This window comes from Brassica napus, chromosome C4 (assembly GCF_020379485.1).
Source record: "Brassica napus cultivar Da-Ae chromosome C4, Da-Ae, whole genome shotgun sequence".
Taxonomy (NCBI): Eukaryota; Viridiplantae; Streptophyta; class Magnoliopsida; order Brassicales; family Brassicaceae; genus Brassica; species Brassica napus.
The window spans coordinates 5803214-5929217 of NC_063447.1; the positions used below are offsets into that span (position 1 = coordinate 5803214).

The 126004-nt window shown below is 34.9% G+C and overlaps 13 protein-coding genes and 3 long non-coding RNA genes across 33 annotated transcripts; 10 read left to right on the top strand and 6 right to left on the bottom strand.

The window, feature by feature from the left end:
* Positions 1–17443: 17443 nt before the first annotated feature.
* LOC125585064 lies at positions 17444–19564 on the bottom strand. Its single transcript, XR_007321936.1, has 3 exons — positions 18521–19564; positions 18347–18429; positions 17444–18040 (listed from the first exon to the last, which is right to left on the bottom strand). It is a non-coding gene; the product is annotated as an uncharacterized LOC125585064 (long non-coding RNA).
* Positions 19565–34556: 14992 nt separating this feature from the next.
* On the top strand, positions 34557–39169 carry LOC106395965 (delta-1-pyrroline-5-carboxylate synthase A). Of its 2 annotated transcripts, XM_013836269.3 has the most exons (18): positions 34557–34775; positions 35093–35164; positions 35300–35403; positions 35530–35632; positions 35722–35883; positions 36239–36516; positions 36605–36755; positions 36858–37022; positions 37100–37177; positions 37270–37359; positions 37440–37613; positions 37687–37783; positions 37856–37959; positions 38041–38116; positions 38190–38340; positions 38431–38566; positions 38657–38727; positions 38814–39169. In XM_013836269.3, exons 1-18 carry the CDS (start codon positions 34716–34718, stop codon positions 38893–38895), a joined length of 2154 nt encoding a protein of 717 aa, XP_013691723.1. In that variant the 5' UTR covers positions 34557–34715; the 3' UTR covers positions 38896–39169. The 2 variants fall into 2 exon arrangements, with proteins under 2 accessions (XP_013691723.1, XP_048609381.1); XM_048753424.1 differs by lacking the exon at positions 35300–35403 and having other exon boundaries at positions 34605–34775.
* Positions 39170–39175: 6 nt separating this feature from the next.
* LOC106395968 (uncharacterized protein At2g39795, mitochondrial-like) lies at positions 39176–40958 on the bottom strand. The gene is made up of 3 exons (XM_048753425.1): positions 40616–40958; positions 39541–39878; positions 39176–39456 (listed from the first exon to the last, which is right to left on the bottom strand). Exons 1-3 carry the CDS (start codon positions 40859–40861, stop codon positions 39294–39296), a joined length of 747 nt encoding a protein of 248 aa, XP_048609382.1. The 5' UTR covers positions 40862–40958; the 3' UTR covers positions 39176–39293.
* A 2695-nt stretch (positions 40959–43653) lies between these two features.
* LOC106392587 (mannose-1-phosphate guanylyltransferase 1-like) lies at positions 43654–50545 on the bottom strand. Of its 2 annotated transcripts, none has more exons than XM_048753426.1 (5): positions 50286–50545; positions 50134–50196; positions 49809–50048; positions 48754–49412; positions 43654–43874 (listed from the first exon to the last, which is right to left on the bottom strand). In XM_048753426.1, the coding sequence occupies exons 1-5, from the start codon at positions 50394–50396 to the stop codon at positions 43862–43864; spliced, it is 1086 nt and encodes a 361-aa protein (XP_048609383.1). In that variant the 5' UTR covers positions 50397–50545; the 3' UTR covers positions 43654–43861. The 2 variants fall into 2 exon arrangements, with proteins under 2 accessions (XP_048609383.1, XP_048609384.1); XM_048753427.1 differs by having other exon boundaries at positions 50134–50199; positions 50284–50448.
* A 4456-nt stretch (positions 50546–55001) lies between these two features.
* On the bottom strand, positions 55002–56981 carry LOC125585065. 4 transcript variants are annotated; one of them, XR_007321939.1, is made up of 7 exons: positions 56828–56968; positions 56660–56742; positions 56467–56566; positions 56328–56388; positions 55958–56245; positions 55686–55872; positions 55002–55615 (listed from the first exon to the last, which is right to left on the bottom strand). It is a non-coding gene; the product is annotated as an uncharacterized LOC125585065 (long non-coding RNA). The 4 variants fall into 4 exon arrangements; XR_007321940.1 differs by having other exon boundaries at positions 56467–56563; positions 56828–56967; XR_007321937.1 differs by having other exon boundaries at positions 55686–56245; positions 56467–56563; positions 56828–56981.
* Positions 56982–59816: 2835 nt separating this feature from the next.
* LOC111212014 (putative B3 domain-containing protein At4g03170) lies at positions 59817–62162 on the top strand. The gene has a single exon (XM_022713380.2). It carries the CDS (start codon positions 59977–59979, stop codon positions 60877–60879), a length of 903 nt encoding a protein of 300 aa, XP_022569101.2. The 5' UTR covers positions 59817–59976; the 3' UTR covers positions 60880–62162.
* Positions 62163–63757: 1595 nt separating this feature from the next.
* LOC111212015 (putative B3 domain-containing protein At4g03170) lies at positions 63758–65453 on the top strand. Its single transcript, XM_022713381.2, has one exon. It carries the CDS (start codon positions 64259–64261, stop codon positions 65120–65122), a length of 864 nt encoding a protein of 287 aa, XP_022569102.2. The 5' UTR covers positions 63758–64258; the 3' UTR covers positions 65123–65453.
* Positions 65454–65803: 350 nt separating this feature from the next.
* On the top strand, positions 65804–67557 carry LOC111212013 (putative B3 domain-containing protein At4g03170). The gene has a single exon (XM_022713379.2). The coding sequence runs from the start codon at positions 66070–66072 to the stop codon at positions 66832–66834; it is 765 nt and encodes a 254-aa protein (XP_022569100.1). The 5' UTR covers positions 65804–66069; the 3' UTR covers positions 66835–67557.
* A 1481-nt stretch (positions 67558–69038) lies between these two features.
* On the top strand, positions 69039–72691 carry LOC111212016 (probable methyltransferase PMT11). Its single transcript, XM_022713382.2, has 9 exons — positions 69039–69872; positions 70062–70220; positions 70301–70571; positions 70709–70819; positions 71030–71189; positions 71458–71715; positions 71801–71923; positions 72042–72119; positions 72243–72691. Exons 1-9 carry the CDS (start codon positions 69171–69173, stop codon positions 72448–72450), a joined length of 2070 nt encoding a protein of 689 aa, XP_022569103.1. The 5' UTR covers positions 69039–69170; the 3' UTR covers positions 72451–72691.
* An 837-nt stretch (positions 72692–73528) lies between these two features.
* LOC111212017 (ribulose bisphosphate carboxylase/oxygenase activase, chloroplastic-like) lies at positions 73529–76391 on the top strand. Its single transcript, XM_022713383.2, has 7 exons — positions 73529–73780; positions 74042–74361; positions 74452–74557; positions 74786–74871; positions 74955–75427; positions 75678–75959; positions 76113–76391. Exons 1-7 carry the CDS (start codon positions 73757–73759, stop codon positions 76226–76228), a joined length of 1407 nt encoding a protein of 468 aa, XP_022569104.1. The 5' UTR covers positions 73529–73756; the 3' UTR covers positions 76229–76391.
* A 1533-nt stretch (positions 76392–77924) lies between these two features.
* Positions 77925–79212, top strand: LOC106390626 (probable E3 ubiquitin-protein ligase RHC2A). Its single transcript, XM_013831130.3, has one exon. It carries the CDS (start codon positions 78110–78112, stop codon positions 79112–79114), a length of 1005 nt encoding a protein of 334 aa, XP_013686584.1. The 5' UTR covers positions 77925–78109; the 3' UTR covers positions 79115–79212.
* Positions 79213–83189: 3977 nt separating this feature from the next.
* LOC106435578 (aspartic proteinase PCS1-like) lies at positions 83190–84816 on the top strand. Its single transcript, XM_013876485.3, has one exon. It carries the CDS (start codon positions 83332–83334, stop codon positions 84658–84660), a length of 1329 nt encoding a protein of 442 aa, XP_013731939.2. The 5' UTR covers positions 83190–83331; the 3' UTR covers positions 84661–84816.
* A 5696-nt stretch (positions 84817–90512) lies between these two features.
* On the bottom strand, positions 90513–91239 carry BNAUNNG03200D (small polypeptide DEVIL 11). Its single transcript, XM_013835102.3, has one exon. It carries the CDS (start codon positions 91024–91026, stop codon positions 90736–90738), a length of 291 nt encoding a protein of 96 aa, XP_013690556.1. The 5' UTR covers positions 91027–91239; the 3' UTR covers positions 90513–90735.
* An 11290-nt stretch (positions 91240–102529) lies between these two features.
* LOC106395391 lies at positions 102530–104620 on the top strand. Its single transcript, XR_001279241.3, has 3 exons — positions 102530–103068; positions 103244–103305; positions 103482–104620. It is a non-coding gene; the product is annotated as an uncharacterized LOC106395391 (long non-coding RNA).
* Positions 104621–110631: 6011 nt separating this feature from the next.
* On the bottom strand, positions 110632–113320 carry LOC106391232 (26S proteasome regulatory subunit 7 homolog A). The gene is made up of 9 exons (XM_013831840.3): positions 113114–113320; positions 112854–113027; positions 112704–112781; positions 112576–112637; positions 112348–112492; positions 111656–111874; positions 111380–111561; positions 111103–111278; positions 110632–111003 (listed from the first exon to the last, which is right to left on the bottom strand). The coding sequence occupies exons 1-9, from the start codon at positions 113198–113200 to the stop codon at positions 110846–110848; spliced, it is 1281 nt and encodes a 426-aa protein (XP_013687294.2). The 5' UTR covers positions 113201–113320; the 3' UTR covers positions 110632–110845.
* A 2300-nt stretch (positions 113321–115620) lies between these two features.
* Positions 115621–120204, top strand: LOC106396367 (golgin subfamily A member 6-like protein 22). 13 transcript variants are annotated; one of them, XM_048753435.1, is made up of 12 exons: positions 115621–116119; positions 116213–116624; positions 117597–117815; positions 117895–118278; positions 118361–118465; positions 118553–118681; positions 118769–118897; positions 118985–119113; positions 119199–119435; positions 119530–119577; positions 119659–119712; positions 119840–120204. In XM_048753435.1, exons 2-12 carry the CDS (start codon positions 116608–116610, stop codon positions 120033–120035), a joined length of 1647 nt encoding a protein of 548 aa, XP_048609392.1. In that variant the 5' UTR covers positions 115621–116119; positions 116213–116607; the 3' UTR covers positions 120036–120204. The 13 variants fall into 13 exon arrangements, 10 of the variants coding, with proteins under 10 accessions (XP_048609392.1, XP_048609386.1, XP_048609389.1 ...); XR_007321941.1 differs by lacking the exon at positions 116213–116624 and having other exon boundaries at positions 115631–116119; positions 117547–117815; positions 119659–119749; positions 119840–119874; positions 119912–120019; XM_048753430.1 differs by lacking the exon at positions 116213–116624 and having other exon boundaries at positions 115632–116119; positions 117547–117815; positions 119840–119874; positions 119912–120204.
* The last annotated feature ends 5800 nt before the right edge of the window (positions 120205–126004 follow it).

The window sequence follows — 126004 nt, forward strand, 5'->3', positions numbered from 1 at the left end:
GAACAGCCCTTCAATGTCTGATTTGATTCCCAATATTGTCATCGTCTCAGGACATGCTAGTTGTGTAGCCGGAACGGCTACCTTCTTCATGTTGTTGTAGTGGGTGGTATCAGACTTATCCCACTTCTTTGGCCTTTGCTTCTCTCGCTGAGACAAACCCTCTTCTTGTGTGTTCTTCTTTGCTGATGTTTTTGTGCGCTTCATTCTCTACAAAATAGAATCATGGCTCTCAACATGTTTAACTCAAATCAACATGAAAATGAAAGGCGAAATCGAGTTGTGATAAAAAAAAACCAAATTGAAAAAAATTCTCAATCCCTATATCATCTCAAATCCTGTTCCAAACTCGTTGATCACAGACAATTGTGTTCTATTCCATGTTTAAACATCTGTTTCATGCATATTTGATCAAGGAATCAACACGGAAATAAGAAATTCACAAAACCCAAAAAATTGCTCAAGAACACGATTTCAGAATGTGGAGATTCGCGGAGTATGCCTGTCTTAGGCTGAAAACGAGTGTAGGAATCAGGTAGAGCTCGAAAAATCAAGGGGAATAGAGCCCAAAATTGTTCATATCGGATGATTATAGAGAGAGAAAAGGGGGGGGGGTCGAATTATAGGGAAATCGGAGGGGATAAGAGTTCTGAGGTTTTGATCCAAAAAGTTCGGGTTTTGCCTTATAATTCTGTTTCCCGCACACGCATCGATCGATGTGTTTTTGTACAAACACGGATCAATCGATCACATTGTTACGATTTGGTCCATCTTAGTGATCGATCGATGCGTTTTTGGATATATATACATCGATCGATCCGTTTATAAAAAAACATACGAGATTTTCCGAGGACATTCCGAGGAAAGTTTGAGATTCTCGATCGATCGATGGGATAGTCAAATCGATCGATCACATTGTTACGCTTTGGTCCATCTTAGTGATCGATCGATGCGTTTTTGGATATATATACATCGATCGATCCGTTTATAAAAAAACGTACGAGATTTTTCGAGGACATTCCGAGGAAAGTTTGAGATTCTCGATTGATCGATGGGATAGTCAAATCGATCGATCACATTGTTACGCTTTGGTCCATCTTAGTGATCGATCGATGCATTTTTGGATATATATACATCGATCGATCCGTTTATAAAAAAACGTACAAGATTTTCCGAGGACATTCCGGGGAATGCTTGAGATTCTTGATTGATCGATGGGATAATCTAATCGATCGATCACATTGTTACGCTTTGGTCCATCTTAGTGATCGATCGATGTGTTTTTGGATATATATACATCGATCGATCCGTTTATAAAAAAAATTGACGTATTGAAACCCCAAACACTAGTTCCTCGGAATTTCCTCGGAATATTCCGACGGAATTCCGAGGAAGAAGAGGGTTTCCTCGGAATTCCCTCGGAATAATCCGAGGAAATTCCGAGGAAATAGGGTTTTTAAACCGAAAACAACGTTTTGCGGTTTGAATAACACCTATATAACCCTTATTAAGTGTCTTACGTTCATTATGAAGTCAAAAATTTGTTCCTTACCGTATAATTAACACTTTTCCGATTGTATGAACGAAATCCCACAACATAAGAGAAACACTTATACCTTTTAATGAACGGTAAAGGGAATACTTTCAATTAGTTTTGAAATTTGTTATTTCATGGTTTATGCTCATCTATACAAAGAATCCTCAATGGTATGCATTACAATTGTATAAGAAATGAAATACGGCAAAAAAATTGATGTTTTGAAACCCCAAACACTAGTTCCTCGGTATTTCCTCGGAATATTCCGAGGAAATTCCGACGGATATTTTACTATCCGTCGGAATTTCCTCGGAATATTTTCATTTTACCGGGCAAATATTTCGCGAAAATTGAAATTAGAATTCCGACGGATAATGTCCGTCGGACCCTAGGTTTTATAACCACGAGCCCCTTCTTCTTCCCCATTTCTCTCTTCTTCCTCTGCGCGACTCCTCTCTTCTCTCCGGCGATTTCCCCCTGAAATCCGACGATATCTCCGGCGATCTCCCCCTTCTCTTACACAAATCATGTAAGGACCCTATCCCACTCTCTTAGGTTCTATTTGTTAGGTTTTTGTGTAGTTTTGATAGATTTTTGTTAGGGTGATTGGTTAGGATTGTGATTTGGTTGTATAATAGGTTTAGAATTGTGATTTGGTTGAATAATTTGTTTTGTTGAATTGATTTAGAATTTTTTTATAATTTTTTTTTTGTATTTATAAAATCGATTTTTGTATATAAAATCGATTTTTGTATTTTACAAAACGATTTTTCTATATAAATTCGATTTTTTGGATTTTACAAAATGTTTTTTGTATATAAATTCGATTTTTTGGACTTTACAAAACATTTTTAATATTTATAAAACTTTTTTTGTGATTAAAAACTATTATTTGGGATTTAAAAATATTTTTAATATATATATATATTATTAAAACTATTTTTTGTAATTATTAAACTATTTTTTATTTATTAAAACTATTTTTTGTTAATTAGAACTATTTTTATATATTTATTAAATATTTTTAATATCTATAAATCTTTTTTTGTGATTAAATTATTTGAGATTTTTTTTAAAAAAAAATAATTTATATATTTCTGTGTTTATTAAATATATTTTTTATACTTTTTTAATTTACATGTCTCATGATGATCAGACCCGGCCTCGACAGCGTCGTGGTCGTGGTGGTACGGGGAGCCAGTCTCGGGATTCCATCCATTTTCAGGATTCCCCTTCGCCCCACAGCTCCAACCATACATCTCCCTCTGCTGCACCCGCTCCTGCTCCTCTCGCTCCCGCTGCTGCATCCGCTCCTGCTCCTCCGAGTCCTCCGGGAGTGATGAGTGTTGCGGAGTTGGTTCAACAGCCCGGTCGTGACCATCTTCCGTATCTCACTCCGTATCCACATGGACGGGGTCAAACATGGTAATTAAACATTTTTTTTCTTTAAATTTGGATTCATTATTAACCGTTTGTTCTTTTTATTAGGTTCAACCGATCCGGGAACGGGATCAGCGCATGGATCAACCGTATGATGTACTCGGCCCTCGACAGGGGACATCCGACTTTCACTCACTTCCCTACCGACAAGCAGGTTCTGTGGTTTCGTCAGTTTGCGGTAAGTATTCTAATTTTTACTTATATTTTAAATCTTTAATATAATTTTTCTACTAAATGTGTTTTTTTTCAGCAAGAGTTCAACTGGAATTCCGATGAGACGCTCTTTATCTATCACCACTTCGTCCATAAAGTTATGGACAACTATGGGAAGCAGATCCACGAGTGGAAGAAGAAGTGGGAAATCAATAAGGTTCGATTTAATATATTAAACAATTTTTTAATTTATTAAACAATTTTTTTTTTTTATTAAAAGGTCCCAAAGTCGATGAACGACACGGTCTGGAAGGAGTTGTGTGCGCATTGGGATAAGGAAGAGACGAAAGAAACTTCTTCCACCAACTCCACCAACCGCAGGAGCGACCGTAAAGGGAAGGGCATCTACAAGCATAACTTGGGTGCTCAACCTATTGCCACTCTGGGAGATCGCATGGTAAGTTCAACCGCTTTTTCTTCAATTATTTGAGTTTCAGAATTTTAATTTATTGTGCATTTCTTCTAATTTCTAATGTTTTTTTAATTTATGTTTTTTTCAAGGCGGAAGAAAATGATGCGAGCCGGTTGATGATCTCGCCCTAATGAGGAGGGCGTATACCAACAAGAAGACCGGCCAGATTGATGACGGTCTTGTGAGGGACGTGGTCGACCTGGTCCAAACTCAGGTGGTAGACGAAGTGTCTCAGCTTCAAACCGAGGATGACGCTTCGACGGCTTCGACCAACTTGTCCCGGTTTCGAATCAACGAAATCGTTGAATCCGTAAGTTTTTTTTTTTAAAAAGTTCAATTCATTTATTTCTTGGTTTAAATTTGTAAATTTGGCTATTTTCTATTCAGTCGGTTCCAAAGAAGAAGGGACGTTTGGTCGGTTTGGGTCGTCGCACCCGGTCGGTTCCTCCTTCTTCTGCACCACCGCCCTTTGTTGATCCAGAAGTACTTACGGCTCAGTTGAAGGACAAGGATGATCACATATCTTTGTTGGAGACCCAGATGGCGGCTCAACAGGCGGGCTATGAGGCACAGAGGAGGCTGAACCAGCAAATGATGGAGATGATGCAGAGGATGTACCCGAACGAGGTGTTCCCGGACGTGCCAGACCCGTAGTTTTTTTTTTCCAAAAATTCGGAATGTTTTATTTTTATTTGTGAAACTTTGAATATTAATTAATATGATTTCAATTTTAATTTTAATTTTATATTTTCGAATTTAAATTTCAAAAATTTTATTTTTTTAAAAAAATTAATATTTTTTACATTCCGAGGAAATTAATTATATTTTTTACTCGATCGATCGATGCGTTATTGGACATAAATCCATCGATCGATCTATTTATAAAAAAACGTTCGGAATATACCGAGGGACATCTTCCTCGGAATATACCGAGGGACATGTTCCTCGGAATATTCCGAGGAAGATTTCCCTTGGTATATTCCGATCGATCGATGGATATGTGTCCAAAAAAGCATCGACCGATGAGCTTCCGAGGAAATATCCCGACGAAGTTCTCCCTCTGTATATTCCGAGGAGATTTCCGACAAATTAGTGATCCTCGGAATTTCCTCGGAAATTTGTTTCCTCGGAATTCCGTCGGAAAATTCCGAGGGATTTCCGAGGAAAGAATAAATTCCGAGGAATTATTTCCGAGGATTTGTTTCGTCGGTATGTCGTCGGAATAACGTTATTCCGACGAAATTCCGACGATTTTTTCCCTCAGTATTCTTGCTGTTTTCTTGTAGCTTAGAGGATACATTTGAGATAAGTATTATTTGTTTTTTGGGAAATAGTCTCTTTGAACGTGACTGCACTAAACTTTTTTGGACGCTCGTGACTCGTGACGGGTTTACATTGGCTGTGAAATATAATGATTAATGCTGCTACTGTGATACACCAATGGAGTTTGTCCAAGCGTAGCATGTTCTGTAAGAGGTTTATATACTCCATCACCTTATCTCATTCTTCTCTTCTTTTTTTTGTTGTTGGTCGAATGAAATATCTTATCTATCTAAGATGAGTAATGTTTATAAATCCCAGCGAAAATGTGTTTTAATATGGCCAGTCGATGCCCATAAAACATAGTATTAAAAATAAATTTTGAAAGTAATCATTTTGAGTATTTAAATAGCATGTCTTTTGTAACAGTTAAAGTAAGGGTTACATCTCTCTGGTACCTTAAGAGCCAAATTAACTAAAATATTTTTCTAAGTAATAAAACTGACATTTTGGGGTTGGTCTAGCTAGTTAACTGTATAGATGTATTGATTTGTAATCATATTTTTCGTGCTTGGTTAGGATTCTCGTGTCCACAAATTTTAATTTCATCAGCATGTGAGTTTTGACGGTTCTTCCTTTATTATCAACTTATTTCATGGAGTCAGCGCCGGCCCTCCACCATGCTAGCTAAAACATTCGCAACAGGCCCCTAAATATTTTGAAAAAGATTACATATAAATAGGATCCTAAAAAAAAAAGTTTAGGTCTCCAAATTTATTAAAAAAAAAAATTTACATAGACACAGCAACAGAACTCCAAAATTTTGAGTACCGTCCCTGCATGGAGTATATGTTTTATTTTGGTATTGTTACGAAAGACAAAAGATAAGATGAGCCGTTTTCGTTGAATATATATAAAGATGTGGGGCCCGCTGCACTATTTGCACAGTGAATCCTACTTTTTCATGTCTATATAAACGAACGTTTGTGTTCGACGAAAGACACCATCTCTTCTCCTTCTTAATAACAAATTCTCTATTGTTATCAGTGTTATCTCCTATCTACGGGTATAAAATTTTCCCTTATTTAAATTCCTGCGATATAATAAAATTTCAGTTCTTTTTATAACACGTTATCAGCACGATCACTCTGCGATTCGGTAAAATTTATTTGTATCATTTATACCCTGTTATAATGGTCGGTATACCGCCTCTACTATTTTTTTATATATCATGTTATAATGGCCGGAATACCGCCTATATTATTTACTAGTAATTTAATTTATTTATTGGTCGGCAGAGCCGCCTCATATTCTGTTTATTATTTATTGGTCGGCCGAGCCGCCTCATATTCTGTTTATTATTTATTGGTCGGCTGAGCCGCCTTATATTCTGTTTATTATTAATTGGTCGGCCGAGCCGCCGTATAATTTATTTATTACTCTGCATTGATCGGCTGAGCCGTCGCATGATTTGTTGTCATAACATAAATATTTTATTGTCATATTTTTTTACTTTTATGAAATTTTATAGATTTGATTGACCGTTTAATACGATATTTTCAGACTAATTTTTGGTGCACTCGATTTAACCCCAACGGTCACAAAGAAATTTTTTCAAAAATTTTCCCTTTCTCCAACGGTTATGAACAGTGTTTTTCACCTATAAATACAACTCATTTTCACTCCATTTCATCATCCAAAACATTTCATCTTCTCTCAAAAATTTCAAATCGCTCTCCTCCGATTTTCCATTTCAAGAAAGATGATTCGCGCACTTTTGTTTTTATGTGCCATTTTTATTTGTGTTTCTATTTATGGTTTATTCGTTGGAGAATTTACTCCGAGTGAATTTAAGATGAATATCGGTTTAATTTTCTTTACATCGCTTCTCCTTGTAATTGCTTGTATGATTAATGTAAACGGTTTTTAAATTATGAAGTTCTAATAAAATTATTATTTTGTGTTTTAGAAATACAAATGGCAAACATCGAGAAACTCCAGTTCCCGGCTCTGAAAGTAACCGGCGAAAATTATGTCAGATGGGTCACAAATGTGAAACCTTATCTTGTAATAAAAAAGATAACCGAAGCGATAGAAGTCGGTAACAAATCGCCACCCGAGCATATAGCCGAAGCGATTATCTTCCTGAAGAAGCATTTAGATGAGAATCTAACTCACGACTATGGAGACGTTGAGGACCCAGCCGTACTATGGCAAGCCTTGAAAGATAGGTTCGATAATCAAAAGGAAATCAATCTCCCTCACGCTCTTGAAGAGTGGAAAACCCTGAGGTTTCAGGATTTCCAAAGGGTTAGAGATTACAATTCCACTATCTTGAGGATAGTTGCACAATTAAAATATTGTGGTAACCCTGTCACCGAAGCAGAAATGCTTGACAAGACATATAATACTTTCCACAAAGAACACAACGTCTTATCCCGAATTTACAGAAAATGTGGGTACACCAAATTTTCTGAATTGATGGTAACACTCATGTTGGCTGAAAAGAACGATGAGTTACTAATCAAAAACCATAATTCCCGACCTACGGGAGCCAAGGCATTTCCCGAAGTGAATGCTACGGCGGTAGAATATTCGGGAAGGAGAAACCAGACCAACCGAGGTCGTGGTCGGCGTTTCAACAACAAACGTGGAAAGCCTTACTATCCTAAAAGTATTAGATCTAACAAATGGGTTAGATCTGAACAACCTCCTAAAGGCAAAGAAACCGAAGAGGATACCACAAAGAAAAGTGAGACTGTATGTTACAGATGTGGATGTAAGGGACATTGGTCCCGTACCTGTCGTACTCCCCCACATTTGTGCAAGTTATATCAAGAGTCCATAAAAGGAAAGGCTAAAGAGGTGAACCTCACAGAAAATGTTGAAGGGACTTCATACCTTGAATCCTCCGACTTCGCTAATGAGCTGGACTAGATTACTCCTGAAGAGAATCGAAATGCCTATGATAAGAGTATTGAATAGTTTTCAGTATTACCATGTATAATTATTACATTTCTTGTTTTAAACAAATAATGATGTTTTAACATCACCTTAATGTATAATTATTGTGTTTTTCCTTATATGAATGAATTTTATGTTTCCTTTTATATTTATGACAATTTCAGAAATGGATCAGAATGGTAATGAAGCAAAATCCAAGAAACGGATTCGTGAAATATGCATACCAGATAGTGGAACAACGCACACTATTCTGAGACAAAAGAGATATTTCTCTGATATAAAACCAACAAGAATTGTCGTCAATACAATATCAGGTCCTGCAGACGTGATTGAAGGAACTGGTAAAGCAAACTTTACTTTACCGAATGGAACAAAATTTTCCATAAATAATGCTCTATATTCTCCAAGTTCTAAAAGGAATTTGTTGAGTTTTAAAGACATATATCTTCACGGATATGATACTCAGTCTGCAACTGAGGATGGAAAGAAATACATGTATGTAACTTCTGAGAAATGTGGCAGAAAACACATATTGGAAAAGTTTCCAGAGCTTCCTTCGGGGTTACATCATACTTATATCGATGAGATCGAATCAAATCTTGTAGTAGAACGGAACCCAGAAGAGTTCACGTTATGGCATGATCGCCTTGGCCACCCAGGAACTACAATGATGCGTAAAATCATAGAAAGTTCACATGGTCATCCACTGAAAATCCAGGAGATTTCTCAAGGGAATAAAATGACATGTGTTGCATGTTCTCTAGGAAAATTGATCGTAAGGCCATCGCCAACCAAAATCGATAAAGAATCACCAAAGTTCCTTGAAAGAATTCAAGGCGATATATGTGGACCTATACACCCACCTTGTGGACCATTCCACTATTTTATGGTATTAATTGACGCATCCAGTAGATGGTCACACGTTTGTCTATTATCATCTCGAAATGTGGCATTTGCGAGATTTCTAACTCAGATAATCAAACTGCGAGCACAGTTTCCTGATTATACTATTAAAAGAGTTAGACTAGACAACGCTGGTGAATTCACATCCCAAGCATTCAATGACTATTGTATGGTAATGGGAATTGAAGTTGAACATTCGGTTGCTCATGTTCATACGCAAAATGGTTTGGCTGAATCTTTAATTAAGCGTCTGCAATTGATTGCAAGACCATTGATCATGAGATCAAAACTTCCAACCTCTGTATGGGGACATGCCATTTTGCATGCAGAAGCACTCATTCGGATCAGACCGAGTGCATACCATAAGTATTCCCCACTACAGTTAGCGTTTGGTCGAGAACCAAACATTTCCCACTTTAGAATCTTTGGTTGTGCGGTATATGTGCCTGTAGCACCACCACAACGTACAAAGATGGGACCACAAAGAAGATTGGGAATATATGTTGGTTTTGATTCCCCATCAATTATAAGATACCTAGAACCACAGACTGGTGACGTCTTTACAGCACGTTTTGCTGATTGTCATTTTGACGAAAATGTATTCCCAGTTCTAGGGGGAGAAAACAAAAATGTTGGAAGTGATATAAAATGGAGTGTACCATCATTGTTATATCTTGATCCTCCTACTAAAGAGTCAGAACTAGAAGTTCGACGAATTATGCATTTACAGAGTATAGCTAACCAGCTACCTGATGCATTTGTAGATACCAAGACGGTAACTAAATCTCATATACCAGCTGCAAATGCTCCTGCTCGTATCAAAATGCCAAATGAACAAGAAAAGGAGGATGACACACGAGAGCCAAAAACACGCCTGAAGCGTGGTAGACCTGTTGGTTCTAAGGATAAGAATCCTAGGAAACAGAAGAAAGCTGAAATATATGATGCACCCAAAATAGCAGAAAATATTTTGGAAGAAATAAATGATAAGGATTCTGATGAATCAGAGCATCATGAATCAGAGCATCATGAATCGAAAGATAATCATGAGATTTCTATTAATTACATCCATAATAAAAGGATATGGAATAGAAATAAACAAAATGACCTTGATGATGCTTTCTCATATATTGTGTCAAGTGAAATAAATGAAGAAATCGATGATCCAGAACCAAAATCTGTCTATGAATGTCAAAAGAGACATGATTGGGAACAATGGAAAAATGCAATACAAGCTGAACTTGATTCGCTTAATAAACGAAAAGTATTTGGATCTATTGTGCTCACACCTGCAGATGTGAGACCAGTTGGGTACAAATGGGTTTTCGTTCGAAAGCGAAATGAGAAAAATGAGATTACGAGATACAAAGCTCGTCTAGTGGCTCAAGGTTTTTCTCAAAGACCTGGAATCGATTATGAAGAAACGTATTCTCCAGTTATGGATGCCATTACATTTAGATTCTTGATGAGTCTAGCAGCTGATAAAAATCTAGAGATGCGTCTCATGGATGTTGTTACAGCTTATCTATATGGATCATTAGATACTGATATCTACATGAAAGTTCCTGATGGATTTAAAATGCCAGAAGCATTAAGTTCCAAACCTAAAGATGTATGTGCAATAAAATTGCAAAGATCATTATATGGGTTAAAGCAATCTGGACGTATGTGGTATAATCGTCTCAGTGATCATTTAACAAAAGAAGGATATGTGAATGATCCTATATGCCCATGTGTTTTCATCAAGAAAACAATATCCGGATTTGTAATAATCGCGGTATATGTTGATGATCTTAACATCATCGGAACTCAAAAGGAAATACAAAAGGCATCAGACTATCTCAAAGGAGAATTTGAGATGAAAGATCTTGGACAGACACAGTATTGTCTTGGCCTACAAATAGAACATTCACAAAATGGTATATTTGTGCATCAATCCACATACACTAAAAGAGTGTTGAAACGATTTAACATGGATAAATCAACTCCTCTTAGCACCCCGATGGTCGTTAGGTCACTTAATATTGAAAGTGATCCATTTAGACCACCTGAGGAGAAAGAAGAGATACTTGGTCCAGAAGTACCATATCTAAGTGCAATTGGAGCGCTGATGTACCTTGCAAATTGTACACGGCCTGATATATCATTTGCTGTGAATCTTTTGGCAAGATTCAGCTCATCTCCAACTCGAAGACATTGGAATGGGATTAAACATGTTTTTCGTTACCTCCAAGGGACCATTGATTTGGGCTTATTTTATCCTAAAAGTTCAAAAGGTCAAATGGTTGGTTTTGCAGATGCAGGATATCTTTCAGATCCACACAAAGCCCGATCGCAAACAGGATACGTTTTTACGATCGGAGGCACTGCTATATCTTGGCGTTCCCAGAAACAAACGCTCGTGGCTACTTCTTCAAATCATGCTGAGATAATTGCACTCCATGAAGCAAGTAGAGAATGTGTATGGCTGAGATCAATGAGCCGACACATCTGTTCAAGCAGCGGGATTGGCGAAAATACGGAGCCAACTATTCTATATGAAGATAACGCGGCATGTGTTGCTCAAACGAAGGAAGGATATATCAAAAGCGATAGAACGAAGCATATTCATCCGAAGTTCTTCTCATACACTCAAGAGCTCGTGAAAGGAAAGAGATTGAAGTAAGATATGTCCAATCATGCGACAATGAAGCTGACCTCTTCACAAAATCACTCCCTACCTCGGTATTCAGAAAACACATCCATAACATTGGGATGCGCCATCAGAAGGATCTATGACTGTTCATTCGAGGGGGAGCTTACGTAGTTGTACTCTTTTTACCTTACTATGGTTTTTCCCATTGGGTTTTCCTGGAAAGGTTTTTAACGAGGCAACAAAGACGTTAAGCGAGAGCGGATAGTGACACCGGCCCCCAAGGGGGAGTGTTACGAAAGACAAAAGATAAGATGAGCCGTTTTCGTTGAATATATATAAAGATGTGGGGCCCGCTGCACTATTTGCACAGTGAATCCTACTTTTTCATGTCTATATAAACGAACGTTTGTGTTCGACGAAAGACACCATCTCTTCTCCTTCTTAATAACAAATTCTCTATTGTTATCAGTGTTATCTCCTATCTACGGGTATAAAATTTTCCCTTATTTAAATTCCTGCGATATAATAAAATTTCAGTTCTTTTTATAACAGGTATATCCACATATTATATATATGTATGCGACAACTGGTGTAGAGAAACCGTTGGTTTCAAGAGTTATATGATCATACGCTAAAAGCTGGGAGATATATGTGACGAAACTTGGAAGAATATATGAATAATTGACAAGTGGTTGGACCCATTTTGAAAGACTTTTTTGTTATATAAATCATAATTTTGGCTCTTATTTCGCTATAAGAGATGATGTAAGACAAAATTGACCAGCTGCTTGTAATAACTGGAAGTGTAATTATATATGAAATGATTCGATTTACACATAATATTCCTACTATAAATCGAGGACGCATACCACCATTTTTTTTGTGTTTGGGTTATTATTATCACAGTATATATCATATATAATCGTTAAACTTCAGTTTTAACCATAACTAGATTTTGATCCGTGAATCCGCACGGATGTATTTTTTAAAAAAATATGATGCTATTTGTTTATTATGTCACTATTTAGAGTTGGACAAAAAATTTGAATTCGAAGAACCGAACCGATCCCAATCCGAATAAGTAGTACCAAATCCGAACCGAAATTGATTAAATATCATATCCGAACTGAAATATTTTGGGTATCTAAAATATATTTATATACTTATATATTAATTATTTTTAGATTTAATATATATATAAACATCCAGAATATATATGATACATTTAAGTTCTTTTAAATACTTGAAAATATATACAAATAATCAAACGTAAATATCTAAAATAGTTAAAATATACTCAAAACTCCAAAAATACTTAAATAATTATCAATTCTCTATCCAAATATTTAAATCAAACCAATTTATATGTTAGGTTAGGTACTCTGACATATGTTATTCAAATTTATATGTAATATATTATATTGTTTATAGATTTTTTAAAAATTAAAGCATATAATAAATTTTAAAATAATTTAAATTGGTTATCTAAATCCGAACGGAATCCTCAAAGATCTGAACCGAATACGAAATCCCAAACAGGCCCGAAAACGAACTCGAACGCCCACCCCTAATCACTATTATATATCATATATGTGTCATCATAGGTTACAAAAATATGTGTTATCATATAATTAATCGTATTTTATATGTTCCATCAAATAAGTAATCTTATAATTAATAATATTTTATACGTACAGTCATATAAATAATCACATATATTATATTTTTAAATTTTAAGAAATATAAAAACCATAATTTAAGTTGGTGTTTGAAATTGGGCTTTGTATTGTATTTTTCTTATATATATTGAAAACATTTTTATAATGGTTATTGGAAAATATGTTAGTAAAAATCAAATTTCGAATATATGTATATTTTTGAATGAATTTTTGATATAAATCAATTTTAAATTATTACTAGATTTTGATCCACGCGCCAGCGCGGTTGTATTTTTTAAAAAATATGCTGCTATTTGTTTTGTATGTCACTATTTAGGGTTAGGCAAAAAACTCGAATTCGAAGAACCAAGCCGATCCCAATCCGAATAAATAGTACCAATTCCGAACTGAAATTGATTAATATCCGAATTATTCAAAATTTTGGTATTTGAAGAACTGAAACCTAATCCGATCCGAACCGAAGTATTTTGGGTATCCAAAATAGATTTATATACTTATATATATTAATTATTTTTAGATTTAATATATATATATAAAAACATCCAGAATATATATGATACTTTTAAGTTCGTTTGAATAAAACGTAAATATCTAAAATAGTTAAAATATACGCAAAACTCCAAAAATACTTAAATAATTATTAATTCTCTATCCAAATATTTAAACCAAACCAATTTATATGTTAAGTTAGGTACTCTAACATATGTTATTCAAATTTATATGTAATATATTCTATTGTTTATAGATTTTTTAAAAATTAAAGAATATAATAAATTTTAAATTTTTAAAAATAATTTAGATTGGTTATCCAAATCCGAACCGAATCTTCAAAGATATGAACCGAACACAAAATCCCTAACAGACCCGAAAACGAACCTGAACGCCCACACCCCTAATCACTATTATATATATTCTATATGTGTCATCATAGGTTACAAAAATATGTGTTATTTTATAATTAATCGTATTTTATACGTACCATCAAATAAGTAATCTTATAATCCCTGTTCGGAAACTCGCTAGGCGTTATACGCACGCTCGGGTCGGGCCTAGTGCTTAATGAATAAAACGGAGATTAATCGCAGATTAATCGGCGCCTAGTTTTATATATTAATGGTAGTTTGCATAGGAATACAAGCGAGTTAGTGTGGTCCTGTGGCTGAATACATCTGTTGTGCCTATCCCATCTCAAGTTTGATTAGCATAAGATTCAATTTTGCTCTTTATTTTTTGGCGAGTGGCATAATGGTAATTTAATCTTCTTCTTCATCTGAATCTCTTTAAGGGTTTAGCGATTACTGCAATTTTTTTCAGCGGCAGCCACTAATATCTTTCACATAATAATTCAATATCTTATGTTAAAGAGTTATTTACACCTCAAACATGTAGATCTGACATATACCAATGGATTTTGACCTCCAAAAGAACAAAAAGCTAAGTTTTTTAAACGGCTCCGTGGATTTAAGCGATTTTAGCATAATCGCAACAGTGAGAGAACGTAGAGCGTTTAACCGCCGCAAACGCGGCTGCGTCACCCGCGTTTTAGAACATGGCTTATAATCAATAATATTTTATATGTACAATCATATAAATAATCACATATATTATATTTTTAAATTTCAATGTGAAATATAAAAACCGTAATTTAAGTTGGTGTTTGAAATTGGGCTTTGTATTGTATTTTTCTTATATATATTGAAAATATTTTTATAATGGTTATTGGAAAATATGTTTGTAAAAATCAAATTTTGAATATACGTATATTTTTCAATGAATTTTTGATATAAATCAATTTTAAATTATTATTTTGATTTGAATATGTATATCAAGTAACATAAACCCATTACTTTTTAATATAATGTAATGGACTTCCAATTTTTTTAATAACATAAGCTCATTACTTTTTATTCTAACTAACTGTTATCCATGTTTCCAAACAACAATAATTTTATTTTAACTGTTATCTATGTTGCCAAACAAAAGGTTAAAGTACTTCTACTTTAATAAGATATATTTTGATTTGAATATGTATATCAAGTAAAATAAGTCAATTACTTTTTAATATAATGTAATGGACTTCTAATTTTTTTAATAGCATAAGCCCATTACTTTTTTTCCCCTAACTTACTGCTATCCATGTTTCCAAACAGCATAGTTTTTTTTAACTACTATATATGTTGTCAAACAAAAGCTTAAAATACTTCTATTTTAATAAGATAGATTAATTGACGTAAACTCATTCTCTAACGAAGAGTTGTATTTGATCATTCTATCACAAATATGTTTGTTTGTTTGTTTGCTAAGTTCTATCTACCAAAAAAAAAAGTTATATCTACAGCAAACTTTTCATTGCTACGTTATCTTTGTTTTTTTTGGGGGGTAGTAGCGTGAGCCTCTAGCTCTAATTACTACGTAGAGCCGTGAAGTTTGTTTTTGGGTAAATACCGAGTCTTCAAGTTTGGAACCTGTCTATCTATAGCTCCATGTTCGACTCTCTACATGTGCCCTAACTAGATACGTGTCCTAGTTTTACAAGTGTGTTTACTTTCTCTCTCGTGAATTAAATCCATAGAGGTCAATTGAAATTGGATTGTACCCATAAAAAGATTGTAGCCATATATTCTTGTCATGACAATGTCCTTCTCCTTTTAGTGGTTATCCTAATAACTTAAAAGAATATGCGCTTTCTCAACCGACTATTTTGGACGAGCTTCATTTGAACATCACCCGTGATAATATTTTTAAAATTGAACAGAACCCATAAGATTTTTGAGGCGATATTACGTCGTGTTCGAATATATGACTACGTTCAATTTATGTATGTGTTGTATATATAATCAAAGGTTGATATGGGTCATACGTAAAGATAAAGGTCCATTGCAATATTTGTGCTTCTTTTGTATTGACGCCATATATCATTTCATAGGTCTGCATTTCAATCTCATTCTACTATATATTGGAAAACACATACGTGGATTAATCTCATGCAATAAAGAAAAAAATGTACTAGTTATTAGACATTAATAAGTGATGGACTTAACTCACACCCAAAAGCTAGCACAAGAGTGGAGATTGTCACATCAGATATATATTGCCTAAGGAACCTCATCACCACCGATGTGGGATGTTAATAGCCCCTCTCGAGATGTGGGTGGGAAACGGTCCAATGGAAACAACCCAAGCCCAAGCCAAACATCTCGGACATACCACAGCAATATGGACCACTTGTACAGGCTATATAGGTAAGAAACTTTTTATGTGGGAAATCATATGTTGGGCTTTCATCATGAACTCTGATACCATATTAGTGATGGACCTAACTCACACATAAAAGCTAGCTCAAAAGTGGAAGATTGTCACATCATATATATATTGCTCAAGGAACCGCAACACCACCGATTTGGGATGTTAGTATCACTTCTTATCATTTACCCGAAATGCTAAGAAATAAAAGTTCCATTTCCGACCATTTTGAAGTTTATTTGTTCACGTAATTATTAAAAAAAACTACCAAAGGCTTTTCTATCTTTCACCACACACTTATGGGTTTATTAAAAGGGTCATTTTGCTGAATATTCATAGGAAGCCCATTAATGAAGAATATAGCCATGTAATAGTATCGTTGGTGGAATGGGACAATTACGCACACGTTTTCCCGTTTCGCTCCCTGGTCGCGCGTGAAGCGTGAGATTGGAGGAGGAACTATAAACCCATGTGTTTTATTTTTTTTGTACCAAACCTATGCCATAGACTTAGCCTGTCTAATCTCTAACATAACACTAAACACAAATAATTAGAAATTAAGCCTTTTCCACCCGGTGCTATACTACGGAGCATTTATAGTATGGGTATTAATATTACTTGTGCTATTCTTCTCTAATAAAAATAGAGAGAAACTATCAGAGGGTGTGTGCAATTGGTGTAGTATAATTTGAAAGTCAATAATATTTTACGCTTTCGGTTCAGGGTGTGTGTAATTGGTGTAGTGGATATGAAACATATCGGTTGCATCGTTGTTTCTCGAATGTGGCTTACACTTTGGTGTGAATCATGTCCTATAAGAAACTGAAAAGCTTGATGATGCAACACCATTTATTGTCGGCCTACTTGGTGCCCAAATGGGTAAAGTTTGGGATCCAGCATGAGAACGATGTAAGAGGGGGATAAAGTTCGAACTATGGAAGGTGGGTGTTGGAGGGTAGAGATGTGAGGAATGCCACTTACTTGACATTTCCATACTATATGCGGCGTAGTATAGAATCATACTGTTAACTTAGGAGGCATCCGTTGCATTGGTCTTTAACTATTAACACATTACGGTCTACACGGAAAGCTCTTAATTCCTCGAGGATCTGATTATAGCACCATTCGCCGATGGGACAGACAGCCCCTTAATGCAAGCATTAGACCATAAAAATGAAAGATCCAAATGAAAGAAGGTAAGATGATTCAGTTGAAAAACATAGACGCTGCGTGGGAACCCCGAAACTTAGGGAGCCCAAAGTAACAATTTTGGTGCCGCAAATTATATAAGTAAAACAACAGACGAAAGTAACTAATACATAGACCCAATAATTTTAGAATTACGCTAGTTTGTCTGGGTTAAAAGCTATGAATGCAGCAACTGCATATGACTTCGGCGCAACCGCTAATGAATCATCCGTCAAGTTCCGCAGTTAAGCCCAGTCACTACAGCGAAGTCCCCTATTGCATACCTTATTGGCTTTCCCGCAAACCGACACCATAGTTCATACTTCTTCCGGGTAACCAACTGACGGAAAAACAACTGGTGTGCAAACATAACTGAAAAGGTATATCCCCCCCCCCATTAGCATTATCAGCCGGAATTGCGATTCTGCTAACATCTCCTGCTGTGCATCAGATAGTGCTTCTTTGATAACGTCTATCTACCTTAAACTGAAGTAATTATTAATTCTTTTACGTCTGCTTGGTTGTACCCTGTCTGATACAACTGTTCCGGCAAACCAAATTCTTCCATCCTACAAAAAAAAAATACAGTTCTCAGTTCTGCAACATTGCTATAGACTAAATATGTCCAAACCCACACTACGAAACCTACATTATATAATACAACAGCAACAACCATCAGCGTCTTCAAACATCCTCTTCATACTATACTAGATTTCTATATGGTATATTTTATCCGACTTCACCATTTCAATCTCTTAAAACTATACCACTACAACTATTGTATCCATTTCAAGGTAACACTAATCCAACACATACTATACAATTTTCGAGTATAGAATAGTATAGTACTCACTGAAAACAGGTCCCATACATACCTTTCTTCTTCGCAAATTCCCTCTTGCGCCGGCGTCCGGTACGCCCCGTCGAACTGATTCTACAGCTTACTCTGCAATATCATCTGGTTTCCCAAATATTTTGGACAACAAAAGATTTCGTGTTACTCAGCCCTCAAAAACCCGGTTCATATTTGTTATTGAAATCGGATTTACCTTTCCTCGCCGCTTTTGTCTCCACGCCGTCTTCTCCGTGGAAACCCTAACACTTGAAATCCATATGTCGGCGCCTCCGCTTCTCCTTTCAACCACCGTTTCCTGTTTTTGTAGCCGTCAGAATTGAGGTATACTTCCGAAAATCCCTAAATAATATTTTGCCTCTCTCATGAGAAAACCTATTCTTAACAAAATGATTGCGACCTCTCGTTTTTCCTGAATATAAAAAAATATTGTTCTCACCCTTCTACGCGCATGTAAGGGTATTTTGTCCACATTTGCTATAATATGTAACATATCATATCATGCTTTTACCTTTGGTTAGTGTCTCAATATAAATCGTACTATGTATATGCGTCCAAATTTCCCTTATTAAAACAAGCAATATCACATAACCTACCAGTTATAATTTCTAATCAAAGAACATGAGTTTACCAATCATGCTTCTCCAATATAAATGTATTTCTCACTTATTACTCCATCGTCATTTTGTATACCTAAAAATCAAAATCGCATCTTTCGTTTACAATGTTATATGCTTATATACACATGTGCTGCTGTTGCTGTGTATGCATACTTGAGTCTAAATGTAAATGTCTATATAATTATCCCTGAAAATGATATGTCGTTGGTTACAAATGAGATTATAATTCAAATTACATACTAAAATTTAAACACAGAAAAATACAAAATGAAATCTTATAATTTGAATAAAATATTGGAGTTGGTGGACCTAGATGCTAAGAAGAGTGCACATGCACATATGACCAATGATTCCCCACAAATAATCAGACATCTGAGACCCTAATAGCATCAAACCACGTGCCTTCCTTCCGTTGCATTTGTTTTATTTGTTTCATATTCTTCATTAACGAGAAACCTAACGATCGAATATGAAAATAATTAGAAATTGAAAGAAATTAGTAAATCTGAGAGGGAAATTCAATTTTCCTTAAGATAAGTGTTGGGACTTGGAACAATGGCTTTGAGCCTTTGACCAAACCTCATGCACTATTCATTGTGTTAAATAAGTTTTTTTGTAGGGAAAACAAAAATAAATTCATACTCTACTCTCCTCTCTCTCTGTTCATAAAAGATCTATATTCTATATTTTTCACACATTTTAATAAAATACATTAAATTTGCATAATTTTTTGTGTTTATTTTTTTCCAATAACTTTAAGCTAATAAAAAATCAATTAGTGTAGTTAAGTTTTTTGAAGTTTGCAATTAGTTAATAAAACATGCATTGAAAAAAATAAAAAAATGATTTTTTTAAACAAATTTTTTCTCTAGAATATATAACTTTAAGTAACGGAAGGAGTATTATCTTAGAAAATGTGAGATTTTTTATTTGTACATATTTTTTTAAAGCTCGATCACCAATGAAATATTTCAGTCTCCTGTGCATGCTTTCTAATTAATTATTGGATTTCTCATGTATTTTTAGCCCATCAAATGGGATTGTTTTAATCACAAATGTAATTTACATCGTACTGTTTTTTCTGAATGAGTTATATTGAAATCAACCGGTGTACTACATGGGAAGAATATTGTTTTATTTCGAGTCATAACATTAAAAATGTCAAATTTGATCCATCTGAATCCATCAATAATGATCATTGGCTTCTTAAAAGGCCAATGAAATGTTTGATGTTTAAATATACTTGGCAGTGGGCACGTTAATTATCTGGAGAATCTCGATAAGGGCACACATATTCATTAGCATATCAGTCTAAAGAAATCGAACTGGCCATAATCAATATAATTTTATCATGTTAGATTATTAATCTATGGCAATTGGATTGGCCATATAGTCTATTTTTTATACAGTAGATACATTATCATGTTAGATCTATAGACTGGAACGTAGCTAATACATTGAGTTTTTCACATCTTTACACTTTATTTAAAGAAAACCATATCTAACATTCAACAATGCGACTGCCTCCAGTTAATAATTAGTTAATTACTTTATATTTTTAACCGGCAAACATAAATAATCAATAACTTATACTACATTTTGTAATAAATACTAACTAGATTTTGACCCGCGATTTCTAATCGCGGGATTATTTTCTAAAAAAACTTTAATTTTTGATATTTTATTTTTTGTTGTGTTAATATTTTTATTTTTGGCACATATATACTATAAATTATATTAAATTTTAACCCATTCTAAAGATATACTATGTAAAAAATATATTAATTATTCTCATATTTTTTTAATTTTGGTATATATATGTTTTCGATGCCATGAATATTATAATAATTTATTTTATATAATATTATGTAATTTATATAATGAAAATAAATTTTTCTAACCCAATAAATTTTCATGTTTATCAATTATTCCAATTACTTCATTTTTATCGAACTGTATTTCAAAATACTAAACAACCGATTTTTTTGAAATATCAATACTATGAAAATAGTAATCATTTTATTTATATAAAATTTATATGGTTTAATTTCCAACTGATTTTATATTATAACCTGAAAAGAAAAATTCATGCTGTAAAATGAGATATGTTAGTGTAAATAAATCCATAAATGATTTAATGTTAAAAACACCTACCTAATAGCAATAATTATTTGCTTATTTATAAACGAACTAAACACTTATTATTTACAAATAATCTAAACAAACTTGTATATTATGTAAACAAAATTATTTTCAAAAGATTTATTTCCTTATTAAATGAGTGAAATTAATTGAAAAGATCTTTAAAATAAGCAATGGCATGACAATGTAAATAAATTGAAAACTAATGGCAGAATCCTATTAGGGATTTTGCTTTAATAGTATAGATCAGCCCTTTTGTTCATAAGTCGATTTCAAATGGATGAGAACATCAAACTTTTGATATTTCACGAAAGAATAAGTTAATCATTTTGACTCAAAGCTACAACGATTGTAGTGTAGCATAAAATAACTGAATGAACCGGTCGTACACTCAATGACAAACAACATATACAACTAATTATCACGCCATATATATTAAAACATATTTATGTTATTGTACTTAGAAGTATATGCGAATTTCAACTAAAGAATGAGAATACGTGGATTAGTCAGAGATTTAAAAGTCAAGAACGATCCATTATACAATCTTTACAATGACATGCATCAATATACATATTACATGTAAACATTTTTAGAGTTACACATACAGAGCGCATCCACGAAAACCTATAACCTTTCACATAGACAAAAAGTTGTACGTTTTCAGAGACAGTGGTTAGGAGATACACTTACCTTTGCATCTGAACAAAGTTTTCAGAGATAGTGGTCAGAAGATACACTTAACTTTGCATCTGAACAAAGCTTCGACTACTATGTCTTTTCAAATGAAAGGCACACTACAAGAAAACATCGGTATTCTGACGGACATTCCGACGGAAAATGAAATCTTCGGAATTTCCTCGGAATATACCGACGGAATTCCGAGGAAACATCAATCCGTCGGAATATTACGAGGAAATTCCGACGAACTAGTGATCGATCGATGCGTTTTTGGACATATACCCATCGATCGATCACATTGTTACGCTTTGGTCCATCATAGTGATCGATCGATGCGTTTTTGGACATAAATACATCGATCGATCCGTTTATAAAAAAACATTCGAGATTTTGAAACCCCAAACACTAGTTCCTCAGAATTTCCTCGGAATATTCCGAGGAAATTCCGAGGAACACTTGATATCCTTGATCGATCGATGGGATAATCTCATCGATCGATCACATTGTTACGCTTTGGTCCATCATAGTGATCGATCGATGCATTTTTGGACATAAATACATCGATCGATCCGTTTATAAAAAAACATTCAAGATTTTGAAACCCCAAACACTAGTTCCTCAGAATTTCCTCGGAATATTCCGAGGAAATTCTGATGAACACTTGATATCCTTGATCGATCGATGGGATAATCTCATCGATCGATCACATTGTTACGCTTTGGTCCATCTTAGTGATCGATCGATGCGTTTTTGGACATAAATACATCGATCGATCCGTTTATAAAAAAACATTCGAGATTTTGAAACCCCAAACACTAGTTCCTCAGAATTTCCTCGGAATATTCCGAGGAAATTCTGAGGAAGAAAAGGGTTTCCTCGGAATTCCCTCGGAATATTCCGAGGAAATAGGTTTTTAAACCGAAAACAACGTTTTGCGGTTTGAATAACACCTATATAACCCTTATTAAGTGTCTTACGTTCATTATGAAGTCAAAAATTTGTTCATTACCCTATAATAAACACTTTTCCGATTGTATGAACGAAATCCCCACAACATAAGAGAAACACTTATACACTTTAATGAACGGTATAGGGAATACTTACAATTCGTTTTGAAATTTGTTATTTCATGGTTTATGCTCATCTATACAAAGAATCTTCAATGGTATGCATTACAATTGTATAAGAAATGAAATACGACAAAAAAAAATTGATGTTTTGAAACCCCAAACACTAGTTCCTCGGTATTTCCTCGGAATATTCCGAGGAAATTCTGAGGAACAATATAAATTAATAGAAATACATGCACAGGATATTCTTTTTCCTCGAATTAATGAAAATATTCCGAGGAAATTCCGACGGATATTTAAGTGGCCGTCGGAATTTTCTCGGAATATTTTCATTTAACCGGGCAAACAAGCCGCCAAATATTTTGCGAAAATTGAAATTGAAAATACTGAGGGAATTCCGACGGAAAATATCCGTCAGACCCAAGGTTTTATAAACTCGAACCGCATCTTCTTCCCTATTTCTCTCTTCTTCCCCATTTCTCTCTTCTTCCTCTCCGGCGATCTCTCTCTCCTTCCGGCGTTCTCCACCTTCTCTCGCGACGATCTCTCCGGCGAATCCTTTCCATTCCTTTACAAATCATGTAAGGACCTTATCCCACTCTCTTAGGTCCTATTTGTTAGGTTTTTAAGTAGATTTGATGATTTTAGAAGTTTTTTGATAGATTTTTGTTAGGGTGATTGGGTAGAATTGTGATTTGTTGTGTAATAGGTTTAGAATTGTGATTTGGTTGTGTTGAATTGATTTAGAATTTTTTTTTATAAATTGTTTATTATTTTGTATTTACAAAACATTTATATAAATTCGATTTTACAAAACGTTTTTGTATATAAATTCGATTTTTGGATTTATAAAAGATGATTTCATATTTATAAAAATATTTATATTTATTAAAACTAATTTTGTATTTATAAAACATTTTTTTGATTTATAAACACTATTTTTTTTATTTTTGTATTTATAAAAACTATTTTTAAATATACAAAACGTTCTTTGTATATAAATTCGTTTTTTGGATTTATAAAAGATGATTTCATATTTTAAAATTAATTTTGTATTTATAAAACATTTTTTGATTTATAAACACTATTTTATTATTTTTTGTATTTATAAATACTATTTTGTATTTATAAAAAGATGATTTCATATCTATAAAAATATTTATATTTATTAAAACTAATTATGTATTTATAAAACATTTTTTATTTATAAACACTATTTTATTATTTTTTGTATTTATAAAAACTATTTTGTATTTATAAAAAGATGATTTCATATTTATAAAAATATTTATATTTATTAAAACTAATTTTGTATTTATAAAACATTTTTTTATTTATAAAAACTATTTTTTTATTTTTTGTATTTTAAATATGTTTTCTATTTCAATTTTAATTTTATATTTTTGAATTTCAATTTAAAAAAATAAATTTATAATTTTTTTTTGAATTTTGGAAATATTCCGAGGAAGTGTATCCCTCGGAATATTCCGACGACATATTCCTCGGAATATTCCGAGGAATTTCCGACGAAAAAAGTCCTCGGAATATTCCGAGGAAATTCATTTCCTCGGAATTCCGTCGGAAATTTCCGAGGGATTTCCGAGGAAAGATGAATTTCCGAGGAGTTATTTCCGAGGACTTTTTTCGTCGGTATGTCGTCGGAATAGCGTTATTCCGACAACATACCGACGATTTTTTCCCTCAGTATGCCGCTGTTTTCTTGTAGTGGCACATAAATCAACATTTAACTAGCGCTCAGAGACCTCGACATTACGTTAACTTTTGACACTGAAAAATCGTGTATTTTTTCCGTTTTACGTATTAGAACTTGTAATTAAGTTTATTTGTTGCGAGTTTTTTGATTAGTAGAGGAAGAATACAAAGTTTAATGTATATGCATGGTCAAAGAACATCCATTAGTTTCCTTTTAATTGGAGAGCATCATACTATATTGCGATAGTGATTTTAAATAACTGACATTTTAAAGCTTGAATGCAGTTAATTAGTTATTATATTAGTCAACACAGAATTTAATTACTCTGAAGTTAACTTCATAATTTTCAAAAATTTATTGAAATACATTTTTTTTAAATGGTTTACCACAGTATTTCAGGTGGTATTTACTAAGGTGTGTATTAAATATCAAAATGAAAGCAAATATGAACGAATGTTATCATATTGAATAACCAAAAATTAGCTTTTATGTTATTTATGTATTAATTTATTTTTTTTACAGGTTTGCAGGACACCATCTCACAAGTCATTACTGATAATTAAAATACAACTTTACGTACTGAACGTAAAATGTTTTCATCCTAATTTGCTAAGGATTATATATGAATATCATGAGATTCATGAACATATAGGAATAATATAATGGAAAATAACAAAAATCTTGTAGTCAAGAGAAATATCTTCAAAGCTACTTTATTCTACAGGAATTAATAGATAGTTTCTATGTGAATTTGAAAGATTTACATTCTATTTAATTTCATTGATTTTTTCTTAACAAGACTATAAATATATTTTCTAAATAGGTTGAGAGAAAGAAAAGTTCCGAATCAAAAAAATATATTTATATTTGTATTTTCCAATTTAAAATGGCTGATAAATATTTAACTGGAAAATAATTTTGTATTATTTTACATCCCTGTAGTTAATCATTTCCCTCTAATGTGGACCATAATACAAAATCTCTTATATATAAAAGGAGAAGCATTGTATTAAATGCATTCACATTAAAATGGACACGTGACAGTCTCACAATGATTTGATAATAAATATGCTAACGCGTTCACACTATATTCATAAATGTGTTCACACTATATATTTTGCGCATCTTTTAATATAAAACTCACATGCATGGTTTTAATAAAACTCTGAATTTTTTTGATTCGAATCAAAAATTCGATCCATTATCCATTTTGATTCGATTCATTACCCGTTTTGATTTGAATAAAAAAATCTTAATATTCGTAACTCTACGAAACAAATCAAATATTAAAATACAATATCCAAAAACAAGCAAATCACAAATACCAATATTTTTAAGAATGAATATATAATTCGATCTGTTATATGCATATATATATATATATATGTAAAGAATTATACATATACATTATATATATATTATAGTTTATATAAGTCTTACAACATTTTTATGAACTAAATTTATTATATTAGGCACTATATATATATTTATGTCAATATCACTAACGTTTAATTATATACCATATAAAATAAATAAAATGATTATTTTGATTTATGTACTAAAAACATGATTGTAAATTAACAAAAGGTATTGGTTTTGATCCTGGCAATCTCAAAATACACTTTTTAAATAATTTAGTTTTAATATTTATTTCAAAAAATCTTTTAATGAAATATCATGAAAATATTTCAATCACCTTCTTTTGAGTTTGTTCGAAGAGTGAGAGATTTGATCATTTGTCTAATATTTGTTTCTTCATAACCCAATACAGCTATTATAATTTTTCCGAACAGAACTTATGATCTTAGTACGTTGGGGTTTGATTATCATATGAACCCAACTATGATTCAATGATATCCAAAATTAGTGTAATATGTTAATGTTTCACTACAAGAAAACATATTTTTTACTAGGACAGTATTCGTTGTAAATTCGTCGTAAACGGGGTGTTACGACGAATTAACGTCGAAAAACGTTTCGTTGTTAAACGTCCGTCGTAACGGAGGTTTCGTCGTAAATGACTCGTTTCGTTTACGACGAAATATATTCCTCGTAAAGCGCAGGGAAAGGATTCGTCGTAAACGACACGTAATTATTTCGATGTAAAGCACACGTAAATACTTTCGTTGTAAATCACTCGTAAACATTTCGATGTAAAACCCTCGTAAATATTTCGATGTTAATCACTCGTAAACATTCGATGTAAACTCCATGTAATGTTTACGAGGAGTTTACATCGTTTCTTATTATATTATTATTAATTAGTATATAATAGATTTTAATTTATATTTAATATTCAGAATTTAAAATAATTTAAATTTTAAAACGAAATATGAAATTGGAAAACATATTTTAAAAAGTCATACAATAATATTTAAATTCATAATACAAACAGAAAAATAAAAAAAACTACATATTCTCGAAGTAGTTGGTGGGGTTGCTCGGCTGTTGACGGGTTGGATCGGACTCTTGGGGATCTCGTGGTGGCATTCCAAGAGCGGCTCGTCTCTCACTCAACATTCTCTGCATAACCGGGTTTCCCACGGCCATCACGTCTAGCAAATCCTCAAGAGAGTCTAAACGAACCTGCTGGCTATCCATTCGAGCCTTCATCTGAGCAGTCTCTTCATCCCGTCTCGAAGTGTATGACGAAGTTGCCCTTGCAACTTCGTTAACAGAGCCTATACCGACTATCCGTCCCTTTTTTTAGGAGCCACCTATAAAATCAAAACATATATTAATATAGTTAATTATGTTAAAATATTTAAAATAATGTAAACAAAAAATTTAAGTTGTACCTCTTCGAAGATTCTGTCAACTTCTTCGGTGGACAATGTGACTGGTAATCCATCGGGCGACTCCTGGATTAGTTGCGTCTCATGTTCTTCAATCCGACCAGCCACTGTTTGGAAGAGTTTCTCAGATGCAGGATCCACAAAAACTCCGTCGGATGTGGCGTGAGTCATCTTGAATAGGTCAGACAGAGAAGGTAAGACTCCCGTCTTCTCGAACTACAAAAAAAAAAAATATATTATAAATTATATAAATTGAATATTTTAAAATATATATTTAAAACAAAACTTATAGCTTCTAGACGGACTCCTGCATGAGGTTTTTGTCCGGTTCTGTGAAGCATGGGCAAATGACCATCTTTATCCTTCGTCCTTCGAGAAGCCGAGCACGAATTGGCCTTTTTGATCGAAGAGGAGTGCTCCCAATAGGCGATGAGGCCATCACACACATCCGTCGTGAGCTCAGTGGGCTTTCCCTCATACCCGTAGATCTCCCACTTGTCCTTCCAATCAGAGACTGTGTTGCAGAGGCGTATCTTTGCCTTTGCAACGAATTCCGCCTTCACTCTTTCGGTGATTCCCAAAGACCAATGCCACTTTTGCTGAAACATAAAATTTTGAAAAAATTACAATTAATAATAAATATTAAAAAATATATATATATATAATAAATATATATATATATATATATATATATATATATATTTAAAGTGAAAATTTAATTAAATTTAAAAATCTTACCGCAAAACATTTAAACCACGTGATCTTAACGTGATTTGGTGTCTTGCTCCAGTTCGGGTATGCCCCGTCGTAGTAACCCTTAATCGTCGCCGAAACGCTCCGGCTAACACGGTTGTTAGCCCCAAACCTGAAAAAAAAACAATTTAACCGTTAGAAAATAAAAATTAATTAAATTTTAATGTAATAAAAATTAATAACTTACCAATAAGTTCCTCGGGGTCTATCGGGGTCTAGAACATCCAAACCCTCCCGTCCAGGCTGGGCAAGCAAATCCTCCACCGTATATCTCGCGAAGGGAGCATATGAAGGCACACGCAAATCCGGATGAACTGCACCTTCTGGGACAGGCTCAGGTGTAGCCGCCGGAGGAGGAGGTGGAGGCATCTGCGGTGGAAGAGGAGGACTCGAAAAAACTCTCTGAGAAGTCTGAGAGTCTGGAACTGCATCGGAAGACGATGGACCGGAAGAAGATGTACCGGAACCATAGCCAAACAACTGGGCATAAGTAGGTGCTGCTGGTTTCCTTATAGGAGCCATCTAAAAAAAATTAAAATAAATTTAATCAATTATGACGACATAATTAAAAAATTATTCTGTTACCTAACTAATCACCTAAACAATAGTATTCCGTCATCTAACTAATCACATAAACTAATTATCTAACTAATCACCTAAACTAATTACCTAACTAATTAATAACCTAAACTAACTTTAAAAAAAAAAGGAGGAAAGAGAATGTACCTTAGAGGGAGAGGAGAGGAGTTTGGGAGGAATGAACGAGGCAGCCTCGTCTCGGCGTCTCAATATATAGAAAAGGATTCGTCGTAAACGCGACGTAATATTACGACGAAGTTACCATGCCCGTTTTTTCATTTACGACGAAGTTACCAGGCCCGCGTTTTTCGATTTACGACGAAATTACGTCGAAACATCGGTTTATGACGAATTTACCAGGCCCGCGTTTACGACGAATTTACCAGGCCCGCGTTTTTTCATTTACGACGAAGCTACCAGGCCCGCGTTTTTCGATTTACGACGAAATTACGTCGAAACGTCGGTTTACGACGAATTTACCAGGCCCGCGTTTACGACGAAGTTACCAGGCCCGCGTTTTTCAATTTACGACGAAATTACGTGGAATAGATAACCATTTACGACGATTTTACAACGCTTAACCCTAAACACCGAGAATGAAATCCCTAAACCCCAAAGTCACATATCATCTAACATCATATCTCTTCTCTACTACTTTGTGCTCTTTCTCCAACTTAAACTCTAAAACCCTAAAACTCCAAATAATTTTTTAAAAACTAAACAAATACATATTATATAAAACAACATTTGTTACACATACATTAGGATGATAAAAAAACAATATTTCTTTAAACATACGTTACAATAGAGAAATACAACATTTGTTACATATATTACATCACTCTAAATCGTTTTCGTTCTCATCAATATTACATCACTCTAAATCGTTTTCGTTCTCATCACTATCATTACAATCATCATCGTCGCTTCTCTCGAACTCGTCTTCACGTGCTTCATCTGTCGCATCTTCGGGAATATCTTCATATTGAAAGTTTTGCGGGTCGATCAAAAGGATTTCATCAGTTGGTTGTTCTGGTACCTCAACTTCATTGATAGCGTCTTCTTCTTGCAAGGGCGGTTCTTCTCCAGCGACAATGCGTCCACGAGGTGTAATTTTGATAGCAGCTAACCAGTTTATCCCGGAAGTTCGAAGCCGAGGATAAGGAAGGAAGCTAACTTGCTCGGCTTGTGAAGCTAAAATGAAAGGCTCAAATTTGTTGTATCTTCTCCCAAAATTGACATCCACAACACCAAATTTGTTATACCGAATCCCTCGGTTCACAACAGGATCGAACCATTCACATTTGAAGAGGACGCATTTTAGCTTCAATAACCCCGAAAATTCCACTTCAATAATCTCCTGCAAGATCCCGTAAAAGTCCGTTTCACCTTTCACACATATTCCGTAGTTACTCGTTGCCCGATGTCTCCCATACTCGTATGTGTGAAAGGTAAATCCTCGTGTGAAATACATAGGTGATGTGGTGACCTTTGCAACTGGACCTTGAACCAATTCGTGAAACCATACGGGATAATAAGGATCGTCATAATCAACCTGCAAAAAGCAGTTATTCTTAATTAATATTGAAGTATCAAAACACTTACTTAATTAATCAATGTATGAGATATATTACGTACCTGTGATTTTAACCACTTGACAAAGTGCTTATCTTTACGTGTGTCCACATCAGTTGCAGATATTCCTGGTATTGCTTCTTCAACTTGAGATACAAACATGCTGCAAATTAAACAAATAATCAAGTCATACATAATTAACTTCAATTCATATAATTAACATTCACAAAAATATTTACCTTTCAAAGTAACGGGTCACTGCATCCTCGCAGTTGAGCAGAATATAAGTGTGGGCACTATGTTTATCCTCTTCACATGACCACCATACTTCTTTCGTTTTACCACCAAACCGTGCAATTTCGCAGAAAATGTCAGGAACACCATCAATTGGATATGATGTCGGTACTCCACCATCATCATATCTTCTAGGAACTCTTTTCCTCGTACGAACAGTTGGAGCAAAGTAGTATGATGTGAAGTTAGATGTTTCGGCTGTCAAACTCCCCGCAACTATTGAACCTTCCACCTTTGCAAGATTTCTTGCTTTCCCCTTCAAATGTTTCATCTGTCGCTCATACGGATACATCCATCCGTTGTGAACAGGTCCACGAAGCAATGCTTCATACGGTAGGTGGACAACTAGATGCTCCATGACGTCAAAAAATGAAGGAGGAAATATCTTCTCCAGGTTGCACAATATGATCGGAATGTTATGATGAAGTTGTTCGATGACTTCTTCCTTGAACGTACGTGTGCTAAGATCTCTGAAAAAAGCGCTGATGGCTGTATATTGCAAAAGTAATCAAATTAATAACATTTCATAACATATGTATATATATTATAAATTTATAATTACCTGCAAGTGCTTCATGGACATTTGCTGGAAGGAGCTCGGCAAAAGCAAATGGAAGTAGTCGTTGCATAAACACATGACAATCATGACTCTTCATTCCGGAGAACTTTTGACCTCGTTCAACACATCTTGACAGATTTGAAACATAACCATCAGGAAACTTAACTTCTGATGCAACCCAGTCAAACAAGGTTGTTTTGGCTTCTGATGACAACCGGAAGATGGGAACAGGAACGTTTCCATTGCTCTTGATATGTAACTCACTTCTTGAGCAAATATCAGGTAAGTCCATCCTTGACTTTTTGTTATCTTTTGTCTTCCCAGGGACGTTAAGTAATGTATTCATGATGTTCTCAAAAAAGTTCTTCTCAATATGCATGACATCCAGATTGTGGCGTAAGAGAAGATCCTTCCAATAGGGTAGCTCCCAAAATATACTCTTCTTATGCCAATTGTGAGACACACCATACCCATCAGGCATATTTCCAGGAACATGCCAATTTCCTCCAACTTTAACTGTTTCCTGAGCTCCGTAATAATCAATGTCTGCTTCGATCTGCTGGCCGGTGAGATATGGAGGAGGACCGTCTCTGACAATTTTTTTGTGCCGAAACAATGTCTTATTTCTTCTGTACGGATGGGCAAGTGGAAGAAAGCGACGATGACAATCAAACCAACAACTCTTCCTACCATTCTTCAGTTGAAAAGCATCCGTCGATCCAAGACAATATGGACAAGATAATCTTCCATGTGTTGTCCAGCCAGACAACATCCCATAAGCAGGGAAATCACTTATCGTCCACAGCAGAACTGCTCGCATCGTAAAATTGTTTTTCAAGGAACAATCGTACGTCCTCACCCTTTCTGACCACAATTGCTTTAGCTCTTCTATCAACGGTTGAAGAAAAACATCAAGAGACCGTTTTGGATGCTTCGGCCCAGGGATTAATATGGTCAAAAATAGAAATTCTTGTTCCATGCACATATCCGGCGGTAAATTGTACGGCGTAAGAATGACTGGCCACAAAGAATATTGTCTACCAGACATTCCAAATGGACTAAATCCATCGGTGCATAACCCAAGATAGACATTCCGAATATTTGTAGCAAAATCTGCGTGTACCTTGTTGAAATGTTTCCACGCTCTTGCGTCTGATGGATGTGCAACCTCCCCATCTCTCTGGACATGTTCCGCATGCCACCTCATCGACGCAGCAGTCCTCTCAGATTGATATAATCTAATCTGTCTGTAATTAGTAGGTACCACATCCTTTGGTACGGTACCCTATTCCTCCCACGGCCTTGCGGTTTGAATCGTGGTTTTTTGCAGAATCGACACTCTTCTAACTTGTCATCTTCTTTCGAGTAAATCATGCAGTTGTCGATGCAAACATCAATCATCTCCGAAGGCAACCCAAGACTATAAACCAATTTCTGAATCTCATAATAAGATTCAGCAGACACGTTGTCTTCTGGCAAATACTCTTTAAACAACTCCGCCCATGCATCCATGCAATTCTCAGGTAAATTATGATCCGTTTTAATATTCATCATCCTAGCTGCTAGAGACAATTTAGAGAGACCTTCTCTACAACCAGTGTAGATTGGTTGATTTGCAGCATCTAGCATTTCATAAAACCTTTTTGCATCCAAATTAGGTTTTTCTACATTTCCAGTTCCATCAGCTATTGTTGTAGTTGTTTCTAAAAATGCATCACTAATCATATCTTGAACCCTATCATGATCTACCATCTGCTCATGATCTTGATGATAATTATATTCATTATGCAAATGATTCGGTTCTTCACTATGATGACCACCCTCAAAATTATTATTACTACTACTAGCTTCATTTTCCCCATAACCCTCTCCATGTTTATACCAAATGTAGTACTGTGGTGTAAATCCTCTGTTTACTAAATGCTTCCATACAGTTTCACTACGTGCAAATTTTGAATTCTTGCATTTCCGACAGGGGCAGAACATCTTACCGCTTTCCTGTGTGATCGGTGTACAGCCCGCCTGGTGCATGAATGTCTCTAGCCCGCTCAGAAATGCGTTCGTCACCCTCCCGTCGGAATCTTTGTGCAAATACATCCAACTCCGTAACTCGTAAATACTACCGCCACCGGCCATTTTTTTCTTAGATTTTTTTTTGAAATTTTTTTTTTTGATTTTTTCGGATTTTTTTTCTCCCGTTTGTGTGTTGCGAGGAAGAGAGTTGTGGGAAATGACATATATATAGAGAAATTTTTGAGTTGGATAGTTGAAATATAACAACGATTTTACAAGGAATATTTTACATGGATTTTACATGGTTTTAACATAATATTTACAACGACTTTACGACGAAATTAGGTAAGTTAAAGCACATTGAATACACGTTTTCACCTAAATATAACGGTAACATGTTTCGTTGTAGTGTCGATGTAATGATTACGACGTATTTCTCATTCCACGTACATTCGTCGTAAACTTACATGGAGTTTACGACGAAAACTATTCGTCGTAAATTTACATGGCGTTTACGACGAAAGTTGGATTCCTCGTAACTGCGTTGTAAACACCATGTAAATTTACGACGAAATATTTTCGTCGTAAATGTTCGTTGTTATGGGCACGTTTTCTTGTAGTGTTTTTATATGTCAAAGTAATTTAGATATTTTATATTATTTAAATATTTTTGTAGTTTGTTTTATTTATTTTTTAAATATCTTTTAGTTAATTTATATATTTTTGTAGTTTGTTTTAATTAGATTTATGAATAATTTAAATATTTTAACATTTTTGTCAATTTTTGAGGTTTAAAAAATATATTTTGGGACAATTTCGGATATTGGTTGTAATTCGATCTAGACCGAATCCGGAAGAAACTGAACCAAATCTGATAATTAGTAAAATCCAAACTTAAGAGCATAATACCAAAAATTTAAAAATTCAAACCAATTGAACCAAAATCAACGGACCTCGTAACTCTTAGGTATATGATTTATTTAAGAGACCAATATTTGTTTTCATCATTTTATATTGATAAAAATTGTAGTGATACAAAATATTAAAACCAAACAAATATTAGTATAAAAACTCACTTCGCGCATATGCGCGGATTATCGTCTAGTTACTCTAAATATAATAAATGATAAAAAACTGTTGTGGCGCCGCATATAAAAAAGAAGATTACGATGTTATTTCTTTTTATCACTAGACGTCATCTAAAATTGCATTGCTGTCCGCTTTTCACTTGTCCTCTTCTGATCTCCGCTTGCGTTTGCTCACGGCGCTTCCTCAGCCGCCGATTTTTTAATTACCGAAAATACCCACAAACCCGAGTGAAATATCCCCTACAACGCACCCTAGGCTGCACCACCCAATCAACACACGCCACTTCATCAACCAACAACGATATTCCAATTATACCCTTATACTCACACGTGGCGCGTCGTGGTTTGGTAACAGGATCTGTAGTTGTGTTTATAAACCCCTTCATCTCTTCCTTGGTCATCTCCACACTTCCCTCACCAGATATTATTTGGTTCTCTCTCTAAACTCGGTCACTGACGAACCACTGAGTTAAACTCGTTCGCTGGGAGGTTTTGGTAGGCGGGGACAATGGAGGAGCTAGATCGTTCACGCGCTTTCGCTAAAGACGTCAAGCGTATCGTCGTTAAGGTATCGTCTCTCTCTCTTTCTATCTATGCATTCTCAGATTTAGCAACCGTGTTTCTCGGCGTTCGTTTGATCAGAGAAGTGTTCGTCGTCGTGGACATGTGTTTAGTTCTGTCTTAATCTCATTTTAAAGTTTCTTTTTTTTTGAATAAAAATGAATTTATAAACTGAGAATATTTCTTGAATCTGAATAAATATCAAACCTCTGGTAATTAGGTTTATGAATCTGAATCTTAATCTGCATGTCATTAGATACGTGTTAAGAATATTTATTTATTTTTTCTGGTAATTAATATTTATTTTGTGGTAAATATATAAAGGTTGGAACCGCTGTTGTAACTGGGAAAGGTGGAAGATTGGCTCTTGGTCGCTTAGGAGCTCTGTGTGAACAGGTATAACTTCTTAAATAATAATAAATCAGTTTTTTTTTTTTTTTTTGCTTTTATTCACAAATTATGAAAAAGGTTTCATGAAAGACATGTGAAAAAAATATATGTAATTTGTAAAAAAAAAAAAATTAATGTCAGCTTGCGGAATTAAACTCGGATGGATTTGAGGTGATCTTGGTGTCATCAGGTGCGGTTGGCCTTGGCCGCCAAAGGCTTCGCTACAGACAGTTAGTCAATAGCAGGTTACTAAAAATAGCTTAGACCATTTGCCTTATGGTTTGGGAAAATAACATTGAAATATGTTTTTTTTGTGTTTATGTTTTTAATTTTTTGTTGGGGGTTGAAGTTTGTTTCTTTATGTATTGTAGCTTTGCGGATCTCCAGAAGCCTCAGCATGAACTTGATGGGAAGGCTTGTGCTGGTGTTGGACAAAGCAGTCTCATGGCTTATTATGAGACTATGTTTGACCAGGTTGATTCTTTACTGCAAAAAAAAACTATGGTCTTGTTCTCTGGATTGTTATGTAAAGTTCCAAATATTGATGCTTTTTTTTTGGGTAGCTGGATGTGACGGCGGCTCAGCTACTGGTGAATGACAGTAGTTTCAGAGACAAGGAGTTCAGGAAGCAACTTAATGAAACTGTGAAGTCTATGCTTGATTTGAGGGTTATTCCAATTTTCAATGAGAATGATGCTATTAGCACCAGAAGAGCTCCTTACCAGGTTTGTTGACTTGTCCTTTGTCCCTATGAGATGTTCAATACTCTCTGTTTTGAAAAGATCCAAGTTTTAGAAAAAAAAAATTGTTTCAAAAATACACATTTTTTTACACTTTCAATGCATTAGTTATCTGTAAATTGTAATAATAATTGTGTTTATTAAATTTCTATTTGTTAAAAGTTGTTGAAAATAGTTAATTTACAAAAAAAACAATGAATTAATAATCAAAATTTAATATGTTTTCTTAATGTGTAAAAATGCTAAAACATGTCATTTTGAAACGGAAGAAGTGTGGAACAGAGAGTTTAGTTGAATCTTGCAGTCTAATGTTCAGCTTCATTGCATTCACTATATGCAGGATTCGTCTGGCATCTTCTGGGATAACGACAGCTTAGCTGCTCTATTGGCGTTGGAACTGAAAGCTGATCTTCTTATTCTTCTGAGTGATGTTGAAGGTCTTTACACTGGCCCTCCTAGTGATCCAAACTCAAAGCTGATCCACACGTTCATCAAGGAGAAACATCAAGATGAGATTACATTTGGTGACAAGTCAAGACTAGGAAGAGGAGGCATGACTGCTAAAGTGAAGGCTGCAGTGAATGCTGCTTATGCTGGGATCCCTGTCATCATAACCAGGTGTGGACCATGATCATGCATAATTAGACTTTAATATGCTTGTTTCTGAGAAATAATCTCAACATATTACTGTTTCTTGTTTTTGCAGTGGGTATGCAGCTGAGAACATAGATAAAGTTCTCAGAGGACTGCGTGTTGGAACCTTATTCCATCAAGATGCTCGTTTATGGGCTCCTATCACAGATTCTACTGCTCGTGACATGGCAGTAGCTGCAAGGGAAAGTTCCAGGAAGCTTCAGGTACTACTGCTAGGGCGGCGCTCTCTTTCATTTACATCTTCATGTCTGAAATTGTTTCTCGCTGGGTAGAGATGTACCTAAACTGTTTGTGATTTGCTACAGGCCTTATCTTCGGAGGATAGGAAACAAATACTGTATAGTATCGCCGATGCACTTGAAGCAAATGAGAAAACAATCAGAGCTGAGAATGAGTTAGATGTGGCTACAGCACAGGAAGCTGGACTTGAAGAGTCATTGGTGGCTCGTTTGGTTATGACACCTGCAAAGGTAAGCCTGTATTCATGGTCACCTCTCTTTATGACCTCTTTGTGCTTTCTAATGCTTCATTGTTTTGTTCTTGATAGATCTCGAGCCTTGCAGCTTCAGTTCGTAAGCTAGCTGATATGGAAGATCCAATTGGCCGTGTTCTAAAGAAAACTGAGGTGATTAGAGGACACATGTTAATACAGATCCTCCTTGTTGACATGTAATGGTTGTTTATGCTATTTGTTCTTTGTGAACATTGATTTTACAGGTGGCAGATGGTCTTGTTTTGGAGAAGACCTCATCCCCATTAGGAGTACTCCTGATTGTTTTTGAGTCTCGACCTGATGCACTTGTACAGGTAAGTTAAAGAGTTAATGTCCTTTCTCTACTTAGTATGTTGAATTTGCTGAAGCTTTGATTTACTCACAAACCAAACAGATTGCTTCACTTGCTATCCGGAGTGGAAATGGTCTTCTACTGAAGGGTGGAAAGGAGGCCAGGAGATCAAATGCTATCTTACACAAGGTGATCACTGATGCAATTCCAGAGACTGTGGGTGGTAAACTCATTGGACTTGTGACTTCAAGGGAAGAGATTCCTGACTTGCTCAAGGTAAAACGGATCATTTACAAACTTGGAGCTGTATATCTTTTGTTAAACTAACCATTTGCATTTGTGCTTACAGCTTGATGACGTTATTGATCTTGTGATCCCAAGAGGCAGCAACAAGCTTGTTTCCCAGATAAAAAACACTACAAAAATCCCTGTTCTTGGTCATGCAGGTAAGGTTTCAACTTTGTTTTTTTCATAGAAACATTTAGTGAAATGATGATGATTTAATTGTGTATTTTCAGATGGAATCTGTCATGTATATGTGGACAAGGCTTGTAATGTGGATATGGCTAAACGCATAGTTTCTGATGCAAAGTTGGATTATCCAGCAGCTTGTAATGCCATGGTAAAAGAAAACTTCTACCTTTCCTCTAGATTTCAGTTATGTAATCAGTTTTTTTTTTAATTTCGTCTTCTCTCTATTCAGGAAACTCTTCTTGTGCATAAGGATCTGGAGCAGAACGCTGTGCTCAATGAGCTTATATTTGCTCTGCAGAGCAATGGTAAAGTCATAACACTATCGAGATGTCTCATACCTTTAGAATAGATGGACTCATGAGGTATATGAAACTGCAGGAGTCACTTTGTATGGTGGACCAAAGGCAAGCAAAATACTTAACCTACCAGAAGCACGGTCGTTCAATCACGAGTACTGTTCCAAGGCGTGCACCGTTGAAGTTGTGGAAGACGTTTATGGTGCTATAGATCATATTCACCAACATGGGAGGTAAAAACTCAACACTAACGGCTGTAATCTGTTGCATTTTGTGCTGGAAATGTTCACTCTCTATCTTGTCTTGTATGTTGTTGTGAGCAGTGCACACACCGACTGTATTGTGACAGAGGATCCCGAAGTTGCAGAGCTATTCCTTCGCCAAGTGGACAGCGCTGCTGTGTTCCACAACGCAAGCACAAGGTTTTCTGATGGTTTTCGATTTGGACTTGGTGCTGAGGTAAGCGAGAGATATACAAATTAATCTTATAACTTAAACGGTGAAAAGGGAAAAGAGTGTGATGAAGCAAGTTTTGGTTATGGTAAATAGGTGGGGATAAGCACAGGCAGGATCCATGCCCGTGGTCCAGTGGGAGTGGAGGGACTACTTACAACCAGATGGTACAGTTTTGGTTTCATACCTTTTCTTTATTTATTTTTTTGGTTTGTGAAATGGTTTTGTAAGGAAGAGTGGTTTGTGGTTGCAGGATAATGAGAGGAAAAGGTCAAGTTGTGGATGGAGACAATGGGATTACTTACACCCATCAAGACATTCCCATCCAAGCTTAGAAGACTCTGTGTGAAGTCTCTTTGTGGTGAGAGACTTGAGGAGAGGATGGGCTTTTTGTTTCCTCTCTGCTTAATATCATATCCTACTATTATTATTGTTGTTGAAACCCTCTCTTATGAAGTGAAGTGGTTTTGATTTAGAGTTTAGGGATTGCACCAAAAATAAGTTCCTTTGTTCTGTTTTTACCACTTTGGTCTTTGCTCATAAGTAAGATTGAAGAACTCTTGTAAGCTACACCTTTCTTATTTATCAATTTATCTTTATTTCGTTGAATTTGCATTGTGAATCAGATCTTTTTTTTATGAACTTAAAAGTCATTACCATAAATTCTCAAAGATTCTGCAAATGGGGAAACACATGAGTGCAACATAAACTCGTTCATACATTCCGATCTTACTTATGACTCTTCCATAAACTTCTTAACATTCTTCAACCACAGCAAGTACTCTCTCTTCACTTTTCTCATCATGTACTGATGCAAGAAGTTTGTAGTGCTTGCTTTCACTCCTCTGATCTCCAGATACTTGTAGAATGTCTTCTTCAGATTCTCGTCCAAGCATCTGCAAAAAGAAACGGAAAGCAACAGAACCTTATATACTGCCAGTTATTACAATAGTTTTTCATTTAAGTTCACAAAAGCTTACTCGAAATCAGGCCCTTCATTAGCCAATTTATCCTCCAAAGTACTCCCCTGATTGCTCACAGATAAAGCATCAATGGCAATCTCATCCGGAAAAGCCATACAGCTAAACTCAAGGCTGAGCCCGCTCTTCTTGGTAACAGTCACAACTAGTGGAATACTTGATCCGTTGCTGTGACCATCCTCATCGTCCTCGTCATCCTTCTCATCACTGTCAAAACTAGGCATGCTCACTACAACTTTAATATGCTCCCCTTTGTACTCTCTAGTCAATGTTACAGTCTGATGCCCAGGATTGTCTTCAATTTTGAAAGGGAAGCTTCCCGGAGCCGTCTCTTCATCCTGCTCCCAACAAAACCCCAACAGAATGTAAGGGGAAAAGTCTCAAAATGGTTTATAACAGAGACAAATCCATTGTACTAAAGGTAAGAACATTATCAGCAACTTAGCAATTCTCACTAACATACAGTCTCTTCTACTTGCTTAAGCATAGCTCTGGAAACCAATGAGTGAGGATTCACAGCAATATGATTACAAGTTTCATAAAGTGAAGAAGTTTTTAATACACTTCAGAAGGCAAATGCATTGTAAAGCATTAACTAAAGCACAGTGCATAAGCTAACACATATATATTGTACTAAAGGTAAGAATATCATCAGCAGCTTAGATATTCTGAGTCAAATACAATCTCTGCCACTTGCTTACAAAAATCTAAGTAACACTTGCCTAAGCATAGCTCTGTAAGCAATCAGTGAGGCACAACAGCAATAAGATTGAAATTTTCATAAAGTGATTTAACTTTTCAATAAGCTTGAAAGGGAAATGCATTGTTAAAGAGCCATTCAGTAAAGCGCAGTGCATATGCTAACACATCTATCTCTCCTACATGCTTACAGAGATCTAGCACTTGCTTAAGAATAGCTCCGGAAAGCAATACGATTAAAGTTTCATAAAGTCAAGAACTTTTCAAAAGGAGCAATTCACTCAAGCACAGTTCATATGCTAACACGCACCAAGTATAAAGCAGCAAACTTTCGAATACCCTTTATAACAAATCAAGCGAAATGAGTAAACTTTACCAAATCGGGATCATCGATTTGGAGAGCGGTGTTGATCTCGGAGTCAATCACGCGGAGAAGCGATTGCTCGGAGCTCATGCGATCAATAGCCGTCGAGTAAAGGGCAAAAGGACGAGACGGAGATGGGGTGGGAGCTAGAGACGGACGGCTAGCAACGGCGGAGATGGATCGGACTCGAACCATCCGGGTACTACACAGGGAAGCTAACCTAGATGCTGACCTCCGTACGCACCAAGTGAAAGCCATTAGCACCGGTTTAGTGTTCTTCTTTGATTCTGTGAAGCAACGATGAGTTCTTCTTCAGGGTTTAAGGTTTTCAACGTTTTGGTTAGCTACGGCTTTTAATCACATTAGTCCGGTTTGGTCTAATTATAAACCGGGTCCAAACCATAAGCTGGCGGAAATCCCCTATATATTAATTGAGAAGCATTTGAAAAATAAGAACCTTAATTTTGTATTAATTAAAAAAAACCTCAAATCCTACGTGGCACTCTAAATGCCTTCTAAATTTCATTTCAAAGAATTCTAGAGCATCTAATATAAAGTATAGTTTAATCTAATGGTGTCACATTATTCCATAATTATATAACACTAGAGAACATTATATTAACCTAAAATATATGAAGTGTGTATTCTTTTCTTAAATAAAAGCTACAGAATTACCTAATATGATTTACATATATACGAGAATTAATGATTATGAATAATAAAGATTTAATAACAATTTTTGCATCCTTCTTCATTTTTGTTTAAATTTATATTATTAAAAAAACTTAAACAATCACATTAACCATATAATAAAAAAATTAGTTTTTTTCTTATATGTTATATTTTGAATTTTTTTAAAATGACTTTAAATTACAAAAATGATGAAACCTTTATATGTTATTTTTTTTTAAACGACTTTAAAATACAAAAATGAGGACACCATATATGTTATATTTTTCTTATATGTTAGAATTTTCTTATATGTTATATTTTGATTTTTTTTAAAAAGACTTTAAATTACAAAAATGTAAGTTTTCCTTAAGTATACGACTAAAAACATTAAAATGACATGTATCAATTCGATGGTTGATTTGAAAGCTTTCAAAACCATATGGAAGATAAAAGTCAAAATAATTCAACTGTAAAAACAATACTGTTCACTTTGTTCAAGAATGTATTCGCTGGAAAAAATAAGGTTTTTATGTCATATTTGGTTTAATGTCCACTAGAGAACATTATATTAACCTAAAATATAAGAAGTGTGTATTCTTTCCTTAAATAAAAGCTACAAAATTACCTAATAAGATTTACATATATATGACAATTAATGATTATGAATAATAAAGATTTGATAACAATTTTTGCATCCTTCTTTATTTTTGTTTAATTTTATATTATTAAAAAAATAAACAATCACATTAACCATATAATAAAAAATTAGATTTTTTCTTATATGTTATATTTTGAATTTTTTAAAATGACTTTAAATTACAAAAATGAAGAAACCTTATATGTTATTTTTTTTAAAAACGACTTTAAAATACAAAAATGAGGACACCTTATATGTTAGATTTTTTCTTATATGTTATATTTTGAATTTTTTAAAACAACTTTAAATTACAAAAATGTAAGTTTTCCTTAAGTATACGACTAAAAACATTAAAATGACATGTATCATTTCGATGGTTGATTTGAAAGCTTTCAAAACCATATGTAAGTTAAAAGTCAAAATAATTCAACTGTGAAAACAATAATATTCACTTTTTCAAAATTGTGTTCGAGGAAAAAAATAAGGTTTTTATGTCATAATTTGTTTAATGTCCACTAGAGACCATTATATTATTCTTAAATATAAGAAGTGTGTATTCGTTCCCTAAATAAAAGCTATGAGATTACCTAATATGATTTACATATATATGGCAATTAATGATTATGAATAATAAAAATTTGATAACAATTTTTGCATCCTCCTTCATTTTGTTTAATTTTATATTATAAAAAAAATAAACAATCACATTAACCATATAATAAAAAATTAGATTTTTTCTTATATGTAATATTTTGAATTTTTTAAAATGAATTTAAATTACGAATATGAGGAAACCTTATATGTTATTTTTTTTTAAAACGACTTTAAAATACAAAAATGAGGACACCTTATATGTTAGATTTTTCTTATATGTTAGATTTTTTCTTAGATGTTATATTTTGAATTTTTTAAAACGACTTTAAATTACAAAAATGTAAGTTTTCCTTAAGTATACGACTAAAAACATTAAAATGACATGTATCAATTCGATGGTTGATTTGAAAGCTTTCAAAACCATATGGAAGATAAAAGTCAAAATTATTCAACTGTGAAAACAATACTGTTCACTTTTTTCAAGAATGTGTTCGATGGAAAAAATAAGATTTTTATGTTATAATTTGTTTAATGTCCAATCCGATCAACTCATGATGTATTAATTATAGTTTTGTTCCATTATTTTTAATAAAAATTGATCCGATCCATCGGAAAAAATTATATAATAACAACAAAAAATATTTTATATATATAAATAAAATGATCACATATATATAAAAAACTATCGATAATATATATAAATAAACTCGCGCATGTCTTATCCTAGTTATATCAATTCTGTAGGTTAATAGAACAAATTTTTTTTTTTGAGCAAAACAATTCGATGTTAGTAAAATAGATTCTAAATTAACAGCTAAATTTATGAGCTTTTTAATGTTTTTGGTAAATAATTCTCCTAATTTTTAACCTAACTTTTGAATATTTCTTTAAGACTGAAAACAACAGGGCGATGATCTAGTGGTAGGCGGACTTTAGGTTCTTAAACAATCCGGGTTCAAAGGCACTCCACTACGCTTCACTTTGTGGCCACGCGGATACGAGTCTATCTTACAGTCCATTTGAATATCCACAGTAAAAGTTCATTCGTGGACCGCACCATCCATTTAGAAATTAGTCCGAGTCTCTCCCTCCCTGAATCCAGGATATTCCTAAGATTAAAAAAGAGAGCATCATGTGACAGGTTGACTGAGAAAACTCATAATAAATACTGAAAAGATAATTGATACAGTTGTTTTTGATAAGTTACAGAACACCAAATGACTTTAACACTAAACAAGATTTACAGCATTTTGTTTTTACTTCTATTCAAGCTAGTAATAATATACCGAAAGCACAAAGATGAAAAAAAAATGACATAAAAAAAAAATTCCAACATGGACATATATCACATTTTGTCACATCACTATCCTAAAGGTAGAAACAAAAACAGAGATAAAGACTGAATTTTTTTACGTTTTATTTCTGATAAAACATCACTCATTACAAGACTTGATATTTATACACTCTAGCAGAAGGATCTAGACTGACGCCAGCTGTGACTTCATTAGCCTGCTGTAGATAAGATAGCGTAACGGTTAGCTAGCTGGATACTTTCCTTTCTCGTACCCTGAGAACAGCTCTTTTGCATGAGCAAGTCTAATGCTCTTTTGTCTTCTTGTCTCAGAGCAGTAGCATGCTTTGTATTGTTGTTGGGCTTCACTTGATACTGGACCTGGGTCATGTTAATACCCCCTCGCAAACTCGTGGTGGGTGGTTCAACCACACCGATTTTGTTCCTGAGCGCATAGTATGCAGCCTGAAGTAAAGACTTGGTAAAAATGTCTGCTAGTTGAGCTGAAGCTGGAACATGCTGCACTATCAAAGAGCCTTTTTCAACCTGTTCCCGAGCATAGTGATAATGAGTAGCAAAGTGCTTGGACTTCTTGTGCAATACCGGATTGGCTGTAAGATGTACAGCAGATAGGTTATCACAGTACACAGTAGCAGGCTTTGTATTGTTGCTGCCAAGTTCACTCAGAACATCTGTTATCCATGATATCTCAGCTGCCGTATCAGAGAGAGACCTGTACTCAGCCTCTGTTGATGATCTTGAGACAGATTCTTGTCTCTTGGCTGACCAGGAAATGAGATTAGAGCCCAACATTGTCAGAAAACCACCTGTAGATCTTCTTGTTTCATGACAACCTGCCCAGTCACTATCACAGAATGCTTTCAAAGAGGAATCAGATGCAGATTTAAAATAAAGTCCCATGGCAATTGTTCCCTTTGTGTACCTCAAAACCCTTTTCAACAGATGAAAGTCTGCCATTGTTGGCTGGTGCATCTTTTGACACACAAGATTGACCGCAAATTGCAGGTCTGGTCTTGTTAATGTAAGGTATTGGAGCTTTCCCGCAAGACTCCTAAAATATGTTGGATCACTGAATAACTCATCTTGATGAGGCACACGATCAAGTTGTAATGGCAAAGGTGTTGGCATAGGAGCACAATCAATCATCCCTGCTGCTTGTAGTAAATCAGACGCATACTTCTCTTGATTTAGAAAGATGCCTGTTGTTGTATACTTGACTTGAACACCAAGAAAATAACTCAGAGATCCCATGTCTTTCATTCTGAACTCTGAACTGAGATATTCCAGTAACTTCTTCATCGCAGCTGAATCATTTCCAGTTAAAATCATGTCATCTACATATAAGAAGAGAAAGATTGTTGCTTCTCCATGACGGTAGATGAACAAGGAGGGATCTTTCACACTGCAGACAAACCCATAGGCCAAGAGAAAAGAACTGAATTTATCAAACCATGCTCTGGGAGCCTGTTTTAAACCATAGATTGCCTTATGAAGAAGACACACATGATCTGGAAACTTCGAGTTTACAAACCCTGGTGGCTGTCTCATGTATATTGTCTCTGTTAAGTCTCCATGCAAGAAGGCATTCTTGACATCTAACTGCTTTATATCCCACTTGTTAACTGTTGTTGTATGCAGAACCATCCTTACTGTCGCTGTTCTCACCACGGGACTATAAGTCTCAAGAAAATCAACTCCTTCTTCTTGTTCATTGCCTTTTACAACCAAGCGTGATCTTAACTTCAGCACACTTCCATCTGCATTCAGCTTCACTTTGTGCACCCATCTGCAGCCTAAGACATGTGTATTGTCTGGACGCGGGACTAAGCTCCAAGTCCTTGTCTCCTCACACGTATCTATTTCTTCTCCCATCGAATCTTTCCAGCCTGAATGGTTGAGTGCCTCTGCGATACTCTTAGGTTCTGATGGTATGCCTTTAACAGTGTGCAAGACATATCTTGGATTTGGTTTTCTAATACCATCTTTAGCTCTTGTTACCATCTGATGAGCATTATCTTCTTGGGGTTGTTGTTGCACAGGAACAACAGGCACTGGTTGAACAGCAACGTTTTGTGCAGGTGGAGGGACTAACACAGGAGCTTCTGCTAGCAGTGGAGGGAAGTCAGCTTCAACATACTCAAAAAGAGGTGTTGGTGCAGTATGGTTCTGTTTTCTCATTCCTGAGACTACTTGTTCTTCAGGTGTTGACTGATCCTTGTCTTCTTGAGTCGACATAGGCACCAGAAGACCTTTGTACCATGCTGATAGTAGAGGTGTATCAGCTTGAGGTAAGAGATTTTGATAGTCAGTAGCATAGGGGTATCTTGCTTCATCAAACAGAACATGACGACTGATGAACACACGGCCCGTAGGTGGATGAAGACATCGGTATCCTTTATGTTTCTCTGTATATCCCATAAAGACACACAGCAAACTTTTGGGGTCGAATTTATTGTGTGCATAAGGACGGAGGTATGGATAACAAGCGCAGCCAAACACTCTCAAAGCTGTGTATACTGGAGCAACCCCATTGATCTTCTCAAACGGACTTAAGCTCTTATCATGAACTGATGTAGGTAAGAGATTTGAGAGAAAGTTCGCAGTGAACACAGCTTCAACCCATAGATTCTGTGGTAGACGAGCTTCAAAGATCATCGACATACCAAGATCAAGAAGATGTCTATGCTTTCGTTCTGCCAAACCATTTTGCTCAGGGGTGTGTGGACATGACAAGTAGTGCTTGATACCGCAGCTTGCAAGGTGAGTCATGAGCTGTGTATTGACGAATTCTCCACCACCATCACTCTGAAAAATGCTTATCTTTCTGCCAAATTGATTCTCTACCAGGCTTTGAAACGTTTTGAAGACAGCATATACCTCAGACTTGAGTTTGATAGGATAGAGCCATGAAAATCTTGAAAAATTATCAATAAAGATCACATAATATCTGAATCCTTGAACTGAAGTAACAGGTGCTGGACCCCATACATCACAGTGAATCCTCTCTAAGGGATTTTGAGACTGATATACTGAATTAAAGAAAAGAAGCTTTGAAGTCTTTCCTAAATGACATGACTCACACATAGTCTTATAGACTTTATTAACTGAAATAGACTTGATTGCTGATAGATGTTGAAGAATCTGATGATGAGGATCCCCCAATCTCTTGTGCCAAATCACATCACTCGTGCTCTGCTGCCTTGATGAGTAAAATGCCAGAAACTGAGGGTTCTCCAATCTATACAGACCTTCATGTTTACTTCCCCGACTGAGAAGCTTGTGTGATGCTTTTTCCTTTACAAGAACAGTTCGTGAGTCAAACGTGATTTCACATGGGTAGTCATCAGTTAATTTGGAGACAGACAATAGAGACTTGGTTATACCAGGACATACAAGAACGTTATTAAGAGGAAGCGTACCTGACATCGCTGGTAAAGCAATAGAGCCCACATGCGTGATCGGCAAGAAATCCCCATTACCAACCAAAACTGAGTCGGAACCCGAGTAAGGCTGAGCAGACTGAAGATTCTGTGATGAGCTCGTGACATGATGAGTAGCCCCAGAGTCTGGATACCAGTCGTTGCTCTCATACTCATGACCATCTGATCCTCTTATAGCAGCCAGTGCTTGCGGAACTTCAGCTTGATAATGCTGATCAAAGCGCTTGTAGCATGAGACCGCAGAGTGACCATATTTTCCACAGATCTGACATGTTGGACGAGAACCTCCTCCTCCTGAGTTCTGTTGCGTTCCTCGTCCACCAGTCTGACCAAACTGTTGATAAAAACCCCGGCCTTGAGTTGAATAGCCACGACCTCTTGAGCCTCCTCTGTACTGTCCTCTTCCTCTACCAGAGTAACCTCCTCTCTGTGTATAAAATGCCTGGTGAGGTGTAACTTCAAAAGAAACAGCATAACTCTGAAGCTTTTCATCGAAAGCTGTCAGCTTGGACATTACGTCATCGAGAGTCGGAGCCAGAACAAGGTCCATCGAGTTCTCAATGACCGCACATATAGACTCATAATCTTTTCCCAAACCGTTGAGAACACCAAAGATCTTTTCACTGTCAGGAATAGGTGCTCCAATGGAATCAAGCTGGTCACACAACGTCTTGATTTCAGACAGATACACCGTCATCGTCTTGTTGGCCTTTGTAGTGTTCTGAATACGTCTCTGAAGAGCTAGCTTCCTGGAGGCAGAGACATGGTTGTACTTCTGCCCTAGAGCGACCCACACCTCCTGTGAAGAATGAAGTCCATACACTGAGCGAAGAGCATTCTCAGTAAGAGTACCATAGATCCAGGCCATGATTTGCTGGTCTTTTTGTACCCACTTGACAAACTCCGGGTTAGCTGCTTCAGTAACTTGGTCTCCTTCGCGAGCAGTGATGGTTTGAGCTGGTCGAGGGTGCATGCCGTTAACGTAGCCGAGAAGCATCTGAGACGAAAGGAACTGCTCAAACTGCAGTTTCCAGAGCAAATAGTTGTCATCCTTCAACTTCAAGGTGACACACTGAGTAATCGTCAAGTTAGACGCAGACTGAGGATTGGGATTTCCGTCCATTACGAGCAAGAAAGCGAATCCAAGATCTACTTTCTGTGCTCTGATACCATAAAGGTAGAAACAAGAACAGAGATAAAGACTGAATTTTTTTACGTTTTATTTCTGATAAAACATCACTCATTATAAGACTTGATATTTATACACTCTAGCAGAAGGATCTAGACTGACGCCAGCTGTGACTTCATTAGCCTGCTGTAGATAAGATAGCGTAACGGTTAGCTAGCTGGATACTCTCCTTTCTCGTACCCTGAGAACAGCTCTTTTGCATGAGCAAGTCTAATGCTCTTTTGTCTTCTTGTCTCAGAGCAGTAGCAGGCTTTGTATTGTTGTTGGGCTTCACTTGATACTGGACCTGGGTCATGTTAATATATCCCTGGCATCAAGATGTTGGATTTAATCTCCTTGTGTGGCAAAACAACTCCTCCATTGCTATATATCTCATCTCTCACATGAACATCTTCCCCAAGGATCGTCATGTTCTCAATCCTAGCCCACTGTCCAACCGTTGAGTGCCACCCTATGATACTGCTCGAGATACATGCATGCTTCTTGATGCGTGCCCCACGCATTACCGTGCAACGTGAGAGCCTAACCCCTGACTCAACAATACACCCTGGACCAATGGCTACATCTGGTCCTATCAAACATCCTTCTCCAATCTTAGCTGTCTCATCCACTAGAACATTCCCAACAATGTCTGCACCGGTTGTTAACTTGGCAGGACATTTCTTTCTTAGGGAGTCTAAGTAGAGTCTCAGACCCGTTATGTAGTCACGTGGTTGCCCAATGTCCATCCAAAAACCTGGTAGTACCATTGCATAGAACCCTTGAGCTGCTGCAATCTTGGGGAATGTCTCTTTCTCGATTGAGGTTGGTCTTAGCTCAATCTTGTCAACAACCGACGGGTTCAGAAGATAAATCCCAGCGTTGATCTTGTTGCCTACATAGAGTTTTGGCTTTTCGACAAACTTCTCCACTTTTCCTGTAGTTTCTTCCATGACCACAACTCCATATTTCGACGGTTCATCAACCTGTAACCAAATATCTACATTAGAGGAACAATCATTATGTTCATTCTCGAATTGACTTAAATTTGGTGCATTAGTAAAATACCATATCCAGTATATTTTTCCAGATCAGAAAAACGGCTTTTAATAGATAAAGAAAATGAATATTAGTTTTTTTAATAAGAATATACATGTTTAACGGGTTTTTTTTTTGCTAAAACATGTGTTTAACGGTTATAAATTATTCATTCATGTTTGACCCAAAAAAAGTTATTCATTCATGTAATCAATAAAAAATTAGAAAATGAGAACTTACCTAAATCAAGTTTACGCTCTATTACTTTTATTATTTCTTCTAATTTAGTTTGCGGATTTTCACAAAACATTAACGTAACTGGATATTAGATCAGACAATCTCACCTTTGTCACCATTATGGAGGCTTCCCCACCATGAGCTTTATGAAACTCAATCATTTCTTTGAATGGATACTCACTAATCACATCACTGCTAAGGACAAAGAAAGGTTCTCCAGATCCGTCAACCAGTTTGTCTCTCGCTAGTGCCAGAGGACCAGCCATACCTATAGACTCAGTCTCCCGTAAGCAAGTGATTTTGATTTTAAGATTTGCCTCAACGCCCTTCAAGAAGTTAAGCATCACCTGTCGACACAATAGTAAATTTCCAAACAATTAACCAGAATATAGCTTCCAAAACAAAACAAAAACTGGGAGATAGGTCTTTCACCTCTGCTTGGTAATTGACTGTCAAAACCACTTCATCAACTCCAACAGCCTTAAGAGCCTCTATCTATAAAAAGTACATGATGAAGTGGTTAAAACATTGACAGTAACTAGCAGAACCTAATTTGCAAGAGAAGAATATCATTATAGTACTACCTGATGGATGATTATGGGTTTATTAGCAAAATCAACAAGCGGCTTTGGTAAACTGAGAGTCAATGGTCTTAACCGAGTCCCGAACCCTCCAACAAGAATGAATGCCTTCATCGTGATGCAACTAAACTCCTTTTTTCTTGTAGATGCCAACGTCAGATTTTAACAATATGTGGTGGGTAGGCTAAATATCTGAGAATATTCAAGTCTTAACCACATTGTGGATCCATAAAATGGTGAGAACTGACTAAATAACAAGAAGGTGAACAATAATCAAGTCTAAACCCCATTTAATGCTATTTCCTTATTTGTTCTTTTCCTTATTGAAAGATTTTATTTTTGTTTGTTAGTTTTTTCATTCCACAAACTAACTTTTCAATATGCCTGTGGCGTGAGACGTTTCTTTATCAATCAATATGCATATTATGTCGTCATAATAACAGCTGGCCTTGAACATTTTGATCTCCCATGACATGCATATCAGTTTTTGGCCCATTATTTATTGATATCTAAAAAAATATTGAAAAAATGCCACAAGGAATCGAGCCTATTAAGCATATGTTTCTAACAAAAGATGTGTGTTAGATATATACTGGTTTTGTCATGCTAATATCTGGTGTACTTAACATCCTTTTTTTAAATCCTTCTACATTCTTCTTTCACTACAAGAAAACAGCGGTATACTGAGGGAAAAAATCGTCGGTATGTCGTCGGAATAACGCTATTCCGACGACATACCGACGAAAAAAGTCCTCGGAAATAACTCCTCGGAAATTCATCTTTCCTCAGAAATCCCTCGGAAATTTCCGACGGAATTCCGAGGAAATTCATTTCCTCGGAATATTCCGAGGATTTTTTTCGTCGGAAATTCCTCGGAATATTCCGAGAAATATGTCGTCGGAATATTCCGAGGGATACACTTCCTCGGAATATTTCCAAAATTCAAAAAAAAAATTAGAAATTTATTTTTTTAAATTGAAATTCAAAAATATGAAATTAAAATTGAAATAGAAAACATATTTAAAATAAAAAAAAAATAAAATAGTTTTTATAAATAAAAAAATGTTTTATAAATACAAAATTAGTTTTAATAAATATAAATATTTTTATAAATATGAAATCATCTTTTTATAAATACAAAATAGTTTTTATAAATACAAAAAATAATAAAATAGTGTTTATAAATAAAAAAAAATGTTTTATAAATACAAAATTAGTTTTAATAAATATAAATATTTTTATAGATATGAAATCATCTTTTTATAAATACAAAATAGTATTTATAAATACAAAAAATAATAAAATAGTGTTTATAAATCAAAAAATGTTTTATAAATACAAAATTAATTTTAAAATATGAAATCATCTTTTATAAATCCAAAAAACGAATTTATATACAAAGAACATTTTGTATATTTAAAAATAGTTTTTATAAATACAAAAATAAAAAAATAGTGTTTATAAATCAAAAAAATGTTTTATAAATACAAAATTAGTTTTAATAAATATAAATATTTTTATAAATATGAAATCATCTTTTATAAATCCAAAAATTGAATTTATATACAAAAACGTTTTGTAAAATCGAATTTATATAAACATTTTGTAAATACAAAAATAATAAACAATTTATAAAAAAAATTCTAAATCAATTCAACACAACCAAATCACAATTCTAAACCTATTACACAACAAATCACAATCCTACCCAATCACCCAAACAAAAATCTATCAAAAAACTTCTAAAATCATCAAATCTACTTAAAAACTTAACAAATAGGACCTAAGAGAGTGAGATAAGGTCCTTACATGATTTGTAAAGGAATGGAAAGGATTCGCTGGAGAGATCGTCGCGAGAGAAGGTGGAGAACGCCGGAAGGAGAGAGAGATCGCCGGAGAGGAAGAAGAGATAAATGGGGAAGAAGAGAGAAATGGGGAAGAAGATGCGGTTCGAGTTTATAAAACCTTGGGCCTGGCGGATATTTTCCGTCGGAATTCCCTCAGTATTTTCAATTTCAATTTTCGCGAAATATTTGGCGGCTTGTTTGCCCGGTTAAATGACAATATTCCGAGGAAATTCCGACGGCCACTTAAATATCCGTCGGAATTTCCTCGGAATATTTTCATTAATTCGAGGAAAAAGAATATCATGTGCATGTATTTCTATTAATTTATATTGTTCCTCGGAATTTCCTCGGAATATTCCGAGGAAATACCGAGGAACTAGTGTTTGGGGTTTCAAAACATCAATTTTTTTTTGCCGTATTTCATTTCTTATACAATTGTAATGCATACCATTGAAGATTCTTTGTATAGATGAGCATAAACCATGAAATAACAAATTGCAAAACGAATTGTAAGTATTCCATTTACCGTTCATTAAAGTGTATAAGTGTTTCTCTTATGTTGTGGGAATTTCGTTCATACAATCGGAAAAGTGTTTATTATAGGGTAATGAACAAATTTTTGACTTCATAATGAACGTAAGACACTTAATAAGGGTTATATAGGTGTTATTCAAACCGCAAAGCGTAACAATGTGATCGATCGATGAGATTATCCCATCGATCGATCAAGGATATCAAGTGTAAATTCCGAGGAAATTCTGAGGAACTATTGTTTGGGGTTTCAAAATCTCGAATGTTTTTTTATAAACGGATCGATCGATGTATTTATGTCCAAAAATGCATCGATCGATCACTAAGATGGACCAAAGCGTAACAATGTGATCGATCGATGGGTATATGTCCAAAAACGCATCGATCGATCACTAGTTCTTCGGAATTTCCTCGGAATATTCCGACGGATTGATGTTTCCTCGGAATTCCGTCGGTATATTCCGAGGAAATTCCTCGGGAAATTCCGAGGATTTCATTTTCCGTCGGAATGTCCGTCAGAATACCGATGTTTTCTTGTAGTGTTTGATGATACAACTCTGGTTAATGTATAACATTTTGTCTATATAATTTCTCACGTTATATAATCCAACACACTACATATAAATATATGGTCGGTGGAGGAAATAACAGGATGAAACAATGATATTGTTCTCCAAAATTTAAAGAGAATATATATAAGTTTAGTGGCCTCCAAACTATGAGCTTTAGTTATTAGAACTTATATTATAATGTTTATATGCCATAAAATCGAACCGATTATTATAGAAAATATGGTAAATTCCACACTTGTATTATGTACTAGGATCGGCCCGCCCTACGGGCGGGATGTGTTATATTTTTATTTTTCATTACAAATATATGATTGTTAATATGCAAATTTAATGGAAAGGGGTTGGTTTACAACTGATGTTGTACTTAGTTCGTTTGTTTCAAGTTTGAATGGACGATTGAAAATGAAAATCATGTTCTTTGAATTATTTATGAGTTATTGTATTTGGGCTTTATTATTTAATCAAGTGCGGTTGTCTGATGTATATAATAGAGTGTGATTTTGGCTGAGTGAGTGCATTAGTGGAAATAACCTGAGTTTTATAGGTTGGATATTGCTGTGGACCTCTGATTTATATGATTAAATCTGGTAGTAGTATTTCTTTGTGGGAGCTAGTGCGATTTTTATTGTTTTAGCAAAAATATTAGCTAATATAAATTGTTTTCTACACCGAAGTAGAAGTGGACCGTTAAGGTAATAACAACTTAAGTATTTTGAGTTTTGTTTGTGTTGGTTAACCTAGTAAACCGTAGTCATGACAACAATTGCATTTTATGGAGATTTTGTATTGTGTGTAAGGTGAGTGTTAGGATTTTAGTTCTGCTTGTGCTTTAGAATTTAGAATAAATTAGAAACCAATGACTTGTATTTTATTCACTTTCATAAGAATTACCTTAATAACACACAACCAAGCTCTCTAGAAAAAAAGTTAAAAAGAAGAATTTTTTTTGTCTCAATTAGCTCTCGTGCTTTTCCGAATCGGATCCTCACAAATATAACGCCATATACTTACCACCATTTCTCATATTACATTCTTATAATATATTTATTGGACTATCGAATAATATTATTGTTATAGATGTTACGCACATATTTAATTTTTATACTTTATACATTAATCACCTACAACCTCTATTCTTCTCCTCTTCTTTAATTGAACTTAAGAGGTGGAGCATAGCCTACAAACCAACTGAGAGCCCCCACAATCAGCTTCTTATGGTATGGCATCATCTCCACTTCTTACATGTTTTGCTAATTCAAGTAAACTTAAGGTTATTTTTCAGTTCATTTCGTGTGCTTTTATCAATATATGTCAAGGTCACGCTAATTACAGTCTTGCCATGTACTCGCCCAAGCCTTTCTTTTTCCTTGATAAAATTCAGTTTCGATATCAATTTGGAAGTGCCTCGCTTGCAATTCGTTAAAAACGTTTTTTCCATATTTGTTTGGTTCGTGTCGGCTTGTAGCCAGAGACCACAACATTAATTCTCTCCTCAACGGGCTTTTTTTTTTTGGAATGCTCTCGTCAACCTCCTCTCCTTTGCCTTAACCAGAGCAAGCAGCAGCTCCTCAAGTTCAACTGGCAAAGTTTTTTCTTTTTCCGATGCTTCACTTAGAGGTTTGACAAAGTGTGTTAAATGGATTTCCTTCTAGAAATTTTATGAAACTTTTAATCTAGTTTGGTGTTTAATTTGCAAATACTCAGATTAATCTTTGTTAAAACATTAATTTTGAATCTGTTTTATAGGTAATTTTTTTCTACTAAATTGATTTTGGCAAAATAAATTTATTTTTATCAATGAAGATCAAACCAATTCAAGTGATGAGAGTAAGATATTCATTGGAAACATGAATTCGGTAAGTAAATTCCTCACCTTCATAATCATAAAACTTGATAATCATAAAACCTCAATGGGAGTTCAGTGACGCGCTTGATATAAGCATCAACATGACTTTTTCTTATGCTGTTTATAAACTGAATCCCCTCGATGTCATTGGAGAACTTGATAGGAAGTGCAGGTGCCAGTTACACAAACCAACCACAACCGCCAAGTGTGATGTCCTCCCTCCTCTGCAACCAAGTGATTTCTTCCTGCCGCCATTAATGGCTGAAGCTGCGGCTATGGAAATTCTCTTCAGATCGTGACGTTGCTCTTCTGCGTATTACCCATCGGTCATAAAACTTGATAGATGAGTTCTAGCCAATTTTTTTTGTCGTACTTAACTTGGAAACCGACTTCTTGACCGAGACGAACACCAAGCTCATGAGCCACCCTCTTGTCAGTGGCGACTGGCGAGGACAGCCACACGATGTGGCTGTGTAATACCGATAACCACACTTCAAGAACTGACTTGCTTTGAGCCAAAGCCAGCTTCATAAGGAACTGAAAGATTCAGAAAGAGGATTAGATTAAGCATTGAAACCAAAACCCTCAGACATGAGCAAAACCTGACCTGAGGAACTCGAGTGGTTTTACCACAACCGGTCTTTCCAGAAATAATAACGGTGGGATGATAATTGATAGTCTCCATGATTTCCTGCTCCATCATAATTATAGGAAGATCCTTCCACGTCTGTTCAACTTCAGCTGGTCTTGAAACATGAACTACAAACACAGGTCCTTGTGTCTCTCTCATCATACTTTTCGTTATCAAAACCCATTAAAAACCAATCAAACCAAACATACATCATAGCCAATTTTAAAAAAAAAAAAAAATTGACAAACCATTCTTTGTAAGCCTTCTTCATCATCACGACAATTGTCTGTAGATTCATATACATCGTTTCATTTTCTTCACGGACCTCTTAAGCAGAGATCATCATCACTTTGGAATCGAGCTCGTTGGGATGAATAAGTTGGTCAGAATCGGATTGAAGAGCCGGGATATGGATTTCAGGTGTGGTAGGCTCGCCCATACAAAAATCAGAGTTGTCATTTTCCTTGACTGGTTCATCAGACAAAACACCAGCTTTAGAGTATTGCTCTCCTGCGTTTCTCCAGCTTCGTATCAGACTAAAACACACAAAAGGAGAATCAAAACAACACAATTGACTAAACTATGTAACAAAGAGAGAAATTGCGGTTGCTCTCTTACTCTTCTGATGACTTTTGAAGATTGTAAAAGCGAAGACACATCCTCATATATTTCATACTTGCTGCATAAACTCAATACCAAACTCATATAAACAAAAATAATGAATGAATTTTGAAGTGAAGAAAGAGTGTAAGCATACTTTAACAAATCAGATTTTTTTTTGCAGAGAGGAGCTCTTTCTCCCTGTCTTCCTCAAGTTTCTTCAGCTCCAGTTTCTGAGATTTGCTCAAAGTCCTCTTCTTATCACACATTCGTTTACAGGTTTTAGTCAGGAGGATTGAACTACTTCAAAAATCTTATTGCTTTGATTAGGGTTTTATCTAAAACCTTACCTTGTTGGATCTTTTATTCTGCTTCTTCCTTGGAGGCATTATATCTAAATTACAATTGGCTCCCTTCATGTTTTGCCGATAAACTGAAAGATGAAGAAGGCAAGGATCGATTAAAAGACAAAATTATTGCATACATATATATATATATATAGAGAGAGAGAGAGCCACCGATTTGAGCCACTGAATCTCTCGAACCTCCAGTCTTGGTGGCAGAGAACATGTAAGAATCGTCGCAGATTGAACAGTGGATGAACCCTAAAATTTGATGGAAGGAGGAAGTCGAAAGGGATTTCTGTCTATCGGGGCTGAACTTCTTCGGTTAAGCCCACAAAATGAAGCCCAAAAATGACAAAGACATCCCCTAAATGAAACGCAGTGGATTGATGGATGGACACGTGTCACGATTATTGAACTCGAATTTGTGACATGGCATCCGAGCCGGACACTCTAGGAGGGATACAAAGCTTACTTTTTATATATAGATAGATGTAGTAAAAGTACAACGCTGAGAGAAGGTGGAATGCAACTGAGCTGATCATCCAAATCAATCTAATAATTAATAATTAAATTAATATTTTTTAGTAAAAACAAGAGAAATTAGGTTATATATACCTAAAAAAACTTATATTTAGGTAAGTACCCTAAACTCTATTGACATTTCTAAATCCCAACATTATCCCTACCCGAACTATATCATCTCTCTCTTACTAGCCTTCTCCTAAATAACTCTATTTTTTTTCTCAAGTCTCATTTTCTCTTCCCCAATATTTCATTTTCTATTTGATATCTAACACAATTTTCTTTTACAAATGAGTTTTTTTCCACAACTAGATTTTTAACTGATAAATATTTGATTATATGCTACAAATTAAACCTTGTGAGCAAATACATGTTTAATTAGTTTTAACCAGCCGATTTGAAAATGTCGATATATATTTCCAAAAAACTGTGGTTTGATACATGATTGCAAATTTCCACATAACATATTGTATTAACGGATACATACTTTTTTAGCGGTTACAAAATATGAAAACGCTTTTCAAAATCTGTGGGTATGATGTTTATAAATAGCTTGAGTTAGCTATATATGTTTTGTTAAATACTACAAAATAGATTATCAGGCTAACTTAACCATTATTTGTTTAACTTTTATATTTTTAACGGTTAATCATTATGATATCATATTATAAGTAAACTAATAAGTTACATCTACCATATTTCTTACACGGTAAATAACATATTACATTGAGATCATTGCTAGTGTTACATGATAAGTATATATTTTATAATAAACAAGTTATCCACTAACAATTTATATAACATCTTAAGTTTGTTACAAAATAGTTTTGTTCATACGATACAAAGTTTGTTAGATTTTTCTTAATAGTTAACCATGATAACTTAATCATTAGAATCTATGTTTTTATTTAGATGTTATCAAACATGTTAGACGCTTTTTAAACTAGTTGGTGAGATGTCCAAAAATAACTAGTTAACTATTATCTGTCTAACTTAACCATTATCTGTTTAAGTTATGATATCATATTATAAGTAAACTAATAAGTTACATCTACCATATTTCTTACACGGTAAATAACATATTACATTGAGATCATTGATAGTGCTACATGATAAGTATATTTTTTATAATAAGCAAGTTACCCCCTAACAATTTATATAACATCTTAAGTTTGTTACAAAATAGTTTTGTTCATACGATACAAAGTTTGTTAGATTTTTCTTAATAGTTAACCATGATAACTTAATCATTAGAATCTATGTTTTTAGTTAGATGTTATCAAACGACGCTTTTTAAACTAGTTGGTGAGATGTCCAAAAATAACTAGTTAACTATTATCTGTCTAACTTAACCATTATCTGTTTAAGTTATGATATCATATTATAAGTAAACTAATAAGTTACATCTACCATATTTCTTACACGGTAAATAACATATTACATTGAGATCATTGATAGTGCTACATGATAAGTATATTTTTTATAATAAGCAAGTTACCCCCTAACAATTTATATAACATCTTAAGTTTGTTACAAAATAGTTTTGTTCATACGATACAAAGTTTGTTAGATTTTTCTTAATAGTTAACCATGATAACTTAATCATTAGAATCTATGTTTTTAGTTAGATGTTATCAAACATGTTAGACGCATTTTAAACTAGTTGGTGAGATGCCCAAAAATAACTGGTTAACTATTATCTGTCTAACTTAACCATTATCTGTTTAATTTTTATATTTTTAAAGGTTAATCATTATGATATCATATTATAAGTAAACTAATAAGTTACATCTACCATATTTTTTACACGGTAAATAACATATTACATTGAGATCATTGATAGTGCTACATGATAAGTATATTTTTATAATAAACAAGTTACCCCCTAACAATTTATATAACATCTTAAGTTTGTTACAAAATAGTTTTGTTCATACGATACAAAGTTTGTTAGATTTTTCTTAATAGTTAACCATGATAACTTAATCATTAGAATCTATGTTTTTAGTTAGATGTTATCAAACATGTTAGACGCATTTTAAACTAGTTGGTGAGATGCCCAAAAATAACTGGACTTAGCTTATACATAATTTGTTAGATGCTATAAAATAGGTTACCGTTTTAACTTAATCGTTATAACTTATATCGTAATCCCTAATTCATCCATTGATTTTCAGTTTGAAATATTAAATGAGAGATATATAAACTGGAGAAGAAAAATCTATATAACCGTGATTGGAATTGATATTCCAGAATTCATGTTTGTAAGCTTGGTTCTCTTTGAATCTGTGATTAATTAGCATATGATTGGTGCAGAAAATAGAGTAAGTGATGACTAAGAGAGAAGAAGAAGACTGGTTTGTTTGAGAAGAAGTTTTTTCAATAACGATTGAAAAAGGAGATAAACGGGTAAGTGGTAGAGATGAGGTCAGGAAAGAAAGAGAAACAAGATGAGAGTTTGGGCAGCGATAAAACAATCATTTTATGTGTAAATTGCTACAGAGTCTAGGGATTTCCATGGGTTTAAGTTAGTTTCTTAATTTTGGTTGTTTTTATGTATATACAGTAAATTATCTCTAAAAACAAATACTAAAAACGCCAAAAATGATGTATTAATAAAAACAAATAGGGAGATAAAGCTTTTTTAAAAAGGGAGCAGGCAGAGAGTCGAAACCAAAGTCTTATAAATAGAGAAAGTGATCATTCATCTTCCCTCGAGAGAAGATCCCAAAACAAAAGTCTTTTCTCTCAGTCTCTCTTAATATTCCTTCACCGGAGAAAGAAACCGAAACAGGATCATGGCGTCTCAAACGCAAGACGAAGAAGAAGTCCACCACCGCAAGAAAGAAGACGCACTCGACGAAGAACCGGAGCTTATTGACCTGAACATAGAAGCCAAACACGAAGACGATGACAACATCGTGGCCTCAGAGTCGTCAGAGACAAGGGAAGCAAAGAGGCAGAAAGTGGAACAAGAAGTCAAAGACGCTAATCAAGAAGACGATGCCAAGAAGATCGCGGCCTCTGAGTCAGCAGCGACAAGCCAACAAGAAGTCAAAGATGCTATTACGATGATGGTGCCTTCAACGACAACACCAAGAAGCTTAACTCAAGAAGAAGCAAAGGCAAAGGAAGATGATGCTCGCGCCTCACGCATGCTTGCGTCTACGAGCAAAGACTTAGTCCGACCCGGGCTGGAAATAAACGATTACGACGTCGACGACTCAGAACAAACCTTGATGTTTCTCACCCGATGGAAAGCTCCGGAGACTCCACCTGAAAAGATCATCCACCGCAGCTTGGTCGAGCAATGCAGCAGACCGATCCAAAAGCAACTAACAACGAGCGACGTGACACAGAACAGGCTCTCTTTATCGAACTCGCAAGTGAGGAAGAAGTTTCAGCAGCTTCTTGGCGACGAGTCAGGGAGAAAGGAGAGTGGGTTCACGGTTTACGGACCAGACGGGAAGGTTCATGAGATTTGGGTACGTAAGAAGAAGAGGTCGTTTGATTTGACGATAGGGTGGTGGACGTTCGTGGAACAGTATGGGCTCAAGGAGTGTTGCGACTTTGTCACGGTTTGGATGTTCATGCACAGTGTCACTCGACGGATTTGCTTAGCTGTGGATGTCACAAGGTTTGCGTTCAGGAAACAGGTTAGTAAGAGGATCTCTCAGGCTGCTTTTGATGATTCTGCTTAGAGAGGTTTTCTTTGTGACGTTAAGAGAAATGTAGAAAGGGATTTGGGTTTATAGATAGACTATCAAGGAGATTAAGGGGGTATTAGAGATTTGATTTGGGAGTTTCGTGAGATATGGAACTGGAGATAGAAATTTCAAGGTTTTGATTTGTGTCATTCTCAGTTTCATAGTCGAAATGTAAATAATTTGACAGAAACGTCATTGCATTATAAAAAAACAATTGGTTCTTACTTGAGTTCGTGATAACTGATAACCTAGAAGTGATCATTTTGCTTGAAAGACAAGCTATCATGGTTCATCAGTTTTACAGACTAATATGAGTATTTTCGTGTATATACCTTTTACTGCACTCTGAGAAAAACGATTTTTAGATCACTCACCAATATAATTCAGAGAATTTACAAACACACAAGCCAAAGTTCTCAAGGAGGTTAATGATGTTATATTCCCTAAAGCTTTTTCTTTTGAACGACATTCCCTAAAGCTTTATACTATAGTATTGACAGAGCCGTGCTTCAAGTGTATCCAAAAAGGCTTTCGCCTAGGGCCCCCAAAATATATAGTTTTTTTAGGGCCCCAAATTTCCAAAAATTATTAGTAGTATATTGGTTTAAGTTTGTCATTTATTATTCAATACAAGTTCAATTATCTACATTGCATTTTAAAAAAATGAGTATTTTATTTTATTGTCAATTTTCCAAATTGAAAAAATGAATATATGTTTTATATGTCAAACTCCTAAATAAAAAGGAAAAAGTGCAGCTTTATATACCAATCTTGACGATTCCAGTTTCTGTCGCCACTGCTGAAAGAAGCTTTTCCAAGTTAAAGCTAATAAAGTCTTATCTTCGATCAACCATGTCACAAGAAAGATTAAATGGTCTAGCAATTATATCGATCGAGAGAGAATTAGTTAGGAATCTAGATTATGATAATTTGATTAAAGAGTTTATTGAAAAAGAGGGAAGAAAAATTTTGTCTTAGTTTTTTAAAGTTATTGTCTTAATATTTTTTTTTCAAATATATATTGTACTATGATAAAAAAAAATTTATAAAGGGACCCCATTTTTATATTCGCCTCAGGCCCCATTAAACCTTCGCACCGCTCTGAGTATTGACACACTACAAAAGATGATTCCGTTACAATAAAGGCTACAGCAAAACAGATTTGCACCAGATTAAAGCTTACTTGATCTTGGATCGATCCTCTGCGTAGCCTATATATTATCTGAGAAGCATTACAACTTCTTTTTGTAGCCCAAGTGTCATCACTAGGATGATTCTTAGAATCATTAGAGAAATATGTTGGTCCATCTAATTATATAATAAGCTTTTTATTAAACTAACAATAAATTTTACTCTATTATTTCCTTAAATTTTTTTTACGGAATTGCCTAACGTGGCTAAAGTATATATGACAATTAATGGTTTTGAATAATAAATATTTGATAAAAAAAATAATGTATCTTCTATCATATTTATTTAATTTAAAATTATCAAATAAATTAAACAACCATAATAACCATATAATAAAAATTTAGATTTTTTTGTATATGTTATATTTTGAATTTTTTAAAAAGACTATAAATTACTAAAACTCTTAAAAGTCTCACATTCAAATTTTGTGATCCATGGTTTAAATTAGGCATGGACATCCGGGTCTTCGGATCGGGTATTGTCGGGTCCGGGTCCTTCGGGTCCTAGCAATTTAGACCCATATAGGTACCTATAACTTTTCGGGTCGGTTCCGGGTCGGGTCTTGTCGGGTCCGGGTCGGTTCGGGTCTATAATTTTAATACCCGTAAAATACCCAAAATTTTCGGGTATATTTCGGATCTGGGTCGGTTCGGGTATTTAGGACCTGAAATAGACCCGAAATACCCGAACTGGACCCGAAAACTCTAAAAATACCCAAGAACCGCAAAAATACCCAAATATTTATCCAAAAGCAGACCCGAAAACCCAAAACATACCCGAATTTTACCCGAATACCCAAATTATATTTTCTAAAAATCTAAAATTTCACCAAAAACCTACAATTATACCCGAAAATCCAAACCCGAAACTTTTAAAAAAATCCGAAATACCAAAAATATACCCAATCACCCAAAAATACCTAGTATATACAATTATTTGCGGGTACTTCGGGTACCCGAACGGGTCTCGGGTAGGACCCGGACCCGAACCGAGACCCGCGGGTCCAAAAAAAAGACCCAATAGGTACTTAGCATGGACCCGGACCCGGACCCGAACCTGTATTTTCGGGTCGGTTCCGGTTCGGGTCTTCGGGTCCGGATAAAATGCCCAGGCCTAGTTTAAAGTTTTTGTTATGACAAAATACAAATGATTACAAAATTATATAAGTAAAAAGTCTAATTTAATTAATTATCAAGCTTAACATATATATATATATATATCTTTTAAATTAAACTATAAACCATATCAAATACATAAATATTTTAATTTCAAATTTTACTTTGAACAATTTTTTTGATAAAAGTTTTGAACGAACATTGACAACTTATTAAAAAAAATATATAAATTACTAAAACTATTAATCCCACAATGAAAATTTTGTTATCAGTAATTTCAATTTTTTTCTATAAAAGATACAAATGATCAAAATAATTATATGAGTAGAAATCATCATTTAATAGACATTAATATTAAAAATATACTATATATGTTAGTATCATTTAAATTTAATTACATATCCTATCAAATAAAACAAAAAATTTCTTGGATTAATAAAATTGATTTATATGTTCGCACCAATTTAATTATATATTTAATAGTTACTGACTTTTAATTATTCAATATATATTTATTATATCATAATATGTAAAAATATTTAATACATAAAATAATTTTTATATATAGTGTTCATTCCGCGCAAGCTTAACCTAGTATATATATATATATATGTGTATGGTCGTTCGTGTACAGAACAGAATAGTTAGCTAGAACATATATATTAACTCTTGGAATTCAGTCTAAAACATATAGTAAATTCCACACTCGTATTATGCATGGATAGTAAAACATCTATAATCAACTCCGAGTGAAGATGGATGGATTTCAACTGCGCTGATCATCCAAGTTTATCTGATAAGTAAGTATCAACCAATAGTTTTTAGTTAAGATGTATTAATGAAAACAAATAGGGGAGTTAAAAAAAAAGAGGGGATTACCAAGAAAAATTATATGATAATAAATCTTTGAAAAGGGGGCATATAAAGTCAAAACCAAAGTCTTATAAATAGAGGAAGTGAGATCCATAATCCATTTCGTTCCAGACAAGATCCCAAAACAAAAGTCTTTTCTCTCAGTCTCTCTTGATAACTTCCTTCCCCGGAGAAAAGAAACCGAAACAGAGACCATGGCGTCTTCAACGCAAGACGAAGAAGCCCTCCACTGCAAGGAAGAAGACGCACTCGGCGAAGAACCGGAGCTTATTGACCTGAACATAGAAGCCAAACACGAACACGATGACAAGATCGTGGCCTCTGAGTCATCAGCGACAAGCGAACAAGAAGTGAAAGATGCTAATCAAGAAGACGAAAGCAGAGGAGGAGTGATCATGATGGTACCTTCTTCAACAACAACACCAACAAGAAGCTTAACTCAAGAAGAGGAAGAGGCAAGGGAAAAGGATGCTCGCGCCTCAGCAACCCTCGTGTCTATGTACTACGAAGTCCCACCTAAGGATCCATCTGTCCTCGAAATACACGATCACCAGGAAGATGACTCAGAACAAACCATGAGGTTTCTCACCCGATGGAAAGCTCCGAAGATTCCACCGAAGAAGATCATTCACGACAGGTTGGTCGAGCAATGCAGCAGACCGGTCCAAAAGCAGCTGACGACGAGCGACGTGAAAGAGAGGCGGCTGTCTTTACCGAGGAACAAGTTTCAGAAGCTTCTTGATGAGTCAGAGGCAACGCGCGGGAGAAAGGAGACTAGGGTTTCGGTTTACGGACCAGACGGGGAGGTTCATGAGATGTGGCTTGGTGATGATGATGATGATGAGGAGGAGAGGTCTTCTTCGTTTGAGTTGGTGATCGGGTGGAGGAAGTTCGTCGTGGATTATGAGCTCAAGGAGTGTTGCGACTTCATCACGGTGTGGATGTTTCGGCACAGAGACACGCAACGGATTTGCTTAGCTGTTGATGCCACACGTTTTGTGTTCAGGTTACAGGTTAGTAAGAGGATCTCTGAGGCTGCTTTCGAGGATTCTGATTAGAGATTTAATGAGATATTGAACATGAGGTTGAAGTTTTTAAGGTTTTGATTTGAGTCACATTCTCAGTTTCTTAGTCTAAAAAATGTATATAGTTGACAGAAGCATGAGGAAAAAAGAAACAGTTGGTGCTTACTTCAGTACTTGTGATGACCTAGAAGATACCACTTTACTTGAAAGACAAGTTATCATTATTATCAGCTTTGCATACTTGATGAATATTTTGGTGTGGATACCCTTTTAGTGCATTGTGGGAAAACGATTGTCATATCAGACACCAATATAATCCAAAGATTTTACAAACACACTAGCCAAAGTTCCAAAAAAAAAAAGATGTTATATTGCCTAAAGCTTTACACAAGAGTTGACATACTACAAACAATGATTCCATTACAATAGAAGGCTATAGCAATATCAGATTAAAGCTTACTTGATCTTGGATCGATCCTCCTCACTTGCCTCTCGCATTTGTAGTGTCTTGTGTATATCACAGCCTAACAAAACTGCTCACACTTATCTTCTTGGTTGATTGTCAAGCTCTTACTATAATTTTTTTCTGAAATTGAAACTTATACTAAAATGTTAAATTTTAGAACCGACCCTTAGTAACAAATGTTAAATTCCACACTGGATAAGTGATGGATTGCAACTGAGCTGACCATCCAAATTAATCTGATAATTATCAGTCAGTATTATTTTAATTAAGATGTATTAATGAAAAGGGGGAATTAACAAAAAGAACTTATTATAATAGCGGAAGTGATAATACTAATAAAGCTTTATAAAAAAGGGAGCAGAGAGAGTCAAAAGACTCAAAACCAAAAGTCTTATAAATAGAGGAAGTGAGATCCATAATCCATTACACTCGAGAGAAAGATCCCAAAACAAAAGTTTTCTCTCGTCCTTCTTGTTAACTTCCTTCACCGGAGAAAGAAACCGAAACAGAGATCATGGCGTCTTCAACGCAAGACGAAGAAGCCCACCACAGCAAGGAAGAACCGGAGCTTATTGACCTGAACAAAGAAGCCAAACACGAAGACGATGACAAGATCGTGGCCTCAGAGTCAGAGACAAGGGAAGCAAAGAAACAGAAAGTGGAACAAGAAGTCAAAGATGCTAATCAAGAAGAACAAAGCAGAGGAGGGACGATGATGGTGCCTTCAACGACGACAACACCAACAAGCTTAACTCAAGAAGAAGCAAAGGCAAAGGAAGAGGAAGACGACTCAGAACAAACCTTGAGGTTTCTAAGCCGATGGAAAGCTCCGGAGACTCCACCTGAAAAGATCATTTACCCCAGCCTAGTCGAGCAATGCAGCAGACCGATCCAAAAGCAGCTGACGACGAGCGACGTGAAACAGAACAAGCTGTCTCAGTCTGGGCTGTCTTTATCGAACTCGCAAGTGAGGAAGAAGTTTCAGCAGCTTCTCGAAGAATCAGGGGAAAACGAGAGAAGGTTTTCGGTATACGGACCAGACGGGAAGGTTCATGAGATTTGGCTTGGTAAGGAGAAGTCGTCGTTTGGTTTGACGATAGGGTGGTGGAGGTTCGTGGTAGAGTATTGGCTCAAGGAGTGGTGTAACTTCGTCACGGTTTGGATGTTTAGGCACAGAGACACTCAGCGGATTTGCTTAGCTATTGATGTCACAACGTTTGCGTTCAGGAAACAGGTTAGTAAGAGGATCTCTGATGCTGCTTTCGAGGATTCTGATTAGAGAGTATAGAGAAAGGTTATCAAGGAGATTAAGGAGGGTATTAGCTAGAGATTTGATTAGGGAGTTTAATGAGAAACTGTACGGGAGGTAGAAGTTTTAACGTTTTGATTTGAGTCACATTCTCAGTTTCTTGCTCTAAAAATGTAAATCATTTGAATGATAAAAAGAAGCTGGTTCTTTACTTCAGTACTTGTGATGACCTAGAACTAGAAGTGACCACTTTACTTGAAAGACAAGTTATCATGCTTCATCAGTTTTGCATGCTTAAATGAGTATTTTGGTATACTGCAATGCACTCTGGGAAAACGATTTTCAGAGAGTTTACAAACACACAAGCCAAAGTTTTAAATATTGAAGAGAACTTGTAACACAAAAAACAGAAAAGAGATGTTATATTGCCTAAAGCTGTTGAGATACTACAAAAAGTTATTTCATTCCAATAAAGGCTAGCAAAACAGATTTGTATCATACTTGATCTTGGATCGATCCTCCTCACTTGCCTCTCGCATTTGTGTAGTGTCTTGGGTATATCACAGCCCAACAAACTGCTCACATTTCTCTTCTTGCTTTGCTACAAACATGTTTTGACAGCTGTGCTTGAAGTCTTGAACCCTTTTATAATTTTTTTTTCCAGAGATTTGCTGTAACACACGTATTTTCCAAAATAACTTAAATAAATAAAAAGTCTCAAATCTCCATTTATTACTTTTCAAAAGTCAACTCCAAAGTCGTAAATCCAATAAATAGCCATAAATCCAAATAACATAATAAATCCCGAAATATCGATAAAAGCATAAAATCCACAAGTCTGAAAAAGAAAGAAATAAAACTCTCAAAGCACCAGTTCGATAGCAATCACTCCTGCTCGTCAGTCTCACCTGAAAGGGGAAGGAATAGGAGGGGTGAGTAATAGGAGAGTTACTCCGTGAGATATGAGATGCTAAACACGCAAACCACTGACTTGAGTAAATAGAACTCCCACTATTGAAGTTTAGCTCTAACATGAACAAACAAGATACCTAAAGCATCACACAACACAAACAATGCGATGATAGCATATAGCTAGTCCATACACCCCGCATCTCCTCATATGGATATATATATATACATACGATGCGTCACTAGTACAGTCTGTCTCTGTACCCCCGCCCTCCAAAGCTGCATCGAATGCAAACGTCTCTGCACCCACGCCTCACACAATCTGCGTCGCTAGCCCAGACGTCTCTGAGCCCCCGCCCACCAAAGCTGCGTCGCTAGTCCAGACATCTCTGGACCCCCGCCCACTAACATAGTCCCTACTCATAACTATGTATACATACATATATATATCGCATATCTTAACATCACACAATCAAATCAACGATTGAATCCTCTAGACCCCTACTTCCAATTTACAATGAATGAACTAACTAACAATCAAGACTCAAACAGACTCAATTCAAACAGACGGATCATGATTCGAAATCTAAACTACGATAGAGAGAATTCTACACTGGTACATAATTTACGAAATATGGTCAACTGGTTGGAATGATCGACGGGAGATGGTCAACTGCATCACGAGATCAACGACTTAGGCTTAGAGTCTCAGGAAATAAAGTTTCCAAAAATGGAAACTTTCCTAAAATAACAATTTTTCTAAAATAGAAACTTTCCTAATATACTTATTTTCTAAATTAGAAACTTTCCTAAAATAGTAACTTCCCTAAAATATTTTCCTAAAACTAGAAATATGTAAGCGACAAACTTACTAGAAAAACCAGCCGGAAGCTCGTCCAGAAATCCCGCTGGAAACTCGCCTAGAAATCTCGCCGGAAGCTCACCCGGAAATCCCACCGGAAAAATTCACTAGTGACTGGTCGTCAGATAATTCAACAACAACTCGTCACATGCAAAGAAATACTTTGACTTGATGAGAATAAAGAGAAGGGTTAAGTTTCTTATATAGAAAGAGGAAAAGAAAGTAGGTTTTCTAAACTTCTAAAGTGAGACAAAATAAAAAGAGAGAATTGAGCTTTAGTTTTAATAAAATCAAAAAGGCTCAGCCAAAACAAGATCAGGGTCGTTACAGTTGTATCATGCTTGTGAACCAAAAAAAAATGTTTGTGAACGAACAACTAGAACTTGACCCTGTAATTAAATGCACCCTGTAAATAGAAGCTGACCCTGTAATTTAATGCATAGCCTATAAAGTTCCAATAGCCCAAAGTCAAGCATAATTGTAGTTGCATGTACAGCTAAACAATCAGAGTATCTACTCTGATTATAAAACGAACACTGCACACCAGATCCAGAAGATCTCGGTGATCGTCCCTCCCTTCAAACGCAAGCAAAACATGAAACCCTTCGCGACCAATCGCGATCTCCTCAAAACCCCCGCGCTCATCAAGATCTCCGCCGTTATTCTCGCCACCGCCGCCTTCTTCTACTTGGGCAAGCATTTATCCGACGACGGCTACAAGCAGCTCGTCTTCTTCTCCTCCTCGGAAAACTCGATCCCGGAAGTCTCAATCTCCCCCAACAGCAACAAAACCTTCAATCTATCCTCGATCATCCCTCCCAATCACACCGATATCGAAACAGCACAGCCGATTCCCTCGCCAGTGACGGCGACGGAGGCTAGTCCTCCTCCTCCGCCTCCGCCGATTCCTTCTCCGCCTCCGCCTGCTACGATCCGGACCTTCGGGGTACTCGATGCGAACGGCGTGATGTCCGACGATTTCGAGGTAGGTGAGGTCGAGGAGGACGAAGCTATCGAAGAAGAAGAGTCGGGGAACAAGACGGAGATCGTGCAGTTGAGAAACGACGGCGTATCGAAACCTAGGGTTAGGGTTAAGAAATTCGCGATGTGTCGCGAGAGTATGAGAGAGTATATACCTTGTTTGGATAACGCTGATGCGATTAAGAAGCTTAGATCGACGGAGCGTGGAGAGAAGTTCGAGCGTCATTGCCCTGTGAAAGGCAGAGGGTTGAATTGCTTGGTGCCGCCTCCTAAGGGTTATCGTCAGCCTATTCCATGGCCTAGAAGCCGTGACGAGGTATTATTGAGGTTTACTGGAATAGTATTTAGATTTGATTTGGTAGATGATTCCATGGCCTAGAAGCTGTGTTGAGATATTCGTATGCTTGTAATCTTACAAGTTTTGCATTTTATTTGGAAGATTTAGAGAACTTGTCTTGAGGTTTGTTTAGAATTTGATTTGGTGGATGACTTGTTATACGGATAGGTGTGGTTCAGCAATGTTCCTCATACTCGGCTTGTTGAAGATAAAGGTGGACAAAACTGGATTTCACGAGATCCACGAGACAAGAGCAAGTTTAAGTTTCCTGGTGGCGGCACACAGTTTATTCACGGAGCTGACGAGTACTTGGACCAGATCTCTAAGGTTTTGCTCATTTCCCCCAAAGGATAGTTCTTGCTTCGCGTTTTTATCTGATGTTTTGAAGTCCGAGTTTGTGTCTGCAGATGGTTTCTGTTATCACGTTTGGCAAGCGTATTCGGGTTGCGTTGGATGTTGGTTGTGGTGTGGCGAGTTTTGGCGCTTACCTATTGTCACGCAATGTTTTGACGATGTCTGTTGCGCCAAAAGATGTCCACGAGAACCAGATTCAGTTTGCTCTTGAGCGTGGTGTGCCTGCTATGGCGGCAGCATTTGCTACTAGGCGTTTGTTATATCCAAGCCAAGCGTTTGATCTTATTCATTGTTCTAGGTGTAGGATTAACTGGACTCGTGATGGTAAGGTTCTCTGGATGGCTTGGTTTGTCTGGACTCGCAGTTACTGTAGCTTTTAGCTCCCTGTGGTGAACTACGCTTTAGCTTCTATTCCTTTTGGGGAAAATTCTTATTCTGCTGTTTCATTTTCTGTGATGAAGATGGGATTTTGCTCCTTGAGATCAATAGAATGCTGCGGGCTGGAGGGTTTTTTGCTTGGGCTGCACAACCTGTTTACAAGCATGAGGCGGCTTTGGAAGAACAGTGGACAGGTAACAACCTTTTTAATCTGTTTGGAGTTAGTGATAATGGCTCGTAGCTTTGTTAGAGAAAATGAGGAGCATTGAAAGTCGGAGTGACAATCCTTTTTCCAACTAATCATATTTTTGTCTCTGTCGGTATAAGGAGAAATTATTTTTTCCATTTGCTACTTCGATTCAGCCAATATGTCTGCTCATTTGATCTCACGTTTTGGTTTCCAGAAATGCTGAATCTCACGACTAGCCTTTGCTGGAAACTAGTAAAGAAGGAAGGATACATTGCAATCTGGCAGAAACCCCTTAACAACAATTGTTATTTGAGTCGTGAGGCTGGAACCAAACCTCCTCTTTGCGATGAATCTGATGACCCCGATAATGTTTGGTACAGCCGCTCAATCTTTCTGTTTTCTTTTGATTGTGAAACAAGGACATACCTTGCTAAAGCACTGAACAAATTAATGAAGGCTATATTTAACTTATGCTGCGAGACTTGCATTAAAAATTCAACTTCTTTCAGTTTGGTATGGTTGATTGTACCTAGTCTGCCTTCGACTTGGTCAATGATACTGTGTGCAGAAAATCACACTTTCTATGCCTCATATTGTCTTGTTCCCACTTCTATGTCTCATACTGTTGTGTTCATGCTTTAGGTACACAAACCTGAAACCTTGTATCAGTCGCATACCTGAGAATGGATCTGGAGGCAGTGTTCCTTCATGGCCTGCCCGTCTCCACACTCCACCCGATAGGCTACAGACCATAACATTTGATTCCTACATTGCTAGGAAAGAACTATTCAAGGCAGAGTCAAGATTCTGGAATGAAATAGTTGGGGGTTATATCCGTGCCTTAAAGTGGAGAAAGATGAAACTAAGAAACGTTTTGGACATGAGAGCAGGCTTTGGCGGGTATGAAAATGATATCTTTCTGTTGAGTACTATGTCGGCACATAATACCTCACTTTCTTAGCTGATCTCTCTTTGTTTGTGGCAGATTTGCAGCTGCACTAAATGATCATAAACTCGATTGCTGGGTTCTCAGTGTAGTTCCTATCAGCGGGCCTAACACATTGCCCGTCATTTATGATCGTGGGCTATTAGGAGTAATGCACGATTGGTACTTCTTTTCTCCTTAAATCTATCATATAAAAACCTAAAATTATGGAATCTATAATTAAACTAAGGTTAAGGTTCTGGCTCTAGCTATTTTTAATAAGCCTTGCATTCTACCACAGGTGTGAACCATTTGATACATACCCGAGGACATATGACTTCTTACATGCCTCAGGACTCTTCTCAGTCGAAAGAAAAAGGTATTCAAAGTGATAAACTCATGTCCACAATTAATGACGACAATACAGGATTAACTCATGACCATTCTACCTTTGTACATGAGTTATAATGGTTAACTTCATGGATTGCGTTGGTTGTATCAGATGCGAGATGTCAACCATCTTGTTAGAGATGGACCGGATATTGAGACCGGGAGGGCGAGCATACATTAGGGAGACAATAGATGTAATGGATGAAATTCAAGAGATCACAAAGGCAATGGGTTGGCGTACATCTCTGCGTGACACATCCGAGGGTCCTCACTCAAGTTACAGGATTCTAACATGCGAGAAGCGTCTCCCTCGAGCTTAATACCACACAAAACCACACTGGCACTTAGTCTACACAAAGCATATCGTTTGGTAATATCTCTTTACTGTTAGTATTTTTTCTTCCCCTCATTATGTAACTGTAAATTTGATTGTGGTGTATTACTGAGTAAAGTTTTACCTAGTCCTCGACTTTTAATAACAACAGTTCTGCATGTGCTATTCTGTTGATTGTAACAAAGGATCCATAAGAAAATAAAAAAGAAGCTCACGACTTTCTCCAAGTTGAAAAATACAATACGTCCATGATAATGTTGTAGTGTGTCTCTTGAACCATGTCTGCATGGCTCCTTCTACTGCTTAAGATCTTGGCTTCCACATCTGTTCACGATGGCTTTGACTTTTTGGTTCAGCAGTGACGCGGATACTGAATAGAAACTGTGGGAATAGGTGATTGACTCTGTTCTCATTGGTTGTTTCCCTGTTCTTATATTGACTCTTCTGCTGCGTTTGAGTTTGTGTGATTACAGGCCGAGTTTGGGCTTCGGAAAGCCTCGATACCATGGTTAGTTCAACCCTACTTGGAAAGAGGTGTGCATTTTGAACATTTACCCCCACATCTTAACCTAACTACATCATAGATGGAAGCAATAATAATAATTTGTTTAGCCGTTAGCAGTTAGTAGAATTATTATTAGATTTTCAACCATATGGTTTTGTATATAAACAATAATGTATGGTATAAGTATAACTATATGATATATAGTTGGTTTTTAGTGATAAAATTAGAAATCAACAATATTGGCCAAAGACAATGTCTCTCAACCAATCACTTCACACCGTATTTGGAACAAGACTACCGCTTAGAAATGTCAATATCCAAAATTTGGAATTTTATTGTATGAAGAATTATGTAGAACTTTCTTGATACATTTGAATGGTTATCTCATCCTCAGCCCAAAAAAGGCAACAAAATCATTTTCCAAAAGCGTATGTGGTAGTAAATAGTGTTATATAATCTTCACTCAAGCTAACGCCAAATATAAAACAAGTGGCACATATGAGAGCCGTTTCAAGACAACCTTATAAAGACATTCCACGTGGACCAATCACGTCAGAATCCTCTTCACATCTTCCTCGTGCCGCCACGTGGCAATTTAGCCAATCATCATCGTGTGGCGCCCAGGGAGTTGAGAAGAGATAACGATTTGTTGTGTTGTTGATCACTCGGTCTATAAATCTCTCTGTTTCTCGACCACGCCAGCAACTATCTATCACTGTTTCTTCTCTGAACAAACTCTCTCTCTCTCTCTCTCTTTAGCTTCTTGTGTGACGCACACTCGTGAGAAATGGCCGCCGCAGTATCACCAGTCGTAAGTTTTCATAACTTAGACCAAGATTCTGATCTTTTGCATCACTTTGAGATTCTCTGTCTTCAGTATGTCGTTCGAACCTAGAAGACTATAACTAGAGATATACTTTGATGCTTCAGTAAACCGTTAAAATCCCGGTTTGCTTTGGTTAGAATGAATTCAGTTTGTTCTGATTGAACAACGTCTCTAAACCGGTTCTTGAACTGTTTGAACCAAAATTTGAGTTCCAAAACTGAGTTTAGCCTACTCTCTGCGTTGCAGTTGAGCTTGAACGGGTCGGGAGCAGTAGCTGCTTCAGTCCCAGCTACAACCTTCCTGGGAAAGAAAGTTGTAACATCATCAAGATTCTCCCAAAGCAACAAGAAGAGCAACGGATCATCATTCAAGGTGGTTGCTGTGAAAGAAGACAAACAAACCGATGGAGACAGATGGAGGGGACTTGCCTACGACACATCTGATGACCAACAAGACATCACCAGAGGCAAAGGTATGGTTGACTCTGTCTTCCAAGCTCCTATGGGAACCGGAACTCACAACGCCGTGCTTAGCTCCTATGAGTACATCAGCCAGGGTCTTAAGCAGTAAGTTTCCATCTCTCTATACCTCTCTCATTAGTTCCATAGGTTTTTAGAATCTTTGGTTTTAAATTGTTTCTTCTTGTTGATAAATAGGTACAACTTGGACAACATGATGGATGGGCTTTACATTGCTCCGGCTTTCATGGACAAGCTTGTTGTTCACATCACCAAGAACTTCTTGACCTTGCCTAACATCAAGGTAACCAATGTTCAAAAAATCCCTACATGTTAGTTATGCGCTTTATAAAGGATTATTTGATTAGGCGGTCGCTAAACCGATTTTTTGAATTTAAAAAAAAAACATTCAAAAATTTGTTTTGTTTAAATCTGATTTGCAGCCTGCACCAATTTTTAGAACACCCTTTATGTTCATATTTGAGTTATTACACACCAACTAGTCCAACTCTATTGATTTTTATCTATATAGGTTCCACTTATTTTGGGTATTTGGGGAGGCAAAGGTCAAGGTAAATCCTTCCAGTGTGAGCTTGTCATGGCCAAGATGGGCATCAAGTGAGTCCTATATCTCCTCTACCAGTGACCAGTTCTAATCATAATCAACAAAAAGCTAAAACATGTTTAAAATCTCTTTGCAGCCCAATCATGATGAGTGCTGGAGAGCTTGAGAGCGGGAACGCAGGAGAACCAGCCAAACTTATCCGTCAAAGGTACCGTGAAGCAGCCGACATGATCAAGAAAGGAAAGATGTGTGTTCTCTTCATCAACGATCTTGACGCTGGTGCTGGCCGTATGGGTGGCACAACTCAGTACACAGTCAACAACCAGATGGTTAACGCAACGCTCATGAACATTGCTGACAACCCCACCAACGTCCAGCTACCAGGAATGTACAACAAGGAAGAAAACGCGCGTGTTCCCATCATTGTCACTGGTAACGATTTCTCCACTCTCTACGCTCCTCTCATCCGTGATGGACGTATGGAGAAGTTCTACTGGGCGCCGACTCGTGAAGACCGTATTGGTGTCTGCAAGGGTATCTTCAGAACTGACAAGATCAAGGATGAAGATATTGTCAAGCTTGTTGATCAGTTCCCTGGCCAATCCATTGGTAATACTCCATCTGTTTCATATTAATTATCAAAAGTATTAGTAAAATTTAATTAAAATTTAATTTTAAATATAAATAATAAAAATACAATTGACTACACAGTTTTGAATAAGATTAAAGCTATATAGATTATATATTATGAAACAACAAACTTCTATAAAACATATCATGTGTATTGAAACGGAAGTAGTAAAGATCTGTTTGTTGGTGTCTTTGTATACGATTCTGATTCTTGATTTTCTTGTAATAGATTTCTTCGGTGCCTTGAGGGCTAGAGTGTACGATGATGAAGTGAGGAAGTTTGTTGAAGGACTCGGAGTGGAGAAGATAGGGAAGAGGCTGGTGAACTCGAGGGAAGGTCCTCCAAAGTTTGAGCAACCAGAGATGACACTTGATAAGCTTATGGAGTATGGAAACATGCTTGTGATGGAACAAGAGAACGTCAAGAGAGTCCAACTTGCTGACCAATACCTTAACGAGGCTGCTTTGGGAGACGCAAACGCGGACGCTATCGGCCGCGGAACTTTCTACGGTTAGAACTCGAGGTTTGAAACTCCTTAATTTGTTTATTGAATCAGTTGGATATAAATGAAACTGTAAAAAGTAGGAAGGTTAGAGGGAGAGAGGGAAAGAGAGAAACTGGAATTAGGGTTTCTGAAATTTTGAAGTGTAACTTGCCTTGCAGGAAAAGCAGCACAGCAAGTGAACCTTCCTGTGCCAGAAGGGTGTACTGATCCTGCGGCTAAGAACTTTGATCCAACGGCTAGAAGTGACGATGGAACTTGTGTCTACAACTTTTGAGCTTTCTTTTACTTATAATTAATCTGTACTCTTTTTTTTTTTGCCTTCTGTGTAATTGGGAATTGGTGGTTCTTGCCTCTTTTGTTGCTCTTTAATTTTATGATCATGTGCAAAAATATTCATATATCAAAATTTGCCTTCTCATAAAAAAAACATTTCTCAACTTTGTTTTTCTTCTGCTTCACGTTTCTTCTCCCCATTCTTACTGCATTGATTGCACTATAGACAAAATTTGCCTTCTCATAAAAAAAACATTTCTCAAAACTTCCTTGTTTCTTTGCCAAAATACTCTTTGCCTTACCTGTGATAAGAAGGTTTTGATGCAAATTTCCAATTGTTAATGGGCTCCTGGGGCCTTATAAGTATAATGGGTTTCTTTGCTATTACTGGTACAATTGATTCCCACCATACATAGCGGAAGAGAAAAGATAATTAAAATGGTTCCCATTTTCAATATAGTTTTTAACCAAACAAATGTGGAAAATAGCTTTTTCTTTGTTTAATGTAAAGTCAAAGCTCAAAAGCAAAGCATGTTGATGTTAAAAAATATTCTGCAATTTAAAAGCATTTTGACTTTAATAAGTTTAGCTTTTTTTTTTAATAAGTTAGCTTTGCTACCAAATCTATACTATTATTTTTGCGAAGTAAATTTTTGCAACGGAGCTTTCACGTTAAAAGTTAGAGCGGTTAATATTGTTTATACGCTTAATGAATAATTATATAAATTAGTCAAAAAATAAAAAAGAATTTCAAATCTATCTTATTAAAAAGTGATTTAAAATTAATAATAAATCGGTTATACCCTTAATGAATAAATTATATAAATTAGTCAAAAATAAAAACGAATTTAAAATATATATGATTAAATAAGTGATTAAAATTAATAATAATAATAATTATCTATAATATAATTAATTAAAAATGAATTTCTATTAATACTATTATATTTATATATTATATTAGATAATTGACTATAAATAAATATTATAAAATTTTCAAAAATAAAAAACATGTTTTAAAACATAAGATAATTCTTAGATATATTATGTTGTTATCTGAAAATAATATTTTATTATAAAATTTATAGTTAGATATAAAACAATTTATAGTTAAATGCTAATCAAACAAATAAATATATTTTCTAAAATATATGTGAATGTTTTTAAAATTTAACACAACAATAAGCATATATATATTTTGATAAAACTAATGAATATATATTAATAATATTTTGTTTATATGTTATATTTGATAATTGACTATAAGTAAATATAATAAAATTCACAAAAATAAAATATATTTTTAAAACATAAGATAATTCTTAAATATGTTGTGTTTTATCTGAAATAATATTTTTTTATTATAAAATATAAAGTTTAATGTTTGATTTATCTTTTTTAAAACATAATTAATAATTTATCATGTTGGTTTTGATTTAATAGTTATAAACAGATAAATTTCTATAAGAACAATATGCCCGCATGTGCGGACAGAACACCTAGTAATCTTTAATTTTTAACTAAAAACATTATGCTTCATTACTTAAATAGTTAAATCATTTACTTTACTTCTATAACCGTAAGATTCTTAAATTTGTTTTTATTATTTTATTTGGCAGCAGTTTCAAACTGAAAAAGTTACACGACCAAAAATAATAATAAAACAGTTCAAACAAAAACAAAAACAAAAAAACAAGAAGAGGCATGAGAAAGAGAATGTGACAACAGCACACGAGTTGGACGGTTATGTGCACGCCATTCACTTCTTGTTAAGACAAGCCACGACCGAGTCTTCTCTCTCTCTCTTTCTCTATCTCTATAACTCTCAAACCGTATGTTCTTTCCTTCTTCTTCAAGATTCTGATTACAGATCTCTATCCCCATGGCTTCTGGATCTCACTGGTGCTACAGTTGCAGCCGCTTCGTCCTGATCTCCGACTCCATCTCCTGTCCTGATTGCGACGGAGGCTTCCTCGAACGCCTCCACCAAACCCCCGATTCATTCCACCGTCAGCACCGCAGCCCCACCAGATTCCCCACTCCTCCCACAAGCAACCGATCTCCCAATCCAGTCATCGTCCTCCGCGGATCTAACCCATCCGATCGATCCCCTTTCCAGATGTACTACGACGACGGTTCAGACTCGGGCCTCAGACCGTTACCCCCGAGCATGACGGAGTTTCTCTTAGGCTCAGGCTTCGATCGGTTGCTAGATCAAATCTCTCAGATCGAGCTCAACAACAACAGCAATAACTCACGTGATCATCCACCAGCTTCTAAATCAGCCGTCGAAGCTTTGCCGGTGATCCAAATCGCTCCGACTCATCTGGAATCGGATTCTCAGTCTCACTGCGCTGTTTGCAAAGAAACGTTCCTTCTCGACTCGGCAGCTCGCGAGATGCCGTGTAACCATATCTACCACCCTGACTGCATCCTCCCCTGGCTCGCGATTCGTAACTCCTGCCCCGTTTGCCGCCACGAGCTTCCGGCGGAGGAGGATGATGATGTAGCAGCCGCTACGGTGGCGGCACGTGGGGAAGAGGAGGAGGAGGAGGCGGGGATGACGATTTGGAGGTTGCCGGGTGGAGGATTCGCTGTGGGGAGGATCCCCGGAGGATGGAGAGGTGGAATGCCGGTGGTGTACACGGAGGTTGACGGTGGAAGACTCGGCGAAGAGAGGCTTCCGAGAAGGGTAGCTAGAAGAGGAGGAAGTAGTGGAGAGAGATCGGGTGGGTTTGCGGGTCGGATCATGAGACTCTTCGGATGTTTCAGCGGTTCATCGTCATCAGGGTCCGGGTCAAGTTCACAGGGAACACGTAGGAGCAGGTCGTCGTTTGCTCTGTTTAGGACAGCTTCTTCAAGGAGACGACATTGGCTAGCTTCATAAAGGAAACACAACATGATGGTTCCTTTCTTGTAAGATTTTTTTCGTGTAATGATTATATCTCTATGCGAGTAAAATTGATACAAAAGTTTTTAGGTCAAGTGAGATTGATAGAGTTGAATTTTTTTGGTGAATATTTGAACGTTCTTTCATAGGGAAAGAACAATGGTTCGTGGCCCTAACCTTAGTTACTTATCTTACAAGTCACAACAGTTTCTTTAATGTATAAAGCTCATGGTTTATTTCAACATCCACGTAGAGGAGAGACATGTTGGCCGGCATTGTACAGCTATACAATCTTTGAACTACAGACAGAACAAATGATATGATGCCTCCTAGAGGTTTAGAATCTTAGAAAGGTCGAATAATTATTTGCGAGGTCAGTATCTACAGAGCAAAATGTGAAGGAAAACAATAATAGATTTATTACAACGCATCTGATGATGCTCTACATTATTGGAGACGGCCTTTGTAATTTATAGACCACTATAATGTCACACTATCGTATCAAAGATGGATTACCATTTTATCAACATTAATACGACCATTTGCCTTAATAGGTAGAAAAAAACACTAATCACCTTGTAGATTATGCTATAACCATGAATTGAAAACATCTACCCTTATTGAGCCGCCTGGCAAATTTCTGTAATCAAAACAGTTGATGTAGACAGAATAAAGACTTTTCTCGAATAATGTTCCTTAAAATAACTGAGTGTAAACATACCAACGAGGGCATCTAGTGTCGCCTATTGTTACCTACCAAACGTAAGCTAAACACTTAGAGAGTGACATAGAATGGCATTATATAGCGCGGATTGCGTTCAAATTGCTTCCTGCACGGACGACATAAGACATGCACGCATTTTAAAATATATGTAAAATGTTGTTATATGTAGGCAATGTTTGAGGTAGATCACTAATTTTCTTGTCTTATTCTGGAGCACATTCTTCACTTCCTCGATTTGTGGTTTTCGAGTGTGATTTAAATAGGTACTTTCAATTTTTTTTCGAAAACCAGATTGCATCAAATAAAGAGAAAATCAGATTTTAGTTTGTTTTTGTTTATAATTTTTTTACTGTTTTAAGATAGTTTGGGTCGATTAGTATCAGAAAGGTATGGAGAGACATGTTCTTGACATATATCATTATTTGCTACCATTGTCAATATAGGACATATAGATAAATTTCTCTTTTGTCTAACAGATGCTTAATAAAGCATGCGCTTGCTCAACCTGACCTCACAATGAGCCCTGCCTAGCACTATAGCACACACATAAGATTCACTAAAATTGGATGCTGAATTCACAGTACATTAGCAGAAGTTTACTAAACAAACATAAATGCACACGCTAATCGAAATAATAGACTCAGAAAGAGTCAATTGGCAGCCTAATGAGAGTAAATGGGACAAACCAGTTCACATAGAGTCGTAACGTATTGATCTTCTTCGATCACTTTCACACTCACGACTAAATCTTGGATGACTTCCAAAAATCTTAACATACCATAATACTACAAGTCAACACGCAAGATTATATGGTTAAGAGAGCTGGTCCCCATACGCAACGGTCTGACCTTGCCACGGAAAATACATAAGAATACAAATAACGCATTTATTCCGAAATTGACTATCAATTCATTTTCAGAATTTTTCTTGGCTTTGGTTTTTCGACGATTGTTTGAATATTACTAATTTTGTAGACCTTCAATATCACAAAAATACTAAAATAGGATAACCACTAAATTATTGACGATAAATTAATTGAAATCATACATACTTATCATAATTTACAATACTTATGTGACAATCGGGTCTATATCAAGGTTAGCCTTGCAAATGGCATGCAAATCAAACGAAAATTCAACTAAACGGGTCTATATCAAAATTAACCTTGAACATCCTACATCCACACGACTTCAATATACCGGCTTGTAACCAACTAAAGTAAATGCAACTTTACAAATATAAGTGGTTCTTTAAGAAGATAATAGAAGTGTAGCCCAATCCCAAGAGTCTTAAGTTGGGTGCAAAACCAGCTATGATGGTATCATGTATTATATTGTGAAATTGAATCCTACTACCACTACCCCATTTACCCTCTCTAAGAAAAATCAACAACATTTATTATATTCCAGAAACTGAAGATGTCTTCAAAAGACATCATAGCCAGAACAGTGCACGCCCATGACTAAAAGATATTGATGGTGCGCTAGCATAGTAGCATGGTAACCATCCCATCCAAGTTCCGTTTTGGTGGAGACTAAAACTCATCTTCCATAAAGTTTCTTCAATCATTCACATGATTAGCTGGGTCCATAATTCATAGCCAATCACCCTGAGGAAAAAATGGCAACATTTAATGCCCGAGGCGTCATTCATATCTCCTACAAAGGTTTAAATTATTTAAGTAGGTATTTGTCAACATCTTGGAATCAATTTTAATTCATGCGTGATTTTTTGAAAACTAAAATATCCACGTTGCAGCTGGTAACTCTATAATCTTATTTGTTGAGACCCATTGTGCTAAGTTCCTAACACCAAACTATTTTTGTTGGTACATGGTTGAAAGAAAAAGGACGTTAATTTATTTGGTAACACAACCAGTGCCCTGCGAAGAGTTTCAGGGACATAAGGCAAATTTTAAAAATAAACTTATTTACAACTATAATGAAAACAATTTTGCAATATGATATATCACTTTCACCAAATACACAAGTTTAACACTGTAAAAGAATAAGTTTATGTTATATTATATCATATAGAAAGAAAAAAAACACATGCATTCAGGAGGTTAGTTAGTTTACTATGTGAAAAGAGTTTTTTAAAAAAATAAGTTTAAACCACTAGACTAAAAACTATTTTAAATTTTGGGGTCCTAAAAAGTTCATATTAATCGGGAGCCTAAGGCGAGTGTCTTTTTCGATACACAACCTCAAGGAGTTGTTGAGCATTGGGAATAACTTAGGAATGGGTTGCCTCCAGCACATATTTTACAAACTTTCTGATCGATTTCATATCCACCTTTCGCCAACTTTGACAAACTTTGCTAAAATTACAATAAAATAATTCAACATTCGTTTTCCCTAAAATATACTAGAAGGCTAGCAAGACACGGTTTGACGTGCTTTTGGGGAGGTAATCTCCAATTTTATATCAAAGGTAAATGTTTATCTTAAAAACATTTTATCTAGATCATTTTGAATATTCAGTGCATGCATTACGTATACGACGGTCGGTTAAGTGATGAGAAACAAGACGAGACAGTATATGATGGGAAGAAATGAGATAGAATGTGGAGACAAAAATTTAAACTTTGTTTTCAAATTCATGTGATGGGAACAGACCAAATCAAACACACAATTACACAGTTCTTGTGTCAGATCCTATCTTTTTAACGTCAATCTTTCTGAGGTCGAATTGAATGGTAGCACTTTAGACGGCATTTTTCACGTATGGTAACAAGATACTACTAATCAAAAAGTCATAATATAAGGCAGGGGAGACATTTGCCTTTTGTCAATTAACACCTTTGCTAGACTAAAGTGGTCTTAAAAGATGAACAAAAGGAACAATCCGACCATTTTTTAGTTTTTGATATGTTTGTTTTCCGTGAAGTCGGTTATTGAATTTAAAAATAGAACTTTACACGATATCTCCTTTTTTATTTAATTATAGTAAAATGATACAAGTAAATAATAAAATTCAGCCAAAAACAGAAAGAAAAAATTAAATAAAAACAAAGGTTCCGTAGAAAGTGGGAACACGAAGAAAGCAGGAACAAAGTTGATGTGAGCTACAGAGACTAAACAGAAACCACAAAGACACAGCCAAAAAGAACTACTCGTCCACTAAGTTGTCTTTTGTGTCTGAGACTTGGCTCTCTCCAATAAACCCTAATAACATCCAACTGAAATGGACAACACAAGACCCTGATGATCTTTGTGGAAGGATTTTTGTTAGGACGAGACGAGATTATGTTTTCTGAAAAGTATTTTTGTAGTTATCCAAGTAGTCTGCTTATGATTTGACTAGCTACTATAAAACTATTGTTTAGACGTTAAAGTTTTTCACCAAAAATTCAAAGTTTTTTTTCTTTTTGGCTCGGAATGATTAGACTAAACCGAAACGAACCGGGAAAGCGTAGTCAAGAGAGAATTAAACACACAATATTGTATTTAAAGATGGCAAAGCACGTAACAAACTAGTAAAGACTTAAATGATGGCTTCATCATCATCATCTTCTTCTCTTTCAAATTCATTGCTTCAAATTTCAGTTTTGCTTCTTATTTTTCCTCTCACGTTCTGCAAGATATCTTCTCCGAATCAAGAACCACTCGTCTTCTCTCTCAAAACCAAGAATGTTCCACAGTCTTCTTCAGACAAGCTTTCTTTCAGACATAACGTCACTCTCACCGTCTCTCTCTCCGTCGGCTCTCCACCGCAAAACATCTCGATGGTTCTTGACACCGGAAGCGAGCTTTCATGGCTTCACTGCAAGAAAGCTCCCAACTTAGGATCCGTGTTTAACCCGGTTTCGTCCTCCTCTTACTCGCCTATACCTTGCTCCTCGCCAATATGCAGGACCCGGACCCGGGACTTGCCCATACCCGCTTCATGTGACACGAAGACCCATCTTTGCCACGTGGCAGTCTCCTACGCCGACGCTACCTCACTAGAAGGCAGCTTAGCTCACGAGACGTTCGTAATCGGATCTTCAGCCCGACCCGGAACTATATTCGGGTGCATGGACTCGGGTTTAAGCTCTGATTCGGAGGAGGACGCTAAAACAACCGGTTTAATGGGAATGAACCGGGGCTCTTTATCGTTTGTTAACCAGCTGGGTTTCTCAAAATTCTCTTATTGCATATCCGGTTCAGACTCCTCCGGTATTCTGCTTCTTGGTGACGCGAGTTCCTCCTGGCCCGGTCCTATCCAGTACACGCCTTTGGTTAGTGAAACGACGCCGTTACCGTATTTCGACCGGGTCGCTTACACGGTCCAGTTAGAAGGAATTCGGGTCGGGTCAAAGTTGCTGTCTTTACCCAAATCCATGTTCGTACCGGACCATACCGGGGCAGGTCAGACGATGGTCGATTCCGGTACACAATTCACGTTCCTGATGGGTCCGGTTTACTCCGCCTTGAAAACCGAGTTTATGGCGCAAACCAAGGCGGTTTTCAAAGTTGTAGAAGATCCAAATTTTGTGTTCCAAGGGACAATGGACCTCTGTTACCGGGTTGGGACGTTAACCCGGCCCAATTTCTCGAGGTTGCCCGTTGTTAGTTTAATGTTTCGTGGCGCGGAGATGAGCGTGTCGGGTCAGAAGCTGTTGTACCGGGTAAACGGAGCCGGGTTAAAAGGAAAAGATCAGGTGTATTGCTTCACATTTGGGAACTCCGATCTTCTGGGAATAGAAGCGTTTGTGATTGGTCATCATCATCAACAGAACGTGTGGATGGAGTTTGATCTGGCTAAATCAAGGGTTGGATTTGGTGCTGACGTTAGATGTGATCAAGCTAGTCAACGGCTCAAATCGCGAATGTGATAACCTGTGATATAGGATTCCACTAGACCATATACTTCTATTTATAGTATAGTATATTTATTCTTTTTGCTGTGCTTTATATATGATGTGTTTGTAGTGCTTTTTGTGGGGGATACCGGGATACTGGTTAGTTAAAAAATACATTTTACATCGAAATTAAAATTCATTTAAATACTTTTTGGCGCGTTATAGAACCCATGCTCAGTGGCCTTTTCGGCCCAAAAACGTTTTGGTTTTAGTAGGCCCTGTAACCCAATAATCGTTGGGCTATACAAGATGGATCAAGCAATGTATTAGTTCCCCAGTTCCTATAACGAATGAAATGTAGTAATGTACTTATAATTTACATGCACATGAATTTAACTGGAAATAGCTTTAAAGATCTGTAGCTTTTATTTATCTTGGTGATGTGGGTAAGTTGTAGACAGTAAAAAGTGTAAGTACATAAAATAAGATTGAGTTAATATCAGCCAAAAAGTGTTGTTATGGACTGTCCAAATGGTAACACTGTCTTTTTTTTTTTCCATTTTTTGGTCAAAAGTAACACAGTCTTTTTTTTTTTTTGGGGTCAAATAGTAACACTGTCTTATATTAGTGAAATAAAGTGAAACATTTATATTCAAAAAAAGAAAGTGAAATATGGTCTTTTCGCTGGTTGATGTCTAGAGATGTTACAGTCTTAGGTACTTTTTCTGGAAAGCCAATAAATTTTGGGCCTGAAGCTAGCCTATAATAGGAGCAGAGCAGTTCATGTGCAGCTTGATGCATGCAACGGATGTCTGAACATTGAACAATGTAAAAGATGATCTCCAATCTATTCTCCAATCACTGATGAGACTATCAAGTGCCACATGGTGAAGAGTGGTGCGTTACCCATTCTATATTAAAAGATTGCATGGGTAGAGCAATTCATTTTTAAAGAGTTTGTTACTGTTTTTCAATATGCCACCACCCTAGAATGGTACTAAAGTTTTAAATTTTGATTTTTAATATTGCTAAACATTGTATTTATATATCTACAATCACAATTTGCTCAATAATTTCGGTTTTATTTAGAATTTGCAAGGAACAAGAAGGTGATTTTTCTTTGGAAAATTCAATATTTCAAAATTCAATTTATATTTTGTATCAGTTTATCGTAATCTTATCCTTCCATAAAATGAAACGAAGAGAAATTCCATTGGTATTCTGAATATTGATGTGTAGGCATACCCATCATGATGTTGTGATTGAAAACGATTGATCCAATTAATAGGAATATGAAATAAGTTAGGATTATGTCAAATATTATAGGATTGGTCTTTGCCTATGTCGTTGAAGACTCTATTTGGAGGTCCCCCCAAACCTTTCAATAATTGTCTTTTCGAAATAAATAAAACTTAAAACATATTTAGTATTATCTTTTTTTTTTTTGAAAATTATTTAGTATTATCTTCGAATTTCAGTTTATTTGAAGTCTTAATTTCAGTTTATAATTGTTGAGAAGTCTCCTTTATTTTATCTTTATTTTTGAACTTTATACTATTATAATTGTGTAGACATGCTACAAGGGGTACATCAAAAGACAAAGCATATCAAAGGAGACGTAAGTCATGCCATATGCTGGTGGGTTTCCATATTTGTTCATGTGATGCTACCAAAGACCCATAAAATCCCTCCCCCTCCCAAAAGCTATCCACTATTTTGTTTTATAAACTTTTTTTTTTTGATAAAATTGTTTTATAAACTTGTTTAGATTCTTTGAAGCTTGGAGTTTCTTCGATCATATCGGTACCTACTTTTATTTTTTGTCTCACATTAAAAGAGATAAAAAAAATATGTGGACTCATATATGTCCATGCATACACATGTCACATTCTATTTGCATATTTGCCATTAGACTTGTTTTGTCGATGATCTTACCAATAATGATTTCATTGTTCGGAAAATTAGCAATAACAAATCGCAACAAAATTGATGATGATAACATACTATACTACTATAGAAAAGAACCTATAGCCATCAATAATAGAAGTCTATGTCTCTTCTTGTACCCGTCTAACTTATCAGTGATCACATTCTTTTTAGTAATATGTCTCTTCCTGAACTAGTTTCTGGCGATATGTCCCTTTCTTGAACTCGATTATTTTATAAAGACTCAAAAATCGTGTGGTATACTTTTGCTTTTGTCTAAATACTCGTGACTTTGGCAATACGTACCGCTCTTTAGTATAGTAGATAATGTATTCATTGTAGTCATACATATGTATGTATTCTCATCAATTGGATCATTTGTCTCTACTATTATTGTTCACGTTTGCGTGTCACGGATGTGATTGTTGACCAAACATGGACCCTAATGCCTATTTTCGTTACGTTTTTGTATTTGTTTCAAATAATTATTTTGGATAGAGGTTACCATCCTTCTAGAGCTTCATATTGGCCTTCGGCCTTCTAGAGCTTCATATAATATGGTTAATTATACATTAGTGACCAAATTCTATAAGGAAGACTCATTTACTGATAGCTTTATTACTACAATCGAATAGATAGAATAAAATATGCTAGATCCGATGGTCAATATGGTAGTTATTTTTGGAGGCAACGACGTGACATTTATCATAATTTCTTCTGATGTAACTATGTAAATGGGTTATATACTTGATAATTATATAAAAGACTTTGCAAAATTTATTTATAAAGCCTACATCAAAAAGTCGCAATTCGTCTCTTCACGTGACTGCTGCATGGGGAAAAATGGCTAGCTAATGGCTCTAAAGAAGTTAGTCACAACTTAGGGATGATTATACAAAAAAAAAATTATAACCAGGGAAAAATAACTACAGTTTGTGTCCTATATTCCATATCATGTAAGTTAAATATAAATACCATTTGATATAACTCTAGAGTTTATATGGCATGGAGTAACATTTCCTACTTCGTAGTCGGTATAAAGAAAACAACATATACCATTGTCCAAAGAAAACCGCGCACTAGTGACACTTTTCATTAGTTTTGGATATGAGAAGAGATAATAGAATAGTAAATTAATAATCCTCAATAATTGTTGATTAAATAAAACTATACAGAACGGCCACGAAAGAATAAAGTAAAGGTAAGTCAATGGAATTGTCCGGAACTCCAGATATGTCTATAATAATAATCCAAATTAAGCATGCTAATCAAACAATCAAACGTTTTACAATCATTAAACAAAGATCGTTTGGATTTGTGGGGATGACTACTAATATATGCTTTTATTTGCCAATTTGATATTTAGTATATTTCCTCTTGATCTCCACCTAATGGAATTTCTTTTGAAAAGACAGTTGTTTACATGTATATGTGATATATTGTGTAGAACAACACTTGAAATATGTTTGCATAGAATAACACTTGGAAAATGTTAAACGAGAAATTGACCACTTTGTAAAATAGCCTCCCAAAAAAATCCCAAAATCCCGTTACATTAACCATCACTAGCCCGCCTTTCCTCTAAGTTAATTCTCTTCCAAGTTCTCGTTGGATATAATGTTCTCACAACATCAATGTTATAGGAAAACAGACAACATACACACTGCCCCCATAGATGGAGAGTGTGGTAATTCAATGATATATGGAATTTTTAGACTTTTATTCACAAGGTCTCCAGAAATGGTAGTGGCGACGACATGGTGAAAAGTGCTGACATGCTATAAATTTTATCTACATAATCATTGCCAAATAAACCGAGGAAGTAGATCTAAATAAAAACAATCATGGTCATTGATGATGAGATCCAATTTTCAAAATAACTATGTTTTAATGTTCAACGTACAGTTGGTATGAAAAGAGATCAATAATTAAGAAAATGTGTAATTTGTATTTTTAATCTTATGTTTTTATATTTAGAGTGAGTGGGGTGATTAATACATAGAATTTCAGGAGATTTACAAGATGTTGAGATTGTGTTCTAGTATTATTGCCTTCTTGGCCAATTCAGCAGCTTTGAGAATATTCCTTCAACTGATAGATATCTTGTTTTTTACTAGTTTGAGTAAATCTTGAATGTATATCTAAAAGTTGCTATATTGTATTTGTTTGGGTATATTTTCTGTATTAAACTCATCAAATATTGATCAAAAAAAAAATCTACTATGAATCTATCACGAACATAAAATCATTGTAGTTTTTTGTTTTGATCAAAAAAATCATTGTAGTTTAATTCCAAGAGATAGATGCTTAGCATCAAATAATAAGAGCTTCAGTTGCGCGCTGTGGCTGGCAGTTGCTAATAAAATACAATTTCGATTCCATAACTATAATTATATTTTGACTTAACATAAATGATCCATGATGTTTATTTCTATATGTTAGTCTTTGGCGTTCAACCAAGAAGCATCAAGAATTTTTTTTTGTTATATATAATCAAATAAAAACAAAAGGTTATTAACTTTGTTCTCGGTTAAAACCTTTTTTGCTTGGATTTGCAACAGAGATAATATATCATATAATCACTCTAATGTTTAGTTTTAACTTCTGAATTTCGTCATTAAATACTTTCTTAAAAAAATTGTATTTCTGGAGTAGCTCGTGTATTCGTAAGACTTACAGTTATAGTTTTGACTTTTGAGCAAATAATTGCCGAAATAATTTATAGTACTACGTTTCTATAGATACCTTAACAGTCATATCAATATTGATCAATCGATATTTAAGCATGAATCGTATCTTAAATTCCAATAGCCTAAAGTGGCAAGTTCCGTTGTAAATGGACAGACTTACTTCGACTACTGATTTGGTCATATGTAGTTACAGACTTACAGTCTCAAACAGTTACCAGTAAATTTACTAATGAGATAAACAGGTCCGAGACTCCCGAGTAAAAAAAATTCTACAAATTGAGTAACTGGTTCAGGTTGGAATATAAAACTAGTATGGCGACAAAAAATTATATATCCCCTATTATATCACTATATAGAGCCATATAGGTTAAAGCATGCATACAAAAATAGTATAAAGTAGTAAAGGAGTCAGATGCATATGAAATCTCTGGCAATTCAGAGATGCCCATGGTAAGAAACTACGAGAAAACCCCAGCTGTTAGTTTTGCATGTGAAGTATTAATTATTTAGTTAATTCAGATTTTTTTCTCTGATTACTAAATCACGTTTCACGAGAAAACTACCCCAAAATAAATGAAATTAACATCTTTTTTAAGTGCCGTTATTTATTTTAACTAGTTTATTTAGTCAAAAAGAAATCTACAAACTAAATTTTGTGAAAATGTGAAAGTAAAATAGAATAAATGTAGTTTGTTGAGAAATGAATAAATATGTTTTTACATAAAAATCGATTATCTACCCAAGAAGATAGAGAGTCCAATAATACTATCCTCATTCTGTTAAATTAGATATATTACCAACTCTATTAAAAATATTTTGAAAAGGAAGTCGTAGTCATATTTAACACATTCGAATTTCTTGAACAAGTCTAATTTGGCCTCGTCTCACTAGTAGAATATGAACATGGTTAACAATTCAACAGAAGATTATATCATTAGGCAAAACAAGAGAGGTTGTCTGCGACTTTAACTACTTCAATTTACTAGTTATGATCATAACTGACAAAAAATATTATAAACTGATTAATAATTACATTAATAAAAGGAAAAAGGAGAAAAAACTAATCACTTTGTCAGACTAAGTACACAAGATCCACACATAGCTTAATTGTAACAGTTCCAATGGAATCTTTTTGCTCTCTCTCTCTACCTCTAGACTTTAGAGAGAGAGAGAGAGTACGCCACATTCATCGTCAACATCATCACAGTACACATCATTAATGAACATGAAGAAGATTCAAAGAAAGACCTAACTAATCGTCACAAGAAGAATCTAATTCAATAATTTATATTGAAAACTTATTCACACTAATTAAAACTCATCTCGATCACATACTCCTCTTTCAAGAACTCACATAAAAGTTACAAATCTAAATTTGATCTAAAGAAGCAGAAACCAAAATAGCATATGTACACCTGCGTATATGATCTATCTACTTCTGTTTCACAACAGAGAGATGAAGAAACACAGAGAGAGATTGGTGTTTGGTTTTTCAAGAATCTGAGTAATTATCTCTCCAGCAGACAAGCATGATCACGCATCGACGCATGATGTAGAAACGAGCTCTCTGTTCTTTGACCAACCTCGCGCACTTCCTTGTAAAAGCGCATCTCCCTTGTTTATGCGTCTTCTTGCCGCCGTTCATGGGGATAGAAGACGTGGAGGAGGAGCGTGTGATCCTCGCCGCGCCGCCGCTTAAACTGTCTTTCTTGGCAAGCTTCCACTTCTCGTCTAGATGGAACTGCGGCGCACTTCCCGATCGAGTCAGGCCTGTTGATGCCATTGATGATGTAAAGATTGATTGCTTTGTGTGATCTCTCACCAAAGAAAAGTGATACTACTATTATTTTTTCTTGTTGGTTTCTTGGAAATTGAAGAACTGTGAGGAATTTGAGCGATTAAAAAAAACTAACTTGGAAATTTGGAGATTTTCTAGGAGTTTGGAGATTTGAGTCAGCAAGGGAAAAAGAAGTGTTAGGATTCCGTATTTATAATGGATATTTTAGAAGCATATGTCCATCTAGAAAAATAAAAATAAAGAAAAGATAATTTTTTTTTTTTTTTGTCTTCTTTTCTGATAAAAATATAAAATTAGAAGAAGATGCAGAGAGTTGTGGCAGTCGGGGTATTGCCCGGGGTCTTGTGGTGCCTCGATCGACCCACCGCTACCGTTTTTGTTTAATTGCTAGGGGAATTGTCTGTCTAAAAATAAACGCATCTATCTATTAATCATACACTATAAAGTAAAAAAAAAATCATACAGGTTATGAAATTTTAAAGGAACGACTTGTTAGTTTAAGTCGAGCAAGGAGAGGGCAAGATTATTTCGCTATTTGCCACTATTGTTAAAGTCACAGAAAATCTAAGTGATTTTGAATAAGTTAGGTTGGTATTATTTGCTACTAGGTGCTCAGACTCCGCGCAAGTGCGGGGATGGTTACTTTGGATATAGGTGGGACGGTATGATTTATGGATGTTGTTGGTGTTGTTTAAGATTTGTGCAAATTAAAAATAAAATTCATCGCAAATAAGACAATAAAATTGACCCTAGCTTTTAATGATTAACTCAAGTTAGAGACATCTCCCAAAACGGAAGAAAAATTCAAAAAAATATAATTAAGGTAAAATATAGAGAATGTGAAAAAGGCCTCACGAAACAGAGAGCGTGGAACAACGGAAAAGGAAAGAGAAGAAGATGAAGAAGCTTACGTCAGGTATATGAAATTAAAAAGATAGATATTGTGACAGTGCATCATCAACTTATTTTGGGGTCCATATCAAGTTATCAACTTTGTATATATCCGTTGTTTGAATAAATACTCAAAGTTTCAAACTACTTGCATTACAAAATTATTATTTTTTTTTTCAAAATACACATTGTTTGCTAGTACTTGTTAGGGAGCTCAAGGACCGTAGTAGCATATATTAAAGCTACACTAATCTTCATCGTTGAGATCACACATTGTCTACATCCTCAACGTTAGGATATTCCAAGTAACACTTCTCCTCGTCTTCCTCGTCACGGGTTCCATCTTCATCTTGTAAACTCCAAGTAACCATCTTCCAAAACGCAGCACTCCACTTCTCTTCCCTCTTCAGGCTTAACGGCGGTCTGTGACAAAATCCAGCCGTTGGATTGAAACAGAGCTCTTATATTGGCTTTGTGGTTCATAAGAGTTTCAAGAGTGGTGAAACTGGAAGCATCGTGGCGAGTGGCTCCCCTTCTAAGGAGATATGCTCTCTGTGTGAAATAGTTTAACAAAACATAATTGAAATAGTTTAACAAAACATAAACAAAGGGTTGACGTTTTTACATTATGAAAAAAGTAATTGTGGGTTTAAAATATTTGGTTTTAAATTATGTTGGGCTCTATGTCTAAAAACATGATTTGAACTTAAAAGCTAAAAATAAAAAACCATTAGGTTATCTTTTTTTTTTTTTCTCCGTTGTCGGGACAGCATCACCTGTGAGATCCCTGGACTGATTAGAGCTTAAGTTTGTGAGATTGGGGAGCAGTAATAGTGTGATGCGTTATTGAAGAGGAGTTTACTTACATCAGTTAGGCTTCGTCCGCATCATTTCGTTGCCGTTGGTCCTCGGGTGCTTCGTCGTCGTCGGAATCTGCGAAAGAAAATGTTTTAATTTGTTAAGTAAGATGTCTTTTATTTCTTTTAGACTCAGTTGCTAAAAACATAATTCAATCAATTTCCCTGTTTTGTTTGGAGATTGTAGGGATGAAACCGTGGATCACGGATTCCTGTAAGAAAAACAGAAAAAAATCATTAGTTGTTCATAAAAAACCCATAGACAAAACCAAAACAAAAACATGAAGACACGTTTCATATATAAACAAAGAATAAGCAAAGCAGAGTTAAAGTGATAAAAAAAATTAGAAACAATCATCACCAGTTCATCAAGGAGGAGAATGGTGATGCCCATAAAATCTCCATTCTTGTTAATGTTCCTGGAATCCCAGAATCGGATGAGCCGACCAACAATGGACTGAGTGGACCTTCCAAGGCGGAGAGAGTTGAAGGTGGAGTAGGGAACGACGGCAATGGCAGCTGGAGCGGCTGGAGAAGTCATTTTCGCGACAGATGTGAGAAAGTAAAGCGATCGGAAAACTGAGAAAGAAAAATTTGAGACAAGATGGAGCTTTTACCTCGAGGGATTCTATATATAGGAGAGCTCTGAAGGCGTTACAGGAGAAGCTAAGCGTTTGGTAGGCGTAGAACGTGCGTAGAGCCTTAAAGATCGACCATAATAGCTGATTGCCGGAAGGGGAATCGCAAGCGACGAAGGAGATGGTGAAGATGGCGGCTTCCCTAATCTTCTTAGCTTTGTCCGTATCACCCCTTTGGACAGATACAAAGCCTAATAAACATAAAATCAATAAGCCCAAAGTCCACTTTTTGTCGAAGCCCATTCGTTATCCATCAATTAAAAAAAAGAGGTGGAGTATTAGTTTCTGACATTCGTAAATATATATTAGTTTCAGCCATCAATGTACAAAGAATCCTTTAGTTCAGTGGTATAAATGTCGTTGTTTAAATTTCAGTAATCCGGGTTCGAGCCACATACTTAATATTTTTTCACACTTTTAAAAAACGGGACCCACCAAAATGCTGACGTGTCGCCTCATGAATGAACTGCCTCATTATATTATAAATTATACTATTAACATAAATTATAATATTTTCATATAGCATGAAACCCATATAACTTAAAACTACTCGTATTCAGATGAAAAAAAAAAACTGATAATATTGGAGATAATTACTATATAATTTACGATAGGTTATAGTTTTAGATAAGTGTTATCGTTCGGTTTTCCTATTTTCCTTTGACTTTGGGTTTTACAATTCTATTCATCGTTCATTATCAATAAAACATAAGAACTTTTGATCACAAACTATAATTTGTCATTGTATCAGAGTCATGTTACAACTAAAAAGCAAAATCGATTTCTTTTTCATCTTTCAAAGGCCATGTCGTTGATCTTCTACAACCGAAGACAAATTTCTCTCAGCTCTCTGTTTTTCAAATCAATAGCAGAGGCTATTCATAAAAAAAATCATCACATAAAACAAGTAGTATTCAAATAAAAAAATAATTCTTGATATTTATCAGTTTTGAGTGTAAATCATCTTTCTCGAGTAGTACGAACCAGAACTTCAAAGTTTAACCTCATGGACCCTTAACACCTTTACACCATCGGCGTTAGCAAGGCAACTGAAGTTTTCATAGATGGAAAGTGGGGTTATTAACAAAACAAAACTGAAACTTTCAAAAAATATCGCATAAGTATTTGGCGTTATTACCATTTGATATAAAAACACAAAATCAAAATAATAGAGGTTTTAAAAAGGAAGGAAAGTCGGAACGTAAAAGAGTAGAGAAAGAAGGATTTAAATGTTTAGTCAAAAAAGATGGATTTAAATGCATCAAAGCAAATCTCAGTCGCTGACCTTTCTTTCCCTCTGCACCTATAACTGTAAATAACTTGCTTGGATCAATCAATAACTGCACCAACAATAATGAAACCCTATTAAATCAATTACTATAGTAATGTGTTGATACGTACTTAACGTATTAGTTTACCTCTGCATTGGCCTAAGGAGATTCTTAATTACTACTTCAAAACTTATATACATATTTCGATGGCCATCTTTATAGCTTCATGATTCTTTATCTGTTTTTTACTGCGGTGAATCTTTATTTCGAAAAGCATCATTAGAGAATAGGAAAGGATAACAGGGATTGGTAAAAGATTTTTTTTTAAATGTGAAATCACATGGAGACGTTTAATAATACATGCCAGAAGTAGACATATACATATGTATTGGACAAACTCAGTACATCCAAAGTGTGTGATCCAACAATCAAAAGGATGCGACGTATGCTCATTTTTACAGTTATAACTTGTTTCTTGTTGTTTGTCACTTTATTTGCACGGGTGAATTTCATGGATATTAATCATGAAAAATTGTTGATACTTTTCAAAACTACTACTGTTAAAACTTTTGTAATCTACACACTCTGTCAGAATAACTTTGTTTGTATAGCTGTTGAATAATTGTATTTCGCTGATAATATATGGCAATGCGAAGAATGTGCGCTGGGGATGAAACTCAACTGATAATTTGGCATTTTGGAGTATTTGTTAACAAATTTAGTTTCACTTTCGATTTGGTAAAAGCGCACACCAACTTTCCAAATAAGATGGTCAAATACTAGTGGGTTCACATTGTAAACTTTTGAATCCGTTAAAACTCAAAAAAATAATTAGATTAGGTAAAATAGAAAAGTTAACATCAACCAATAAAAATGCTAAAAAATAAAAATAATTCATTATATCTTAGTTATATAGTCACGATTCATTTAACTAGACCTTGTTTGTTATATTTTGCTTGTAACACTTACCTTGCTCGTGTCACACTAACCATATTTTATCACGCAGAGTCCGGTCCATGACACTATACGTTGATAGAACGTAAGTGTGTAGGAAACTAAAGTGATTTTAGTTATAACAGCCAAAATTTTATAATAATAAGACAAAATAATTGTAATAGTGGAAGAATGACAACTCTATTTCTTTATCACTTTCTCTCAAAGAGTACCGCCAAAGCGTTAGAAAAGCAAAAGTTACGATACTGAAATTAGATTCGTGTGACCTGCAACTGAAATTCGATGGTTTTATCCAATGTTCTAAAATACTGTCTAGGCGTCCACCTAGACGGCGTTTAGACGCTATACGGTAGCCAATCGTACTGGTTTTTTATGTTATACAGTATTTTATGCGGATTTATTTAATTCGGACGAAAAATAACGTTTAGACGAACATTATGCGGTCTATGCGGACGCATATGCAGATTTTAAGCATTAATATTCAGAAAAAATATTAATATTATTATTTTATTTTATTAATGTTATTATTTATATTACTTTTACTTATTTTATGTATTTATATGATTATAGATATTAGTATAATTGTTGCAAAATCATTTTAAATTTATCATCTTTATATATTTAAAATAGCTTTAATTTTTATAATTTAAAACAATTTTATATGTTAAACTATATATGTAACATCCCAAGTTGTGATATATGAAAAAGCTTAAGAGAATTGATTTGGTTACTCATGTCATCAAAGTTGACTTACCTTTTCCGTTATACATCCGTTCAGAACTCCAGAGTTAAACGTGCTTGGACTGGAGTAGTGAAATGATAGGTGACCTATAGGGAAGTGATTTGTGATACCATGTGAGTGAGGCCAAAGCACTGGAAAAGGTCAAGTGGTGATTGAAGGGCCGTTAAACAAAACTTTCGGACTTTGGAAAATTAATGCACCGCCCTCAGACGGGACGGGACCCACGGTCGAGAGAACATGTGTAGATGACCCATTAGCCGTGGACGGTCGGGGCGTTACAATATAGTTATACATAAAAGTGGATTTAAAATATATTTATGTTCAGTTTTTTCAAAAATAATGTATATATATTTATATTATACTTGTATTTCGTGTAAAAGTATATATCCGTATATACATCCGTTTAAGCGTCCGCCTATATGGGTAGGCGCTATACAGTTATCTAAGGCGTAATGAACGTCTAACGCGTTTTAGAACACTGGTTTTATCCTCGGCTGATTTTATTGGCCATGCTCAAATATACTTAAGAAGATGCATGAGTTTATAGATGTTTAGGAAAACTATAATCGGTGACAAAAAAAAACTACAATCTGTAATATAGTGAGAGGTTAGAACCTGGTAGCTATTTCTAAACAACTTTTTGAGTCTCTAGACCTAAACTTAGACTATCACCAACCCGAAAGTGAATTCTTTTTCCTACAGAGGGTTTTCACATATTTAACCCGAACTTCCATGCATCCATCCATCCTAGCACTAAACTGATCATATGGAGTAAACATGTGTCTAATTCTCCGTAAATACTTTCCAAATTTATCTCCGAATAAACTAAATTATACCGTAGCATATGGCGAACAGCCCATAAATAAAATATTGTTTTGCAAATAATGTAATCAAACTCAAATACTCAAAAATTCAATAAGATCATGAAATTTTTTTGCATGGTGATCTCTGACTATGGTTTCCCATCAACTTCACTGGCGTTTGTTCGAGTCCATAACATTTTTGGTTAAGAATTTTCTTTCTCTGAGTCCATATCCACTCGAGTTTATAACTGTGGGAGCGTCGTATTTACCTGAAAGGAAACAAAGCAAAGGTCAAAGTGAATGAATGTTTACCAGAAATTGTGTGGCTCTTCTCGTGTCGACATTGAGGCACGTGCGGCTAACAGGTCGGCCTCACCGCTGACACGTGTTTGTAGAGATGTGTGAAAGCGAGGTCTCGAGTATCGCAGGGGACCGACTTAGCCCTCTTTCTTTGTCAACGGTCAAAGTTCTCACTTCTCTTTTAAACTTTGCACGAAGAGAATATGCAAACTCAAAGCACGTATTAACTGTATCTTCTTCAATAACATATCTATCTACCTTTGGTCGGGTTCACTCTCGTTTCAGTTTTTTAACGCGCTCTTTTTTTTTTTTTTTTTTTTTTTGCTAAAATGTGAGTATCAAATTAATGAAAATTTTAGGTTTACAAGCCTAAAAACTGTGTTTCCTTGGCAAAAAAGAATAAAAACAAGGAGAACATATTAGGTGATTAGGGTGTTTGGTCACCTAATCCATAATGACATAAGAGAACTGAAAGTTTTCTTATGCCTTCGAGCTGAGATTGTGTTGCGGACTTCTCTGTCTATGGTTTTGAAAGTGACTTCAGTGTTGGTGAATTACGGCTGATTTTACCCTGATGCATGTAGTGGTAACAAATATATATATTCTCCGACTCAGTCGTGGAGTTTTTTTTTTTTTTTGGATTAACAGTCGTGGAGTTATTGCATTACACTATTTTATGTTCTATATTTTATTCTTTATCTGAGTTTAAGATCTAGTGTATTAGTACGGTCCTATATATATTAGAGCCAACATCATCTGGGATTTTAAACAAGATCAAACGGAAGGAATTAAATTTTAGTTTCTTAAGATATAGTTCGGTTCAGTTCAAAAAAAGAAAAAAGATGTAGTTCAGTAGGATTTACCTTTGGGGTGGGGTCCCGGTGGAGTAAAACGATACGAAATCAATTGCTCAAAAATACTTCTCATCTATCATTCATTTCATTTTCATTTATTTTTAATTCAAAATCTGATAAAAAATTTAATATACCCAATATGAATCGATTTATTTACACAATATGTCATTAAACCTAATATTTTCTCTTATCTCTTCAGATCTAGATTTTATTTTCATTATTCGTCTTCTTTCTCTTTTCTCTTTTTTTCTCTTTTCTCTTTTTCTCTCTTCTCTTTCATTCTTCAATCCAAATCTTTTTTGTCTTTAATTTTCGTTTTTTTCGGTTGTTCTGCTTTTTCTTTTATTCTTTTTTGAATCTCTTCTTCTTCGAATCCATTCTTCTTCGAATCTTATATGTTTTTCCTTTTTTTTGATTTGTTGTTCTTTGTTCGCAATTTTAGGGTTCTTCTTCGAATCTCATATGTTTTCCTCTTTTCTCTCTCTCTCTTTCTCTCTCCCTCTCTCGCACTACAGATCTGGCTTGCTGCAGAAATATATGAGAAATATGAAAGTAAAACTTCAACCCAAAAATAAAGTTTTACCAAGTTATACAATCGTTAAAGTACAACTTTGTAAAACTGTAGAACTTAGTTAAACTAGGTTCAAAGTATTACAAAGTTGTACTTCGACAATAGTACAACTTAGTAAAACTTTGTACTAGTTTTATCAATTCGTGCAATCGTTGGTAAAACTGTATAACTAGGTTATAGTTTTACCAAGTTGTACCACGACAAATGTACAACTTGGTAAAACTAAAACCTAGTTATACCATCCTCGAGGTATAACTTGGTAAAACTATGACATAGTTATACCAAGTTTGTACTTCGGCAGTGGTGTAACTTGGTTTTTTAGTTTTACTAAAATTCAAAATTCAAATTTTGAATTTGATACCCAAAATTCAAAATTTAAATTTTCAATTGAGGAGGGAAAACGTAAGGACAAAATTGGAAGTCTATTTCATTAAGAGTAGAGAATATGTTAGAATATGTTAGAATTCGTAAGAATATGTTACCTCATTAAGAGTATCTGAGATTATGACTCGAGTAAAACGGGTAGAATTTTATATTATGATCTTACGATAGACTATATATCCTTTATATAATAAATCACAAGTCGCCTATCAAATAAAAATCTGACACATGGAATTTGTTTTACAAATTTAAGAAAAATAAAATAAAATAATTTAAATGGCAATAATCAGTTTCGTGAGTTTTGCTTATTTATCTTTTAACTGCTTTTATTTTTTTTATAAATTAAAAATCCCTAATATTTCTCATACTTACACCCATGATCTCATTCTCACGATTTTGGAACGGTTAATATTTCTTTTTAGTTAAGATTTAACTCACAATACAAGTAACTTAATCAACTCTACTCGCTTTCAGAAACTTTGATTCCTAAATTCTTTGTAACAGCCCCTAATTCTCTCTAAAGAGCGTATTCACACTATTGACTCTACAATACTTGATCCATATTGACATGGAGAAACGGTGGCAACAATAGTCTTACAAGAAAACATAAATCTGTAGTGGACATGTGGTTGTGCGTACTCCGAAGTTTGTTGATGAATGTCAGGTTGGTAACTTTAAAAATGTTGAAACTCTTTATGTTCAATCATAAATTTCTTTTTTTTTTAAACTTCAATCATAAATTTCTTTTTTTCTTAAACTTTTACTCTTCTAATTTACATATATCATTTTATTTTTTCGCTTTTATAGAAATAGGCAAAAGCTACATTTGGCATGGTGAAATAAATAATCGTTAACAAAACAAGTCCATCAACTAATTTTCAAAATTGATTAAAAAGTTCTCACTTTGCTTGAATATGCTTATTTTGAATGGTGATGATAAAAAGTTATGGCTTTTTAGTTTATATAGCTTACACAATCGCAATAACTCAATATGTTTGTGGTTAATCAAATAATAGATGTATGCTAATGGTTTGTTTATGTATATTCATCTCCTTCGGATAAATCAACTTATATTATACAAGTTATATAAAACTGAAATTTGGTATTTCTGTACCAAACAATATTCCCATGCGTAGCATGGAGCCAAAACTAGTTACGTATTAAAACAGAAATCACAACTTTGATTGTGATTTTCTTTTAAAATGGACCTAATTAACATATTCATAGAAAGTCATGTTACATTTAATCTCTAATCTTATTATCTAAATTTTGGGTCTATCAGAAATTTTTATTAGTCTATCAATAATTGGATTTAAAGAATAGATAATCTATTGGATTTATAGATAGTATAAATTAAATATATATAATTTAATGTTGTAATACTATATCTCCATATATTTAATATTTAAATATTTGTCGATGTTAACTTTTAAAATTATAAAGATTTTATTAAAATAACAAAAATCATATTATCTAACAATGATTAATTTTTACTACCTTAAACCAAAGAAAACAAATTTTCAACTATATAGTTTATTTTAAAAATTAAACAAAACTAAATGTTTAATTATTTACTCGATAATATAAATCTATGAAGCAGAAAGTTTAATTTTTTAAAAACTTTATAAATTTGTGAAATGTTACAATATCTTTGAATATGACAGTAAAATAATATTTTACTAATTTTTATATATATATATAGTTACGATTTTAATAATAAAATAATAATCCGAAAATATATATATATAGAAGAAGATACAAATACATGTGAAAGTTTAGAACAATCCATTCAATGAAAAAAATATACCGTAAACTTATTTTGTTTTAAAAATTGATAAACACATATATTATAACATATACCAATTTTGAATTAAAAATAAAATATTTATATAAAAATAAATAAAGTCAAAAATCCACGCAGTTACACGTATCGAAATCTAGTAATTATTTAAATGTGAAATAATTAACTATGTGAAACATGTATGTGAATATTATTGATTCGAAGTTCAAAAAAATATATATATTATTGATTCGCGTAAGAAAAAAATCATGTGTTCATATGGAACGAGTGGGAATATTGCTACTCGTCACATGCGACTTCTGACACGATGCTACGTATAACGTATGGATAAAAAAGTGCCACGAGAAATTCGATTTCTTTTTTTTTTGTAAAAAAAAGAAATTCGATTTTCTTTCTTAAGTTTTGTATGTATTTTTAATAATAGCTATTCAGTTTTTTCATCGTTGATATATAAACCCACGTAATACAATCAAAATGCCACAGACGCTAAATCTATAAACAAACTTTCATCGTTATTTAACGATTCGTTAAATACCCTTGAATCGCATTTAGATCTCACTATGCGTAGAAAAATGTTCTAATTCTTTATATCGTTGAATATTTCCACAATTTATTTCGCTTTCCTCATTGTCGCCATTGATAATACTATATATTAAACTAGTAGTGTACTAGAAACTGTTTCTCTTTTGAATCCAGTTGGCTTGTGTATGCATGTGAATTGTGATGGGAAATAACTATGTAATATGGAAGATTAACCTCGATGCACGAGCTCTAATTTGACCGTTACGAAGTTAGTATACTAAGCCGACGACTGGTTTTACCGCTACCACCCGCAAACGCAGCTTTTGCGGTTAGTAGCAGTTGTCGGCGGTTTGCAACAATCACTTAAATCGCTCTAAACCGCTTCAAACCGCTTCAAACCGCTCCGAATCTCATAAATTCAAAAGCTGGCTCCAGCTAGCGTTTGCGGTTGCAGACGATTGCGGGAGGGTAAATTTTTGTTCTTTTTTTAAAAACAATATATATACAAAAGCAAAAATATTTAATAAAAAATTTAAAATTGAAATTATGAAAATATTAAAATATATCTATTATATTTTAATTAATATTATAAAATTTTATAATAAAAAAATTTCAATAAATTTTCAAAAATTAAAATTATAACTTTCTAAATATAAATTTTATATTTATTATAATTTTATGATTTTTGATATTTTTATAATTATATTAAATGTAAATATTGTTAATTTATTATTTGACTGTTACCGCATTCGGTAGTTAACCAGTCATAAGTCATCCGCAAACGCACCAATTTTTAACCGCAGTACCAGTCGTATAATCTCTTAAAACCGCTAGAAACCGCAACCGCCCGCATCCACAAACTCCCGCAACCGTAACCGCAGCCGGTGCGTTTGAACCAGTCAGACCCTAAATCCAAGGACATTAACATTATATTTTGTTAACTAAAGACATCGCTTCTATATTAATTTAGAAATGAAAGCCTCTGACAGTAATCGTTTATTTCTTCTTCTATTTGACAGTAATTCTATTTCTTTTTTTTTTTTTGTCTGTGTGGATCAGACGCAACATGAAATGGATTGAAGACAGCGCTTACTACCCAGAGCATTGAAAAAGATCCAAACTTTTACACCCATTGACTCGTACAATTATTTTTAGAAAGATGGAGTGGTATTCGTATTAAGAGAGATACTAGAATAGGGAACATAGGAAGTTTGCTTACAGAACAACAAAACCAGAGATGTATCTTTCTCTTTATTTTGTTTTGTTTCAGGCTTCAATGCGTGGGAAAAGCAGGGAGACGAAAGCAAACATGAGGCTTTGCCGGGTGTGTTGTTACCATATTCAACTAGTGAGGAGACGAATTGTATTGGAAATGATGGAGAGTTTGTTTGTACAAGAGAACGTTATCGAAAGATTATTCTCCAAAATGGTTGATGTCGAAGGTAACTCAGGTCTTTTACTGGATATTAACGTGAACAATGAAACGGAAACAACAAATTCTCAACACAAAAGTCTGTAAGAAAAAAAGAAACCAACACAAGTCATTAATAGGGGTAATCTTTCTACAATATTACTATGGACGACTTCTGTTGATTTTATTCTTTCTTCCTGTTACAGAGTTGTTAATGGACCCCTTGAAAGCATTTCTTTTGATCTTGCTTTAGATACATTAGCTGAAGGTATTACTTACTTCCATAGCATTTAGTTACTTACTCATCACCGCATCTACTTTTTAATAATCTCTGGATTTTATATGTGAAGACTTGGTGGTTAGCGTATGTCTTGGTGGCTCATTTGGATTTGGATATGTTCTATATTCAATTATTAATCATGTTCCTTGGCTTGTATGTTACAGTGTGTAGGCGGAACTCTGTGCATAAGTAGTTTGGAGGGGATGTGATGGAGAATGATTTTGTGGGCAATAGCAGTTTTCTTATGCTTTTTATTTGTATTTTGAATGCGTAAAATTTAATATTTTGGTTTTATAAAGTTTTACGAGATTGAAACAGGTTTGGACTAATTGAATTGAATACTAGGTATTACTATGTACAAAAAAAAATTGGATTATTGGATTTCTCAGGTACAAATTAAAATTATTAAAATAATACTAGGTTTATGAAGTATTATTAAGCCAAACAAATGCCTGAAAGGAATAAACAATATTAGTTTAAGATAAATAATTTATATAAATAATTTATTTTAATTTGTTGTATGTAATAAATTGGGAGAAAAAAAACTCAAGAAGTCGTCCATAGTAATATTGTAGGAATTAGGTTTGATAGGTATTACTAAGAAGACAATTTTTTTTTGTCTAAAACGTGTTTAAAACTTTTAATAATAAAACACGTCTAAAACGTGTTGAAAAATAGATAATACATGTTCGAATATTTACACTTAGTAATACTCAAGGTAGTAGTAATATTTTATTCTTCATAGTAATACTTTTGCAAAATACAATATTTTTTAATAATACAACTTCAGAAAACAAATTTATTAGTAATACCAATATATTTATACAGTTTTAGATTGTATATAACACATTGCCAAAAAAAAGTTTCAAAAAATATGTATTTTCAATTATTCATCTCATAATGACATTCCAATCAAAACATTAGTATGGAAGTATAAAGATGTTTTCTATGGAAATGAGAAGTTTTCTAAGAGCTTAAAAAATTATAAGGCTCTAACTGGTAACCATAAAAAGAATAAAAAGAATAAAATGGAATAAAATAAAAGGAAAATCTATTCCTCTCCTATTTTTTCAAGAAATAATTGTAGTCTTTTATTCTTTAAATCTTAAGGAATGTTAAGGAATCATACGTAACAAATATTCCTTGTAAATGGTGAAAATTGTAAGAAATGTTAATGAATTAACTATTCCCACCCATTCCCTTGGTCACCATTTGGAGCGAGTATTTTAGTCTAATTTGACAAATAAACACTTATATGGACATATTATCACGTAATATATGATATACATCTTCTAAAAATAAATAATAAGACAATAATTAAAATTCGTATAAATATACATAATACATAGTAATTCAAAGTATTTTAAGATAGTTTAAAGTAGTTCACAATAGTACCTAGTAGTTCATTTAATAGTACAAGTAATTCTAGTAATTCCAAGAATTTTAATTTTCATCGATTTAACATTTTTAACCCATCACGAGAGTGTTATTCCCACCACTGTAGTGTATTATTTTGCTTCAAAAGAGTGCAAATAAGCAGAAATATACAGAATCATCTTTAAACATTATTTTCGTATTTTTTTATACCAGTACACTTAAAACTTTAGTTTTTCATTAGTTTAGGTGTTTTTAAACGACCAAGAACGTGTTACACAACCCAAATTATAGTCTAACACCATTTAAATGTTTTTTTCCTTAAAACAATGTTAAATTTAGGGAAATATACATAATTTTCTTTAAACATTATTTATATATTTCTTTAAAAATTCCACTATTCTTAAAGTTTTAGTATAAAAAATAATTTATATAAGTATTTTATTTAGTTTATTTTTGAAATTAATTCTTGGTTAAAGTATTATTGAAATACATTTTTATCAAATTTGTATTTTGAAATATTATTGTAATAATATTTATAGATATTTCTGAAATTAACTGTTGATTAAATATGAAATAATTTATTTTAAATTTGATAATTTTTATATAAAAGAGATAAAATTTAGTTTAAACAAAAATAATTTATATAAGTATTTTATTAAATTTATTTTGTAACTAATTGTTCATTAAAATATAATTTAAATACATATTTGATTAAATTTTTGTTTTTTGAAATATGTATATATAAACAATTTTGTAAATATTTTTAAAAAATATTTTTAAGAATATGTTTTGATTAAAATATTATTTAAATACATATTTTATTATATTTGTATTTTTTAATGTTTTAAAGTATACAATTATTTTGAAATTAATAGTTGATTAAAATATAAATATTTTATTTTAAATTTGTTCCCTTTTATGTGAAATAGATCAATTTTTTTTGGAAAATTTCGTTTATATATGTATTTTATTAAATCTATTTTGATATTTATTTTTTATTAAAATAATATTAAAATATTTTATTTCATTTTTTTTATTTTTTACGAAAATATTATGTTAAAATACATGGAATTTGTTTTTATTTCTAAAATTTTTAGTTATATCATTCATTAAATAATTAAAACATAAATTTGGTTGGAGAATAAAAAAGAAGACATGGAGACCAAATGTAAATTTTGATTTAATACATCAATTTTATAAAAAGAAAAGAGGGGTCCGCAAAATATTAAAATATTAAAACAAAGCGGGGTCCGCGAGCATGAATGGATGAGGTCCGCAGATGATTTAAAAATATTATTAAAAAAGGGTAATAGAAGAAAAGGAAAAAGGAGGTGGTAGTGAGAAAAAAGTGAGCTAGTTAGAATAGTTTTTTTCTAACCGGAACGTTTAGATTACTAGATAAATTTACTGTTTTTATTTATTTTTATTAAAATAACAATTTTATTGACTTCATGGTTAATTACCTAATTTTTAAAAAGCACACAATTAAAAAATAACCTAAGTTAGTACTTCCGATAGTTTGTTGAAATTTTAAGATTAAAATTTACAAATTTAGTTTATATTAAACCACATAGTTTTGGCTATAGGTCTCCATGTACTTGATTAGTCTTTACAAAGTAGTTCAAACAAACATAAAAGTTGCCCGCCTAGACTTTACAGAGAGAAGGGTTTGTGTCAAATGTTGTGTGGAGAATTTAAGATTTTACCTCAAGACACCGTTGATACATTATCCAGTTAAGAATTAAGTAGATGATATACGTACCATATAGAGGGACCTGATTGCATCAGAATCAGATGAGTGAACATGATCGGTGAAAATAACAAATTGAGTCTGATCATTCGGGTAAAAACAATAACCTCCTTGTTTGATCCAAGCTACCGTTACTGCACTATAATCCACAAGAGGAATGCTATCAACCCTGCAAAGTTCAATAGTTTATTCTGTTAACATCTGACCGGACTCTTCACAGATCCAATATATGTTGCATAGATCTAAATAAATCTAAATTACTTTTTTTTTCTCATACTTTTTTTTTTTTTTTCATACTTGTCTACAACAAACTGACATAATTTTAAAACTGAACAATACAAATGTTTATGTTATAGTTTTTTACTCTGCCTTTTCTGAAAAAAAAACTCATATGCACCACCACCATTAATACCTACAAATTATGCACACCCTGCAACAAAAAAAATTTAAAGCTCTCTGAATCTCTCCAAAATCACCTTAACAGTATCAATCACTTCCCGACTTGATTTTAAATTAGACCGCCACAATCCACCATATCAATTTAAGAACTTGTTGATGATGAACTTTAGGGAAGATGAAATTTTCGATTTGGTGCAGAAAAAAGAAAGTAGATATGAAGGCACTGGTCTGTTTCAAAAAAAAAAAAAAAAAAAAAAAAGAAAGATATGAAGGCACTGGTCAAGATCAAATTGAATTCTAGGAGAGATGAACAGATCCGTTGCTCATTTGACAATGGCGAAGATAGAAAAAAACTAAAAAATTAAAGGAAAAAACAAAGAGTAATTGTAGATGAAAAAAATAATATAAATAAGAAAATTGTTTAAAATCATGATCAGTTAACCTGAACGTGGATGAAATATTATGAGAATAAAATGAAGTTTTTTCAAAAGAAAAAATGTCGCTGAAATATTGGGAAATTTGGACTTGATTTTTGTTGGATAATTTTTTTTTGTAAAATATTTTTCATGTGTCGTAATCTGATTGGATAGGTAACTTATGTTTTAGTATATAAAATATATTTTTTATGAGTTTTCTTGCAGCCGCGCTAATGAGCTTTAGAGCCCGTGCTCTTTTGCCTGAGCTAAACCCACACTAAGTTGAATTCCTTAACCGATCGAGCACAAGTCACATGATAGAATTCAGAGATTCATCCGAATTTTACTCTGCTTCTATGAATTATGATTGTGCTTTCAGTATAAATTATAAAGAACATTCCAAATTGTGTTAGCCTAATAAACATGTCATAGTAGCGTCTATGCTTAGAGATGTGACATGTCATGCATCAAATTCATTCTACATGGATAACGACCACATCCTTATGGCCGCATTAACAACATCAAAGCTTGTACCATTCTCTTAGAGATTCATCTAGTTTGTATTTGTTCCAACTTCCAAGAGAGCAAATGTTCTTGTTGATTCTCTAGCTAAATTGTCTTGTATGAAGTTAATTCTCTAGCTAAATTGTTTAGGCCCTATCCGTTGAAACCTTGTAACTTCAAACCCGTTTATACACGTACCAGTTGAAATCCGTTTAATTTAAAGATGCTCGTTTAAGCTCGTTAGGCCCGTTTACATTTTCAAATACAGTTTTAATCATTTTAATACATATTTAATTATATCTTAGTAGAATTTTAATTATTTCAATTCTTAATTAATACAATTAAAATACAATGAACTTTAAATAAATGATAAGATTAATGAAGCAAAGAGATTTTATGAAATGAAAAATATAAAGAAGCTGTTTTATCTGATTTCAAAAGTTTATAATAAATAAAAATTTAAATTTAAGCAAAATTTTGTAAATTAAAAATAGTTTAATTTTTATTAAATATTAATCATTCATCATATCTTAAAAATAACAAATTTTAATAAGTTTGACACACAATTATAACATAACTATTTTCTTTCATAAACACAAACTAAATATAACATAATCATTTTGTTACAAAAATATAAATTATGACATTTTAAAATTACCATTAAATTATTTTTAAATAAGGACAATTCTCTTAAATAATTATTTTTAAGTTTTTGTCATCAAAATAGTCATAAAAAGAATATGACCAAAATAGCTCCTTTTTATTTCGATTTTTATTTATTTATTTAAATTTTTTTTTTGAAACCTCACCTTCAAAACCCCGCCGCTTAATTCTAAACCATAAGTCTAGATTAATTAACCTTAGGGTATAAATGTGTATTTATCCTTTAATAAAACCTCTTTTGGTCATTTTTTTCCTGAGGGTTATTTTGTGAAAATAAACTAAAAATGGCTACCATAGAAAGTTTATCTTTAAGTAAGGTTAATTCTATTAAATAACATTTTTTAAATTTTTGTTATTAAAATAGTCATAAAAATATGACCAAATAACCTCTTTTTATTTTGAAATTTTTAATATTTATTTTTTATTTTAAAATTTTGAAACCCCACCTTCGAAACCTCACCACTTAACTTAAAACCATAAGTCTAGATTAGTTAACTTTTGGATATAAATGTATATTTATCATTTAAAAAAACTTGTTTTTGTCTTTTTTTTTCTTGAATACTATTTTTGTGAAAATAAACTAAAAAGAATATCAGAACCCTAACACAGCCGTAAAAGAAAAAAAAGCGATTCTTGATCTTACCTTTTCCGGTGGCCGGTGAGCTTCGTCGGTGCCGTGAGAAGGTCCTTAGTCTAGTTATGTGAGTCTGTTTAGGATGAGATGAGGCTTTCGAGACCCATAGAAGTTTTGGATATGGGAATCGATTTCGATTTCATCCTCCAGTTTACTTGGGTTCCTTCACTAGATCCGTAGCTTTTTTTGGTGCGCGGTGCAAGTTATACCGGCTCAGATGTGGGGTGGTACTTATTCCATCGGATCGGGTAAAGTAGAATTCACGTATTTCAATGGTGGTCTCTCGTACTTCCCCTGTCCTTTTGACTTTGTTTTGCTGCTTCGAATGTTCTCAGTCTCGGTTAATTGTTAGTTGTGTTTGTCTTAGCCTGGCTCTGGGTCCAAAGCCTTTCGATATCAGTTCGGCTCTGCATGAAGGTCGTCGTTTAAGGGCGTTCTTATGGATTTTCTTAATGAAGTTTCTTCGTGGAACCAACTTGAGAGAGTGTAGCAGATTCAGAGCCAGGGGTTCGGCTTTTAGATTTCTTGGAAAAAGATTCAGTTGTTGATGGACTTGTGGAGTTTGTTTGGTCTAATGGCTTTGGTGGGAGATATCATTTTCTATATTTTCAGGTAGAGTTTCTCTGCATTGGAAGTTGGTCGTGCTCTGTCTTCGACAAGACGTATGGTTCTTGATTGTTGTCATCTTTGGTAAGGCCTCACTGTTAGTCATCTGATCGTTGTATTGTTCTCTTCTGCTGGTGAAGTTTCATGGCAGAGAAGTTGTGCAGTTCCTTGGTTTGAAACCAACGGTTTTTTTTTCCGGATTACTTGGTAAGAGGCGGTGGAGCCTTAGCTCAATTGTGTGCATTTTTTTGAGTAGTTAATTGCCAACCGCTGTCTTCTTTTGCTGCTCGGGTTGAAGATTGTTTCTCTTGTGGCTTCTTGTGCTGAAGCAGTCTTGTGTATGGTTCTTGAACGTGTTTCTCTGGTGGAACAGTTCTAGGAAGTCCTCTTCAACTCAAATAATTAGGCTTGCATCGCTTTCTTACTCATCTCTGTTTCCGGCTCCGTTCAGCTTCTCCATTCTTGAAATGAAGTGCATTGTGTATCTCCATATTGTCATAATCAACTTTGTCTTCTTCTTTTTTTGTCTAGTTTATGGTTCAGTGTATGTTTTAATCTTAGTCTCCAGATGGTGCATATCACCTTGCCGACTTATGGCTGTAGAAAAGTTGTAAATCTTTACTGGCTTTGTATGAACTTTTTGCTGGCTTTGTATGATAGTTTGTTCGAAGTTAATATTAATCTACTAGATGACAAAACAAAAAAACTAAAAAGGATATCTTAGCGAATTTTTCTTTAATTAATCTATATCTAATTATTTTTCTTTAAAAATAATTTATAAATAAACCTTAACGGATATATGCCTATTAACAAAACGGGCCTAAAGGTAATAAACCCGTTTATTTTCGTAATAGTAAACCGGTAATGGGTCAACAATTTTACACTAGACCCGTTTAAGCCGCTTCAGGCCCACATGCCCATTTTAACATCTCCAGTTGTAGACCAATGGTTACATGTAAACAAACTTACGTAACAACACTTTGCTCTAAGTGTCATGTCCACAACTTGTTATGAAGTTCAAGATCACAGAGACTAGAAGTGTCAGAAATTGAAAAGGAAAACATTAGTCAGGGGAATAAACAAAAACAAGTGCTGCAGAGGAATAGAAACAACGGCTAGAGTTTTTCTGGGTCTAAGGAGACTTGTAGAAAAAGTGAAACGACCTTTATGTCTCTAGTACTAGTTGTAGACCATGTATTTGGGGGTTGCACTGAACTTCTGATAACCTTTGATGACTTTGTTCACTGCATCCAGAAAGTCTTTCTCAGTCACAGTCTTTCTCCTAGCTCTGATTGCATACATTCCAGCTTCAGTGCACACACTTCTGATATCAGCTCCTGCAAGAAGAAAATTTAACAGAACAAGTCAGGTTACAAATCTCAAGAGACAAAAGAAAGAAGAGTATGTGAGAGTTGTTTACTGGTTGGGATCATTACCGGTTGAGTTTGGGCAGAGGCGAGCAAGGAGTTCAAAACGGATGTCTCTCTCGCAGTTCATGGTTCTTGTGTGAATCTTGAAGATCTGTGTTCTGCTCTCCAGATTAGGCAAGCCAAACTCAACCTTACGGTCAAGACGTCCAGGACGTAAAAGAGCAGGGTCCAGCGTGTCAGGCCTGGAATAACAGAGTACATACAGAAATAGCCAATGAGTCAAACGGTATAACTGTTTTCTGTTGTGTAGTTTACTTAGATGGTAATGAGATTGTGGACTGACCTGTTTGTTGCCATAAGAACCTTGATATTACCACGTGCATCAAACCCATCAAGCTGATTCACAATCTCAAGCATAGTACGCTGGACTTCGTTATCACCTCCTACACCGTCATCAAATCTTGCACCACCAATGGCATCAACTTCATCAAAGAACACAATGCAAGCTTTTTTGGACCGTGCCATCTGGAAAGCGAGTATTGTAAACAACATGTCATAGTATAGCAGTCTTGGCTAGACAACACACAGATAGCAAGAAGAAGTGTTGACAATTGCTTACCTGAAACAGTTCACGAACCATCCTAGCTCCTTCACCGACATACTTCTGAACAAGCTCACTGCCGATGACCCTGATAAAGCAAGCATCGGTTCTGTTGGCAACAGCTCTAGCCAAAAGGGTTTTACCGGTACCAGGAGGACCATAGCAGAGAACTCCCTTTGGAGGATCTATTCCGAGCTTCACAAACTTCTCTGGGTGAAGCATTGGCAGTTCAACGACCTACAATCAACAAAGAGAATAACAACACGCTTAACAATTCACTTCCTTGAAATCCTTCTTTTTTTTTGTTTGTAACAAACATATTTCATTCATAATTCAGCCACCTACAAAGATAAAAGCAACATCAAAGACTCGATGTGCGATCCTAGTGAAAACGTTCAATACAAGGCAGTGAAGAGATAGAGACACAAGTTTAGATAAACTTGATAACAAGTTGAAAGAGTGATCATAGAAAAACTCGATCAACTAGAATAAAAATAGAAGAAGTACAAGTATTTTACGAAAAATTCAGGCATTTTGATCGATTTTACAATATTTGAAATCCTATATCACATCAATAAGCTTATAATTATTATTATCTATAAAATATTTTATTTATAAGACTATTGTATTATACAATATCTAAAATTATTGTATTATACATAAAAAATGTAAAACAAATGACACATAATGATAACAAAGTTAAAACATACCTCTCGCATCTTCTCAATCTGCTCCTTGCAGCCACCAACATCATTGTAAGTAACATCAGGTTTCTCTTCAACTGTCATCATGGTGACACTAGGATCTATTTTTGGAGGTAGAGGAATCTGTATCTGATACTTATTTCTATCAACTCTGCAAATAATACAAAGCAAAGATGAAAATATCAATAGAAGACAGAAGAAACTGATAAGCAGAGACAGTAGCAGGAAACATACCCCACGCGCATGCCTTCTTCAATGTCAGTGGGAGAAACTTTATCGCCAAGGCCAACGACAAACTGCAGTCAAGAAGAAAACCAGTTATAACCAAAAACTGGAAGGCTAGTACAAATAATTGGTTGTACCTTGGCTATCTGTTTGACATTAATGACGTACTTGGCGTCTTCAGTGTTTGGACTAATAATCTTTGTGCATCTAGCAACCTGGACAGTGCAAACCTCAGTCCCTTATACTTAAACAGTTAGGTAGAGAAAAAGATGTTCAGAGAAGCCTACCTGCAAAGGTTGTTCCTCTTGCATCATCTGTTTATCAGCAACGAGATCCCATTGACTGGGAAGAGCTAAACCAGTATCAGACTCCTTGATACCGCAGAGATCGTTGATCCTCTTGGCGATCTCCTTGATTTCTTTCCCTACTTTCTTATCCGGTGCAGAGCAAGGCACTAACCCCTGCAAAAGAATCAGATTCTTGAATATCAGAAAGAAATAAAAAAGATTCGAATCCCACATCGAGTTTAGGGTTGGGAGACGCTTACATAAGTCTTCAAGAGAGCTATATCATCTTCGTCAAGAGGGCGAGGATTCTTCTTGTCTTCAACATTATCTTCAATCTCTCTCACCATCTTTGCCGGATTTCGATCGGAGGATCTGAGCCCTAGAGCAAATGCGAATTGATTTTAGTACTTGTCTTGCAAGAGAGGAAAAGAATAGAAGCGCTTCTACTGTGTTACTACTATATATATACTACACAGACAACCACCACGCTTCGACCCTAGTACGTGTATCCTTCAAGCTCGGCCCATATAATCCGTATTGCTGGAGATATCATATGGGCCGGAACTCACGACTGATCCAATATTTTAAAATAATTTTTTTTTTTAATTTTTTTTTTGTTATATTTATATAATTGTTATAATCCCTGTTCGGGAACGCGCTAGGCGTTAGTCGGGCGGTCGGGTTGGGCCTAACGCCTAAAGAGAAAATCGGGGATTAATCGGAAATTATGCGGGGCAGAATTTTTAGATGGTTTACTATGTTATAAAACATGTTAATCTTTAATTGTGTATAACATTAATACATTTTCATGTTTAAGATTGTATAAAACACACAAATAGAATATATAAACTTAATATAGTGTAATTTTCATTAAAATTATGAATATAAATGATATTTATAAAATTTTAGATCAAATAAATAAATAAAAATATTATTAAAAAAAAAAAATAATAAATAAATAAATAAATAAATAGATTAGGCGGCCGCCTAGGCGGCTAGGCGGTCATTTAAGCGGCTAGGCGGTCATTTAGGCGGTCTAGGCGGAAAAAAAATCGGATATCCGATTTTTTAAACCGATTTGGCATAAATCGGGGCGGAAAAGTGACGCGTAACGCCTAGGCGGCTAGGCGGCCGAGTTTTAGAACAGGGGTTATAATTAAGCTGAGATAAAGAATGAATTAGTTTGTTTTATTAGAGCAATGAATCTTTTATATATAAATACTATAGATTAGGGATAAAGTTTTGAGAGAAAAAATAAAGTTTGGAAAGTAAGTAAATTTATGACTTTCAATAAATTAACTTTTTCAAAGTAGCAGTGAATGGGGTCTTGGTGAATTGATCAATCATATTTTCACTTGAAATAATTATCAAATTTATCAATTTTTATATTACAAAATATGAAAGGAAATATTATTTTTAATCAAGAATAAACTAAAAATAAATAAATTTTAAATAAAAAATTAATTTATATTTATATTATCTTTTGCTTCTTCATTTGTTGTAGAGTGGGTAAAACCTAGTACAATATACACAAGGATTTTTTGCGGTTCTATAAATTTTTGATACTAAGACTTATAAATTTAATATAATTTTTTTGACACTACGTAGAAAAAATGATTATGCAAACTAGGCATGGGCGTTCGGGTCGGATTCGGGCCGGTTCTTTTCGGGTCTGGATCTTTCGGGTCCTAAAAATTTAGACTCAATAGGTATTTAGAAATTTTCGGTTCGGGTTCGGATCGGTTCTTCTCGGGTCCTGATCGGTTCGAGTCTATAATTAAAATACTCATACAATACCCGTAATTTTTCGGATCCATATCGGATCCGGGTCGAGTTCGGATATTTAGGATGTGAAAAGGACACGACATACCAAATTTCATCAAATTTAGTTGATATTTGTCATATATATCTAAAATTTTACATAATAATTTAAATGAAGCTATTAATAACTAAAATAAAATATTTTTAAACTCTACATTTTAAAACTTCATATTACTTAAAAAATATTACAAAATAATAACAAATATTGCTAACAAAATATATTTCAACTAAATCATAAAATAATATATATAAAATAGAACACAAAAACATCATAGTTTTAGATATACATATTTTTAAGTCGGGTACAAATCGGTTCTTATCGGGTCAGATCTAATGGGATCGATTCTTTTCGGGTCCGGATCTATTCGGGTCGGTTCTTTTCGGTTTCAGTTTTTTCGGGTAACAAAAATTTAGACCCAAAAAGTACTTGTAAATTTTCGATCCGGTTCTGGGTTGGATATTTTTGGATCGGTTCCTGTTCGGGTTTACGGGTCCATGTTAAAATGACCGGACCTAATGCAAACCACACACATACGCGCATCGCCAGCACCATAAGTAATTCCAGTTTTTTTTTTTAATTCTAGAATTATAGGATTCAATAGTGTAATTGATAGGATCTATAAACTGTGGTTTTTCGGTTTGGTTCCAGATAAATGTGTCTAAGCTAGTTTTAGACTAGAACTAATTACAGTAAAAAATATCAAATTATAGGTACAAATATATTAATGTGTCTTCGTTTTCTAATTCTAATTCTAATTCTAATTCTATTCAACCCGAGACACACAACAGGGATCCATAATCGATGTTGTATTAATACACACTTGACTATAAAAAGATTAACAAATTTTATCTTGTTGTTTTCTACAACTCTATCTGGGATAGGCCCAACACTTTCAGGCCCAAATATCATTTGGAGCGAGTAGTCAGTCGTAACGTAGGGCTTTCTTACATGATGTGCAAAATCATAGAGGTTGAGATAGAGTAGAAAGCGTCTGAACGAACACACGAAATGAGATGAGAGACAGAGAATGGAAAAATAGATTGAGAGGTGGATCTGTGGATGGAAATTAGGGTCTTCTTGATCGTTGGCGGATCTATGAAACTGATGAAGGAATCGTCATCTCCCTCTTCGTCGAGCCAAAAGGCGTTTGATGTCTTTTGTCTGGTTGCAAAGTTTGAAACTTTGGGATCTCGTGGAGTTTTGGGATCAAGAGGCGGGTCTCTGGATGGAGATTGGAACCTTCTCGTGGGCGGGCGGATCTCTGAATTTGGTGACGGGATCGCAATATCTCCAAATGGCGTTTAATGTATTTTCTCTGGCTGCAAAGTATGGAACTTTGGGATTTCGTGGAGATGAGAGATCGAGATACGGGTCTCTGGATCGTGGGTGGATCTATGAATCTGATGACGGGATGGTCACATCTCTCTTCGTCCAGCCAAAAAATGTAATTTGAATTATTTGCTCTGGTTTGGATCCTCTTATTTGTTTGATTTATTTGTTCTGGTTCCAAAGTTTGGTACTTTCGGATTGGTTATAGGATCGAGAGGTGGACGCTGATTGGGTTTTGCAAGAATTGTGCATCATGGAGATGAGCTGTGGATTGGGATATTAGGATCTTATTGTTTTGTGGGCAGATGGAGATTATGATTTTTTTTTGGAGGAGGCGAGTACAACGGTGGTGGATTCGATGATGCGCTTTTGGAAGTTATTTGTCGAGAAAAAGTCGAAGGTGAAGCAAGATAGTTTTTCAAAATGTATGGAGGTTTTTCTATAGTTCACATTTATGAGGGCTAGTAGACTCAGCTATCTACTCTACGTTGATTAGTAAGCGGGAAGTTCAGACGAGGTGCTGGGTTTCTTGGAAGGAACGAGAGAAAAAGAAGAGTGTGACTTGCATGCAATGTACTGATTGATAGATTTTGTGTGTTGAGAATGATTTCGAATCAGTTTATCGAGATCTGGATGAAACAGCTGAAATGAAAAGGGGTTTGTAACCAGATGTTATAAGCTACAACATGATAAGTCTAGAAAGATTCCTGCAAAGCTGTGTGAGAATGGAGAACTCAGAGGAGCTTCTCTCTAAAGTTTTCAGTAGCTTGAATGCTGTTGATTTAGATTCATGGCTTAGACATAGATGAGATATGAATTGATGAGCAAACGGGGATGACTAAGGAAGTTTTTTGTGATCGTTCTACCACATAACGATGGATCTACGAGTGTCTCTATTGATATCCGTGATCTTAGTTGATTTTTCTGTAGAGCTTTGTATAGAGCTGATGGATCTGTGAATGATTTGTGTTGATCGTTGTATAGATTGATTTGTGTTGATCGAACGATGGATGGATCTGTGAATGATTTTTGTTGATCGTTGTATACATTGCGTTTTGTTGATCGTTCTAGAGAGCTGATGGATCTATGAATGATTTTTGGTTGATCGTTGTATACATTGATTTGTGTTGATCCTTCTATAGCTCTTTGTATAGAACCATGAATCTGTGAGTGATTTTTGTTGATCGTTGTATAAAACGATGATTTTTGTTGATCGTTCTATAGCTCTTTGCATAAAACGATGGATCTATTAATATGATAAGCGAAACTTATCTTTGTTGGATCAAAGCAAAGAACACAAGAAAATATTGTAGATCGATGATAAACTGAGTAATATAGTTTGAGAGAAGTTAATGATTGCTTTGAATTCCAAATGATGGCAATCTGGTTACCTGAAAGCATTTCCCTGATCTTTTTCTTTGGCTTTAGATGTTTGTGTTTGAGCTTAAGTTCCTTCCATTTGGTAAACTGTTTCTTAGCCATCATGTTTTCCACCGTCAGTATTGTATTTACCGATTTATCTCTTTGTTTATTAATCTACAGGGACATATGATTCGGATGACGTATTTGGTGGAGTGGACTGCGTTGGATAACAGTTTCTGTTTGGAAGAGAGCCGTGTTTCTCCACCTATTGATGTTTACCTTGTGAAAACTACCATGTCCTACTATAATTCTCTCTCCACGAGTGGTGCAAGTCCGTTGTGTGAATGGACTTTATGCAAGGAGCATAAAGTCGATTTGACTCGACTTTATTCTCCTTGCATTAGATATCAAGGAGATAGAAAATTCTTGTCTGAAATTCGGCCTCAGAGGTTGGTTTCTTCATCTCTGCCCAGTGATATTGTGAATTATGTTTAGGTCTCTCTGATTTTCTTCTTTCTTTTTGTGTAGGGAAATTGTGAAAGAAGACACTGAATTTGAGAGGACTGCGTTAAGCTTCTATCTGCACGAGTGCAGTATGCTTGAACATATTACTAAGTTCGCTGTCAAAACCACACTGGACTTCTATAGTTCTTTCTCCAAGAACAATGCTAGTCCATTATGTGAATGGGTTGATGATCCTCACGGCTTGGTCAACTGCTGGATAGAGCTTCGTGTACCTAATAGTGACTCGTTCCTGCTGTTCACTGTCAACGGCTATGATGATGGCTTTCACTTAATTGAGTCATTTGCGTTTACGTCTCTGAGGTCTGTAGTCAATTTGACTCTACTTCCTTCTGGCAGCATTAGACAGACTGGCGATAGAGTATTCTTGTCTGAAATTCTGCCTCAGAGGTTGGTTTCTTCTTCTCTGGGCAGTGATAAGTTGAAACATGTTTTTAGATCTGGCTGATGTTCTCTTTCTTTTCCTGCGCAGTGATAAAGAAGTCTCTGATGAGAACATGCGCTGTGAGACTGTGAAAGAAGGTGTGGTCAGCGAGATTGTGAAAGAGGATTTGGGGAACGTTGATGAGATTGTGAGGTTGGTTTTTCTTCTTCTCTGGGCAGCGATAATGTGAAACATGTTTTTTCTAGATGTTCCTGATGTGTTCTTTCTTTTCCTGCGCAGTGATAAAGAAGTCTCTGATGAGAACATGCGCAGTGAGATGGATGAGAAGATGGTGAGTGAGACTGTGAAAGAAGATGTGGTCAGCGAGATTGTGAAAGAGGATTTGGGGAACGTTGATGAGATTGTGAGGTTGGTTTTTCTTCTTCTCTGGGCAGCGATAATGTGAAACATGTTTTTTCTAGATGTTCCTGATGTGTTCTTTCTTTTCCTGCGCAGTGATAAAGAAGTCTCTGATGAGAACATGCGCAGTGAGATGGATGAGAAGATGGTGAGTGAGACTGTGAAAGAAGATGTGGTCAGCGAGATTGTGAAAGAGGATTTGGGGAACGTTGATGAGATTGTGAGGTTGGTTTTTCTTCTTCTCTGGGCAGCGATAATGTGAAACATGTTTTTTCTAGATGTTCCTGATGTGTTCTTTCTTTTCCTGCGCAGTGATAAAGAAGTCTCTGATGAGAACATGCGCAGTGAGATGGATGAGAAGATGGTGAGTGAGACTGTGAAAGAAGGTGTGGTCAGCGAGATTGTGAAAGAGGATTTGGGGAACGCTGATGAGATTGTGAGGTTGGTTTTTCTTCTTCTCTGGGCAGTGATAATGTGAAAAATGTTCTTTAGATCCGACTGATGTTTTCTTTCTTCTCCTGCGCAGTGATAGAGAAGTCTCTGATGAGAACATGCGAAGTGAGATTGTTAAAAAAGATTTGGTGAAACACGCTAATGAGATTGATGAGAAGATGGTGAGTGAGACTGTGAAAGAAGAGTTGGTGAGTGAGATTGTGAAAGAGGATTTGGTGAAAGACTCTGATGAGATTGATGAGAACAGGCGCAGTGAGAATGTGAGAGAAGATGTGAAACACGCTGATGAGATCACGCAGGCACAACATCTGTAATGTCTTTCCCTCATTTTCTTATTTTCATTTAATAATTGTTTTTTTCCTAGGTCTCTCTCTACTGATGTTTTTTATTTATTTTCTGCACAGTGACAATGTGACAAAAGACTTGGTAAAAGAAACTGCTGATGCACAGACGTAATGGCTTTCCCATATTGTCAATGTTTATGTTCAAGTTATGTTTTTTCTTGTCTCTCTGATGTTTTTTCTTCTGCGCAGTGACATAGAAGAGTCGGTTAAAGAATGCGCTGAGAAGGCCACGGAGGCATATCTGTAATGGCTTTCCCATATTGTCAATGTTTATGTTCAAGTTATGTTTTCCCTTAAAATGCGCTGAGAAGGTCACGGAGTCATGTTTGTTTTTCTAGGTCTCTCACATGTTTTCTTTCTTTCTGTGCAGTGACAGGATTAGAAGACAGTATATTGCTGACCAGCACAAAAAGAGGGATGAATTGGCGGAAGCTGTGAGAAAACTCACCTTGGAAACGCAGCAGCGTGATTGGGAAAAGCAGCAGAAAGAGAAAAAAGAACAGAGGAAGTTGAAGACAGCGCAGGAGAAGTCCAAGAAAGACGAGCAGAAGAAAAAGAAGAAATGAGATTCTTGCCGAGAGTCATTATCCCGTCTTAACTCTTTTTGCCAAGTACAATCGTTACGAACTACCTCCCTTTTATCTCTCTTGAACTTTCTGTTGCGCTATTGAGTACTGAGCTCTTATGTGAACAAAGTCGAGAAACCTATTCGAAAAGACTACGTTGGCTTTGTTATCTTGTAGTGTTTTGGAGACTAGAGTTCTTAGAAATGTGAATGTCCTGCGTCTCTAGAGGACTAGTTTCTAGATTCAAAGCTGATCGGAATAAGTAATTCATAGCAAGTCATTTTTCTTCGTTCTTGACAAATTACAAGACATTTTCCTTCGTTGAAATGAGGCAACATGAAAACTGATAGATTTACTGGTTGTAAAGTTCTTTTGTTTATATCTTACTGTAAATTGTAATAGAATATCTACATGGTTAAAGAACAAAAAAATCTTAGTGGTAAGTTTCAAGTTGCAATTTGAAACTCTAATGTGTTATGACAAGAAACAAAAAAGGGGCCTTGTTTGTATTTACGTAAAGACTTGTGGACTCAATCTTTTGACTGATCAGTTATTACATTCACAACCCAATGCCAGTCAACAAAGAAGAAGTCAAACCCCAAAAAGAGAGGCAAAAGCAAGACGATGAATGATCGAATACGAAGAAGACACAGGATTACAGGAACATCATGTGGGAGATAGTTTCCGAGTTCCCAAGGCTTTTCAAGTGTCTGAAGAGGAGAGTAGTGCTAGAGAAAACCTATTCACTTTGTTGCAGCATTTGTAGAAACACAAGTCTTGTAACTTGCAAGAATTGATCTTCCTCGAGTGCAAATCTTTGATCCTCTGTAGTTCCTTTAACTTCTAAGGTTTTAGAAGCAAGTAACAAAAGAAAAGAGAGGAAGTGAGTGGAGAGAGATAAAAAGAGAGAAGTAAAACTTCAAATTCTACTGTGGGGGTGTTTGGTTGGTTAGTGGGTTAGTAGTGTAGAGAAACAAAACTAGAATGAAAAATGGAATGTTTCTAAGAGAGGGAAACAGTTGAAAACAGAATTTTGGTATAACTGACATCCACAGTAATGAATGCAACTGCAAGTCCACATCTTTGATTTACAGAATCCGAGTGGAAATGAAGAAATATGTTAAAGAAAAAACGTTCTAAATTGAGATAAGATACATTACACAGAGCTTGTTTTCTCCTTGAATCTTCTCCATTACAAAGCTAAGTAACCTCTCTCTCTCTCTCTCTCTTTATCCACGACTGGAGGCTTTGATTTGATTTGTCTAGCAACTGCTCTGTAGCATCCCCATGAGAGCGTGATGGTGGTTTGGAAGAGTCACCCCACCATGGCTATGGTTTCCACCGTGGTTGTGATGGTCATGACCATGCCCTAGCAGAACAGCCGTTATGATATTCACCAATAGCACAAACGCAGCAACAAGGAACATATAAGGAATCCATTAACCTCACTGGTCTCGGTAAGAAGTCTGATAATAACTTAATACACAAGAATGAATACCAGTGAGCAACCAAATGAGCTGGATAGAGAGACAAGAAGAGCTCCAAGAATCTCAATCCTGAAAAACCCATAAGTCTGCCTGGGAGTGGCTTCCTAACCAATAGCCCAAACGCAGCAACATCATAGAGAAGATGTGCTGCATCGGTTAGTATAGCTTTAGTTCTACCCAAACACTTCAGCGGTCAGCGATATAGAGCTTTCGCATAGAAGCAGTGCGTTCCTCGGTAAGCACCAGAAGCATTGTTAAGATCACACGGTGCTTCTCCACAGTGTTTTTCTTTCTTCATCAGATTCTACATTAACTTAGAGAACGTTCCAAATTGTGTTAGCCTGGCTAATAAACATGCCATAGTAGCATTTATGACTAGGGATGTTACACAATCATGCATCGAATTCATTCTAAAGAACGACCACATCGTTATGGCGGCACCGACAACATACCATTCTCTTAGATTCATCAAGTTTGTCTTTGTTCCGAGAAAAAATGTTCATAGTTGATTTTGATTCGGCCGAAGGCTCAAATTGATACATTAACAGAAATATTCAGTTGATTGACAAGAAAAAAAAAACATATGAAAAAAACATTCCAAAATGTTGTTTTTAGAATCTTAATTTAAAGAAAACTAGATTCTAAAGGTATATTTTTTCTTTTAATTTTTGGGCTTTTTGGAGAATTGACCTATAACTTAAAGTCAAACACAAAACTAACCTCTTTTTTTTTTTAAATTGGTTTTGCCCTATTCACCCCACAAGTTCATATAATTTACGAAAATGCCATCAATTTTTTTTTTCTTTTTTTTTCGAAACTGACATTTTTACTCTCTCACCCTCATCATCTTCAAGTAATTACAAGATTGTCATTGTCATCAATACCACAACCACCATGAACAACCAATTTGAAGCTCTTAATGCTCCCAAAATCGATTTACCCTTCTTCTTTTTCCATTCTTGTGAACTAAACACAACATATCTCTCACTTTCTCTCCACAATGAGCTAAAAAAACCCAAGATTTTGATTCTAAATTTTTTATGGTTCATAGAGTCATAGAAGCTAACGATTCTGGGTGGGTTACTTTCGTTTGTGATTCTGTGTGCTTGGAGAAGTCTTATGTATGCTAAGGAACTTATCTCACCAATTTAAGGTATGACATCGAGTTTTTTTTCCAGATCTGTTCGTCAGACGACTTACTTGGGAAGTCGTCTGGCTGTAGACAACTTACCTGGAAGTCGTCTGGTCAACGCAAAGGTTATTTTTGCAATTGACTTTGAAATCTGTAACCTGAGACGACTGAAAGTTAAGTCGTCTGTTTTTGTTTGGTTTCAAAAAAAATTTCAAAGAACCTAGACGACTTACATTTCAGTCGTCATAGGTTAGTTTTGCATTTGACTGGATAATTTCAGAAGTTTGACTTCCCCAGACGACTTACATTTCAGTCGTCTGGCGAAAATTAAAATAATAATATTTTTTTAAAAGTAGACGACTTACAGTTAAGTCGTCATAGGTTAGTTTTGCAATTGAAAAAAAAAACTTCAAAATTTAATTATACACAGACGACTTATACTTCAGTCGTCCACGAGACGACTTACTTGTAAGTCGTCCAGGATTTTTTTCTGAGATTCTGGTCAAACCTCGTAAATCCTGGACGACTTACATTTCAGTCGTCTCGTGGACGACTGAATTATAAGTCGTCTGTATATAATTAAATCTTGAAGTTTTTTTTTTCAATTGCAAAACTAACCTATGACGACTTAACTGTAAGTCGTCTACTTTTTAAAAAATATTATTATTTTAATTTTCACTAGACGACTGAAATGTAAGTCGTCCAGAAAAGTCAAACTTCTGAAATTATCCAGTCAAATGCAAAACTAACCTATGACGACTGAAATGTAAGTCGTCTAGCTTTTTTGGAGTTTTTTTTTAGCCAAACAATAGTAGACGACTTATTTTTCAGTCGTCCGAAATAACAGATTTCAAAGTCAATTGCAAAAATAACATCTGTGTTGACCAGACGACGTATAGTTTAGTCGTCTGGACAACTTATATTGAAGTCGTCCGCGTCTTCTCCGCTAGTTTTTAAGTCTTCTACGTTAGTTTTTGAATAACTTGTATTTTTAAGAGTGATAAGTAACTTCAAGATATGTAAAACTCATATTTACAAAATATGTTCTCTCCCTTAGTTTTACTAAATTTGACTAAGTTTTTCAAAGCAAACTTATAATAAAATATGATATGCTTTGACTAGTTACTATTGTTTGTTTCCATCTCTTAAGTATTATTGTTATAGACAATAATGATGACTATTGTTATGAGTTGGAAGAAGGGTTAAAATACTTCTTAAAATATTGTATCAATATAAAGCTACCAACATTCTTGTTTATTAAGATGAGAAAAAGGCCATTGGAGTTTATTATTGCATATGAGAGATCCAAAGATAAGAAAAAGGCTACTGAAGTCTATTATTTCATTGATTTGGAAATGTGTAAACACATTGTTAGCACATTTAATACATCTTGGAAAACATTATTACTGATTTTACAAAAAATTCACAACTAAAAGAGTAGACATGCAATTCACAAAACAGACCACAAACAAAACTATTATAGATCATTCCTCTACAAAGACATGCTTGGATTCCACTTGAGTAGACAAGACCACACGACTTTTAAGAAGTCCAGACGACTTCTAAGAAGTCCAGACGACTTCCAAGAAGTTCAAACGACTTTGTCAGAAGACTTTTAGGAAGTTCAGACGACTTCCAGACGACTTTACAGGAAGTCCAGACGACTTTACAGGAAGTCCAGACGACTTTACAGGAAGTCCAGACGACTTTACAGGAAGTCCAGACGACTTTGTCAGAAGACTTCCAAGAAGTCCAGACGACTTCCAGACGACTAACAGGTAAGTCGTCCCAGAAGTCTTCCAGATCTAAAAAACCTGCATATAAATCCAGATCTGAAAAACCTGCATATCCAAAAACGTTCAAATGGCTTAAAAACAGAAAAAATAAGTGAAAGATTAGATAAATCTACCTTTACAGAACACACAAAAATACATATCTAAAATAATAAATCTACCTTTAAATTAGTGGAAGATGAGTACCATCTAATTAAAAACCTGCAAAAAAGATAGATTAGTAAGAAAGACATGAGACAAAACTGGAAAATTCATATAAAGTTTAGTGTTTTCAAGTCAAAGAGATTAAAGTGGGTTTGAAGAGTTTTAGTTTGGGAAAAAAGTAAGAACTTTATACAATAAGAAGTTCCCAAATGAAGAAAAATCAGACATAAGAACTTACCAAAACGCTCAGATCTATTATGAAAGGGAGACTTCGTCAGAAGACTTCCATGAAGTTCAAACGACTTCCTGGAAGTCCAGACAACTTCCCTGAAGTCCAGACGACTTTACAGGAAGTCCAGACGACTTTACAGGAAGTCCAGACGACTTTACAGGAAGTCCAGACGACTTTGTCAGAAGACTTCCAAGAAGTCCAGACAACTTCCAGACGACTTCCAGACGACTAACAGGTAAGTCGTCCAAGAAGTCTTCCAGATCTGAAAAATCTGCATATCAAATCCAGATCTGAAAAACCTGCATATCCAAAAACGTTCAAATGACTTAAAAATAGAGAAAATGAGTGGAAGATTAGATAAATCTACATTTATAGAACACACAAAAATACATATCTAAAATTAATAGATTTACCTTTAAATTAATGGAAGATGAGTACCATTTGATTAAAAACCTGTAAAAGAGATAGATTAGTAAGAAATACATGAGACAAAACTGAAAAATTCATATAAAGTTTGGTGTTTTCAAGTCAAAGAGATTAGAGAGATGTTGGAGAGTTTTAGAATGATGAACATTACATTTTTGTTGCAGCCATTTGAGAGGAGGGGAGAGAATGTGTAAATTTTTCTTTATATAGGGAGACAAAAAATCCAATTAGATTAAATATTTTGTACTCAGACGACTTCCTGGACGACTTACATTTCAGTCGTCTGGTGAAGAAATTAAAACAGACGACTTACATGTAAGTCGTTTGGTGAAGAAATTAAAACAGACGACTTACATGTAAGTCGTCCAGAAGAGTTTAATATTTTTAGCGGGAAATTAAATATTTTTAGCGGGAAACTAAAATAGAAGACTTTCCAGACGACTTACAAGTAAGTCGTTTGGTTTAAATTATTTAAGCGGGAAAATAATTTTTTTTAAAAATTTTAGGCGGGAATATTTGGACGACTTACATGTAAGTCATCTGTTTTAATTTATTCACCAGACGACTGAAATGTAAGTCGTCCGAGTAAATTATTCAACAGACGACTAAAATATACGTCGTCCGAGTAAATTATTCAACAGACGACTGAAATATAAGTCGTCCACACCCTAAACATAACCCCTAAACTTAATTATCTAATTAAAGACTTCATAAAATCAAATCAAACTTGAAAAATGTTTACTATACACATAAAT

Excerpts from the sequence above, each read along its gene's own strand:
- LOC111212017 (XM_022713383.2), top strand. The coding sequence starts at position 73,757 with ATGGCCGCCGCAGTATCACCAGTC. Across the intron at positions 73,781-74,041 it reads CCGCCGCAGTATCACCAGTC|TTGAGCTTGAACGGGTCGGG; the intron begins GTAAGTTTTCAT and ends TCTGCGTTGCAG. Across the intron at positions 75,960-76,112 it reads CGGCCGCGGAACTTTCTACG|GAAAAGCAGCACAGCAAGTG; the intron begins GTTAGAACTCGA and ends CTTGCCTTGCAG.
- LOC106391232 (XM_013831840.3), bottom strand. The coding sequence starts at position 113,200 with ATGGTGAGAGAGATTGAAGATAATGTTGAAGACAAGAAGAATCCTCGC. Across the intron at positions 112,782-112,853 it reads AAGAGGAACAACCTTTGCAG|GTTGCTAGATGCACAAAGAT; the intron begins GTAGGCTTCTCT and ends TGCACTGTCCAG. Across the intron at positions 111,004-111,102 it reads CCTCTGCCCAAACTCAACCG|GAGCTGATATCAGAAGTGTG; the intron begins GTAATGATCCCA and ends TTCTTCTTGCAG.
- LOC111212016 (XM_022713382.2), top strand. The coding sequence starts at position 69,171 with ATGAAACCCTTCGCGACCAATCGCGATCTCCTCAAAACCCCCGCGCTC. Across the intron at positions 70,572-70,708 it reads GATTAACTGGACTCGTGATG|ATGGGATTTTGCTCCTTGAG; the intron begins GTAAGGTTCTCT and ends TCTGTGATGAAG. Across the intron at positions 71,716-71,800 it reads ATGAGAGCAGGCTTTGGCGG|ATTTGCAGCTGCACTAAATG; the intron begins GTATGAAAATGA and ends TGTTTGTGGCAG.
- LOC111212015 (XM_022713381.2), top strand. The coding sequence starts at position 64,259 with ATGGCGTCTTCAACGCAAGACGAAGAAGCCCTCCACTGCAAGGAAGAA.
- LOC106395965 (XM_013836269.3), top strand. The coding sequence starts at position 34,716 with ATGGAGGAGCTAGATCGTTCACGCGCTTTCGCTAAAGACGTCAAGCGT. Across the intron at positions 36,517-36,604 it reads ATCCCTGTCATCATAACCAG|TGGGTATGCAGCTGAGAACA; the intron begins GTGTGGACCATG and ends TTGTTTTTGCAG. Across the intron at positions 37,614-37,686 it reads AGATTCCTGACTTGCTCAAG|CTTGATGACGTTATTGATCT; the intron begins GTAAAACGGATC and ends TTGTGCTTACAG.
- LOC106390626 (XM_013831130.3), top strand. The coding sequence starts at position 78,110 with ATGGCTTCTGGATCTCACTGGTGCTACAGTTGCAGCCGCTTCGTCCTG.
- LOC106435578 (XM_013876485.3), top strand. The coding sequence starts at position 83,332 with ATGATGGCTTCATCATCATCATCTTCTTCTCTTTCAAATTCATTGCTT.
- BNAUNNG03200D (XM_013835102.3), bottom strand. The coding sequence starts at position 91,026 with ATGGCATCAACAGGCCTGACTCGATCGGGAAGTGCGCCGCAGTTCCAT.
- LOC106396367 (XM_048753428.1), top strand. The coding sequence starts at position 115,826 with ATGTCTTTTGTCTGGTTGCAAAGTTTGAAACTTTGGGATCTCGTGGAG. Across the intron at positions 116,120-117,546 it reads TCTTCGTCCAGCCAAAAAAT|GGACATATGATTCGGATGAC; the intron begins GTAATTTGAATT and ends ATTAATCTACAG. Across the intron at positions 118,682-118,768 it reads AACGTTGATGAGATTGTGAG|TGATAAAGAAGTCTCTGATG; the intron begins GTTGGTTTTTCT and ends TTTCCTGCGCAG.
- LOC106395968 (XM_048753425.1), bottom strand. The coding sequence starts at position 40,861 with ATGGCTTTCACTTGGTGCGTACGGAGGTCAGCATCTAGGTTAGCTTCC. Across the intron at positions 39,879-40,615 it reads AAATCGATGATCCCGATTTG|GATGAAGAGACGGCTCCGGG; the intron begins GTAAAGTTTACT and ends TGTTGGGAGCAG. Across the intron at positions 39,457-39,540 it reads AATGAAGGGCCTGATTTCGA|ATGCTTGGACGAGAATCTGA; the intron begins GTAAGCTTTTGT and ends TTCTTTTTGCAG.
- LOC106392587 (XM_048753426.1), bottom strand. The coding sequence starts at position 50,396 with ATGAAGGCATTCATTCTTGTTGGAGGGTTCGGGACTCGGTTAAGACCA. Across the intron at positions 50,197-50,285 it reads AACCCATAATCATCCATCAG|ATAGAGGCTCTTAAGGCTGT; the intron begins GTAGTACTATAA and ends TACTTTTTATAG. Across the intron at positions 49,413-49,808 it reads CCTCCATAATGGTGACAAAG|GTTGATGAACCGTCGAAATA; the intron begins GTGAGATTGTCT and ends ATTTGGTTACAG.
- LOC111212013 (XM_022713379.2), top strand. The coding sequence starts at position 66,070 with ATGGCGTCTTCAACGCAAGACGAAGAAGCCCACCACAGCAAGGAAGAA.
- LOC111212014 (XM_022713380.2), top strand. The coding sequence starts at position 59,977 with ATGGCGTCTCAAACGCAAGACGAAGAAGAAGTCCACCACCGCAAGAAA.